A 141,252-nucleotide genomic window follows, 5' to 3' on the forward strand; every position below is an offset into this window, starting at 1 on the left:
CCTAGGACACTCCCGAGCCATGTGTCCCTCTTGCCCGCATCTGAAGCAGGCTGCTGTCCCAGCCCGACAAACTCCCCTGTGTAGCCTATCACACTTTGCACAAACTGCATTATCCGCGCCAGAGCTTGAGCCACTCCCTAGTCCCAGACTAGACTTGACCTTGTTCCAAAACTTGTTCTTCTTGGGCTTCCTAGTGGTGTTACTCCACTTTTTGCTACCTGAAGCTGCTGCGCTAAAAGAAGAAGAGCCTGGGGTCTTTGAACCAGAAGGCTGTGCCACTGACTGCTTAACTGTCCCCTGAACGATGGCACTGGCCTCCATTTTCCGGGCCATATCCACTATGGCATGGAAGCTCTCCCTATCTGCTGACTGGATCAAGGAGGAATATCTGGAGTGGAGTTTCATGATATATCTCCTTGACCTTTTCTGATCCGTGTCAAGGTTTTGCCCTGCAAATGGCAACAGCTCCAAGAATCTGTCTGTGAACTCCTCTACACCCATCTCATCAGTCTGCCTCAACTGCTCAAACTCTATCATCTTCAGCTCCCTTGAACTATCTGGGAAAGCCCATCCTGCAAACTCGTTTGCAAACTCCTCCCAAGACATGCTGTCTACTCTGGGGTTCACATAATTCTTGAACCACTCCCGTGCCTTCTTGCACTTAAGAGTGAACCCAGCCATCTGAATGGCTCTACTGTCATCAGCCCCAATCTCATCCGTGATCACCTTAACCCTCTCAAGATACACAAACGGGTCATCCCCTTTTTCATACTGAGGAGCACCCAACTTCATGTAGTCAGTCATCTTAACCTTGCTCCCACTGGCTGAGCTAGGTCTAGAAGGTTGGGTAACAGGGGCTGCTGGTTCTGTAGATGGTGGAGGTGGTGCAACATTTTCTGTAGTAGGGTTTGGATAGTAAGGTGGGGATGGATACATTGGGTACTGTGGGTATGGTGGATAGTAGGGCGGGTATGGCATCTGTGTGGGATAAGGGGTGAAGCTAGGGTAATCCGATGTACCTCCCATCGAATACCCGGGATTTTGTGAGAAGTGTGGGTAGTGGGGTGGCTGAACAAATCCCGAGGCCTGAGTGCCTCCTTGGGACTCTCCCATTCCCTCTTCTGACATACTAACTCCCAAACTGCCATCCCTCCTCTGCTCTACATCCATATCATCCCCCATGTCTTCTGACATTCCTCCCTGAACTGTTCCTCTCACTGATCTGCTCCTACCCAGATCCAAAGACCTTCTAGGGTCTCTTACTGTTCTGTCCCTGTTGGACCTGCTTGACATTGCCCTAGGCAATGTAGGAGGACGGGCGCTCATGCCCTCATCCTCAGGTGGCACTCCAGTCAATCGAGCAGATCGACGAGTTCCTCTCATCCTATTTCTGAAAAAACAGCACATATAACAAGCAAACATTAGCATCATATGGTTCATGTGGGCACACATGAACCCTCATCACATACATCACATATCATTAATGCACATGTATAAAATCATGGCATTTCACATCATCATGCAAGACAGGACTCCACATCCTATCCTAGTGGACATGATCTTCCTATTGTGCTTGACCTTCTATAACATCTATGAGCCCGACACTCTAGGTCCGACCATATGAACCTAGGGCTCTGATACCATTCTGAAACGATCCGAAAATCGGACCGCTACCGGCGCTAGGATCCAGATCGGCTTAAGGCCGCCGGGACCCGTAGCAAGCCTGACATGAAACCTGTAAACCCGTTTAATCCCATACATGATCAACAATCATACATAAAATTTTAAAACTTTCTTTCATACATTCTATCATACGCCAAACTCAACCTGTGCATGCACTGAACATATACATAATCATAACCTTTGGCCCCTCTGTGGGACCTCATCAATGCCCCCAATGGGTGGCATAACAAGTGTTGAGTTGGCTAAACATAGTCATCAATAAAGCTCTAGGATCATGTAATAAAAAGGGATTACAACATCCATAGGGTCAAGCACAACTTCTAATCCTCAATATCATTACATTACACATCTATACATCATTATACAGTTTGTCATGTCCACATTCTAACTATTACATACATATGACTTTACTCTTCTTGACTTCTCTGTCTAGCCCGTACCTGCAATCCTGGGGGATTAGGGAAAGGGGTGAGCTACTAGAGCCCAGTGAGTAGAATAATAGAAAACAGTATTTAAAATCTCATGCCATTATGTAATGCAACACATCACAACTAATCACATCTCGGATGGTATTGTCACCAATAGTCCTCTACATTTCCAAAGTGTCGGGACGTAGAATGGGTACAACCGGTCTTTCTCTTAACATAACATATCATACATACCAATGTGTCAGGGACGTAGAATGGGTACAACCTGGACTTTCTCTTACATAGTGCCAGGGACGTAGAATGGGTACAACCTGGACTTCCATACCATCTCATGCCGTAGCATCATCATACCATATGAGGACTAAAGGATCATTCAATGACCAATCCACATCAACATCATAAATGCAATGCAACATATTCGTGAATTCTAATGCAAACAACCTAATTCATCACATGGCATTCATGATGCATGAACATGCTCAACTTTATAATTCATTTGCTTTAAAAACATAAAGGTTTATTCTACTCACCTCTGGCCGAAGCTCTACTGACTCAGAAGCAGCTGAACTCACTGCTGGGGTCCTCGGTTCCTCGGGTCCGAACCTACACAGGTGGACTCAAATGAGGGACCAAACAACTAGAACATAACTCTAAAAACATCCCCCAAAAACCCCCTAAAACACCTCAAAACAATCATGCAAAAACATGCAAAGGAAGGCAGAACAGGGCAGGTTCGGCGGCACCTTCGGCGGCCGAAAGTCCCAGACAGAGACGAAAGTCTCTTTTCGGGGGCAACTTCGGCAGCCGAAAGGCCTGCCTCCCCAGCCATGTTCGGCGGCCGAAAGTTCCTTCGGCTGCCGAACCTGGTTTCTGCCAAAGGGCAGAAACTTGGCTCCTTTATGCACATTTGCCTCCCAAATCTTACAACATGCATATAACTCATCCAAATCATGCAAATATACATACATTGGCTCCTAGGGGCTTCAAACTAACTTAAACCCCAACTACAACACACAACAACAACTCAAATCCAACATACATGCTCAAAACATAACATTAACTCAAAAACCTAACTATGAGCTAAACATGCATTCTACCCCATAGATCTTGCATAAAACTTACTTTAAACATGAAATGAGCTTAAGATCGGCTCTTACCTCTTGAAGATCGAGAGAGAGACGTCCTAAACTCGGAGGTGGGAGATTTTGAGTTCTTGAACCTCAAAGCTCCAAAACTTGCTCAAAATTTGGAAATCTTCAAAACAAGATGAAAACTTGTGAAAAACTTGAAAGATTTGGAGGAAAGAACTCAAGGATGATGAGGAATGGCGGAAGGACTCACCTTGGCCGAAAATGGGGAAAAGCTCGCCCGTTTTCGGCTAAGGGACCCTTTTATAGTGGCTGGCCAGGTCACGTTCGGGGGCCGAAAGTGCCTCCGCATGCATGCCATGTTCGGCGGCCGAACTTGAGGTTCGGCGGCCGAACCTGGACTTTCCTCACTTATGCCTTCGGGGGCCTAAAGCACTCCCGAAGTGCATGCATGTTCGGCGGCCGAACTTTGAGTTTCGGCGGCCGAACTTGAGTTTCCTCCAAGGGTGTTTTTATTCAAAAACTCATTTCCTCTTTACTTAAAATCATCAAAAACATTAAAACATTTTATGAAAACATGGTTTTACCCTTCTAGAGGTCTCCGACATTCGAAATTCCACCAGACGGTAGGAATTCTGACACCGGAGTCTAGCCGGGTATTACAATCTTCTTCTTCTTGTCTAGGCCTCTTCTCCATGCGATACTCCTCTTTCCATTCTTCTTCTCTGTTCTTCTGGTTGTTCTGGCAGAGTAACTTTCTACCTCGTCATTTTCTATCAGCTCCCTTACTCTTCTTCTATGGACTCTAGCTTCCGGCTCTTCCTCTTCACCGGCCCTTCTGCCTCTTTCTCCGGTTTCTCTACTGTTTTGTTGGGGGGTTGGGTGATTGAAGGTAGGATGGGGCTCGTTGGTTTGGATTCCTTCTACCATAGGCAACACGTTCGATGGGGTGCTGAGGCCCCTCTGTTGCATCATTTGCCCCAACCAGTAGGCGGTATTTTGCAATTGGAGGGCCATGGTCTGAAGATTTTGGTTAGATAAGATGGCTCCGGGTACATTCCCTGCCGAGCTCGGTGAGGGATTAAAAGGGGTTAGTGGTTGATTATTGGGAGTTGTGGGGCTGGAGAAAGAGAACTGTTGCTCCTCTTGGACAGAGCTCAGGTCGTTGAGGATATTGGTAGTGTTGTTTTCATTATGGTTGGCCATTGTGGATCTCAGTGGGTTTTGTAAGAGTGGAACTCCGGTGACGGAAAGATCTACTTCGTTTCCCACAGACGGCGCCAATTGATGCTCTGAGATATAGAGAAAATAGGGTTTACAGCAGTTGAGTAAGCTTGATCTGAAAGGAGGATGTTCCTCTCCTTTTATTCTTTTTTTTTTGTCTGCTAGTGACGTCTAACTGCCTTGCAGCTACTGGTCCACCTGTCTCTGACATACGGATACGTACGTACGAAAGCATCAGACGACTGTTCCATGCTAAACGGCCATTTAATTCCCCCCTGGCACGCGTGTAAACAGAATTGCTAGGAGGCTGGGCCGGTTGTCCCCTCTCCTGCTGAGTCTCATGGCCGAGCTTGGGATGAAGAGACTGAGGTTTAAGGGAGACCTGATCTCGAGGCCGAATGGTCTGGGCCGGTCCGCTTGAGAGGCTTCGTGAACCTTTGGCTAGCGCTGTCCAATCCCGACCTCATATGGGGTGGTGAAACCCAGCGGTCATCATATATAATATAATAAATGAATTTTTTTTTTCCATCGAGTTTCATCACTATACTTTGGTCCTATTTCTCTAAAATATGCATTTCTTCCGGTTTTTTTCTGTTCCATTTCTTTCAACATCAGTTTCACAAGGTGATATGAATGAATAAATAAATAAACCTTAGATATAACGGGATTATGTATTATTCTTTAAGATATTTGAGGCTTTATTTTTATTTTTATTCTTGTGATTTTTTTTTTTTATATAAAAGTGGCATCATTATCTTATCATATGACATGCTTAATGGATTATTATGTCATCTGTAGAAAAAAAAAAAAATCATTCTAGCCATTTATAGTGCCCAAAATTAAAACATGTAAGATACACTAATTTCTATGTTAAAAATGCAGATAAAAAAGGTTTTAGATTTTTTTTTCTTTTATTCTATTAAAACTAAATATATATGTGGGAATTAATCTTTCTACAGATAAATAGATAAAGAGAACCACTAAAATAATATTAAAAAATAAAATTAATTATGTAATTTCCTAGTATTAAAATGTCTAAATGAAAAACAGTACACATAAATCCATGCTTAAAAATCTAAAGTTTCTGTTAGACAGAATCCAAAACAAAAGACATAGAACAAATGCTCTTAATAAAACATGAGCAACAGAGTCTAAACAAACTCATTTACAGCTAATGAAACCATAAAATAAGGCAATATTCTGAATGGAATTCCCCACTAATCCCAATATTATTATTTTTTTCAGCCCAACATTAAGCATATCAATATTCTTTCTAAATTCTTTAATCTTTCTTTAGCTGTTGGCTGTTGCACACGTGATCAGTTCCCACCTATATAAAGGATCACAAGTATTGCTTTCTAGACATCAAAAGGCAAGTCCTCAACTTCTCACTCTCTCCTTGAGCTTCAATGGAGGATCACAGAGAGATTTCAATTCACAGTGGCTTCCAAATGGATAACAAGGAGAGTGGTGCCCAAAAGAAAGGGAATGTAAAACAATCGGCTGCAGAGAATGAGAGAAGAGACATCAATGAACTGGCGGATGCTTTCATCAAGAACTTCCACAGTCGACTGAAAATTCAGTGCGGAGAGTTCAGCAAGCGTTAGCAGGAGATGATAGTACAAGTAGCTTCAACTATATCTGTGTCTAATTAATGGGAATGTTGTTGCAGAGTAGATTGTGTTAGTATTGGATAATTATGAGAAATCATAAAGTCTCTGCTTTCTTGAAGCAACTATTCTAGTAGCAAACTATACATTTTCCTATAATGAGTAGACACACTACAATAGAGTTCACAGTTACATCCTCAATTTAGTGTTTTATATGGATTTTCAATCAGAAATAAGATAATGTTTGTAGGAAAAGAACAAAAAAGGGCTCTTATCTGCTTAGTTTCCTGATCAATTGTTCTCCAGAAGGCTAACAATGTTTAGTTTATATCAGCATGCTCCTGACTAAAAGAATAAATGGATTAAACAGTTGATTTATAGCAACAGAGATGTAATCTAAGTATACATCGACTCATTTACATACACAAAGCATTTTAAACAAGAGATTACATACTACCAAGAAAAGATTCGACAAAAAAAAAACCTTGATATAATATTAATGACCTCATCTGGACCAAATAACCAAAATTTACAAGTATCTGATCTCTGTTCATAGATAACGAAATGACCTCATCTATTACCAAAATCAACAGGGACTCGCCCTTGCCTTGCAGCTGCAGGTGTAGCAGGTAAAGCATTACCACCATCCTGTTTCAATCTGTAATTGGACAAAGATTCCTCCATCCATCCATATTCTTCCTTGAATTTCAAATTCACCCACAAGCAAAATCATCATTTCATTTCTTCAAGCTTCAAAATATGTTGTGTGAACATCAAACCCAATCCCAGGGCAGATAAACGTGGATTCAACATCAACAAAAAAATATAAACAGCAGAACATCAATACAGTAAACTCACACTTGTGGTTTGGGAAGAGCAGACCCTAGTATCAGTGCAAATGTGATGACATATCATAACAAATTCACTAAAATGCAGGATCGTTAGAGCAAGCAAGGGCAAAATCGTTCTGGTTCTCATGCTTGAAGCACCTGGCAGTGGACAATGTGACTTTTCAAACCACCTCGACCAGAAATACTTGACCATATATTTGTTACAAGAGTCCTAAAATGACCTCTTCCAGCTATGTTCTCCCAAAGGTGAGGGTTACTCTCTACATGTTTGTCAGGACTGGAAACATCAACAAGACTAATGCTCATGTTGTTACGCACAATGCAAAGCTTCCCATTGAGGGGAACAAGAGCTGCAGCCTCCAAAGCATGAGAGTTCCCCAAATGGAGCTTACTATCTATAAATTTGTTCCATGAATCTGTGGCTCCATCATAAACTCTAAGCTTGCAGCCATCCTTGCAATCCAAAGCATAGAGCCGTCCATTTAAAGAGATGCTAGGATTACGCCAACCAGAAACCATCCCTTCACTAACAGGAGTCCAGCTATTAGTTTCAGGTTCATAGGCTTCACTCATGACCTCACGATGGGACCCAAGGCCTTTTAGAAACCACTTTCCATCATAAACTACACCGATAAATGGCACCATAGCTGTGCTCATATCTGAGATAAAGCTCCACCTGTTTTTGTTAGGGTCATAAACTTCAGCTGAGCGGAGGGTCCTTTGGATTCCTTCACACTCTCCACCAGCTACATATAGGCAATTATTTATAACACATGAGCCAAAGAAATGACGTTTCCGAAGCATGTCTGGTGCCCTATGCCATTTGTTTGTCCGAGCACTGTAGAAAATGACCCGTCTCATGGACCCCCTGAGTGGATCTTTCCCTCCAAATAAGTATAGGTGGCAACCACTTAGAACAGCACACCCAAAACCAAGGGCTTCAGAATATTCCCGGGGAACAGGTGGAAGTGGCTGCCAGAGCTGATAGACAGGATCAAAAGCATTCCATGATATCTTTCCATCACGATCCCGCTTGATGACATAAACCCACTCCTCGGCCATTCCTAGACTTTTCCTAAGAGAATAGAAGAAATTTCCAGCCAGTAGGCGGTACCATCTCTTACAAACTAGACGGAGTTTTCGATGTTCAGCTCGGGGAACTCGAATCAGACATGCAATAGCAAGATCATCAGGAAGGCCAGGCAGGAGCGGTAACTGCACTCGCGTCCTCTCCCTCCGCAAATTTTTACTCTTGTGTGCATTAGGATTTATGTCAGGCTGGAGGCAAAGTTTTGATCCAGGAACAAACTTCCGTGCCTCAGCAACTGTTTTTAGTCCAGAATCCACTTTGCAATAACATGATACAGAATCAACCTGGAATAATATTTATGTTAGAATACAAGAAAAGTTGCACAGATATCATTCAGACAAATATTTAGATAAGCTGCTTATATAAGTATTATTAAAAAATGTTGAGACTTCAATCAAACAGGATCTAGGAATATAGCCTCTTGATATTCAGAATAACAAATTGGATTTCATTTGACAAACAGATCAATGGGAAGTAGCTCCAAGTTCATAGGTAAATCCATTCTGTATCATTACCAGGTCTGATAACAACATGTACAAGAAACTATTGATACTGATATAATTAATACATAAAGCACAAAGGCTAGAATTTGCAAGAAAATATTGGTTCCAAGGGCTCATCATGAATATCATATCATTAGGTCAAGAAGGAAAAAAACATAACTTTCTTTTTCCTTTTTCTGTGGATGAAGAACTTAATACAGTAAAAAAAATTTTTTTAAAAAATTACAAGGATGACGATAAGGAATCTCTTCTGATTTTTTTTTTTGTACATGAGTATGTGCGCACGCATGAGAGAGAAAGAGAGAGAAGCCTTAGCACAGAGATATGCTGCACACTAGATATTTACCAAGGAATGTGCTTTAATACCAAAAGCACTAAATAACTACAAACACAGCACAAGAAGTAAACTACAAATATCCTTTCCTTTCTGACATCCCGTAAATTCAATTATGGGAAGGCAAACCAGCCACTATTCAAAAAATCAAAAGTCTGTTCCAAACAGTCAAATGGACAAGTATTGTATGAGCATGAGACTCATGACTATTATAGCAATGTTGTATAGATCTCTTTTTTCAGAACAATTTGTCAACATTAATCCTAGTAAGTAGTACCACTAACAAGCAACAGTCAACATGTGGAAGAACAAGATTAACTTAATCACCAGTTTTATTAAGATATTCAGGACATGAGGGTCATATATTTGTGCCTTTTAATTTTCCTTGTAGGTTGCAATTTATCAGGCTTGTGCTGGATTTTGCACAGACCCATTAGAAATACTACCAAGTTGTCACAGTAGTTCACAAATGGAATAGACAAAAGGTTAGTACAGAACAGCATCATAATAAGAAATACCCACAATAATAAAGATTTGCTTCCACTTTCCAGTTCACCAGCTTCTTAATGTTTGGTAATTTTCATTTCAGCAATATCAAGAGCTGAGATTATTATGCATATTTTGCATTTCTTTAAGTGCCTGCATTGCATTTTTCTATTCTGTAAAAGAATGCAAACTTGTCCATTCTTCCTTCTTCTCTGTACAAAAACCACTTATCCAAGTACTGGTAACAAATAGTGTAAAACAACAAATGAACCCAAATTCAAGCCATCTCCCATTTAAGACATCTCATACTCGATACTATTCAATTCACTCATTGCAATGGAATATAGTGTACCCTGAACTCACAAATAAATGGGGTCTACGGTCTAGTGTCTACCTAAACTTGTGGAGGGGAGTCCAACATATTTGTGAGATAGAATGCATTATTTTCTAGTGCACCCATGCATGTATAATTTACCCTTATAGTCAATTCCATTTTCCTCAGATAAGGATTAAGTTCAACATGATTCTTTTCTTACCTTCATGAATGCTATCCAACAAGTAAATGAAGCTAAACATATACCAACCTGTGAAGTATTCGAGTCTCCAAGAAGCAAAACAATATATAGGTACAGATCCATATTCCATAGTAAAAACATATATATAAGAATTTTTTTTTTTTTAAAAAAAACCTAGATTAATACTGAGGATGCCCTGTCATAGTTCCACAGTTTTATGCTTAGATCCCCCCACAAGTTGTACTTGCAATCTGATGCACCTTGCAAAATTATTATTTCCTAATGATAAAATTTCTACTGATTTTTTAAAAGAAAATAATATATCAAATTTAATTCAGAAGTAATTATGTCCACAAAACTATATATGCAAAGCACATGAACTTAGAAATTAGAGATAAAAGCTGAACAATTAAGAAAGTGAAGTCAGAAGTTACAAAACCAAAAGAGATAAGATTCATTCACATGCATATCCAATTCAACGTTCTCCTCCAAAAAACAAGTTGCCTAATAAGAATCAGTAAATGACATCTAGAGAAACTTGTAAAGGAGAAAACACAAGAAAAGCAGATTGATAAAAAGTAAACAGTAAACACATTCTCACATATGCAAGACGAAAATACTATGAATTCAGCTCAAATTGCATAATTAGCAAGTCATTTATCTAGTATCTTCAAGAAGACAACAAAACAAAATCCCAAAACCTAAAAACGCAACTAACTGAAAAAAAAAAACAACCAATTCTCAAAAGCGCATACCAATTCAGGCTCCCAAAATCTAACTCCAAAATGTACAAGAAACCAGCTATTCTATCTGGATGCCCTAAAAACAGTGCAAAAGTCAAAAAAAAAAAAAATAAATAAACAAATGCAAGCAATCAAAGGAACATCCATCCCCGAAATTCTAGCAGAATCTTCATTTTTCACACCGAATTCAACAATTGGATATGTAAAAATTTTTAAAAAAATCTAGGAAAACAAGAAGAAGGATGAAGAACAAGGCATTGAAGATCAAGTGAGCTTACAAGTGGAGCATGAACTCTAAACCCAGTAGGAGCATTTGATGATTGTCGTTGGTCTTCCATGGTTTAGAAGCAGAGATTCATAGAGGGAAAATTAGAGGTCAGAGAGAGACGCTTGTTGAGACCCAGATCGAGAAAGGCAATTGAGAGTTGAGAGAGAGAGAGAGAGAGAGGTTCAAGAGTCAAAACTCAAACAGGTTTGGCCGTTTCGTTGTTGATAATATCGTTTCTAACCTCTACAAATGCAAACAAAGAAACAACAAAAAAGAAACAAAGAGATGAAAATGAGTTCTTGCACCTTAAGAGCTACAAAACGTGAAATCTCCAATCTCTCTCTCTCTCTCTTACATAAACAGCTGGACCCATTGGGGGCTTCATTCAACAACTTCTTCAAGGTACAGTTTCTCTGAAGAAAAGTTTATTTATTTTTTAATTAAATGCAGCATTAATTTGTGTTGGATTTTTATTTATTTTTTTATTTTGTATGTGGGATTTTAATTGCAAACTTTTTTTTTTTTGCATTAAATTGAAACTCTTGATTTTAATTAAATGAAGATGAAAGCGATCAGTGGGTCTTGCTATTGTTTAATTCATTTTTTGGTCAACCCCCATCTTGGGGGCAAATAAGAAAGAGATGAAGACTGAAGCGTGTCTTTGATTGAAAATTGGAATTTATATATTTTTTTTAATAATTAGCTTGACACTTGATATTTTATCATTTTAAAAATAATTTTAATATTAATAAATTAAATTTAGAGGATTCTTATTTTCTCGAGTTTTCGACTAACCCATATAAAATATATAAATTTTAAAATTAAAACTCAATCAATATTATCTATACATTTTCAAAATTAAAAGTGTATTTTAGAAAATTCATATTTGTTAACAAGGATTATGACATCATATAAATTTCATGGTTAAATAAATCAAATGATGTTTTCAAATTATAAAATTTTTGTATATATATGTGCTATGGTATGATTAGCAGGGTTGACAAAGGCTTTGTTGCAATTATGCCCTTCCATTATCCAACTGAGTTGAGTTCCACCTAAATTTAATTTGAATGCATATTTATCTCACTAAAAATCACTTTTATTACTTTAATTTTGTATTTATTTATTCAATTTTTAAATTATAAAATAATTTATTCTTTATATTAAAGTGTAATTTTTGTGGTTTTTTTTAATGATAATCATAATTTTAATGAGTTGGAAGATGTTTGCATTACTGTTAAATGTTATTGTCATGGGAGAATTTATATATCTTATAATTCAGACTATTAATTTTGACAAAGTCATAATGTGCAGTAGCTTCAGGCTCACAAATCCATATAATTTTTATTAATTATTTCATTAATATTTAATTTTAAATCTATTTACTGATAAAATATTATTTTTTTTTTTTAACTTCCAATAAATAAATAACATAGCTTAATGGTGATGTAGGGATGAGCAGAAGTAGAGATAATGATGTGATAAAAATATGAGCAAGCGTAGTTGCTCTTTTGGAATGATCTCCACATGTCAAACAAATATAATATATAAAAGAAAAAATTATTATTTGATTCTTATATAAAATTTAACATCTCTCATTTCTTTCTGCCTTAAAAACATCCATGACTTCTTCAATAGGAGGCAGCAAGTTAAAGCAAATAAGTCCTATTTTGGGCAAGAAAGTATTTTTCTCATTTAATTTTTACTTGTTGGAGGTATTGGTTAGTTTCTAAGTTTTTGTCTTAATAGGTGGTGGTTCTAACTTAGCTTCCCTATGGTTTTAATGGCTTATTTGACTATACCAATTTCTTATCTTAATTAATTAAAGACGCCTTGTACTTTCTCTAACTTCCCATATTGACTTTTCTCTTTTTTCTTTTTGATGTCAAGTGTTTGGCCAATGTGTGAATCCATAACACTGTTCATTTAATTATTTTCCTACTATTTAGTTGTTTTTCTTTTGAGTAAAAAAAAAAATCACATTAACAATGCTTCCATTCCTACATGTTATTGTAGGTTGAAAGATCAACTCAATCATCCGGCCAATATAAAAACTAAGAATATTTCATCACATAACATTCATTTTCCAATATCACTTTGTATTTTACTTCAGTGGCCACCGAAATATTACAAAAGCCTCTTAAAAGTTTCTTTCAAAGGGGAAGAAGATAAATCAAAGTTGCAGGAGCTTATACAGTCTCTTTCTCCCTTACAAAGTGGTTGAAAAGAACATATGCTTAAGAGATCAACATGGATTCTTATGCCTATGCCTCTCCCCCTGCATTTTATACAACACATCATCACCCAACAAATTTGCATTAATGAAAGGGGAAAAAGAGAGATTAAAAAGAAGAAGAAGAGCACCAAGCAATTCCTACTTTATTAGAACTTTTTCACTGAAGCCTACCAACATTATACAATTCTATTCCAGCAGCCCAACCCCGAACTTACATCCCCTCTTCAATGATAACAACTTCTAAAAGTATAGTAAACAAAAGATGGCTAAAACACTTACTAACCAAAAAAGAGAAAAAAACTCACTCCACCAGTATAACTTAGGGGACAGTCCACAACCACTAGACACCAAGCACTGTAAGCAAGTTCCGTCATTAATCCCATGCACTGGTCATCCCTGAACCATATCCTCCATATCCACCAGAAGCCCCATGTCCACTGCTGGTGTTTGCTCCACCATAATAATCTGAACTGCCTCTGCTGAATGAAGAATCCCTTCGAAAATCACGGCCACCAAATCTGCCTCCTCCAGAACGACGGTTCCTTCCTCCACCATAAGAAGAACGAGCTGCATAACGAGAGAGCCAAGCAGGTACTTCTTGGTTTGATTCTTGCATTAAATCAGCTAGAGACCTTGCCAATGATGCATTACCCTCATTGAAGAAGGCAGTTGCAAGACCAGTTTTCCCTGCTCGTCCTGTTCGTCCAATCCGATGGACATAATCATCAATATCATTTGGGAAATCAAAGTTGACTACATGTGCCACATGAGGGATATCAAGTCCACGAGCTGCAACATCAGTTGCTACCAAGATTGGGGTGTTACCACTTCTAAATGATCGCAATGCCTGTTCTCTTTCCTGCAATGTTTAAGAACACACTATATCACTTTATTTACTCTTTTAAACCTAATTCCATATAAATAAGTTACAAGATGCTTCAAAGTTATGCAATGGTAGTTCTAGGGTTTACGACCGCAAGGGTGTAGATACTTTTTCCCTCCCTTTTTTTTTATATTCTGAAAACAAGAAAGCCTAGCTGCACGATTGATTTGTGCAACATTGGCCTATTTAGTCCTGCCCTTGGCCTATTAGCATTTAAGGTCAGGAATCAAACATGGGTGGTGCAGGCCTGCCTTCACCTCCAAGCCATGGTTTTTAGTTGACAGCAAAGTTGTAGTTTTGATTCAAGTATTAAAAGCAACAACTTCACACAAATATGTTGAAGTGTAAGACTTCAAACTCTCCCTTGTAGTACCGCATTAGATAAGATAACAAGGAGCTAGATGAGAAAACAAGGAGAACACAAGAGACACAACCTTACGCACACAGGACTATATCAAACAGTACATACTTAACAAGCGCCAAGAAGAGAAGCAGGGAGGGGAAATGGAAGGAGAAGATCAAGAAAGGAGAGAAAAGTGGAAGAGAGAATTAAGAGAGAGTAATTGTTTTATTATATTCTGAATTCAATTCCATCAGTTACAATACAGTTCCTATTTATACAACACATTCCTCTATACACTTCTATTATCCTTATTATCATAACAATTACATTGATTCAGATTGTAAGACATGCGTATAAGGTTACAGCACACCTAATAATAGCCTTTTTCAGCAATAATAATGGAAAATAAATATATTCATTGGATAAAATCTTTTTGATAAATTTTAGCCTATTAGAATTTAAAATGTAATTTAAATTAAAAATTTAGTAGAATGCAACTGAAATGGGAAAGGAAGAAACCTATTCTGATTAATTAAAGTTTATAGATCAAGACATAGGGTTTTGCACTAACTAATCACCATAAATCACTAGTAACTTCCTATTCAAATAGAATCATTATATAAACGAGAGAAAATTTGGATCAGCAATTTTCACAGTTCTAGTACATGAATATACCATGTTTTGGATGATGCTTTCAGGAATGCCACTCAGAATGGTGGCGACGAATTAGATATCAGTGATCTAATTTGAATTAGTATTCATCTTTGTTTTGATGACATTTTAAATGAACGATAAAATAATTCTTCTGTCATTTTGATTTTATACTCTGAACAATAATCTAGAGGTACACACATTGACCATCTCACTTCATAAAATACATCATCCATATGTTTTTGACAAACAATAACAAAGTGCAACACTGAAATTGTATCTTTTAAAAAAGATATCATCCAGTTACTGTTAGTGTCTGTCTCTATGTGAGGAATATGCTAGTTTACAATCTCAATTTCCAAAAAGCTACTTCATAACTTTGACAAGCAATAATAACATAGTGCACAAAAACAATTATCTTAACAATAACATAGTGCACCAAAACAATCATGTCTTCTCTTCCCCCACCCCCCACCCCCCAAATAAAAAAAAATCCAATTGCAACTAGCTTGGTGGCTATCTCCACAGATACAGCATTATCACTTTGTCGAGAATAACAAGGCCCCAAGAATACCATCCCAGACAATGAACTGAATGTTATAAAGGAACAAATTAACAACCTATTGAAAAGACTGCTTATCATTACATTTTTCTTAATGTACCATTTGCATGTCAAGCAATAGCACTGACTACCAAGTACCAACCTACAGATTTTACAAACCACAAACTAAAATGTCAGCTAAGGACATTAAAGGACCATGAAAGATTTTAGCAATTGAACTCCATAAAACATGAGACATGCTATTGGGACCGTATATATCCAGAATACAAAAAAATGTCCCAGAAATGAACAAATATACCTGTTGTGTTCTATCGCCATGTATACTAGTAGCAGGGAATCCATTAACGCATAACCAATGTTCAAGTGAATCAGCACCCTTCTTTGTCTCCACAAAAACTAATGTTAAAGCTTGCTGAAAAGTGAACCACAAAAGCAACAGTTAACACTAATCAGACTATATAAGCAAGAGTCACGGCAGGGAAGAAACAAAAGTAGATAAAGCAAAAAAGAAAAATCTGGTTACCCTGCCCTGAACACCATTTGCCCTTTGTGCATGAAGAAGGTCCATAAGGTGACTTCTTTTGTCAGACTCATGAACAAATTCAACTCTTTGGACAATTAAATCAGTACTTGAGCCCACTCGTCCAACAGCCAAAAAGATATAATTGTACAAGAAATCAGAAGCTAGTCTCTGCATCACAAGAAAAGAGAGAGAGAGAGAGAGTGAGTGTTGAATGGTATCAGACAGATGAGATTGAAGTATCATTCCCTCTGTAGATCTATGCACCCAGAACAAATTCTGCCTTCCCACAAGTTAACAAAAGGATAAAAAATGAAAAAAAAAAAACAAAACAAAAGCAATAGATAAGAGAAACACAACAGTTTTCTTGCTTGTAAGTTAACATAAATTTCCCAAACCATAGATATTTCAGCTATTAAACTATCAGAATTTAATGATGCCAAGAGATAAGTAATGGCAGCAAGAAACCTTTTTTGCCTTTTGGACAATACCATTGCCTGGAAAATAAAACTAATAGTTAAAAGATAACTTAACCGAAAGGAAAGCAGACCTGTATCTCCCTTGGAAAGGTAGCACTGAACAACATCGTTTGTCTTGCACCTGGTCGAGGCATATCATTTTGCTCCACAATTTTTCTTATTTGTGGCTCAAAACCCATATCCAACATTCTATCTGCTTCATCTAGGGCCAAATACTTGACCATCTGTAACGAAACTCTAGCTCTCTCCAACAAATCTACCAGTCTTCCTGGGGTTGCTACAATAATATCAACACCTCTCTCCAGTTCACGCAGCTGCCAGATAAATTTCATCCATAAAAAATGGATCAAAGTATCGAAAGTAATCTAAGTAGCTCTAGAATAGGATCTGTATGTGCTCAAGATTTGAAACATGAAATAAAAGAAATCATAAGAGAAAACAAGAACAGGCATATTAAAACTTGTAGAAGTTGCCAATTCATTTACATAACAAAATAAACATAAACATATGCCGACAACACAAAGAGATTGATAAAGTGATCTCCAACAAAAGGCTCAATGTTCGTTTGGGGTTGGATCTGGTAGAGAATAAAAGAGAAAGTGGCAAAGCTTGATGGTGAGAAGCTAAATTGATGGAAACCGAGTTGCTACAAATTTTAAGCAGCCAAGAATCAGATCTCCTGATTACATGCTTGATTGGTGAACTGGCAGGCAAAATACTAGGGAACCATGTTAGTGTAAAGATTCGTGACAAAATAGCATGAGAGTAAGTTAGAGGATTAATTAAAGCAAAAAACCACAAAAAATAGGAGGCCTGTTCAAGGGCTGTGAACAGTTATTACAGCACTAGAACCTTTACATAAGAAACATGAAAATAAGCACATATCATAAAGGAAAAAGAAAGAATGAAATAATACCAAAACAGACACACATGATTTCAAAAGACAAACCAAATCCAATATTTTATTGCTAATGTTCCACTTGATCTAGGGAAATGTCAGAAAAATAGCACTATAACCTTTACATAAGAAACATGAAAATAAGCACATATCATAAAGGAAAAAGAAAGAATGAAATAATACCAAAACAGACACACATGATTTCAAAAGACAAACCAAATCCAATATTTTATTGCTAATGTTCCACTTGATCTAGGGAAATGTCAGAAAAATAGCACTATAACCTTTACATAAGAAACATGAAAATAAGCACATATCATAAAGGAAAAAGAAAGAATGAAATAATACCAAAACAGACACACATGATTTCAAAAGACAAACCAAATCCAATATTTTATTGCTAATGTTCCACTTGATCTAGGGAAATGTCAGAAAAATATTTTTTAGAACTTTTTGGCGAAAAATGAATTAATTATTTTTGTTTGGTTGAAGTATAGAAAATCAGATGGATTACTTATTGCCATTTAGAATAAAATGAAAAGTATTAGTATCTTCCAAAAAATAACTATGCTAACCAATTTTCCCAAACAATATGAACACCAGAATGAAGAAAACATCTTCAAGTAAAACAAACAGGATTAAATGTGAAAAAATCACAGGAGTTTACAATGGCCTAAGAGTTTTCCCTCATCCAGCAAGGACTACAGCTTCGAAATAATTCTGAACATTAGCAAAAGACTAACTTGGAAAAAGCCATGCATATTAAATTCTGAAATCCCTTAGAAACTCTGATCTAAGATAAAATTATCAATGGAACTCCGTTTTGCAGGATAATCTGAAAATCTCAACTACCATAATTACATATTTGGCCATGATAAAGGAATAAAACCTAAAGTAGAAACTGATGTTACCCCCAACTTTCCAGAACTTGACCTACAAAACCAGGTGATGATGCCTGCATTGAACTTTTCTAGGGGACTGCACAGAAAACGATCTACAGTAATCTCCATTAATTGGCAGAAGTCAGCCCTAAGATCAAAAGGGTGCATTATAATGCTGTGGGAATGAAAAAATGTAGCTTCAATTTTTGCTATATTACATTTGATCTGTGGTAATTGGATATGATGTGCCTGAGTGTGAAGGGAAATAAAATTTTACTAATTTGAAGTGTGAACATAAGTGGATACATCAGAGACAGGTAGTGAAGAGAAAGAAATCAAAATTGCAATGTTAAGTTGATTATGACATGAAATTGCCATGGACACAATGTTTTCTTGCCAAACAAGAGACAAGAATGAATAGTATCCCCCCTTTGAATATTACCAAGGGACTCAGACCAAGAATTTTAAGAATGTTTACATGCTATGCAACCCCTTGCAATAAAAAATAAAGTCAGCTTCTTGATAAAAAATATGTTATGCCTGTTAGCTTGAAATGTGAATTGAAAGTTGTAAAACAAACCCAAGTTCAAGTCTGCACTCAAGTACTGCTCGCCAAAATGGTTTTGCATAACAGCCATTATGTTACCACATTACTATTATATGTAAGCAAAAGAAAAGAAAAAAGAAAATAAAAGAGAGAAAGAAAAGATTGTGAATTAGCAGTGACAGCTGTTACACAGGTTTCCCTTTCTTTTTTCAGAGCAGGCAGCTATATTGGGTCTTTTGTTCCTGATTTATATATATTTCCTATTCGGTTTCATTTTCTTTCAACTTTTCAATCCATCAAAAAGTGTTTGACCCACAGATAAATTTTCTAACCCCAAGGCATGCATTATCGAATATATCACTAATCTTATGATTTCAAATGGCCAAAATCCATGAAGAACATGATCGTGCTCAAATGAGTTTACACATTGCATAACATTCAACAGCTAAATTTCCCCTCTAATGCAATAAAGACATTAGACCTGCTTGGTTTAGTTGTTTGAGACAGTTGAGCTGAACATGACAACTGGTAACTGATAGCAATTTGATAACTTTTGATTGTTTGGTATGATTTTGATGATTATTGCTGTTCTTATGTGAAATTACCATTACGAGGACGTATGGATTTGTTGGACATAACTGATAATTGGTAGCCGATAGTTGTTGCTGCTAGCTGACAAGAGTTGATTTTGGTAAAAATTTGTGTAACTACAACTGTTTGGTATGTGAATTGTTGATAAGGGTATATTCATATAATTTATTTACTATTAAAATAAATATATAATTATTAACTTATTATATTGGATTTTTAGTATGAAAAAAGCAACAACAATTCACAAAAAGCTCTAATTTTACAACTTTTCCAAATGCAGCAATTTAGGAGGTCTATCGGCTGAAAAGTGAGTTTATCAACGGTTGCCCCAAACCTCTAATCCAAACATCCCGTATGCGTATTTTTCTTAAAAGCACATTTTAACAAATCATGTCATTTTCCTATTTAGACTCTATTTCCTTATAGCTTATATTTGGAAAATATTTCCAATAGAAAATAAAAAATATTTTTCAAGAAGACAATTACTTCGCATTGTTGGCTTGTAGTGTTAAAAAGATAAAGAATAGTAATAAATTTATGTTAAAAAATAAAGTATATTGATAAATTTATATATAGTAGTGTGTTAATAAGATTCTCAAAATCTAAAAAATGACTTCCCTTTTGAAAAGAAGAATCCAATTCCTTAAAAATGACTTAAATTTCCTCTCGACCAGAAAAATACTTTTCATTGACCAATTTTTCTGAGTCCTAAATATTAGAAAATATGGAAAATATTTTTCCAAAAAAATATTCTTTGTGAAACAAATAGAGGTTTAATATATTATACAAAGAAAATAATTGCCAAAAATAATAATTAACGAATTATAACTAACTTCCTATAAATATAAATACATAGTTACTTGACCATTATTTCTGATATTTTAATAGGTATTTATTATTTTTATCATTATAAACTTTCAATCATGTAACAAATTAATTAGGAAAAAAATATTATTTTGTTATTAACAAGTTTTGACAGGGCCATCCTCCATCCAAACAAAAAATGAAGTCAAAACAACTATCATTTGATTGGAAAAACTTCCCTTTGGAGGTTTTATTATCATCTACTATTGGATGCTCCAACAACTATGAGCTGCTGATATTTTGATTTAGCAAATGGGTTGACCAAGCTGTTGGAGTCCAAAAGCATTAGCTTGCCTCCACCAGCCAAAGCCCTCATTGTACAAAATTCCATTACCTGATTTTCACTCAACGATAAAAGCCAATTTTGATAGGATATTTCTCATTAAGGAGTAGCTATTAACTACCATGGCCCTCTTTACAGATGTGTTTTGTTCCCCAGAGCGCAATTAACCCAGCACCACCCACACCCTTCCCAGGATACACTTGATCCATACCCATTCCCATTTCCCTACACAGATAAGCAGCTTTTCCCCAAAGAAACGAACTATTTTGCAGACAGCAGTTTCAAAAAGCTGCATTAATGCAGAATGCTGCATAAGGGCTGTATGTTGAACAGATTAACAAAAGAAGCACCAGTAAAACTTGCAAACATCAGTATCAAAACCTATATTTTAAAACTTGCACCAGTAAAATCACTATGGTAAAATCAAGCGTGGAAGCAGAAAATTACATTCATATAACAGTAACCATAATTTCAAAGAAAAAATTCATCAAGATACCAAAGGAAGAAAAGATAACTAAAGAGAAATCAATGAAAAAGCTTATCATTAAAAAGCTAAACACAGCATCATACCTCACCAAATTTGCAGTAGTAAAAGAACAAATATCAAGAATTTGAATCCTAATGGATCAAAATAAAGGGAAAAAACTTCTTGCTCTCCCAACAGAAAAAAGTCAAGAGTTCAGTTTCATACATCCAACATAAATATCCAATAGACACAATCAAACATCATCAATCAAGAAAAAGAAAACATAACCAACGATAGGAGATATCACCACCACTACCCCGGTACCACCAACGCCTAACAGAGAAAAGGAACAATGATGGAAAAATGGGAAAAGAAAATAATACAAACCTGTTGATTAATTGGTGCTCCTCCATAAGCAACAACTACCTTAACACCTGTTTGATAGGAGAATTTCCTTGCTTCCTCATGTATCTACAAGCATCACCATGACATATAAGATTCACCTACAGTAGGTAGCACAAAAATGAGCACATAACATAAAAAACCATTTGTACAAAACCCACCTGCATCGAGAGCTCCCTTGTTGGAGAAAGAATAAGAGCTAAAGGGTACACTGCACGTGCACCACGCGGTGGCCTCTGTGCACTCTGCCCTTGCATTTTCATAATTCCACTAATAATTGGGAAACAGAAAGCTGCAGTCTTGCCAGAACCAGTCTGAGCACATGCCATCAGATCCCGGCCTCCAAGAGAGATTGGGATGGCATGTCGTTGAACAGGTGTTGGTTTCACATACTTGCACCTGCGGATGTTCTGATTCAATGCTTCACCCAAGTCAATCTCTGCAAAGGTGTTTACAGGTGGAGGGACATTTTCCCCACTTGTCTCGACTGGAATATCCTCATATGCATCAAAGTTAATACCAGTGTTCTCTTGCTCAGTAAATGCCTCCTCTGTGTCGTCATCATCAGCGAATGGGTTCACCTCCGGCTCCCTCCCACGAACCCAACCACCACTTCTGTTTCCCCAACCACCACTTCTACCACCTCTATAGTCATTTCTGGGAGCCCCCCAACGGGATCCACCATATCCCGGACGATCATTACTTGTTGCAGGCCCACTGTAAGCTGGAGCTGGTGGGTCCGAAGAGGGCATACGATTACGGAGGTGTGGAGGGACATAGGTGGATCGAGGAGGAGCTGCAGAAGTTGTGCCTACACTTCCATTGTTAGCAGAAGAACCTGCCACTGTGTTCTCAGCTGCAGAATTTGCAGCCAAATCGGCCCATGAAGTTCGAGTACTCATCACAATACACAACACACAAACTCCAATAGCAAATCCCTTTTCTCCAAAGAAAAAGATAAATATATTTACTTCTGAATCCTCAACAATCTTAAAGCAATTCCCTTTTTGAGACCAAACTTAAATTTATAGCCGAAATTGAAACCCTGCACACAGAATAAACCCATCAAAATTCTCGATCTGCAACTGAACAAGCCGCATTTAAGAAACTAATAAAAGCAAATAACAAGAAGAAGAAGAAAAGCAAGGCTCATATTTTGTCAGCTAAAAGCAAATACCACAGGAGCTCAGACTGAGCACACTAAAACTAAACTGTAAGGGTAGAAACAGAGAAAGAGCTAAAGCATCCACAACTATTGACAAAGTTTTCCCAGTAAAGCGTATCTTTTCACCCACCACCAAACAAAGCAAAATCAAACCTGATCTACTTCTATCAACAAACCCAAATAACACATCAAACTAAAAAATGAAATGCAGCAACTCCAAATCCAAAAACACATACTCTAGCCTTTTTTTAACCACAAACCAAGTAAATCTGTCCGCGCAAATACAGAAAGAAAGAGAGAACCTGTCGAAGAAATAGATAGGAAAAACCCTATAAATCAAGGAGACGTAGCAAAGATGCTATCGTGTAAGATCCAGGAAAAAAATAAGCAGTAGAAACAGGAGAAAGAAGAAAACCCTAACATTTATACAGAAATCTCATTTTTACCCTTGCTTAAAATTAAGTTTCCAACGCAATCAAATCTTTTAATTGAACCAATAAAAAAAAATCTTTTAATTGAAAAAAGTAAATTTATTTATTTTTAAAAAATTAAAATAGATATTTTCCAATTGTTACCAGTAAAATATTTATTTCCTTATCTTTAAATATCACAAATTATTTATTAATTCAATCAGAATAAAAATAAATAAATCTCAAAATATGAAAACAAACAAATTGCGATGGAACTCGTTTGAGAGTTTGGATGGGGAAATAGGGAAAAAAAAATTGATTTTCCAAATTTTTTTTATTTGAACATCAATTAAAAAGGAGTATATAAGAGAAAGGAAAATAAAAGAGGAAAAATCATATTTCTCTACACTTGTTTTTTTGTTGACAATGTTTTTCTTAATCGGTAGAAAATAGAAAAAAATTGAAAAAATAAATTTTAATTATATTAAAATACTTAAATGTCGTTTGTTATTTTAAAACCTTTATTTCTTGACTTGTGAGAGTATAGTAGTTGTGTTCTATATTAGAGAAGTTGTATTTCTCCAACACAACAAACACTTAAGGAAAAGAAAATAAAAAAATAAAATTTTTTTTCTCTCTTTTATTTTTCCTCTTTATGTCTAAATAAAATTAAATAAATAAAATAACTTTTTATTTTCTTTAATAAATAACTCTTTTACTTGAATTTCTTATTTTTTCGAAATAAAATATTTGGAGAAAAATAAGGACAATTTTGCTCTTTCCTTTATTTATCTCCTCTAGCTAAACAAGAGAAAGTATATTTTCATGGTTATTTTACATTGATTATTTTACTCTCTCTTTTCCACCTTTCCAAACATACTCTAATTATCCAAACAAAGGGTAAAAGACCTCAATTTGTTTATTGTTGCTCTATTAGCAAGCAGGCTTGGATGATACTTGAGAATCCTAATATTGTAATTGGATATGTGGAAAATAAGAGGGGAGGAAAATAATGAGGTATTTTCACTTTCCTTTGTTTGGAAAGAGAACAAAAAATTAATGAGAAAAAAAAATCACCTTTATTTTTATTTTCTATCCAATTTAAAGAAAAAATATGTAACTTTTATTTTAAATTTATAATTATGTCCCTGTATAAACAATAAAAAAAAGGAGATTTATAATTTAGTTTCTGAATATTATAATTATTCACAAGTCAGTCCTTACATTTTCAGAAACCTATTAAAATGTTTTTATTTTTTTTCCATCAACAAAATAGTTCTTCCGTCTATTTTTGCCGTTAAAAATATAGCAAAAAATCAAATTATCCCCCTTCTTTTTCTCATCCTTCTTCTTCTTCTTCTTCTTCTTCTTCTTCTTCTTCTTGTTGCTTCGATTTTTCTTTTTATTATTTTTCTTCTTCCTGTAGTGAAGCTGATATTCTTTTATGGTTTTCTTCCTTTTTATGTTTTCCTTTCATTGTTTTGAGCTCTAACTGGATTGGTATTTTCTTTTCAGCTTCTGTTGTATCAATGGGCACCAGCAAGCTTCCTAAGAATTTCACCTTATCCCAGGATAGTATGAAGGCGACTCTAGCTGCTTTCAAGGCCAGCAAATTCGTAGCTGATGTGACCTAAGAGATTTTTTAGGCTGTAGACCTGCATCTACAACTCATCTCTTTACCCCTGCTCTTGCGCCTTCCCTGGCTTTGGTGTCTGTGACAGGGGGCTCTTGCTCCATAGCATATAGGATGTTGATTCCCGCTAAAGCGTCGGCTCCTGCCAAGACTCCTCCTGCTCCCAAGGAAACTCTTAAGGAGCCCATCACGCTCAGGAAGTCGGCTGAGAGTAGCTAAAAAAAAAGCATTGGGACTGCTCTTTTGGATGTTCCACCTATCCAAGCTGTGGGAGCTGTCGTGATTGGAGGCGGGGCTGCCAAGCGTACTCGAACTTCAAAACCTACGATCGAGGGCAGGGCTATTAAGTGCAATCGGAGCTCGAAATTTGTTGGAACAGCCCCTTCTCCCCCTGTTGATAAAGGGAAAAAGGCAGTGGAGCACCTGTCATCTGCCTCAGACAATGAATTATTTAACACCGCCGAGGTGACTGTTGAGTCCACGCCGGTCTCTGTGGTCAGGATGTTATGCTAGAAGATATTTGAGGGGTCTCAAATGCTTCTAATCCCCGCTTTTTGGCCTTCGTTAGCCATCTGGCATGCTCCACCAAGCAACAAGCGGTCTTCAACTCACGCTCCATGGAGGACCTTAGGGATAGTTTGAGGGAGACGTGCCTCATGGTAAGTTATATGCCCTCTTGAGAACATTTTTAATATGTTAGCTTTGTTAACCTCACTTTGCCTTTCTGTGGCAGGTTTTTGGTGTGTTCATGGAAATCGACACCTGAAACCGATCCTTCCAAAGTTTAGTGGAACAGCGTATCGCTAAGGAATGCTGGGATGAGAATATAGTTGCTACTGGTGAGGCCCACGAGCACATTATAGAGTTCCAAAGGCAAATCAAGTACCTCACCAAGCAGTTGGGGGAGATGAGGGAGGGGGTCGTTTCGTCTTCTCAACCGATTTTATGGTGCCAATGGTCTTATTCTGAGACCGGTCACCTACCTCATTAAGGACTTCATTTTCTCAACTGATTTTATGGTGCCTGCAATCTTATTTCCGAGATCAGTCATCCACTTTATTAAAGTCTTTATCATTTACTCAGAGGTGTTTTTGGAGTAGAAGAAATAATTTTATTTAGATTTTCGATACAACAATTACACTGTACATATTTATGGAAAATACTTTTTTAAGTGATGGATGCTCCAAGCATGAGGTTCTGGGTTTCCCTGCAAGTCTTTAATTATGTATACTCCTGGTTTAATGACTTTAGAGATTTTGAATGGGTTGTCCCAGGTTGGTACTATTTTTCCAACAGCAGATCTCTTTCCCATGGCTTCTAATCTTCTTAGGGATAGGTCCTCAACTTTCAAGTTCCTCTCACGAGCTTTCTAGTTGTAATACCGAGCTACCTTCTGCTGATAAGCGACTGTTTGTACATGTGCTTCATCTTTGATATCCTCTAGGGCATCTAGGTTACTTCTTAATTTCTCACAATTAGTGCTTTCATCATTGAATTGGATCCAGTGAGTAGGAATATGTAGCTCTACGAGGACTACAACTTTTGTCCCAAATACCAGCGCGAACAGTGTTTCCCCTGTTGATGTTCGAGATGTGATCCGGAATGCCCATAAGATGCTATGCAGTTCAGCTGTCCAATTTTTTTTAGCACCATCTAATCGTTTTTTCAGCCTTTGGAGGATAGCTCGGTTTGACCATTCGTTTGCGGATGAGCTACTGATAAAAACTTGTGCCATATAACCCATATTTCTTGTGAAATCTTGAAAAGAGTTACAGTTGAACTACTTTTCATTATCTGATATGAGCGTCCTGGGTATCCCGAACCGGCAGATAATGTTGTTCGACACAAAATCTATCACTTTCCAGACTGTGATGGTGGGTACGACCTCTGCTTCGGGCCATTTAGAGAAGGGCCAACTATAGCCACAATTACAAATCTCTTCTGCTCGACCGTCTTAGGGAATGACCCTAGAATGTCTATCCGCCATTGTGAGAATGGCCTCGAGCTTGATATATTTAATTGTGGTGTAGTCAGGCTGTTGATGGCCTTGGCGAACCTTTGACAAATGTCACATCTATTCACCAATTCTCTGGCTTTTTTCTTCGCTGTAGGCCAGTAATATCCTTGCTGAAAAATCTTATTTGCCAATGTGGTTGCTCCCTCATGAACTCCACAAACCCTTGGTGCATCTCCTAAATTAACCTGGATGCCTTTTTCGGTCCTACACATCTTAACCATAGGCTGCACTTCCCCTTCCGATATAGGGTTCCTCTTACCGTTTGATAATTGACAACCTTAGCTGCAATTTTTCAAGCTTTTGCTTTGGCTTCAGGCAATTTCCTGGCCTCGAGGTATTATAGGTATAGGTTCATTCAACTTCGTTCTTTATCAACTTGCATGATGGAGGCTGACTTCTCGAAGGTAGAGATGTCGATTTGTTGTACATACACTTCATCCGGGAGATGCTCTAGCTCTTACACAAACAATTTGTTGAGCAAGTCTGTCTCTTTGTTTTCTTCTCGAGGTATTCTTTGGTACTTGACAATGATACCTTGCTCCCCGAGCTCGGTTTTCAGAACTTGTAATTTAGCTAAGTACCTTTGCATGAAGGGGTCTTTTGCTTGGTATACTCCCGTTATTTGGTTCACTACTAGCTGCGAGTCGCTGTTTATTATGAGGTCGGTTGCCTTCACTCCTAAGGCTATTTGCATTCCATTCAGAAAAGCTTCATATTCTACCATATTATTAGAGGCCGAAAAATCCGAAGTACAGGGCATAACATACTTTAAACTCAAAGGTGTATTTTGGTAAGTTTAGTATGGTTTGCCTCTCTCTTGCTTCCTTTATTCCTTTTCTCTTTTTTTCTTTAGTGACATGTAACCGCCATTCTGTGTTTGTACCCTCCTGTCACAGTCACGTTGGTCGTACATACAGACATACTGTATAATTTCCCATTGTCAAGTGGCCATTTAATTATATCCGGCGCAATGTGGACATTATCTTGGGTGTCACGGAATTTATTGTCTCACGAGACCAGAGGGATAAACATGGTCAGACTTTCCATGCGTAAACTCGAGTTCGGTCCGACTCATCAAAGTGAAACTTAGACTTGCATGTGAAGTAGATTTATGTATTAGATCTCAGTAGTGTTAAGGCCCGGTCTTTCCAACACGGGCTCAATCAGGATTAGAGTGTCCAGGCCCAGCTATCATCATGTTTCATAATTTTTATCCACTTTACTTTTTAACACATATTAAAAAATATAATTTTTTTATTAACTTTTCAATTATACTCATTTTAAATTCATTAAATTTTATTAAATATTAAAAAATATTTTAAAATATTTTATAAAAATAAAATAAAATAAAATTTTATTGATCAATTTATATATTATTATAACCTAGGTGAATAATAATTTTAAAATAATTAAAAAAAAAGATTGAAATTATAGACTGAGAGAGTAATATTTTTTTAACGTTACGATTAAAATTATTTTTTTGAAAACTGTAAAATATATTTCACATCAAATATTTTTAAAGTATAATTTATTTTTCCCACAAGGAGGCTTAGATTGTAAAACTTTTGACTCAAGACGTCCTTGTTGGGTTCTTTAGATTACATATATATATACACACACGTTTATATATAATGAAAATGATTTCCAAACCCGTAGAGGTTAGTGGTATTTGTTTTAAATCGAAAAAATCAATTAAATTGAATTAATTTAAAATTTTAATTTAATTTTTTATTTATTTGAGTTTGATTTTTAATTTTAAAAATTTTAATTATTTCAATTTGATTCGATTTTAATTAAAAAAAAATTAAAAAAATTGAATCGAACCGATTAGTGATAATAATATGTTATTTTCAATAATATAGAGAAATTAAATTATATTAAAATTAAAATATTTTAATTAAATTTTAAAATATTAAAAATAAAGTGTAAAAAATAAAAAATTTATCAAAAATTAAAATCGATCAAACCGAATCAAATTGAATCAGACCGATTCAGTTCAATTTGATTTTTAATCAAAATCGATTTGATTCAACTTTTATAAATATTAAAATTTTAATTTTCAATTTATTTAATTTGATTCGATTTTAAACTGAACCCCTCATTTTTCTAATGTCTAATCGGCACATTTCAAATGAGCTTTACAAGTGTATTTTTCATAATGATACAAGTTTTCGTATACCTCTGTAGGATTTTTTTTAATATAATATTTTTTGAAAAATAGCTTATTTTTCATATTTCGTGGGGAGGATGAAAAATAAATTAAAATTATTTTTACTTTCCGGATTGTATTAAAAATATTAATCTTTATTTGATTTAAAATAATCTGCAAAATAATTAAACCATAAAACAGTAAATTGCTGCAGTCACCGTAGCATAATAAATTATTAGGGTGTTAGTTGTTTATGCTGTGAATTACAACAATTAGTGCTAACAAGTCAATTCATCCTATATTTTTAGAACTTATTAAACTATTTAGTATGAGTAGTTCATCATACTATTTTATTTTTGAATATACTATGATGTTTGCATTTAAAAAAACTTATCGAAAAATGGGATATAAGTCTATAATTATAAATCGAACTCAAATTTAATAAAACAACTAATTTAATTCAATATTTGAATTCGATCAAATTTAAAAAAATCTATCGAATCACCGATAGCTACAATCGACCACAATAAAAATAAATGAAGAAATTGATGGGAGAGACGAATAAACATATTCAATCACTGTATTGATTTTAACAATAAATTGCACAAAAGATTAATCCAAAATTATACAAAAAAATAAAAACAAACAATCAAAATCAAAATAAATTCATATTAAACATCGATCAACCTTTCTACACCAATCACTATTAAAAAATAAAGTCATTAAATATTGACATCAACAAATTGAATATTTTCTCCCAAACAATTATTACGAAATGTTTACTCGTAGGTGGAAAACCATCAACAAAAAAAAAAATCCACTCAATACGTATCTAACCCTAAAAAAAAACTCAAACCAAAACAAGCCTCACAAAATTATACGTAGCAAAACAAGAAAGAGGCGTCGAGGCAAAGGTCCCTCCTTACCTTTCGCTTTCTTATTTGTTCTCTCTTCTCTCTCGACTTCCTAGACAAGGTTTGGGGGTAAAAAAGTAATCTCTTCGTACTAATTCATTATCGCTGTCATTATAGTTGATCTTTTTAATATGTTAACTTATTATTAATATTTTAAATAATTATTTTATCTAATCTAAATACTCTTTTCATTTCATTATTTTTATTTTTTTATTATAAAATTATTATTTATTATTATTTTTTAGACTATAATAATATATTAATTATTATAATTTTATTTAATTTTTATTTTTAATTATCTTTTAATATTTAATAAAATTTAATTTATTTAAAATGATATAATTTTAAAATTAATAAAAAATTTATATTTTTAAATATATATAAAAAATAAAATAAATCAAAATTATATGACAGAACAAATAATATATAAATTATTTGTATTTAATGTAAAGTTTATTTGAATATAAGTTTAGAACGCAAACAATTTACATTAAAAAGAAAAAAGAAAAAGAAAAAGAAAAAGGTGCGGTGGTTATCGAACAAAACAAGACGGGGAGAGCGCTCTCCCTCTATTTCTTCACCACCGCTGATGCCTTTTCTCTCTCTTTCTCCCCCCTCACTCTCTCTCTCTAATTATTCCATTTTTTTTTTCTCTCTCTATAGGAATTCGAAGAGAGTGAATTCTAGGGTTTAATTTATTTTTCTTCGGGAGAAATAATCTAGGTTTAGGTCAGACAATATAACGAAAAATCGAAGGGATCTCGATCTCTAATTAAATAAAGAAGCAACAAGAAGATGAGCCTGGATTCGGTCCCTTCGAACACACATGGAAACCTTGATGAGCAGATTAATCAGCTCATGCAGTGCAAGCCCTTATCTGAGCACGAGGTATTCCAAATCTTCGATTTCCATTTTTGTTTTCCCATTTTCTCTTGGATTTTTGGCTTAATTTTGTAAAATTTGTGGTCTTTTTTCTTGGAAATGAGCTGGATCCGTAATGGTTTTTAGAGAGTACGTCGGTTAGGTCGGGGAATTTGTTAATTTCTGGTTTTTTTTGTCTTCCATTTTGAATATTCTGATTTTTAGGTGTTGGGGGTTAATTTTGAGGGATCTGGAGGGTGATTTTGAGGGGATTAAGGAATTTGGAGCTGATTTGGCTATGAAAGAATTAGATCCGTTGATGGGTTCTGATTTTGAACTGCTTCAAACTATATCTGAAGGCGTGGTTAATTGAAGCGAGACTCGAGAATTTTTGCTTACCAGTTGGACTCCTTAAGACGCTGTAACCAAACTTATAAATACGTTGATCGTTTTAACTTGAAAATAATACCCGTTAGTTCGATTTTGGGGAATCTAGTCTTGGACGAGTTGCTAGAGGCTGATTTAATGTCGGTGATTTGGATAACTTGTTTTTGTTTTCGAGATGTATGCTAAAGTGCCGAAATCTAGGACTCTAGTGGAGCTATCATGCGTCTGGTTCAAGAAGTTTCTCTCCTCCTCCTCCTCCTCCTCTTTTTTTTTTCTTTTTTCTTAAAGCAATCTCTTCTTTTCAATCCAATGGCGGTATATTATTCGTCTCTGTTTTTTAAAGGTTGCTTGTCATTCCATGAAGATGTCTCCGTAAGCTGGGATTACTTTTCTTCATAAAAACATTTGAAGAAAACTGAAAGATCTCCAAGATTTCTCTATTCATAAAAACATTTTCTGGTGCAATTTCACTATATATCTATTTCAACAGCTTTTATTAATTCCAAGGGGGTTATTAACTATCCATGATTTGTGCTGAATCGGATACTATGCTTTCTGAACATTTTGGTTAGAAGATCGGTAGGAATGAATGCTTTGTTAACACCATACATACTCAATTTCATCTGTTAATGGCATGGGTGGAACATTGTTGAGTAGAATGATTTGGGATCCAGTGGATGTCATGAGATTGAAGTCAATCCTGCTAAAAAAGGCAGTGGATTTTGGCCAACTTGCGTTGGTTGCAGGTTGGATCATACATCACTGGATGCAGGTTGCAGCTTTGGTTTTGCATATGAGGAGTCTGCATCCAAAACCAAAAAACAACTCCACCTAAGTGAAATATTTTAATTTTTGTCGAAATGACGAAAATAATTGTATAAACTCACATAGAAAGATGCCTGGAATGAGGGGGTTTAAGGTTTGATTGAACTTAGTGGGACCACAAAAGCAGGAAAAATCTCCATTGGTTGTTCATTGATTAGAATAAAACATGTACTGCTGTATCTGTTTTCTAGATTCTGGATACATGAGTAGTTTCTGCAATAAGCTATTCACCATATTGGATGAGAGCTTTTACTTACCAGCCTGTCTTTTGTGATATTGCAAGTTGATATCCTCACATTTGCATCCTTCAGTTTCCTTCTAGTTTGTCATTTATAAATGATCATTTTTTCTCCCTGTGGAGTAGAATGTCTTTCGTTATATGCTTCAAATTCTCTCAGGGGTAATCTTTTGTTGATTACACTTTTATGATTTAGGTAAGAACGTTATGTGAAAAGGCTAAGGAGATTTTGATGGAAGAAAGCAATGTTCAGGTAGTCTTTTGTCTTTTTAATCACTTCCATGTGTTTTAATTGTGGTTATGCATCATACCTTCTCGCTTCATACTTTATTGCATAATCAATGATTGATTTGAACGTAAATTGACTTGTATGTTGCTAATCTTTTTGGCATTCTGCTCCACAGCCTGTTAAAAGTCCTGTTACAATATGTGGTGATATCCATGGTCAATTCCATGATCTTGCGGAGCTTTTTCGAATTGGAGGAAAGGTAATTCTTAGCTCTATCATTACCTGCTGTAATGTTTGCTGAGGAATTAATTATTAGAGCTAGTGTTGTTGTTGTTCCTTTTCTTTTTTACTTTTCTTGAATTAGCTGTTGGTGTTGCAAGGTTCACTGCTCTCTGGGTTTTTCTTCATAATCAAAGAACCTCCATACATTTGGCTCACAGTGCTTCATTTGTTGTTCATCTTTATTCAACTGTTTATATTATTGTATTATTTTATTTTTACATTGTATGTTGCAACCACATTTATGTTTCCAGTTATTGGTGTTCCCACACATTGTAAAGGGACTGTTTTTAACTGCCTTTTTATGGTCTGTCTATGTTGGCAATAAGCAGATATTCCTTGATCTATTGTTGACCTTTTCATTTTTTGCATTATAAGAGAACTAATATATCATCTTTTGCATATTGGTGTCCAGTTTCCTCTGTGGGTTCTAGATCTTATGTTTTTACCTTCTTTTCCTGTTTCTAGTGGATCATCAAATAATTTTGATGCAAGTTCCATTTTGATTTTGGTTTGTGGTAGTGTCCAGATACAAATTATTTGTTCATGGGAGACTATGTTGATCGTGGCTATTACTCAGTTGAAACTGTGACTGTAAGTAGAGTTCTCAGTCCTTTACTTGTGTTTTTAATGCAACTTTTTTTCCTCTATTTTTGCTTGTGTTATTACTTTGGTTAGCAGAATGCATGTGGGAATTGCAAATGAAATTTTATTTCTAAATTATGAGGTAAATTATGTAATTTTTGAGTATGAAATTGTAGATAATGGCATGAAATAAGAGAGTATGTTTGCATGTGACTTCATTTGTTCTGTTCTTGCTTATACTAATCTACTTTTCTCGTAAAAATAAATTACTTTTCTTGGTTAAATTCACCTTGTTATCATTCTCATAACAAATTCAGTCATATTCCAACTTGCTATGCTTGTGTACATGGAGTTTGAATTATGACTCCTAGGTAGCATTACCTCTAGGTGTTCCAATCAGGCTTATTGCAGTCTATGATCACGTTTAGCAGAGTTTTTACTTGAACCCTTTCATTTAAAAAGATTATTTATCAATGACCACCAACTTTTACTATGCTTTAGTCCTTCCATTACAATGTTGCAGATTTAGTCCCTGTATTTAACTTTGAGAAACATTTTAGTCCTGAGTTTTCAATTGTCAAAATTCTTCAGTAGTTAAATCTTGATTAATTTAAATGTTGTTGCATCAAGAAGCCGAGGGATAGAAATGTGCAAGAATAAATTAAGTGGAATTACTAAATTTTATATTTTTCAATGTTGATTTTCTAATTCACTTTGAAGAACTGAGGATGAGTGTAGTTTTTGTTCAATATCAAGGGGGATTTTGTAGTTGGCCTATAATTTGGTGCATGAGCCATGGCATGTGGATGGGAGTGCTGCATGATGCATACCATTGAAGGGCCTTTTCGATTTTATGTGGTGTTGATTTTGTGGGTAATTGCATTATGTGAAAAAAATGGAAGGGATTTTGTTGTATATAGCGTGTTATATGCTATGGCATCATAATCCTTAAATTGGTGTTTCAATTTATGGGTTGGGGTTTGGACTTTTGATTGTTGTGGAAGAGAAATTATTAAGGCATGCCAGATCCCACAATTTTTTTTTCTCAAATTTATTTTGTTGAGTTCTCTTCCTGTTGAAGCTTTTCTCTTACTGCAACTGAATCAGCTGATTAATTTATTTATTCAGCTTTTGGTAGCTCTGAAGGTGCGCTATCCTCAGCGAATTACTATTCTACGGGGAAATCATGAAAGTCGTCAGGTGAGCTTGAGATTGCGGTCTTAGATGTATTACAGTCTATAAACTGTTTCATACAGCAGTTTAAATTATTCTGATATCTGAGTTTCCATGCCTTTTAAACTGCATGTATCCAGCAGAATCTTTCCTTTGATGATGAATTTCTGTTTCCTCTTTCAGATTACTCAAGTTTATGGGTTTTACGATGAATGCCTACGGAAGTGAGTTCCTCTGAATTCATGTTGTTATGGAGTGTTCAATAACCTGTAGTTTGAGTATTTCCTCATAATGCTGTGTTGTTTGTAGCTTGATGTTTCATGTGGAAGGCTTCGCATGAATGTGGTTCCTTCATGACAATTGTGTCTTGTGTGTTTCTCATGTGGCTTGAACATGGGCGTAGGTAGGATAAAGTGATTCAGAATGTAACAGGCTGCATATTAAAAGCAACATATATAATGAAAAAGACAAGGGGGCAAAAATGGGGTATTTACAGAAAGTGCGATCAGTATGGGGTAGGCATCTCATTCATACGTATGCTACATGCAATATCTTATCATATGCTGTTGAACCATTCGGTTTTGTTTGTTTTTATTTCCTTCTATATGTCAGCATGATTTTTTTTCCATGAATTCGTCTTCTTCTATGGTTTCTCCATTGCATTTTCCTGTTCTTCTGCTGTCCCGTGACCTAATTTTCTGTTAGGTCTCCAAGCAGTTGAATACATAGTTGAATAACATATTATTATTTGAGATACTTGAAATCCTTAGTATGCAACTAGATAATCTAGTTTATATATGCATATATGGGAAAGGTTTTCTTCAGCTTAATTGGCTCATGGGTCCTTTTCTTTATAGGATAGCATGTTGAATAAATACAGCAACTTTACTAACAAGTAAATTGTTCAAAGTGCTGAATATGGATGATAAATGAGTGAGTGTTTAACAGAGTCAATAATCTGTTATTGTTATGGGAAAAAACTTGTGGAATTTTAATGATGTGTTTTCTCATTTCCGGAGAACTTTTGAAGTTCTGTTCATATTTTTATATTGTTCAGATAAGTTAGCAGCTTTTTTATTTGTAAGTTTGCACAAATAATAATCTCTGTTGTATTTTTTGCAGATATGGCAATGCCAATGTTTGGAAGACATTTACAGATTTGTTTGACTATTTTCCACTGACGGCATTGGTGAGTACTGGGTATTATTGGAGTCTGGAGGTGAAACAAATAAATATTAGTTAACAAAATATTTAACCTGTTTAGTACAATATTTGTGTTTAATGTTCAGAATTTGCAATTGCCATATGTTCTCTTTGAAGGTTGAGTCAGAGATATTTTGTCTCCATGGTGGATTATCCCCTTCCATTGAAACCCTTGATAATATACGTAATTTTGATCGTGTTCAAGAAGTTCCCCATGAGGGTCCCATGTGTGATCTTTTGTGGTCTGATCCTGATGACCGCTGTGGCTGGGGTATCTCACCAAGGGGTGCTGGATATACTTTTGGACAAGTAATAGAACTTTCCCTCTTTTCATTGCCATTCGTTGTTTCTCCAGGAGCATGAATCTTTTCAAAATATGCTAATTTTTATTTTTGTTAGGACATATCTGAGCAATTTAATCATACAAACAACTTAAAGCTGATTGCCAGAGCTCACCAGCTGGTCATGGAAGGGTATAACTGGGGCCATGTAAGGTTCTGTTTGATAATTCAATTAGTTTGTTCGAGTTTTGGAAGGTTGGTTAATGATATCAATCATGTTGACAGGAGCAAAAGGTGGTTACTATATTTAGTGCGCCTAACTATTGTTATCGATGTGGTAACATGGCATCAATATTGGAAGTTGATGATTGCAAGGGTCACACATTCATTCAGGCTGGTCTCTCTGACTATTGAGCATGTATGGTTCCACGATTTTAGTTCTTAACTAATGGTTTGAAAATTGTCAAATCTATATGCAGTTTGAACCTGCTCCAAGGAGAGGAGAGCCGGATGTCACCCGAAGAACACCTGATTACTTCCTATGATTTAAGTTGGAAGGTAGTCATGAATCCCCCTGGCTAATGCCTCCTAGCTGGTATACATATTGAGGGCTTTTTTCAAATTTAAGATTATAAACGCAATGGTGGCCGTTTGGTGGTGAAAATCATGTATAATGGCAGGTGAGGCTCCTTGATTTGATTGTTAGTATTGATGATGCTTTGGCTCTACAAGAGGAAGCAGTGGACCTGGGGGGCAATTGCTGCGTATGTAACATTTCCAGCAAGCCATGTGGCATCTTTCATCCCATTTCCTTGATTTTGTTTTTTGTTTTTTTTTTTTCTCCTTTTTTGTAGAAGGGATCTTTTTGGTATCTGTAGAGGGACAAATGAGTGGACTCATAATGGGTGTTTCTATTTTATTTTTTCACTTTTAATTCCGTTAGTCCTAATCAAGTGTTCTCGAATATCAGCTTCCGTCATTTTCTACATAATTTTTCTTGCACATTTTGCCCAACTATCTTCCATTTTCTTTTTTTTTTTCCTTTTTTTTCTGAAAAAAAAAATTAACTGTAACTTTACTCCCTCTTTTAAATATTGGCCAATGTTTTTGAAAAGAGACTTGCGATTTAGTATTGCCATTAATAAGTTACTCCCTCTATCGTGAAGAACTCGTTAAAGTCCCGACTTTCGCTTATGGTGATTCCGTGGCTCCTGTCATTTCATACTAATCAATTCTGCCACGAAAAGACTTAACTGCCCTTTATCCTCTAAGCGGGTCATAAGCCATCGTCTCTCAAGTCACCCATTTTCTCCAAGGCCTCCCTAGTCAACAAATCAATTAAACCCACTGGCTCCGGTCGTGCTTGCGTTGGATGAGGCCCTTTTACTAATGAACCTGCTTATCCCATTACTGCCACCTAAGCTTTACAGTTTTGTCATTTTAACATAAATTCCACATTATCCTGTAGAAGTTCTTGGAGATTATTTCTTTTCTTTGTCACGCTGATGAACAACTCCATTGGCAGCAACCTTTTTGACTTGAATCTGAAATTAGAAATTGTGCTTTGAAGTTGTATCCCCCCCCCCCCCCCCCCTTTTTTTTCTTCTCTCGGTAGTTAAGCATTTTTTTTTATTCATGTTCAGATATTTCTGGATCTATTTTTGTTTGTGAATATCTGTTGAAGTTGAATGAATTTGTGTTTCTTGAAGCATTTGTTTCACATCGTTTTTTCTTTATTATGTGCTGTAGTATTGGTGTTATATTTTTATTAAAAAAATATTGATTAAATTTTATGACCAGTTCACAGTTTGATTGGTCTAATTCAGTAGACAACAGACACTGATAGGGGTGTAAATGAACCAAACCGTTCGTGAGCTATTCGAGGTTCGATTCGATAAAAGCTCGACCGAGCTCGACTCGATTTCTAAACGAGCCAAGCTCGAGCTTAATTTTTAGGCTCGTTTGGTAAACGAGCCAAACTTGAACTCCATAGTATTCGGCTCGTTAAGACTCGTGAACTCGGCTCGTTTCTGAGTTCATGAGCAGGCTCGCGAATAGGCTCGTGAACAATCTCGTTAAGCAAACTAAAATCACTATCATAAGAGAAATAAACTCAAACCCTGCATATACTTTAATGAGCCAAATCTAAATTTTTTAAAATTCAGCTCTATATAGTTTAGTTACACTCTTAAACTTGCATATATTTGGATCATTAAGATTTAAAAACTCATCTTTATAAGTTTACATGCTAATTTGTAAATATACTGATTTAACTAAAATTATTTTAGTTTTAAACTTATTAGTTTTAAACTAAAACTTATTGTACATGTAAATAAATTAAATTACTCGTGAACTATTCGAGACTCAGCTCGATAAAAGCTCGACTCGTCTAAGCTCGTTTGCTAAACGAGCCAAGCTTGAGCTTCTTAATACTCGGCTCGAGTTCGATATGAGTAAAGCTCGAATTCGGCTCGAGCTTGAAAAAATTTTAACGAACCAAGCTTGAGCTCTTCAAAGCTCGGCTCGGCTCGGTTCGTTTACACCCCTAGACACTGATGAGCAGCTCAGTTTTAAAAAGCCACGACTGCTGCCTAAATAGGGCAGTAGGATTTCGATAAAAAAAAAAAAAAGAAAAGGGCCATAGGAGAGGGAATCACACTTCTTTCCAGTTTCGAGGATTGTATACCCTACTTTTTATTTATGTTTTTAAAACGAAAATAACTGCCCCCCCCAAAAAAAAAAAAAAAAATCAGAAAATGTGATTCGAACAACAATCCTTGTTACACAGTTTGTACCAGATTATGCATAATTGTATAAAGAGTTCGCGTTCTGGATTATACAAGAAACCGTGAAGTTTTTGGGTTGGCAAAGTTTTCAAATGTAGATAAAAAGTCTTGGCGTATTCAGTGGAAATGTTTCTGCACCTCTCATATGCTTCAGCAAGATACGAAGGATGGAACTCTGGCTTTCTGCAGGCATGTTGCCGGGCTAAGCTGGTAGAAGCCTAAGATTGTCTCTCAAAGATTTCGCAGACATGAAGATCAGAATTAGAAATGCCCCGTTTTAATAACACAGGAGAAATAGTAGTAGTAGTAATAATGCTTGATGATTTATTTGGAGCTGTAATCACTTGAGCTCTTCCTGAGTACCATTGTTTGATTCTGTGCAGCAAGGCTTAGCAGCTGCAAGTGAAAATGTTGAGCACATTTGCAATCTTTCGAGGAAGTTTCTTGACAAGCCCAGTAGGAACCTGTAGGGTTCCCTCTAAAGCATTAGATATGAAGATTTAGGGCTTTGACCCATAGGTATACTTGGAGATCCAATGTCAACCTCCCCTTCTTGAAATGCCTTGATGAGTATCATTTGATTTGGTGTTTTGTCATTTTTGAACTATCTAGTTTACTTCATCAAAACCACTTTTTAGGGTTTTTTCCAGAGGTGAGAGTGTCAAAGAAATTTTTAAATTTTAATTTGGTGTCAGTTTTAGTTTGACTGAAAGAAAATAAGAGGGTTTCGGCAATATTTTAAAAGAAAATATTTTATATTGGAGAATTTTATTGGTACTATAAATTTATTTTTTATATTAAAATTAAACAATGAAAAATAATATATTTTGTTGAATTTTTTTATGGAAAATATTTTTAAAGTAAAACTTATTTTCAGCAAATAAACAAAATGTATAAAAGAAATATATGTATATTTTGTTTTTAATTTTTTTACTTTTCATGTTTTTATTTATTTATCGAAAGAGAGAGAGGTGAGAAAAAAAAAAGTAAAATAGGTATTGATACCAAAACATACAAAATATATTTTAAAAAACATGAAATATAGTTGGATATATTTTCTTGATTTTTTTTATTTTTTAAAAAAATTCAATAACAGGGAAAAGTGGATTTTTCCCTTTTATTACATACATCACATGCATACCATGAGGAGCATGTTTTAATTCTGAGAACTGCATACTGCATGTATTCACCTTTACAGTTTAATGAAAGATACAAACCATTGCATTACTATTTACATATTCATAAACAAAATAAACATATTAATTATATTTTTTCTTTTCCTCTGATGCTTTCTCTTTTATATTTTGTAATGAAATTAAGTTCCAATTATTTATTATTAGCTAGTTTTGAAAACTTTTTTTTTCCCTTTAAATATGAACATAACATACCAAAACTTCATAAATACCACTTCAGTTGGTTAGACTAAATTGACTTCCTATAAAAAGCTAATATCATGTATAAGATTTTTTATATTTATAAAAATTTAATTTAATTCAATCATTTTTTTGTATTAAAATGAAATAATTCCGATTTTTCTAAAAAAAAAAAAAATCATTTTATGAGAAATAACAGTTTTTATAATTGAATTGATATTTTTTTTTCAAATAGGGGTAAATATTTAAATCATGCCCTAAACATTGTCTCAAAATCAATTAGGTCAATTGGGACCATTTACCTCTTGAAAATTCATTATTTAGGACTAAAATTTTTAAATTAAATTATGTGCACTATAAGATTAATGTCCATTAGTCTATCAAAACTCTGCCTCTTCTAACGCAAAAGAAAAAAAAAATTTTCTTTTATTTAGTGCCTATAATATTAAGTGTCCTTTGGATAAAAATTAAATAATTTGATTAATTATCTTTATAAAAATCTCAGACAATAACGCTTTAATTAATTATCTTTGACTCGTGTGATGTAATGTTAAATATAATACATTTCACTTCACATGAAAATAAAGTTATAATTATTATTTTAAATATCTATATCACAATTTATATATATAATATATAATATATAAATATACAGATTTAGTTCGATAACAAATTCGATTTAAATAAATTGAAAAAATTTCAAATTCTATGCATTTAATTATCAATCTTTATTTAAAATAATATATATATATATATATATAATATAAATATTTAATTTAATTATTATGAAATCGGATCTTATTATTGTATAATTATTTTTTTTAGTTTAATTATATTTTTTAACTTAAAAATTTTGATATATAAATTTTTCTATAAACCGTGAGAGTTGCTGCGTATTTTGTAATTTGGCAAGCTCTGATTCTCCTTATCACTGCCCATAATCTTGCGTTTCTCTTCTCGAAAGATTCTCTTACTTTCTCAGCTAAATAATTGCAAATCTCTTACTGGCTCAACCTCCATCTTCTTCTCACCATCAGTCTAATACAAACCCATTAAACAATTGTTTTCCAATCGTCACAGTAGAAATCCAAATCATAACATCTGCTCCGCAAGATAATCTCACCCCAAACCCAGAACCCACCATGCAAACTCCACCAAATATGCCTGAAGAACTCCCTATCACCACGGCTCCCACCACCACCGCGACTACCAAATTATCAGGGAAACTCACTCTTGTCCCTCTCATATTCTTGATCTATTTTGAAGTCGCTGGTGGTCCTTATGGTGAAGAACCTGCTGTCAAGGCTGCAGGACCTCTCTATGCTCTTCTTGGTTTTTTGATATTTCCTTTCATATGGAGTATTCCTGAGGCTTTGATTACAGCTGAGCTTTCCACCGCCTATCCTGGAAATGGAGGTTTCGTTATATGGGCTGATCGTGCTTTTGGCCCCTTCTTTGGATCCTTAATGGGGGCTTGGAAATTCCTGAGTGGTGTCATTAATATTGCTGCCTTTCCAGTTCTTTGTATTGATTATATGGAAAGGGTACTGCCGGTATTGGATTCAGGTTGGCCTCGAAAAATCGCCATATTGATTTTTACACTAATTCTATCTTTTCTCAACTATACTGGATTAGCCGTAGTTGGCTATGTTGCTGTTGTGCTTGGTGTAGTTTCTCTTTCTCCTTTCGTAATTATGTCGCTCATTGCAATCCCCAAGATTCATCCCCCTAGATGGGTCAGTTTAGGCCAAAAAGGTGTGAAAAAAGATTGGACTTTGTTCTTCAATACCCTTTTCTGGAACTTGAATTTTTGGGATAGTGTCAGCACTTTAGCTGGAGAAGTAGACAAACCTCAGAAAACATTCCCTATGGCTCTATTTATAGCTGTGATCTTTACTTGCGTGTCTTACTTGATTCCTCTCTTCGCGGTGACCGGAGCTGTTTCTGTGAATCAAAGTGAATGGGAGTCAGGGTTCCATGCCACTGCAGCAGAGATTATTGCAGGGAAATGGCTCAAGTATTGGATTGAAGTTGGTGCTGTGTTATCTGCTATAGGCTTGTTTGAGGCTCAATTGAGCAGCTGCGCTTACCAGCTTCTTGGTATGGTTGATTTAGGATTTCTTCCTACTTTTTTTGGCAAAAGGTCCAAACTGTTTAATACTCCTTGGGTGGGGATATTGCTCTCAACTTCGATCACAATTGGGGTATCATACATGGATTTTACTGATATAATTTCATCAGCTAATTTCCTGTATAGTTTAGGAATGTTGCTGGAATTTGCATCTTTTATTTGGTTGAGAAAGAAGTTGCCAGAATTGAAAAGACCTTACAGGATTCCATTAAGGCTACCAGGATTGGTGATACTGTGCTTGATACCATCTGGGTTTCTGGTCCTGATAATGGTTGTTGCTACTAAGACTGTTTTTTTGGTGAGTGGCTTGATGACTGTGGGAGCCATTGGATGGTATTTTCTCACGAAGTTTTGCAAGTCAAGAAAGCTGTTCAAATACAGCAATGGTGAAGCTGTTGAAGGGTGACAAAAGCTCAATTAGACGGTTGAATTATTCGCAGAAATGGACAAATAGGGAAAGAAAACAAGTTCCTTGTCTCAAGCTTTTCATCAGCAATATTGAAGCTTCAACGAGCACTGTAGCACCTGTCAAGATCCATAAATATTTTGTTGTCATCTCTCTATTTCTCCTTCGTCAGCTTTTTTTTTTTGTTTTTTCCTTTTACAAAACAGCTTCTTCGAGTTTACTCAGTATACAAGTCCTACATCCTAAGAATTTGTGTAATAATGAATAATTTTAGTTGTAATAAGCTGATTATTTGTGTAATAAATTTTACAAAAAGGTACTCAACCACTAAATTATTAGTCAAAGGAGATGAAAGGCATCAACTATGTTACATAAAAGTCTTTCTTTCTGGCCCTCCTTGATGACAACTTCTCTGGGTGCATACAACGGCATATAATATTTTATATTTTTTTAGAATATGAAATTCTTAATGAAGTATATTTTTATTTTTTTATAGTAAAAATCACTTTTAGATGCTAAAGCAAGCAAAGAATATTTACAAACTCATTAGTTAATTTGAGCATGGAGTATAGTTTACTGCACAAGATGTGATATTGTCAACATATAAAATAAGGGAAAAAAATAATAAAAAAAATTATGGGCATGATAATTGAATAGTGTGCTTAAAAACTAAGCAACCACAAGTCATTTCCGAATTAAAAAGGTACAATTATTAAAATTCCTTTGGGTTTTTTAAATTAATCGAGAATCACTACTCCTATGTCAGAAGAAAATCCCCAACACAATCTGCCTGCCTATAAGAATGGGATTCTTCTTCTTTTTTTTTTTGATTGGTCATATCTTTTTATTTTGGTCATATTAAGAGCATACACATCCTTTCAAAAAAAAAAAAAAAAAAAAAACCCTCATAAAACAAGCTGATGCTTTTGATGGTGATCCTCGCCTGCACATGCTTTGACTATGTGTCATGGTTAGGTGTATGAAGGAAGAACGGAACAATAATTCCATAAAAAGTCTAAATTTATAATTTTAGGAAAAAAATAGTTATCGCTCAATTGAGAATCGATGCATTTATATAATTGCACTTTAAATTGATTTTAAATAAATTCATTACATATATTATATTAATTGCAATACATAATTTTTTGAGTTTTTATTTTGTTCATATATATATATATATATATTAATAAAATTTAACTATTAAATTATATATGTGTATTGGTGATGATGATGAGCAGAGGACTACTGTTGGGTTCGAGGTATATGGACTGGAATGCGGATGATTTGGGTGATCGGGTTTTGTTGGTGGGTAGAAATTCCTCTAGATCAGCTTCAGCAAAAGAAATGGGAATTGAGATGGCCAATTGCATCTTACTAATGAATACAAGTGTGAATTTGTTAATGAATGGGAGGAACCATGCGATCCATCTATTGAGATTAAGGGTTCTGGAATTGAAGTTTGGGGCATTTTTAGATTAGAAGAGGATGGTTGGGGAAATTTTACTTATAGCCCAGGTCAGAACCTAATTGGATTTTTGCACCTATGCAATGGTATTGTCAGCAGAATGCCCCAACTTTATCAGGAAACCAGTAACCAACACCATTCTTGTTCTTATTTGTGTTTCCCTCAAAGATGGATTTTAATGTGCTTTTGATATCAAAATCTGTTTTTGATATCAAAATCTGTTTTTGATATGAGGGGGTAGGGATCTGAGTTTGAACAAACTGTTGAGTTACAAATGAGTTTAGTTTGCTGTTTCTGCCAGTTAGCTCTACGAGTCTTTCTTGGGGTGGGGAGTAGTCTTTAAGTCTTTCTTTATTATAAATTCTAAAATTCCATTAATTAATTTACTTTGTATTAACGAATTAAAATAAATAAAGATTAGCTTTTAATTATCATAATAGTGAATTATTATAGATATTTTTTGTGAATTATTATAAATATTTTTTATCATCATATATTTTTTTTTTATTTTAAATAGGGGGTTGGGGGAGTCGAACCTTAGACCTCTCAGGTCTATCAGGAAGCACTTTCCACCAGGCAAAGCCTCGGAGTGCATTTTTTATCATCATATTGTTATCCCTTTCTTTTTTTATGTATAATAATATGTACTATAACTTATAACTAGATTATAGATTTAAATTTATTTATTTTTTTTAAAAAAATTATTCTTAGAATAATAAAATATTAGGCACATTAAAAACTTTTATTGTAAGTTCAGTTAAAATTTTTATACACTTATAATTTTAACAAAAAGAGTATATTTTTGGTTCTTAAAATATTTACAAGATAAAAAATTTTGTTCTAAGCTTATCAATTATTTTATAGTTACCAATTTCTCTTTTAAAGTAATTGAGAATTTCAAATTTAAATAAACTCTATAATTAATTTAAGATAAAAAATTAATTAGATTAATTCTAATGATCAATAAAAATTTAGTTTTTTTTTATTGTAATAATTGTATATTATTAAAGCTATTTTTGCTAATTCAATAATTACCTCTCCCACTACTCTTTTTCTCAAAATTAAAATTACACTAATTTTATATAATAGTAGAAGAAAAGGTTATCTGTAAATAACACGTTATTTAACAAAGAGAGAGCTCTGTTCTTTGTCAAGGACTACTTCCCAATGTGCAACTAAAATTTTTTTGATAATTAGTATGATGCTTCGGATTTTCTAGCACTTTCTTTTCAAGGTTTTGATTGAAGGATAGTCTTAACCCGCCTCTTGATTTCTGGTGATTAAATTTTTCATATTCATAAGGAAATTTCGGATTTCAGGTTTCATTTTGGGATGCTAAGCTCTATTGTTTGGAATAAAAGTAGTTTGCTCCAACTAAAGTATCTTGTGTATATGATGCATCCAATAGGAGATTAGCCACGTGGCATAGTTAAAATCTTGCTATTCAGCTCCAAGAGCATATAATGACATCTCTTTGGCCACCATCAAATGTTTAGTGGAAAAAGCTTACATAACAAGACATTTACAAAGTGCTTCAGTATGGTACATTTGAAGAGAATGCCTCATCAAATTCACTTGGCAAATCGCATTGTCCACTCTGCAGCTAGTTCATCGTGTTTTGCTTTGTCTGCCAAATACAAGCGGGCAATGCCAGAGACAAGAGGATTATCTGCAAGACATCCGGATATTTAGCAAAACAAACTACTCAGTGATATGGAACACTGATGCGAGCTTGGGTTTTTAGATGCCATATAAAACGATGTTCAATGGGATTTATGAAGAAAGGAAGGATGAAAGAAAATTGGCCTATATAAATGGGTTCCTTCAGTGGCATTCATCACAGCAAAATATAAATTATTTGATTAACGTTCTCAATGGTCAGACAGGCACTTTGCAAGATTATGTCCTTGCCAACAAAAACATGCACCTCAATGACGTGAAACAAATATGAATGATAATAAAATATTTCAGTATTTCAGAAGATAGAAAAATTACAAGGGTCAGGATGACTGAACATTGATCTGATTGCAAGTAGCACTTTGTTAATTGTAAGAGCAGGACTCCAACCATCCTTCAAGATGTCCAAACTAAGGTTGCCAGCAGAATCAACGTTACAGTGATATATTCGAGTTTTGAAAACTACCTGCACATCATTCTTATAATCAACAGAACAGAAATGGAAATCAACAAAGAATATTACTACTTTTCCTTCAAAGCTAGTGTAAATACAAGTAATTGTGTAAACTTTACAAGTGCTTGATAACGTTGCTGAATCAACTAATGACTTGCAATTCGTGTTCTGAATGTTAGAATAGACCTTTAAGTTTGCTATTGTTGACTTATTTGCTGATCCTAACTGATTCTATGGATATGATTTGATTTGATTTGATTAGGATCCTTAATTATCTCTGTAATTATTATTTAATTATTTACTTCCTGTTTAGATATAATTTTTTGTGTATAAATAGTCATATAAACCAATTGTAAAGATTAAGAGTGAAATATAAGAATTCTCTAAATTTTCCCAAAATTCTTCATGGTATCAGAGCTTCCCCATCCGATGTTGGGCCTCCCATGAATGTGTCACGCATCAGTAAAATTCTGGGTGTGAGGAGGGTGTGTTGAATCTCACATCGATTGTGGAAAGGGGTAATATGCCCCTTATATGGGCCATAGGCACTCTTCCCCCTTGAGCTAGCTTTAGGGGTGAGTTAGGCCTGACTCAAATTTAACATGGTATCAGAGCATTTTCCTGATTTTAGGGTTCAAATTTAATTTTTTCCTCTTTAGGGTTTCAAAACCCTATCTACCTTTTTTGATACTAACCCAACAAGGAGCCTTTTCTCCTCTCACCGTCGGTACCAAAACTGTCGCCGGCCGATCGCCCAGCTCCGACGTCGAAAAAGCCCACACGTGAGGCTCACGTGGCTCCCTTTCCCGGCGCGTGACCAATCGCCTGACGCTGCTTCACGGCTCCGATCACTTCGGCGACGATTCCGACCATCTTTCCGGCCTTCCCGTGCCGCTACCCGGTCTTTTGGTGAATCGGTTGGGCTCTCTTGTGTGTACAACCTTGGGTACCTCATATTCTTTCACGGTTCACAAATCTTTACCATGGTAAAAGGGTCTCAATTCCTAACTCTGATTCCTCGTCCTCCAGTGCCACGTCTAACTTTATAAAGTCAGGTAATGCTTCCTCTCTTAATAATGTTCCATGGATTATCAATTCTGGTGCGAATAGACACATGACAGGCTCTTCTAAAGGCTTTCTCAATTGTTTTCCTTCTCTAACCAAAGATAGTGTCAGAATTGCTGATGGCTCTTACTCTCATATCCGGAACAGATTCTGTCAGTGCTATTACCAATGCCCTTAATTGTAAAATTAAATTCTTTCCTGATCATTGTGTTATTCAGAATCTTCGCACAGGAAAGAGGATTGGCAATGGTAGGCTGCATGATGGCTTATATATGTTGGAGGGTGATCCAGGTTCTTCGATATCTCAAGCCTGTTTTGGAGAAAATAAGGATGTCAATCAGGAAATAATACAGTGGCACAAAAGTTAAGGCATCCATCATTTTTTGCCTTAGAAAAACTTTATCCTAATTTGTTTGCTAGAACTCAGTTTGATTCTCTATTTTGTGATGCTTGTGAGTATGCTAAACACACTAGAACATCCTATCCTTTGAGTCATAATAAAAGTCAAATTCCTTTTGCGACTATTCATTCTGATGTTTGGGGGCCTACTCAAATTGTCTCCTTGTCTGGTAATTGATGGTTTGTCACCTTTATTGATTGTTGCACTCGAATGACTTGGGTCTATTTGATTAAAGCTAAAAGTGATGTCTTTTCTTGTTTTCAATCCTTTCATAAGATGGTTTGTACTCAATTTGATACTAAGGTGAAAATTTTGAGAACTGACAATGAAAGAGAATACATGGATAGTAGCTTTTCTGCTTATTTGGAGAGTAATGGGATAGTACACCAGACTAGTTGTCCTTATACTAGTGCTCAAAATAGCGTTACTGAGAGGAAAAATAGGCATCTATTGGAGGTAGCTCGATCTCTTATGTTCACCATGAATCTACCCAAAGCATATTGGGGAGATGCAATTATTGCATCTACTTATCTTATCAATAGAATGCCTCTGAAAACCCTTGACTTTATGAGTCCTTTGGCGGTTCTACAAGGGAAGAATTCATACGTTATTCCACCAAAAGTATTTGGATGTGTTTGCTTTGTACATACTAGGACGACAGGAAAATTGGATCCCAAGGCCCTTAAATGTGTGTTTGTTAGGTATTCTCCAACACAGAAAGGATATAAGTGTTATCATCCTTCCTCTAGGAAATACTTAGTTAGTATGGATGTTACCTTCCGAAAAACTGAACCCTACTTCAGTACCACCCACTCACCTCTTCAAGGGGAGAATAATGAGCAAGGAGAGGTGATCCCGAATTCTGTGATTCTGAATGATATGGCTCAACTAGAAAGTTTGAGTTCTAGTAGACAGGGGCAGATGTCCAATCAGGGAGAGAGAACTGGTCGTTTGGACAAGCCAGATTTGAGAAGGTATTCGAGGAGAGACAAGGCAAAAGAAGCCATTATGCAGTCTACTCAGAGTCAAGAATCTTCTCCTGGTGAGTTACCCAGTCATGAATCTTCTTCTAGTGAGTTACCCAGTCATGAATCTTCTTCTGGTGAGTTACCCACAACTCTTGAATGTTTCAATGACTTAGATAAACCTATTGCACAAAGAAAAGGGGTCAGATCTTGTACTAAACACCCTATTTCTAACTTTGTTTCTTATGAATCCTTATCTCCTTCCTATAGAGCCTTTGCCTTGTCTATTTCCTCTGTGTCTATTCCATAGGATTGGAAGAAAGCTCTTACAGATCCTAAATGGAAGAAAGCAATGATTGAAGAGATGAAAGCATTGGCTAAAAATGAGACTTGGGAGCTTGTCACTCTTCCACCTGGGAAGAAATCCAAAGCTGATGACACAATTGAACGGTTTAAGGCCAGATTGGTTGCTAAAGGATTCACCCAAGCCTATGGAGTGGATTACCAAGAGACATTTGCCCCAGTTGCAAAAATGAACTCAATCAGAGTTTTGTTATCCTGTGCAGCCAACTTGGACTGGGACTTGCAACAGTTTGATATGAAGAATGCTTTCATCCATGGAGATTTAGAGGATGAAGTGTTCATGAAAATTCCTCTTGGGTTCGCTGATGAGAAGACACAAGAAAAGGTGTGTAAGTTAAAAAAAGGCTTTGTATGAGCTAAAACAATCTCCTAGAGCTTGGTTTGACAGGTTTAGCAGAGCCATGATGTCCTTTGGTTACCAACAAAGTAATGTTGATCACACTCTGTTTATCAAACATCACAAGGGTAAGATCACCCTTCTTATTGTTTATGTTGATGATATAGTGGTGACAGGCAATGACAAAGAAGAAATGACTCAACTAAAGAGGTTGTTAGCTCAGGAATTTGAAATCAAAGATCTAGGAAAACTGCAATATTTCCTAAGTATCGAGGTGGCTAGATTAGAAAAAGGAATTTTCATCTCCCAAAAAAAGTATATTTTGGATCTGTTGGAAGAAACTGGTATGATGGGGTGTAAACCAGCAGAATCTCCTATTGAAAGTAATCACAAGTTGAAAGCAGGAACTGGTGAGTCCGTGAATATTGGAAGATATCAGAGATTGGTAGGAAGGTTGATTTATCTCTCACACACTCGACCGAATATAGCCTATGCTGTTAGCTTAGTCAGCCAATTCATGCATGACCCTCGCGAGACTCATATGCAAGCTGTACTTCACATCTTAATATACCTAAAGTCTGCGCTAGGAAAAAGGTTTCTTTACTCCAAACAAGGTCACCTCCGAGTTGAAGCTTTTACAGATGCAGATTGGGCAGTATCTCTCGATGAAAAGAGATCCACCTCTGGCTACTGCACAGTTGTGGGAGGGAACCTTGTCACCTGGAGGAGCAAAAAACAAAGTGTTGTTGCTCGGTCAAGCGCTGAAGCAGAATACAGAGCAATGGCCCAAGGTGTGTGTGAACTCTTATGGTTACAGAAGTTATTGGAGGAATTGAGGTTGCTCGAGAAAGACAAGATAACTTTATATTGTGACAATAAACCTGCTATAAGTATAGCACAAAATCCAATCCAACATGACCGGGCGAAACATATTGAAATTGATAGGCACTTCATTAAAAAAAAATTAACAGACAGTATCTTGAGCCTAGTTCATGTGACTTCTACTGGGCAACTTGCGGATGTGTTTATTAAAGGGATCAACAACAAGATCTACCATAATTTGATTTGCAAGTCGGGCATGTGTGACATCTTTGCACCAACTTGAGGGGAGTGTTGACTTATTTGCTGATCCTAACTGATTTTAGGGATATGATTTGATTTGATTTGATTATGATCCTTAATTATCTCTGTAATTATTATTTAATTATTTACTTCCTGTTTAAATATAATTCTTTATGTATAAATAGTCATATAAACCAATTGTAAAGATTACGAGTGAATATAAGAATTCTCTAAATTTTTCCAAAATTCTTCAGCTATATATAGAGAGGTTAATATATCTAGCCTCTGGCACTGGAGGCATTCATAAATGATTATCATTCAAAATTCAAATCTGTTCCCAATCTTCTCTATTCTATTCTCTTATTTTTTTCATAACCTCTCTCAGTTTCTCAGTCACAGAGTTGGGCTGTGAAGAACCCTACTTGGTACGCTAGGGACTGATGACCCACATGCTATGAGAATAGATTCTATTATGCATCAAGTACAACTGGAGCTCCTCTAGTTCCACAATTTATTATCTACCACGGTTGATCAATTGTGTCTCTAATGCCAATGGAAGTAATTGTCTTTATCATATAAGTAATTATGGTGGACAAGAGCATCCAATGATGATTTCACATGACATCAGATGGAGCTGCTAAAAAAACGAAATGAGCCACTTAGGTTTCAGTTCAGGCAGGTGCTCAGTTCTTAAATTTTATGCCCCCTATAACACTGATGTATTTGGAAACATTTAGCTCATGCTATTGACGCGCAACTTTGCACGAAAGCTGAAGTGGAGAAGATTGGATTCCCTGATTGCCAAATCCTGTGGAACCAATAGAGTTCCATAATTATACAAAATATGTTGCAAGTCCAAACCTACCATTAACAACTTCCAGGCTCCAAGTACACATGTAATCTCATGTTGATAAGGAAAAGTGTGGATAATAAAAATGGTATTTCTCAGAACTCTCCTGAATAAGAACATACCTTTGGAGGCTTAAATGGATAACCACTTGGAAAAGTTATGTCAAGAAAAAATATACCACCTTGGTATGGTGTTCCTACAAACACAAATATTAAAAAATTGCCAAGTTAGATTTCTGCAATCAGCTATCGCTTATGGATAGTTCTGAAGTATCATTTCTGAGGCAATTGTTCTACTAGCCAAAAAATAAGTATATATATATATAGACAAAAAGGGAAAAAACACAAACCTTGGGGGGGGGGGGGGAAATGAAGAGAAAGAAAGAGGCAGTAAACAATATTAGGCCTGAGAAATCTTTAAAACACATGCACATGCATGTTCGTGTGTGTGTGCATAATTGCATCCATAAGATGTTGCCAATAAGCACATTAGCAAAACCTCAATTGCAAGAAAGATGCACCCAAATATCCTCTTTTACCCTCAAATAGAATTGGAGAGATTATAATTTTAAAAAAGAAAAAAAAAGTCCACTTTGCCTACTCCACTTCCCCATTCCACATTTTTTGCTTTTGGCTTTTACCAATATCTCTCTCTCCTGTGATCAGGTTCTTCAACAAGATATCAAAATAGAGGAAAGAAATTAAAATAAAATTGCTTCAACTTGAAACTCTCACAACCAAGCAACACTAGGTCAGTTTCTATTATGAATTTTTTCATACAGATAATTTGTTATAGCTATTTGGCTATTCAAAATATCAATTAAATTAGAAAATTTTTTAGGCAATGTACTTAAAGATCAATATAAGATATGTTGATCTTAAGATTAACAGAATAAGCAAAGACAAATCACAATCATCAAGAAATAGTTAAATGAACAAAGCAATAAATAGAACCTCGATAAGCAAGCACATAAAAATACGCAGAATTACAAAACTAATATATATATGGAAAAAAGAAGAATAAGCCAAAACAAGAAATTGAACATAAATCAACGGTAATAAAAGCGTTAAACTTGTTAGAAAGATGGTAACGGTAGCGAATGGCATGTGGGAACCTGGGGGCCCGATAATGGTGGAGACCCAGTGGTAAAGATTGTCACCCTTGGGGCCAGCTGAGCAATCAGGAGGTGGGTCATTGTTAAGTTCCTCCATTTCCCTTTGAATTCTCTTTCCTGAAGTTGAGACTGATGTTGGTGATACCCATGAACTTGTTGCTGCTGTTGATCCTCCTCCTCCTCCTCCTCCTTCTCCTGGTATTGAAATGCCTGTGCTATTGTTCATCTTAAATCAGCAGCAGCACACCTACCTCCACCAATATGCACAGTTGACTGGCATGCACCAGAGGACCGAAAAAAATATGTAAACTAGCAAGGGTTAAGCTGAAATATTTAAATCAATACCCATGTGCATACTACTATATTGAAGTGGATTAGAAAAAAAAAACTATTGTTCAAAAAGACAAGAATGGATAAAAAACCCTCCATTGCCATGCAGTTTTTTTTTACTTCTTCTTCTTCCTGTCCTCTCTCTCTTCCTCTGTTTCTATGTTTTCCTTTCTCACCAGACCATCGTACTCGCCAACTGCCATCAAAGATAGGAACAACGTGGGCCATTTATATTGGGTGCAAACTAGCGGATATAATGGTATGGGAGAGCACATAGATGATCGTGCCGCTGGTGCAACAGCGGGAAACAAGAAGGGGCGTGAGAATTGCATATGTGATGAGTCGATTGGTTCATAGAAGTAGAAAAAGTTAAGGCTCCAGGAAGTGCAGAGGTGAAGTTTCTGTTCGTGGTTGTCTTAGACAATTTCACAAGCATCTAGCGTGCACAACGCTTTCAACTCTCACAGAAAGTCCTAACGGTAGTACTCATCAAAAGGCCTTCAGTAGGAAATTTCTAACGGAATTTCCGTGTAATAATATCATAAACAAAACAACTAAGACAAGCTGCAATTTTGCAAACAAATGCAACTAAATAGAGTCAGCAGCCACTTAAAAAGAAGTGGGTTTTGGGTCTCGGTTACCTTGATTGATTCTTTCGAGGCAATTGATCATGAAGGAGAAAGAGAAGCAATGAAGCCTCGGTTTGGAGTTTGGAGCCAGATTAAAGAGCAGGGTCATGTACTATGCTTTTATGTATGAGAAATGGTTGTGAATTTCATTAATTTAATTTAATACCATATTAATTATTAATCCTTACATTATCACTATAAACTTCTTATTAATTTACATGGATGTTTGAATTTCATTTGTTTGAGTCCTTGAATTCCATATTTTTCATTTGTTATTTAAACCTTTTGCATACGAATTAAATAGAGCAATTAATATGCTAAATTTTAATAAAAATATAAACAGAAAAATACTATATTAATCTTTTAATTAAAATTTTTATATAAATACAATGAAAATAATTAATATTTTAAAAATACCCCACTTATATAAAGATAAATTTAAAAAATATTTAATTAAATATTAAAATCATAAACCACACTTAAACTCTCCATGAGAATTGACAAGGTAAACTCTCCAAGCAAATAGAATTTGAGTTCAAAATTACACATCAGTGCACCACAAGAGCACCTCACCACACAAAAAAACTGGGGTGAGACTTTAAGAAAAAAAAAAAAAAAAGATAGAGCAGAGAATACTTGAATTAGAGAAAACACTGATCAGACAGAATAACAATTACTTGGAACACTTTCCTATTCTTTAATGGAGATAGTTAATTTACATTTTAACCATCTATAATGCGGCTACTAATCTTCTGCAGTTGCTGAAACGCCTAAACATGCTGCAAAAATGAATGGCTGATGGAATTCAGAGCAAGATTAGAGCGAGGAGTGCTGCAGATAATAGCGACTGCAACTTGCAAGTTTCGGAGCTCAAACTTGAACTCCCTCCTTGAGGACTTATGGGTCCAAGTGACACCGGTGGAAAAATTCCTCCGCTTGTGCTCAAATTGGAACTATTTCAACATATTCACAAGTTCAGATTTTCAGAACAACCAAAATAAGTAAATGATCATACACTTATTTTCTAGAAGGAAATGGATTAAGCATAAGCAGAATTAGATTCTTACCTTCCTGTAAAAATGCAGGATCCATAACCTGCAAACAGCACCATTAGTGAAGATGGCTTATGAAAACAAAATTTATATTCTAGAAAACAACTTTCGTCATAAAAATGCTTGATTGGAAAAGAGTAATGTCCTTTAAAACTTTTCCCCTTCTTGTCCAAGAACTACAGGCAATGGAAGAGAGGCCAGGCAAAAACATTATTTAATCCTTCCAGAAACTTGAACCAAAATAGAATAGAACTGACATGTAAACCAGAAATTCTTAGCACACATCAAGCAAGCAGCCTATGGAATAATGGAAGAATATATTTAAGCGTCCATCAAAGAGTCTGATCAGAACCAAATCAAGAAAAATCCATGCAAATAGTACAAGTTCAATAAGTGACGAGAAAAGAGTAGAGGGGCATACTAGGATCCACTGTAGTTGTCATGGCAGTACCATCAAAGTCGCACGTTCCTCCAGCGCCACGCATTTTTTGAAAATAATCATTATAAGCATATGATGCATGGCTCTGGTAAGTATTAGGAAGATAACAAGGGTGCCCTTGTTGGATAGCAATGCAGTTAGCCCCACCTTGCCCACAAGCCCAGTTCAGCCCTTCTTGCAACTTTGCAGAATCTGCATTTGGCTTAGCAGCACAGTAAGTGACAGAAGAATTTTTGGTAATTCGATTGGAAGTACTCAAACTGAGAGTGTAAACTGCAGAGCCATTGGGGAAAAACAAGCCCCAGTTTTTCTCTGATACAGGCCCTGGCCTCTTATCTTCATTGAACAACTCATAGATGTATGTATTAATGGGTATGGTTGGCTGACTAGGTGGGCCGGAATTATTTAAAACTCTAAGGATCAAATTATTATTGAAGGTCTCAGCATTTTCAACAGTGGCATCAGGTTCATTGGCTCCGCCAACCCAAGGCCAGCCACTCTCAGTAACAATTACAGGAATCCCAGAAATATTGAAAGCATCTATGGCATAATAGGTTGCATCCACCATCGCATCAAACATGCTATTGTAGTGAGAAAGAGTGTTGGGGTCAACAATCTGCTTGACAGAAGGAAGTGGTCGGAAAAGAGCATAATCAATTGGGAAAATTCCATTTCCAGTAGTGTATCCATAATAAGGGTAGGCATTTAACATGTAATATGAGTTGGTGTTCTTCAAAAACTGAAGGACCTGGTAAATCGTAGAATTCCAGGTAGAGTTAAAAGTGGCAGTTGATGGTGGGAAAGGCTTAGGAATAACGTCCATGGACTGGGGAGTTGAAACTTTGACCTGAAAATTTAAATTTGAAGCCACCAGAGCTTTATGAAGGTAATTCATGGCAGGAACCAGAACAGCAGCAGCATTAGGGATAGAGGTGAGGACCTCACTGCCAACCGCAATTGCTGTAATGTTGGTAGATGGCATGTAAGAAGCCACATTTTTGTTAATCCATGCTGCAGCTGCTGCTGGAGATTCCCCAATGCCTAGGACTTCCTCATTTGTAATACCAACCATAACTTCAATACCACTGTTTGCAAGGTCTTTCAACAAGTGAGCATCAGCATCATAGAGGCGCACATGAGTAATTTGATTGGCTTTAAGCATTGCAACCACATCTGAAGCTGATGGCATGTTGGAAACATCAGTTCCGATGTTTATTCCTAGAAATGCACCTACAAATTCAATAATGTGATTTAGTAACTAGAGATATGATATTGCATGACCTCTGCCCAAGTGGTTGAAACATTAGAAAAATCGTAATGAGTCTAATTCCCATTAAAAGCAAACAATACTACGATTTATTATGGATAAACATTATCCTTCAATTTGATAGATTCTTATTAAAGTGGTTACAATAAATAAGATCAGTATCTTAACTTGTTATCTCTAATTTGATTTTTTTAGTTGCTATCTTTAATTTAATATTTAAATTTTAAATTTTAATAAAAAATAAAAAATATTTTGAATTCAAATGTTGATGCAATAGAATGTAGTATAGGCACTTAAGATTATTGAATAAAACATTTAGAAAATATTATTCTAGTTTATGAGATTCAAAAATTCTCTCAAACAAGTTAAAAGTTTGGCAAGAGAGATTTTTACAGTGAAAGGACTTGGGTGGTTTAGCAAATATGAAAAAGAAGTTGAACTTTTTCGTACAACAAATCGACACTCGATTCAACAACTTGACTCATCAAGTTTTGAAGCTCATTCGCATTGTAAACCAAAACCAAAATGAAGTGAATAGCCGTCAATAAAATTTTATCGAACTAAATAATGATTGTTCTAAAGGGCAAGTAATACCTAAATATACGAAACTTTATTTTCCCTCATTTGATGGCTCCAACGACCCACTTGGATGGCTTAATATTTGTAAATAATTTTTTAAAATCAACAAACGGTGAAAGCAAATAAAGTCAGTCTAACTATCTTCCATCTTACTGGGTTTCACAGACTTGAACAAGAAAAATCTGGAATAACATGGCAAGTGTCCAAAAAGAAATGCAACTTGCGATTTAGTCCTTCTTTATGTAGCAATCCCTTGAGGGAGTAGGTGAATTTGAAGCAGTAAAAAATTATTAAGTGCCAATTTCAATCCTTATTGATAAGAGCGACAACTATTTGAACCAACCAACAAGTTGATTTTTTTACTGCAGAATTGTATGAGACTATTCGATTTTTTTGCTCGAACGTTCGAGAAAGAAACAACAAATTGGGTCTAATGATGACAGTTTACAGGTCATTTCAAGGGTCTGCACTATCTACTGGCAATTTAACTCAAGAGTCTAAGGGAAATAATAATGCAGTATCTTCAAATGTCAGAAGCACCTCAACTACATTTGTTAAAAGACTTAACAGGACAGAAATGTCTGAACGTCAAGCTAAAGGCCTTTGCTTCGACTACAACTGTGATGAGACAACAAGGAGATAATATCATATCCTTCTATTTGATAGATTTTGATCAAAATGGTTGCAACAAATAAATATCAGTATTTTGGGTTGTTATCTCTAATTTGATTTTTAGTCGCTATTTTAATTTAATTTTTAAATTTTAAATTTTAATAAAAGATAGAAAATATTTTGAGTTCAAATATTAATGCAATCCAATATAGCCTTGACTGTAAAAAGGCACTTGAGATCATTGAATAAAACATTCAAAAAATATTATTCATCAGTTTATGAGATCTAAGAATTCTCTCAAACAGAATTCTCAATTAATTTTACAATAAATTCCTAAAAAAAAAAGGAGAAACATTAATAAGGAAAAATCAATCCAGCGAGAAGGATTTTTTAGTTAATCGACTTGTGACGAGATCTTATTTAAAGGCACATAACACAATCCTTGTTTGACAGGTAGCTTATGGACAACTCATGGAAAGGAAATCATAGATGTGGCTACTTTTAATTTAACTTACTCCATCATACCCCCCTTGCTCTGTCCACTCACTCAAATCACACTAGTAATCCATTTACACAATTGGTCATCGAAACCAATTTCAAAACTATACCGATATTTCCAGATACATGTCACAAACAAAGACTTTGCTAGTCGAACAATTCTGCTCACTACAAATCATTCATTTAAACAGAACGCAAACAGATAGAAATGAACTGGCTGTACTGTATTATGTACTTTTCAATGATCACCCTTTTATAATCCTCACAAAACAAGAAAAATGAGACCTCTAGGTGAGGATATTGATTTATTAAATCTTAACTAAACCATAACTTATATAGATAGTGGCAGGTACCAAAAAAAGGTTTTCTGAGTTACCTACTGCATTGCTGAAAGTGCCAACTATGAGTAAAAGAAGACTTCCAAACCATTTTTTGAGCACCATTTGATCCAAAAGCTTTTGCTTTTTAAGCCTTAGCGGAAACAGAACTGCCAAAAGTTCAGCAAATATACGTTATAATGTCAAATGGATAAGATACAAATGACAAAGGAGGCTTATTGAAGATGACATTATAAAAGAGAGTTGTAGAAATTCCATTCATGCACTAAACCCATAAATTAAAATCACAACCTCCATAAATTGTAGAATGGCAACTACATAATATTGAATTCAGGTTGACACAAACAAAATCACCACCAGACTGTCAAGCACAATGCACAGTGAGCTAGAACTCACTTAAACAGGGAAATAGATTAAGCATAACTCATCTTAACCAAAAGGGAAGGAAAAGGAAAACAGACAAAAAGAAAAATGAAAGCTAATTAAAGGGAAGAACTTATGCTGATTTTTAAGAACTCGTGTCCATATTTTGTCCCCAATGCCAATGCTATTAAGTCCAACCAAAAGACCAAAGCATATGTCACCAAATGGGAAAACATCCTTTAACACATTTTGCATACTTTTGGACATGTGTTAAATATCTGTAAAGAAGAAGACGACTGTTAAGACAAACTTTCATTCTTTAAAAGAAATTTGTAAATAAAATCAGAAGGATTGAATTGAAGGCATAAATTTTCATTATTTGAGTTATTGCATTTGAATTGAAGGCATAAAATGAAGATGCTAATCCAGTAGACCATTTACTCAAATTTTATACCAAGTACTGGCTCAAAATAATTGTGTATATTGTATCAGTTATTTAGTAACGGCATACAGGCCAACATTAGACCAGTACGACCAATACTTAATTTAACAAACTTATGGGAATGCCTTATATGGATCATCTTTCTCCATTCAGGCTTTATGAGGGTCAAATTTTCTAGTAGTTCTAGTCCCTAGTTTTTCTCCTTCTAAACTTCTACTGCTTGAAAGTTGAAATCACTCGCTAGTCCCTACTCCCTACTTGAAATCACTCTTATGTAAAGTATTCTCACTTGATATACCAGGAGCTGCAAACAAAATCAAACAATTAACAAATGGATCACCTTTATAAGCGACAACCTATGTGATCTATTCATGCACGCTTTCAGATAATCCCTCTACTGAACAATAGCTTGTATTCAAAAGAGGTTAACTTTCAGTTCATACTAATCTAAAAGGGAAGTTTTCTTGTGGACGACCAGAGGAATGACAACATCAGGTGTAAATCACATGCAATATGATTCTTAATGCCCCTTGAAATATACAGCAGGCTCCATGGACATAGGCATTTTGCCAAGCCACAAATTTATGTGTTCCTTCTCTTTTTCTCAGTCTTTCATATATTTTTAATGTTCCTGTTTTCCATGGCTTAATTTTAGATCGCCAGCTATCCTTCCATTCAATTAAAGCTTCAAATCATATCCTCATAATCCCTCTTTGAGAACTAAAAGAACATGAAAGTAAAAAGTAATTGAACCATCTGTTACTGAGATGATTGTTCCAAAGTCCTTCACCAGACTCTGAACAAAAACAAATAATCTGCACAGCAAGCCTTATTTGTGTGACCAGGTCAATTAACCTAATCAAAATGGTCATTGAAATTAGAATAGCTAAGAGAGAAAAAAACAAAATGAAGACCCATGGAGCTCTAATCTTAATGCAATTTTGTCCTTCAAAACTTTCCTAGCAATGGACCCTAACTTAAGAAAACATCACGTAGTCACATCCACTGCAATTTCTGAATTTGCTTTGCTAACCTGGGAAAACGCAGAGGACAAGAACAAATTATGGTGAGTGGTGACCACAAGATAACAGCAAATAATTTTAAGGACAGTTTTCACTATGATAAGCGAATAACGAATGCAAGCAGATAAAATTTAAGGGAGACCTTGTCATATTAATGGCTCCATGACGTTATAATGATAACAGCTCCTTAACCAATCTAAGTTCCTGACTATTTGAAGTACTACAACTATTCATACCTCAATTTCATCAATAAAAGTAGTTTCAACAATCAAACAGCAAGCAGATGAAAGTACATGGCAGCGAAGTGACAGCCTGCTGGGATATACAAATAACTTTTAACATGTGAAAGCTCTTCTCGTAGCAACCTCCAACTAACCAAACACATTATAGAGTCTACCATTACTATTACTATTAGTGTGAACATATCATGAACCATGACAATGACCTTAAAGATTTAAATAGATCTTTCTCCCAGTAACAAAACTTTGAGATAAATCAGCATCTATCTCAACCTAACTTGAAGAATCTAAAGATCCACATCCATCAAACAAACTCAAAACCTAAAGAAACCTGATAAAATAATCCATATTACTGAAGGGAAAAAAAAACCCAGACTACAAAATCATCAAAAAGTACCCAGATGCTAAAACCCCACAAAAAAACAAACATAGGAAAGTACCCAAATGAGAGACGAAGAATCCAAAGCCCAAAGTGCCTGATCCAACTTTTCCCTGTTCAAAGAGACTAAGAAACCAAACTGTAAGCAGCCTACAAAGAGTTAAGCAGGCCCTAAAACCCGCAGGAAAAAACTATCTAAAACAACACAGCAAAATGAGCAGTGAGCATTCAATACGAAGAATCCAAAGCACAAGCTAGACAGATTCCTGAAGCCCCACAAAAGTATAATGCATTTCTTTGTATGAGGAAAAACCAAACAACGCTGCACCAGTAACACATTTGGTAGAGCTAATACGAGCAGCAGTACCACATTATCATTAAATATAACAACTGTACATTGAAACCATACCCCACCAAATAAAGAGCTATAACTATATAAATTACATAATCATTAGAAGGTTATGAAGAAAAAATTTAAGAGGGAAAGAAAAAACCTTTAATGGCAGCTTTTCTACGTGGATAAAACCAACAGGAATAAAACCTCTGCAAATATTTGCTGTCTTTTTGTTTGTCCTTTTTGCAACTTTTGAATACCTTACGGAACAGGTCGAGATCATCACCGTCAATTTAGAATCAAGTGCGCGAGAGATAGAGATGGAGAGTGAGAGAATTTTTTTTTCTTCTGCATATTTCCCTCCAAATGTCTATTTTTTCTGAACTTGAAAAGAGAACCCAAAAGTCAATAGAAACGGTTTGGTTTGAAAACAGGTTTAAGGACACAGAGAGCAATGATGTGTAGTGTTTTTCTTTTTCATCACTTTTAATCTCTATAAACTGTAATTTATAAATTTAAACTCCCGGATGTACTTTAACAGTAACATGTGTAAATACTTAATGCTATATAATATCAATAATTTGATAACTTTAATCCAATTCATTTTAGATTAATAAAATATCAATTAAATTAATTCAATAAATAATAATTATATAAAATATATTCACATATTTAAAAAACTATATCAAGTAAAGTGCAGCCCTCGATGTTCACTTAGAAAGCGGTGCAAAACATCAAAAGCGTCATCCAGCTTTTTGCATGACCCTGTTTGCCCTCTGCAAACCAAATTAAATTACCAAAAAAAACATAGATACCATATTTACACAGCATCTTAAATTCCCTTCTGTAAAATTTGCAGAAGCATCGGAACGGGCTGAAAATAATCCCTAGATTCAGCGTCAATTAAAGTGGATATGAAACACTTTCAGCAAAGAAATCGTCATAAAACCGCCCAACAAAATTACATAGCAACCAAGAGTTTAATATTAACTGATTCTGCTAGACAAAAATATATGACAATAACTATCGCTAAGCCAACAAATTCTTCCCACGCATTCACTGCAATAACAAAAGACGAGCATCCTATAGAAGTTAATAACAACAAACAACAAAACCTAGATCACCCGCATCAATGCAAAGAACATGATCCGGAACACAAGTAACATTACAGTTGTCCCTTCCCATTAGCTTACTGACTAGGAGACCTAACCCCATTTGATTCCCTAGGGTATTCATCGTGATTTGGGCTGCGACTTCTGCTTCTATTAGCACTCCGACTTCTGCTTCTTGGGCTCTGGCTTTGACCCCTGTTTGGAGTTCTACTGCGGCTCCTTGAACGAGAATATGACCTCTCTCGACTATACCTCTTCTCTTGTGGTGACACAGATCTGCCTCAGAGCAAATAACCACACAAGTATATTACCAGATAGGGAGAGTGAATGAGACAAAGCATAATGAAATTCAGCAGCAAAAATGTCCAGTATCAAAGCTATTAATGACATGCAAAAGCTGATTTCAAAATGAAGAGGGACAGCTGAAGGATCACATATAAATGTGCCACTTTATTGGGAACAATATGATAATGTGATGTAGAGATATAGACCTAAGAAATCAAGAATATTTACAAGCAACATATAAAAGCTTGAAACCTAAAAACAACAAATCTGGTGTTTTGCAAGCTATATGGAGAAGCTTCACGCGATTGCTTTCTGAAAGCAAATTCTATAACAGATAAAGCAATTTATATGGCAGATATATAAGTAAAAAATAGTCCCAGGATTTGAGATGATTTGATCCAATTAGAAAATTTTTTCAGGCTTCAGCTCAAGCAAAAACCAGAGGCAAAAGCAACAGGGAAAAGACACAAAACAGAAACAAAAAGCTTCATACGTCACTTCAACAAGGAAAAAATTATTCCAGTAGAAACACTGAACTTAGGACAGAAAACTGATCCAGAGTAATGCATCCATCTAAAAGAATAACTCGGGGTAAAATTGAATAGCCGCTAAATGCAATTGCCTTTTCAGGAAAACTCAAAGCAGTTCTCGCTTCTAATAAATTTATAAGAGACTAGGAGTTTTGGTAGCTTTAAATGAGAATACTGAAAAATAAAAAATGGTAACTGAAAAGTTACATTCACATACCTTGAGTAATGGCGTCTTCCAGGAGGGGAATAATATTCATGACTGATAGACCGAGATCTTGCATTGCGTGGTGGTGGGGAATGAGAATAGCGAGGAGAGCGAGAATAACGTGGTGGAGATCTCCTTCGATCACGAAATCGACCCCTACAACAAACTGAAAGCATTAGAAAAATCATACATGCAGTTATTGAAATCTTATGATAAAAAACTTTAAATAAATGTTATGCTTCATTGAATGTGGCAAATCAACACAATATAGATCTACCAGAATCTCTAAAACTATTATTCCAAAAAAAATTAGAACACGTTAACTGCAAGACAGGCAAACACATTTCAGAAAACAATTAAGAAACTAACAGCGTCTTCTTTCCAAAACTAAGCCACACTCAATCTAGACACTCCATAGATTTGATATTCAGGACCTTATTTTCTTATTGGCATAATTTTTCTAAACAACTATTCTTCTTGTCGACTGTCTAAAAAGTATTCAGAGGCACTTGTGTATTTTCAGCACTGTATAATTGTATATTACATATAGCAAGCAAAACAAATAAAAGGTGATTTCTACCTCCCTCGCTCCCTAGCCCTCATATCAGCTGGCTTCTTCCTATTCTCCTCTGCAAACACAACTGTCAATTCCCGACCAAGGAGAACCCTACCATCCATATGATGTTTTGCCTCAGCAGCATCATGAGGATCTGAATATTGAACAAAACCAAAACCACGAGGTTCCCTACAACAAACACAGTAAAAGAAACAAGAAAAATGTTAAATGGCTCAACTGCAACTAGGGAGGCACGGATAATGCACGCCATAAACCTTTTGCCAATGAAATTTACCAACAGAATCCCAAGGTCATGATAAGCATGAGAAAGCAAGCACTTGGCTGCTGACCTTGCAAGTGTCAGTTTAAAGATGACTTGAAATTCTTCAAGACTTGGAACATCTTCACAATGTATTCAAACCCACTTCCTTCCAATCGTCACTACCAATAACATCATCTCCAAAAGAACTCTATTTACTTGAATGATGTCTTCATAACTTTAATTTCACTGTTAAATCTCAAGAACTTCAATTAACACGCCCAGCTTTTAATTACATGAGTATAAATTATGAAGAGAATCTCCCAAGATAATAACATAAATTGGAAGGGACAAGTGAGTTTGGTGGGCCTGCTTGGTAGAAATTTCAAAACACATGCCCAAAATTACATTTTATTTTTCAAAAAAATTAAAAGAAAATTGACAATTAAAGTAGTAAGAAACTGATGAGTCAAACTTGCTACTTTCTCAATCAGACGAGAAAATAAAAGGAACAATATGAAGAAAATAGCTTTCATATCACTTGTGCCATTTTATAAAAAATTTTAAAAATATAACTGTATTGACTTCATGAAACAACCACTATATAATCACAATTCACAAGTAAAATGAAATCTCCCATTTAAGGAAAGAAAAGAATAAATTAATGTCACATTTTTTAGACATTCGTAGACATCTATATTTAGCAGAGACATGCTCACCCAGTATAATAATCCCTTGGTAAGTAAATGTCCTTGAGAGCACCAAATTGTTCAAAAGGCCTGCGGAGGTCTTCAGGCCTGCAAATTGCAGCAAAATTCTGATTGAAAGCATTGTGACATGCCAACATGTTTTATCCTTAGAAAACACAGTATAACTTAATAACATTTCAGGCTCCTCAATGTTTTACCAGAATATATCATTCAAAATAAAGTGCCATTTTTATTCCATTAAGCAAAATTTCAGAATTACCTCAAATGGAGAAAAAGTAATTTAGTCCCAAGACGTACCTAAATTTTTTCCATGGTAATTTTAATATATTACTTGTTAAAGGGAAAAGAACAAAAGGACACTTTTCTGGGAACCTTTTTGCAAATTGCACAATGTAAATTTCATGAGATCAACAATATAACAAGAGTACATTCTGAGAAGTATAGTAAACCAAACAAAACCAACTGATTTTATTCTCATATGCATGGAAGAAAACTATTTTGCAGGCTTCTACCTTGTGTGTATGTGTGAACAACTGTGTGCGTCTCCAAGGCGAAGGGTAGATGATTCATATAAACAAGCTTAAAAGTAAAAGAAAGGTGGATTGATACTGACCAATGTTTCAGATCATGATTTTAATGGCCAGGGATTTTTTCAGCAATACCTCATATGGGGAAAATATATTTTTAGACACACCTGAATTTCTTCCAAAGCTATACATATATATTGGGAGAGGGATTTTAGCAATCAATCATGGTAAGTTTACCACAGCGTAGAACTTGCACAGTTTAACCTATCTCATTACTACAAAATTTTACTATCAATATGAACAATATGCATACAAGAGAAATCATATCTACACATCATTGATTCTCCATAGACTAATACAGTTGTACATTTACAGGAGTTGAATGTCTTAATCTTGCATGCATGATTTTATAAGAATTCATTTGAACTCTTTTCTTGCAAATAAATCATGCAAAAAGAGGGTTAAAGGCTAGATGCAATCACAGGTGGAGACGGAAAGAAAATAAGACTGCATCACTACATCTACACACTATTCTTGCTGTGCAATTCTTGCAGCTTGCTCTAGTGAAACCAGGTATAGCAACGAATTTAAGGGTAAAAACCACTTTGTGCATCCTAAACAAAAAAAAAATCGAAATACATTACAAAATAGCAAGATCCACATAATTGCTGCGCATCAATGAACAAATACACATAACAATCTTTATTTTAGCCATACTCGATTAATCTGATCTTCTCAACATCCTCGCACAAGGGACGTTCTCGCATTAGAACGAGTACAGTGTCAGCGTGGACGTAAATGAAAACAAGTACAGAAAAGGAAATAGAAACCTGCAATCATGGCGGAGATTACGCACTAGGAGGCTAGTAGGAAGATCCCTACCACCGCGACCACCACCACCATAACGTCCTCTAGGGCTAGGGCTGCGGCCCCTTCTACCATAGCCCCTTGGTGGCGATGGGCTATAGCTCCTTCCTCTCATTTGGACGAAATTTTTACCTGTGAGTGAAACTGAATCAGGAAAATAACGTTATAAATATATATGAAGAGTCGTAGAGAGCAGAAGAAACCTCGACAGAGAGAGAACCGGCGAATTAGGGTTTTCAGAAGTAGAAGCAGGCGGCTCTACGCAGTGAGTGTCCGTTGAATAAATTGGGTAAAGGAATGTATGAACCTGTCTGAGCACGACGCGCGACCAATGCGAGTAAAAATAAAAACTCGGAAAAAATTTAGGTAATAACGGTGTGAATTAGTATTCAACTAGGAAATTAGCGCAAAATTTTAATTTTTTATTCTACAATTTTTTTATTTTTTATTAATTGTCTCAATATTAATATTTATTTTTTATATTATAATAATATATAAATTAATTATTTTTATTTTATTTTATTTTTAAAAAATCTCTCAAAATATATTTTTATATTTAATATTTTTAAAATAATTATAATTAATAATTTAATAAAAATATATATAAAAAAAATTAAAGTGAATAAAAATTATAAGAATATTTATTTTTATAAATAATAATGAAATTATATAGTTTTAAATTATATATATAAAATTAATAATATTTAAAAAAATTTAATTAAGCACTCATATTTTATTTCATTGCGTATTATCTCTTAATGGAAAATTTATATTATTATGTTGCTATTAGTAGAATAATAAGGACAATAATAAAATAAAGATAACATAAATTGAAATTCCTTAAATAATATCATCGTTTCCATTTTATTTAAAATATTTAAAAAAATCCTTTTTCTTTAGCAAAATCTTTTTATATTTTTTTTTCACTAATTATTTCACATTACTAAAAACAATAGTAAAAATTAATAATTTTATAACAATCCCAAAATTAAACATTAAAAAAATAATAATTTTCTGGGAAGTCTAATAAAAGATTTTAAACGGTGGGATGTTTAATCCTGACAGGTTTTATTTTAATTTAATTTATTATATATATCAAGTTTAAAATAAATTTTCAGGTTTGTTTTGACAGGGGAAAAAAGAAGAAAAACAGTTCTTGGGCTGTTATTGGCCAGAAAAAACTTGTTGGATCGTTAGGGAGGCCAAAGCCTTGCAGTGGATGGTTTGGACTCGGAGGGACTATACCCTTCCAATTCTTTTTATTTTATTATATATAAGTAGGTTAATTACAAGAAACACCTACATAGTATGGTGCATGCAACATGTAGCTGCATCAGTTTGTCTAGGAATTAAATTATTGAACCTTTTTCTTCTAAATCAGTGTTGAGTTTTCCCCAACTCCGATTGAGTTATAATTAAATAATTAGACAACATTATCATTAATATTTATAATTAGCATAAATTAAATCAATAAAGTACAGCAAACATGTTTGTGTTTTGTTCAATTGATTGTTTTTAGGTGTATGTTTTGGCATCCCACTGATACTAGAGAGACAAGCACCAGGCATTCAAGTTGATGTTGCACAAATGTTTCACATAAACAATTTTTCAAACTGTTGGTGTGCTTGTTAATTAGTATAAAAACAAACTTTTTTTATTTTGGCTTACAGATCGAATATTTAACATCATGTAATGATTTTTAAAAAAAAGAGGATATATTTTGCTTAAACCCCAGATAATACGTACAAGAAAAACTATAGTCAATTTCACATTAAAATACTTGAAAATTTTATTTTACCATTTGAATAAGAGGAAATATAAAATGGATTTTGGGATTGTTGTGTTAGCAATTCACAAGACAATGAGGAAATGTTTTGTCAATCTAAAGAATTATTGTTTTACTCTGTTTGATATTTTCAAAATTGACTGTATCTTGCTTGACACGTTCTTCTCCAAATCTCTTGACTATGAATTGCCATCTTCGAAAAGGAAAAAAAAGGAATTGCCATGCACGGACATGGACGTTTATAATTAAATATTATTAAATCTTTGAATTGCTATGTTACAAAATAGTTGAATTGCTTAAAAGCTTAGTGAAGAATTCTCAATTTGTGACCACCGCCAGAATCATTCTTGCCTTGGGAACCAAAATGGAGATCTCATTCTGTTTCTTCTAAGATTTCCTGTCTTCTAATAACTTTTTATGCTAGGATATACAGTATTTACATACACAATATTAAAAAAAAAATAAAAATCTTGAGATATGGGTTGTGCAGAAGTATTCATAAAGTTTTTTTTTTAATTTTTACACGGATGAGATTTAAAATTTGAGGTTAATTCATATACAGACTGAGCCTTGGTTGCCAAATTGTTAATAACACATGTCGACGGCTCATAAAGTCAGAACTGGATTTAAAAATAAAAAAGTGGCCGAAAGTCGAATCCAGCAAACGTCAACATGAAATGGAAAGTAGGAGTTTTGGTAAGTAAAATAATAGTAGAAAAATAAGTAGCTGACTGTTTCTTTTTTTTTTTTTTTTAAATTTTTGGCTGGTCGATGGTCCTTTACGTCGCACTCATACTGGAAGAAGTGTAGTCGGTGCCGCATAACCGCGTTTTTGGGTGTGGTTTGGTGCGCTGAGTCTTCACAGTTAAATTCTCACAGCTGGCATTCTTTAATACGCTCTCGTGCTTCACGTCTGTGCTTTCACGGTCATTCTATCCGTTTCCGCCTGTCCTGCTTCCTCTAGTTTCCTTTTTCTAAATAATAGTAGTAGTTAATAATAACAAAAAAACTTAACTAATGCCATGTACAAATGGATTGGTAGTTACAATGAGATCCATGTAAAACTGGTAATTTTACAAAACATGATATGTAAGTATACATTTGTAAAAGTAATTGATAAACACTATCGCAGACATTCATACCGTAATAAAAAATTTACAGAAGAATTAAATCTAAAATCTATCAAAGTTTACTACATAAACTGATCAATTAACATGCAATCCAGTCCATTATCGAGCAGGTAGAGCAGATCGAGGTCTGAACTCATAAAAAAGAGATTCAACTCATCTGACGTGATAGAGAGTGAGAATAAATTTCAGTTATATCACGATTCTATCAGTACGAGCGCCAAAAATAAATTAAATGGTCACTTGACGATGATGAGAAAGTAAATATGCTCATACATACGATTATGTATGATAACGACAAATAATACTGTAATATAGTAGTGGTTACGTGCATTATTAAAAAATAAAAAAAAATGAATAAAAAAAAAGTGAATTATTTAAATTAAACTTACTAAGATAGACTAAAACCCTATTTTTTTTAATCTCATATCACTAAAATAAAAAAAAATTACATTTTCATATAATTAAGATTTGGTTTATGTAATTAGAGGTCTAATCATGTTCATGCAACCCAACAATCAAAAACCGAATGTCCAGGTTAAAATCGTGAAAATTAATTATTTGGAAATCATTATAATTAATAACTCCAAACTATGAGGAGACCCAAGATTAATTATTTAGAATTAGGAAAACGTGATTCAGTTTAGCCTAAAATATCAGGTATCTCCCTAGTTATGGTTTATAGAAACAGCTTCTGCCTAGTAATAGAGGTGCCTAATAATGCAAGGATCAAACCAAAGCAGAACAACGTGATTCAATAAAAGATTAACACCTGGAATATTTGAACTTGTACGCTAATCGATACTCCATGCATGCAGTTCTACATCAGTGTCTAAATTTCTGAATTCTTAGAAAAATAGGGTTTGACTTGTTATGATTCAAACAAAAACAACTGTAGTAGGGACGAGGAATTGTTCTTCTTAATTTTTATCACAATATAATTTAACACGCACACGTTGCCCAATAACAAAACACAATTCTTCAATATGTGTTGCCATTTAGATTGCGTTCATACTTCTAACGTTTATAGCTATTTTCTGTACTCAAGTAAAGATAATTGATTTTTTTTTATTCAAACACCAAACAAAGCAACAATCGTCAAATGTACTGTTATGAAGGTAATCTATTTGAAATTATTACTCCATTTTTTTTTTCTAGCGAGTGCATGTCTGTGAGCTGAGCACAAATGTCAATTTACCAAATCCAGAATTCCTTATTTCGACATCAGGAATATGATGTTTCTTAGCTAATTTGCTGTACTCTACTTTCCGACAAATTAATAATAATTAAATATAGTTTATTGTTTTATGTTACTCTTCATTGGTTGATATTGTTCCAGCATGATTTGCTTTTATTTATTTATTTAATCTATTATTATTATTTTAAATAATTCAATGAAAATAATTTCCATATATATATATATGAATGATGGTTGTGAATTAATTGTATTAATAATTGGAGGAAATTATCATAGACCACTAAAAATGGATATTTATTTAGTGGGGCAGAAAGCAAGTATACCATAAATTGTCTCATACCACAATTCAATGAAAAATCCTCTTAAATTATAATCAACACATCACTTGTGCATATATAATAATATTATTTTTGACAGATAATATATACAATATTTAATTAAATGCCACCACGAAATTTGCATAAAAGCTTTAATTTTTTATTAAAAAAATGTGGAAAAAATTAATTAAGATAGAGACAAGTACACTTTATTAAAATTTTTTTGTTGTTATTAACCTATCAAAAGCCAAAAAATCCTCCAAGGATATTGAAGTCAACTTGTGGGTCTCTGCGAAGAACCCATGGAAATTTCACTGACTTTTGAGCTTTCATGTTCCGTAGAAGTATTAATAAATAAAAATTTCAACGACTCAGTCATATAATACACATTCAAAACGACACCACGTTTGCAAATACGTCACCAGCCAAAACCAAACTTAACGAAGATCCATCTGTTTTATATTTGAGAATAAAAAAGTTTACAGTAAATTAAATATTTTAAACGTTAAAAATTCATAAAATAAAAAATAATTGTAAATTAGCTAGCTGGTTTAATTTGAAAAATAGTATGACTAGTATTAAAGAGAAGCTTGGAAGTTAAGCTAATCTAGGTATACTCTAATTGACACAAGCAATGGCTATGGTGAACAAGTCAAATTCAATGTCGTGTTTGTGATTGCAGTGACTTGAGAAGCACTGGTCAATCAGGATCGTTCTAAGAAAATCAGACACTCTTTCTCATCACTTTACTTGGAAAACACTTCTTTTATGTCATATTTTCCCATTTTAATCTTATATTACATGATAATTTATTTAAAAGAAATGTTAGTCACAGTCATCTGAAAATTTTTTTTATTTAATATTTTTTATAAATATCATAATCGATATTTTTAAAAAAAATATATTTCATATATTTTTTAAATATAAATTATTTTATGCCATAATCATAAAAAGGTTACGAGATAAAAGAATTTTTTTCAACTTTGGATGGCGAAAGCACAAAAGCTTTTTGTTATTAGGAGTACAAGAAGAAAACAAAGCTAAAAAATAATGGAAAAAGAAAATTCAAATTACAGTTTAGCAGATGAAGCCTCCCACCGGACACCACCAGTCTACTCCACGTGGTTGGAAATTGGAAACACATTTGTTTTTTTTTTTCCTCTCTATCTCTCTCGCTAAAGCCTCTCACTTTCAGTGTCATCTTCTTTCTATATATAGCTCATTCAAGACTGGGTAAGCAACGGTAGTTTTTGTGTTGAAAGCCTCAAACTCGCTAAACAGAACATAAACTCAAGGGGACAAAAAGGTGAAAATCACTCTGCAACTTCAAACCCGGATTTTCATTTCCCATAGTACATTCTATCTCCTTTATTGGGTGGAATCTTAAAAAGTCAAGGTAATATTTTGATTCCATTTATTGCTTTTCTTTCTCTTGTTTGGATGTTTCTTAAATGCTTGTTCTATATTGATCCTGTTTCTCTCGTTGGGTCTTTATTACATTTGAAATATTTTTGCTATTGTGGGTTTTGTAGATCTTCTCTTTGTAATGGGTTTGTTTGCAGTTGATAACTGAATGGTCTGCAATTAGTTCATGTAGAATTTGAAAATTTTAAGTTGCACGGTAATGGGTTTTCTTTGCTGGACTGGGTTCTAGTTGAATGCTATCCCTGCAGAAAATTGGTTAGATTCAGGATTATTTTGCTTTACTCATTAATCCATGGTTTTGGAGATTTCTGGACCTTTTTTCTCTGCATTATCAAATTGTATCCTCGCACTTAGATGTTGTACTCGTAACTTGCAATCTGAAACTGATATGAGGAAAGTTTATACATTTTCTTTCGTTCTGTACTTGTAACGACAATAGCTTGAGTAGTTCTTTCATAGAAGTATTTATTATGTTAATTCATCAATGGGCGTCAGATTCAACATTTCTTCTTCTTTTTTCCCGCAGGTATCCGGATCATATAGGTCACTACAAACCATTTCTTGAATGGGAATTTCTTATTCCTGCTTGTTTGCTGAATACAGTGATTTGGAGAAAGCCTTGGAATTTGTTACTACGAAATCTGTTTTCTTAGGAGATGATGAAGAGAAAATATCTCCGCTATCAGTTAATTTTGGTAAAGAAGATTTGGAGCCCAAGATATTGAGATCTTTGGGTTCTGGGAAAATCATAGTGGAAAGATCTGTTAGCTTTAATGGGGGACAATTGGAAAATAGGATGTCTGGTAAAGATCCTTCATTGGACAAAGAAAAGGTCGCTGCAGTTACATTAGTTAGTACAAATAGCAAAGCTGAGGATGATAAATCCCAAAACTCGTATAGTGACGTAGAAACAGTCCAAAAAGCACCAATTCTTTATCCCACCAATTCCAAACACCAAGCAGCTGTAAAATTGCAGAAGGTGTATAAAAGCTTCAGAACCAGGAGAAAGCTTGCAGATTGTGCAGTTCTTGTTGAGCAGAGCTGGTATGTATCTAATGAAATGCAAATACTTTAACTTTTTTTTTTTTTTCAGTGAAACTTTAGTGTTGTTTTATCATGTCTAAATGCAATTATTTGTTTTTATAGGTGGAAACTTTTGGATTTTGCTGAGCTCAAGCACAGTTCAATATCATTCTTTGATATTGAGAAACATGAAACTGCCATTTCGCGTTGGTCAAGAGCAAGAACAAGAGCTGCCAAGGTCGGGAAAGGTTTATCAAAAAATGACAAAGCTCAAAAGCTTGCTTTACAACACTGGCTTGAAGCGGTAAATGGGATTAAAGAATTTTTATGCAAATAAAGTTTTATAGTTTGTTATTCTCTATTCACTCTTGCTAACCCGAATCTATGTTGTCTTCTGTGGGGAAAAAATTAACAGATTGATCCACGACATCGATATGGACATAACCTACACTTCTATTATGTAAAATGGCTTCATTCTAAGAGTAGAGAACCTTTCTTTTACTGGTAATTTCCTTAATCTAAAGTTTCTTCCTTCAGCAATTGAAATTTTGGCTGCACATCATGGATTTAAAGTTGAACATACAGACGTTGTCTCTGAAATGCAGGTTAGATATAGGAGAAGGCAAGGAAGTAAATATTATTGACAAATGTCCTCGATCAAAACTTCAACAACAGTGCATCAAGTATCTTGGGCCGGTGAGCTTTCATATACTTTTATGTGTTGACTCTTTATTTTTATTTAACTTGAATGTCTATCTGAGGGACATATTTACCACTGCAGATGGAAAGGAAGGCCTATGAAGTTGTTGTGGAGGATGGGAAGTTCATTTACAAGCAGACAGGGGATCTCCTTCAGACCACCACAGATGCCAAGTGGATTTTTGTCCTTAGTACATCTAAGAGCTTGTATGTTGGTAAGAAAAAGAAAGGTAGATTCCAGCATTCTAGCTTCTTGGCTGGAGGAGTCGCAACTGCTGCTGGTAGATTAATAATCGAAAGTGGAATTCTTAAGGTATAGCTACAACTTGATAGTTCATTGCGATTATACAGTATAGTAGCCATTTCCTAGTGATTTTAGAAGTCCTCAGATTTTAATGGTGTGTTAACATTGATGTTTTTTTCTGTTGTTTGAACAGGCAGTTTGGCCTCACAGTGGACATTATCGTCCTACTGAAGAAAATTTTCAGGACTTCCTTTCATTCCTCCAAGAAAACAATGTGGATCTCACTGATGTAAAGGTAAGAAATAAAAAGCACTCTGATATCAGACATTAAAACTAGAAGATCATATGATGATGATATTTCTATTTTTTGATATTTCAGACAAATCCAGTGGATGAGGAAGCAGGCTTGCTTGATAAGCTAAGAAGCTTTAGACATATTAGAAACCACTCATCTGAAGAGGAACTGATCGAAACTGTGAATAACTTTGAGATTGAAGACACCAATGCTGAAAAGTTGACACCAGAGAGAACTGATTTGATGGAAGATGAGGCTTCTGTGGTATTGGAAGAACAGAAGCCAGGACGGCTACTCAACTTCAGTAGGAAGTTAACCAGTCTTGAAATTCCAAAGAGGGATGAATTGTTTGACAGTTTAGAGACTGAAAAGCCAACTGCTGGACCAAGTGCCAACAATGTGTCTATAGACCCTCTGGTAAAAGATGGTAATGAATCTGCAGATGAAAGAGTATTTACAGAAAAGGGTGACAAGGTTCCAAAGAAAAAGTTTGATGAAGATGAGGAAAATGATGTGGAAGAGATTCCAAGAGAAGCAATCGTCCAGAGGATTAATTCAAAGAAGGGAACAAAGTCATTTCAGTTGGGCAGACAGTTATCCTGCAAATGGACAACAGGAGCAGGGCCGCGAATAGGCTGTGTTAGGGACTATCCCTCAGGGCTCCAGTTCCGAGCTTTGGAGCAAGTAAACTTGTCTCCAAGGAGAATTTTCCAGTCAAACAGTATCAGTGCTTTCAGCCAAAAGGTCTGCACGCCAACTGGATTTTGTGGAGAAGCAGCAGCAACCATTGATCTAGGAATGCTTGAGAAGGGAAATCTGATGCATAGAAGCCTTCCCCTCTCTAGAACACAGTCCTTATGCGGGTAGGACATCAGTGCCTGCAGCCATTAATGAGAATTAGTTTCTAATTGATTTATTCTTTTTTTGGTGAATATAGAAGATAATACAGGATTCATTCTCATTCTTTCCTTTTTTTTTCTTTTTTCCCTACCTTGTTAAAGTAATTTTATACATTTTTCTTCTTCTCATTGTACATCGTGAGATGAAACTTGTAAAATCTTTTGGGGTCTGGAAACCCCTTAATACAAAAGAAGATGTTCTTTCATGTTTTCTTGGGGAATTGGATATTGCAGCAACATCATTTTTATAGTATTCCAGAAATTCTAGTTCCATTTGAATAGTCAAAAGTCTAAGTTAATACCCAACTAGTGAATTGTTTGAAGTTGAAGGCAACAAAAATATTTAGATCATGACCACTGTGTATTTCAACACATTAAAAAAAAAAAAAAAACTTTCTTCAAAAATCTTTTCTTTTTGAGCACCATATTGCATTGATAATGAAGAAAGATACATGGGCCTTACAACCCAAAAACCATTTATCATGTTGTTTAATTCTTCAATTTTAAAAAAATAAAACGTTTTAAAAAATATATTAATTTATCCTTTCATTAATTTTATAATTTTAATACAATATTTAATAAATTAACATTTTATCTAATTTTTAATTTAAAAATTTTTCATAATGTATGGAGATAAAATCATGAATAATTTTACAAAAATTTATTTAAATTCTTTTCTTTTAAAATCATTCATACCAAGAATTAAAAAATCAGCATATAACGATGTTAACTTAAGATGATTATGAGCAATTGCTTAATCTTAATCAATTATACAAAATTTAATCATTAACTAATTATAGTTAATCTAGATGCAGCTTTGCCGACATACAATAGAAATTGGTTTTAACTTTATTTAGATAAACTTTAGGTTGTATTTTGATTCATAGACTTAAATTTAAAATTTAGAATTTGAATTCAAATTCCAATAAAAAAATTAATTTAAAATTTAAAATTTAAAATTTAAAATAGATCCTAGATGTTTAATAAAATATTTCTACAATGTTTAATTTTCCAAACAAGAATATTTGATTCAAGCTTAAATTCATAAATTAAAATCTACGAATCCAAACACAACGTTACAATTTTTAAATACACATTCACCAACATATGTATTTTTTTTTTTAAATAAAGAAAAACGTTATTTAAAATTGTAGTAAAAAAAAAATTCCTTTATACATTAGTTTTTCATAAAAATTAGTTAACTAACTAAAGAAAGTGATTTTGATAATTACGACAACAGAAATGAAAATGACAGATAGGTAGATTAATTTGGAGGACAAATACAAGTTGCCATTTCTATATTTGGTAGGTGAACCAGTTGCTTTTCTTCATATTTTTTTTCTTTTGCCTGATGGCATGGTAATTACAAGAACTATACCTTTTTGGGTTTTTTTTTTTTTTCCATTTTGATTACGATTGTATTAAGATGATTTTCTTTTATAGGTATTTAAAAAAATAATTTAAATATTAGTTATTAAATTTTTATATATATGTTGCTAATCTATTTAATAAGCCATATTATAATTTTTTTTAAATATAAATCGAAAATTAAAAAAATAAAATTTAAAATCGTTTAAATTTAATTAAATAATTTATTACTGTGCCTAAATCTGTGAGCACAAGTGATAGTGATGCTATAATTTTTATAGTTGGGAATGTAATAAGTCAATTTATTTGACTTTTAGAGCCACCCGTGATAACCAATTGACCGTTCCCATTTGTCTTCTTCAGGTGACCCATCATTTCCCTATAATTGTACTAACTTATTGATGGATAAAAAAATTATTTATTCATCTCTATTTATTTAGTTATTTTATAAAATCAAACTTGTTTGAATTTCAGTTAAATAAAATTAAGTAGTATAAATATTTTAAAGTATATAAATTAAATAATATATATAATTAAATTATATAAATAACACATTATAAATATTTAAGAAAATTTTATTTGACAAAAGGTTGAAAATTTTAATTTTATAAAATATAAAAGTATTTTAATTAAATAGTGATGATTTTTTAAGGTCAACTCGTAGATTGTTTAATGGGCATTCACATCTATATATAAACATACTTTTTATTGATTAAATCATTACTAAAAAATATATAATACTTTTTATATATATATATTTTAAATATTAAAAGAATTAATTATCAATTTATATTTTACATGTCCTGTTTGAAAATTTATCATTTTTTATTAATAGTGTGATACTAAATACTATTTTAATATACAAATTAAACTACAAAATTAAATAACATTTTTTTATACTTTCCCATAAAATTGAATTTCCTAATGTGCATATGCATTGTGTTGTGGTGTTTCCATTATCAATCCTCATATTAAGAATTACGGAACCTTCAGTCTCTCTTCCCAGAATATTACATGCCCATGCACTCCGCCAATTTTCTGATCACTTGCTGCGAATTTTCTGGTTTTTTTTTCTTTTCAAACTACTAATTTTAGTTATCTTTTTGTTGTTTTTTGAACTTTCTTTCTTTTTTTTTTTTTTTTAAAAAAAAACATCAACTATAAACCTCACTCATAAATAACAATAGCTTGTTTTCTCTATGGCATTAAAATTGTAGCATTACTGATTCACATCTTGTGTTGGTCAGCTTCGGCAGCAACATTCTAGCTCCACACAGATCAACAGGCTCTTCTTACACTGAAATAATAAAATTAAGAACAATTATAAAGCTAACTATATATTAAGAATTTACGTATTAAAAAGTCTCTTTCCTCTATTATTATTATTGGAATGCAATAAAAAAAATGAAAATAATAGGAGCATTTGATTTAGACATTGATAGACAAGGATTTGGCCCATTGAATACAAGAAGTTGCAGGACAAGTTGCTGGTTTTTGCAGGGAAGGTGAACCAGCTAGCAAGTTGCCTTAAATAATGAAATTAGTCAGTAAGAACAAAAGACATCAGTACATGATGAGGACAACATGCCCACACTTGGTGATTCTATATGATAAAATTTGAAAAGTCATTATGAATTATAAATAACAAAAAATAATACACTTGTTGGACAAATTGCTTTTATTCTAACGATTTTCTATTTCAAGAAGTTCTAGGTCAAAAAGCCAAATTCAAAATGAATTCTTCAATCTAAAGAAAACTAAGCTACCTACAATCTCATGAGAGCTAATAATTACTCTTCATTAATGTTTAAAGGAAATCTTAACTTTGACTAGGATTATCATATTGATAAATTTTTTATTGTTATTCATTTTTCACTTATTTTGATGATTGAAAAGATATGAATAATTGAATCATACACTTGCACACCATCCTTGCGGCGGCCCATCAACTTTGACAACTACATCTCTATAAATTTTGCCTTCATTCTAATCAAAACGATCTTGGAATTACACAAAAATTAATGGCGAGAAGTTGTTTTCTCTTTAGCATTGCAGCTTTATCACTTCACATTTTCTTCTCTTGCTCAGCTTCTGCAGCAACACTCGATATCAGCTCCGATCGAGATGCTCTTCTTGCACTCAAACAGCATATCACTCTCGACCCTCTCAATTATTTGGCTACCAACTGGTCAACCAATACTTCTGTATGCAGCTGGATTGGCGTCTCCTGTGGCCTCACTGCCAACTCCAGGGTCACAGCTCTGAATCTCTCTCTCATGGGTCTTACAGGTTCTATCCCTCCACAAATAGGGAACCTTTCTTTCCTTTCCGAGATAACTCTCGCCAACAATAGTTTCCATGGCCCTCTGCCGACGGAGCTGGTTCATCTTCCTCGACTGAGATACATCAACTTCGCATCAAACAACTTCAACCAAGAGATCCCATCATGGCTCGGCTCATTGCCAATACTTGAAGAATTATATCTGGATGACAACAGATTCTTAGGCACCATTCCACCTTCCTTGTTCAACATTTCGACGCTGAAAAATTTGCAGATAATGAACAATAATCTACAAGGAAATATTTCTGAGGAAATTGGCAATTTAGTCAACCTGGAGACGCTCAACTTGAATGGAAACAAGAAGATTTCAGGTTCATTGCCATGGACCATTTTCAACATTTCTTCTTTGAAAACTATCGATCTGGCGAACAATGTGATATCTGGTAGTCTCCCAGATGATATGTGCAAAAATCTTCCAAATCTTCAGAGACTGATTGTTCATCACAATAAGCTGGTTGGCCAGATTCCTTCAAGTATAGGGCAATGTAGCGAGCTGCTTCGTCTGTATCTGAATAGTAACTATTTCACAGGAAATATCCCAAGAAGTCTTGGAAATTTGACACGGGTTCAGGAGCTTTATTTGGGCTTCAATAATTTGACAGGTACCATTTATATGTCAATGCTTTTATAAACTTCATGATTCTACGTAGCACCATTTGATTATAGAATTTCAAGAAATTCTGAACAATTTTGGCTTTGCAGGAGAAATACCAGAGGAACTTGGTTCTCTTCTCTTGGTTGAGCAGCTTGTGTTGCGTGACAATTACCTCTCAGGTTCCGTTTTTGTTTTTGGTTGAAGTTGATCAATTCTATAAAATTATTTTTTAATTTAAAGTTAGAAATAAACAGCAATATTTCATATAAACCCACCCATTGAAAAGCTAGAAATATGATTTATTTTTTGTTTTCAATTTGCAGGATTAATTCCGAAAAGTCTATTTAATTGTACTTCGTTGCTCCTCTTATCTCTCGGTGCAAATGATTACTTATCAGGTATGATATATAACTCGCTGCAATTGGTGTTCATTTCATCCATGGTCATTGAATTTTAAGATTCTAGGAAAATAACTTCAGCTTTCTTAGGATCTCAATTTTGATGAAGTCTCGATTTTGCAGGTCCAATACCAAGTGAGATTGGTAAACTCACCAAACTTTATTCCTTCGTAGTCCGCTATAATAACTTTTCAGGCACCATCCCATCTTCTTTATTCAATATAACAAGTGTACGATTCCTGCTGTTAAATGTAAATCGCTTCTCAGGCGAACTTCCGTCGAACTTTGGCGACGCTGCTAATCTGGAGGAAATTTATGTTACTAGGAATCGGCTTAGTGGACCACTTCCTGCATCCTTTTCTAATGCTTCCAAGCTCAACATAGCTGAAATGAGCTCAAACTCCTTGTCTGGACCTATTCCTACCACTCTTGGTAACTTGAGGAATCTGCGACGCCTCAATCTAGCCTTAAATAGTTTCACTGGTGAATCTTCAACTCCTGAATTGAGGTTTCTCTCTTCTTTGGCAAACTGCAAAGGATTAACGAGACTAGTTTTATTAGGCAATCCACTTAATGGCACTCTTCCTACTTCTATTGGTAATTTCTCTGCTTTACGATATTTCAATGTGGAAAGTTGTAAAATCAAAGGTAGCATACCAAGAGAAATTGGTCATATGAGCAACCTCACAACCTTGCTTCTGCTAAACAATGAATTGGTGGGATCTCTTCCAGCTACAATTGGTAGATTGCAGAAGCTCCAAGTTTTATATGCTCAAAGGAATAAGTTGAATGGTTCATTGCCAAATGATATTTGCCAACTGAGTAGCTTGGGGGAATTGCTTCTGAGTCGAAACAACCTTTCTGGTACTCTACCAGCTTGCCTTGGTGATATTAGTACTCTAAGATCTCTGCAGTTAGATTCCAACAATTTTATTTCAACAATACCCTCTACCTTGTGGAACCTAAAAGATATCTTGATTTTGACATTGTCATCAAATTCACTTAGTGGCCACCTGTCACTAAGTATTGGAAATTTGAAGGTTGTTACACAAGTAGACTTATCAAGTAATCACTTATCCGGTACCATCCCAGATTCCCTTGGAGGCCTCCAGAGCCTGGCGAAACTCTCCTTAAGACACAACAATTTTGAAGGTGCTATTCCCAAATCATTTGGAAACTTGATAAGCCTGGAATCATTGGATTTGTCCAATAACAGCTTGTCAGGGACAATCCCCAAGTCCCTAGAGGGAGTCAAGTATCTCAAATATCTAAACCTGTCTTTCAACAAATTGGAAGGAGAAGTTCCCACAGCAGGAACTTTCGTAAACTTTTCAGCTCTGTCATTTTTGGGAAATGATGCACTCTGTGGTTCTCCCTTGTTGCAATTGACACCATGCAAAATAAGTTCTCAGGGAAAATCCAAAACTGCCTCCAAGAAAGTGCTTCTATATATTCTTCCTGCTATCATATTGACAATAATTGTCATACTTGTCTCACTAAGATTTAGGAAGGCAAAAACTAACTTGGAAACTGCGGCTGATCCAGATCCTGTGATTGTGGCAACATGGAAAAGAATATCCTTCCACGAACTTAAAAAAGCTACAAATGGATTTTGTGATAGCAACATACTTGGTACAGGGGGTTCTGGAACTGTATACAAAGGAATACTTGCAGATGGGATAGATGTTGCTATAAAGGTTTTCAATTTGCAACGAGAAGGAGCATTCAAGAGTTTTGATGCAGAATGTGAGGTAATGAGCAATATCCGCCATCGAAATCTTGTCAAAATTATAAGTTGTTGCTCTAACCATGACTTCAAAGCATTGGTATTGGATTACATGCCAAATGGGAGCTTGGAGAATCTGTTGTACTCCCATAACTATTTTTTGGATATCCATCAAAGGCTAGACATAATGATAGATGTTGCATCAGCATTGGAATATCTTCATCATGGCTTCTCTAGACCTATTATTCATTGTGATTTGAAGCCTAGCAATGTCCTGCTAGATGCAAATATGGTTGCTCATGTAGCTGATTTTGGCATCGCCAAGCTCTTGGGTGAAGGAGATTTTATGACACAGACAAGAACATTGGCCACTATTGGGTATATGGCACCTGGTAATTTCTAGAAACTTTTGTTCTTTTTGTGTAATCCTATACTGTGTGCTTTCAACTTAATGATATATTTCAATCTGATATGCAGAGTATGGATCGGAAGGTATTGTTTCAACAAAAGGAGATGTTTATAGCTTTGGAATACTGTTGATGGAAACATTTACGAGAAAGAAGCCCACAGATGACATGTTTGGTGGAGGAATGAGCTTGAAACAAAATATACAAGTAGCATTACCTGATGCAGTAGCTGAAGTAGCAGATGCTAATTTGCTGACAGAGGAAGAAAAATTTCCAGATAAGAAAGACTGTATATCATCCATTTTGGGATTGGCCGTGGAATGCTGTGTTGGAGTTCCTGATGAGAGAATTGGCATAACCCAAGTGCTGTCTACACTCATTAGCATCAGAACTCAATTTCCAGCGGGTTTACCAAGGACTTGATGTGCTTGCACTAGTTTTCTGAGATCATATGTAGTGATTTTTTCCTTTTTCCCCTTTTTTTGTTCTTTGAGAAATTTAAATTGTTCTTCAAAATTAGGGTCGCCCTGCTCAATATTAATTCCAAAAAGCTTTGCATACTTGCAAAAATAATCCCATTTAAGAGATTCTGTTAAAATAGAATATAATCCAAACAAGGGTTTAAGGCTTTTGAAGCCCAAATTCCCACCCCTGCTAGCCCATTACAATGACACCCAGGGGCCTGAATTGAAAGCCCACGATAATTGTTCATTGGAAAAGGAAAATTAAAAATAAAAAAGAAACCCAAAAGAAGCAAAGCAAATCAGCAAACCAAACATATGGTGACAAAGAAAGGCTACAGAAATCTCCAAAAGTCCACAAAAAGCTGTAGGTCCATGATGACTATCCAAGATTCAAATTCATTCACTTGTAATCCACCTGAGTAGCTACCTGCTGCGACCTTGGGAGACTGCGTTCTAAGTTTGTGCCGCTAAAATGTGTGTGGCTTCGACTAGAGAGCCGTATTTTGAGATACCAATCAAGCATTTTCAAGGTAAGCCACACCGATTCCCGTTTAGCTCTGTTCTGGCTGTTGTTGTGTCTCTGTGTTTTGTTTCTTGTGGCTTTTGTGATGAGCTTGCTTTGGTATCTGTGCCTCTTGGTTTTGAGATTTCTGGGTTTGATAGAACTAGGACTTGGGTGTCTCAAAATGGGGTCTTTGCATTTGGATTCTTGGAGTGTTGTCAGAAAGATGATGATGGATTTCTTGTGGGTGTCAGGTATAATTTAGGCGATAAAACTGTAAATATGCCTGTATGGGCTATTGGTGGTGGACTTAGAGTGTCTATGAACTCTACAATCAGGCTTTCCATGGATGGGGGACTGATTTTGTTTGAAAATCCCAGTGGTTTAATTGTTTGGAGTAGTAGTACTTCTAATTTAGGTGTTAAAAAGGCTACTCTTTTAGATAATGGGAACTTAGTTCTTGTGGGTAATGGAGATAGAGTGCTGTGGGAAAGTTTTCATAGCCCAACAAGCACTCTCCTTCCTGGCCAGACTCTGCATTTTCCACAAACACTGAGAGCTCCTTCAATGAATTCAATTTCTAGCTACTATACCTTTGTGATTCAGCGCTCTGGAGAGCTTGCCCTTGTGTGGGAGAACAATGTGACATATTGGAGGACTCATTTAAGCTTCTCTAGCAATATTATGGAAGCAAGATTTGATGCTGATGGATTTTTGGGGCTTAAAGATGCTACTAATAGAACTATTTGGTCGACATCAAGCAATGATTTCAAAGACCCTTCTGTGACATTGAGGCACCTTAGGATGGATTATGATGGTAACTTGAGGATATATTCATGGGACCACGTGCTTCATGAATGGAAAATTACATGGCAAGCAGTTGGGAACCAATGTGATGTGTTTGGTTCTTGTGGTTTGTATGGCTTTTGCAGATTTAAATCAACGGGACCTGTCTGCGATTGTCTTTACCAGGATTCATCAAACTGGGGAGCTTCCTCTGTTACAATGGATTCTGGTGGTTTAAAATGCAAGAAGATGGTGGATTTGAGCAACTGCAAGATGAATACAAGCATGGTGGACATGAAGCAGTCAGTTTTATATGGGCTTTATCCACCTCAAGATGTTGCTATGATGCTAAATGAGAAAGATTGCAAAGGATACTGCTCTAATGACCCTACCTGCATTGCAGCAACTTCAAAAAATGATGGTTCAGGTATATGTACCCTCAAACGAACTAGCTTTATTAGTGGATATAGGAACCCTTCTATTCCTGCTACTTCATTCTTAAAAGTGTGTTTGGTCCCTCAGGCTGTTTTGACTCAACAATCTGATCCTTACTTTAACCCCAAGTCAATCTTTTCACTGTCTAAAGGATTCATTGACCATGAAGGTGACAACAAGAAGTTTGTTGGAGCTATTGCTTTCATAGTTTTGGTAACAGTCTCAAGTTTTCTAACGCTTGAGATGTTTGTGTTTTGGTTTATGTACCGTAGACAGAAAATTAAGGCTCAGGCAAGAATTCCCTTTAGCAAGGATGATCAGATGAATGCTCATTACAGTGTACTTATCAGGTTATCTTTTAAGGAGATAAAAGAGCTAACTGGCAATTTTGCAGATCAACTCGGCCCCACTATTTATAAGGGTGTACTTCCCAACAAAAGGCCATTTATTGCTAAGAAGGTGAATGATGCAAGTGTAAATGAGAAGGATTTCCGAATGACAGTCTCTATGTTAGGGGGAATGCACCATCGGAATCTTGTGTCATTAAACGGCTTCTGTTTTGAGGCAAGTCACAGGTTTTTATTATATGAATATGTTCCCAATGGCTCTCTGGATAATTGGCTGTTCAACATGCAGCAAGTTCAGAATGATGGGAATTGGCAGCAAAGGTTTGACATTGCTCTTGGAGTTGCACGAGCCCTTGCTTATTTGCACTCAGAGTGTCAGGTATGTGTAGCTCATGGGAACTTGAAGCTCGAAAATGTATTGCTTGATGAGAAGTTGGTCCCTAAGCTCACTGATTTTGGACTTAGAAGCTTACTCCAAAAGGAGGCAGCTTCCTCCTCAGAGTCGACATCAGAGATAGATATCTACATGTTTGGGGAGATGCTGTTGCAAATTGTGACATGTAAAAGAGATATTTCGAGTGACAGCCTGCAACGTTTAGCTGACAGTATGAATGAAAAACTGAACTTGGAGGATTGCATGGATTCTGAAGGAATGGCAAGAGTAACAAGGATAGCTTTGTGGTGTATGCAAAATCAACCATTTCGACGACCTTCTATTGTTGAAGTGGTTAAGGTATTAGAAGGTGCTCTTTCTGTAGATACACCTCCATTCCCTTTTGCTGTTAGACAATATCAGATGGATGAAGCTGTTTTAACTGAGGTTCAAGGAGAGTCCCAGACTAAAGATAACTTTGATTAGAAAGGTGTGCACATTTAATAATTTTATTGTCTGCATCCCAAGGTCTAAGTAAAAACTTTCAGATGCATAGGGGAGTTCAAAATTTTTGTATTGAACACCGGACATGCATGAATTTTCTATAGTATGTATTCAGTCTTTGATGTTAAGAAGATGTTATTGCTGAAGAAGAAATATTAGTTTGCAAATTATGATTTTTTTATTTTCCTACACGGCCTGCTTTACACAATCATTCTAGTTTTCCATTGGAATTTTTCTTTTTTCTTTTTTGTCAGTTGGAAATTATCAAGTCTTTATTCCCTTAAAAGCTTCTAACCCTAAACTTTTATGGCGTCCCTGTAGCCGATATTCTACTCTGGAGATTTCCTTGGTCCTCATGAAATCTCTACATATTTGATATGAGCATTTTTCACTTGCACATTTTCGTATTAATAAAAATATATTTTTTTTCTCTATTCCACCCTCTTTTAATATAAATTTCTTTTTTATTATTTCTCTTTTAATTATTAAATTTATACTTTAAATTTTTTAAATAGTATTTGAAAGTGTTTAGCAGAAGTTAGTTTTTTTTTTGGCATTCATTTCTTTTTATAAGTTAAATGTTAAAAATTAATATCAAATATACGAAATGGTACTAATTCATACATTTTTCTAATTATTTTTATAAATATTATTAATTTTAATTAAATATCATTAAATATTATTATTGATTTAATATTATTAACTATTTATCATCCATGATAATGAAAACAATTTTAATTAAATATCACTAATTTGATTATTATTGAATAAAACGTGATTTTAATTATCATGTTGAGAAATAAATAGATAATATAAGCTCATTGAAAAAATATCTAAATCAGTAAAGTCATATTTAATATATTTTTTAAACTTTAAAGATTTTATTCGATTAATTTTAATAGTTCAAACGCCTATTTCGACCAAAAATAAAAATTAGTGACTTAAATTTAATGGACATTTTGTCTTTATTTTCATCAAAGATAGCAAAAGTTTCCATAACCCTTTATTTAAATTTTTAATAGTGCAAGCGAATTTTAAAAAAATTAAAGAAAAAATAATAAAAAAATAAGTATTTTTTTTATATTGTTTGATAATATTAATTGTTTGAAAGGGAAATTAAATATTAAAAAAATAAAAAAATTATTATTTAATCTAAAAAATTTAAATTTTTTATATATTTTTAAAAATTAATAAATTTTGTAATTCTGAAAAAATAAAAATAATATATAAATTCTATGTCAAATCACCGATGGCATTGGCAACACTACTAAAAAATTTTATTCAAAAAAAAAAAACGTCTCCAATGCAATGATCAATGCAAAATTTTTTAAAAAAACTTCCTCTCCCCCATTTCACCAATCCAACGCCAAATAAAGGATAAAAGAGAGGAAAAAGAAGGCTAAAAGCTTTATCCTTGTCTCTCTATCACTGTCTCTTGCGTTGAACAATTTAGAGCCTCTAGTTCAGTGAGTGGCCACTTCAGTAACACGTTTGCATTAACTCCATTTTTCCTCTCTTCCTTTTCTCCCCATCTCTCTAGCTTCAGCGCTAGAAGAACCAGCCATGGAGACTATTAGAACCTCCTCTATTCCGTCATTTCACATCCCAACTTCACTAGACACAACCCAATTTACCAAACCCAGGTTCTTGAATTTTCAGTTTAATAAGTTATCAACTTCATCTTTCTCAAGAATTCAGGGAAACGTATCAAACTTCAAGCTTTTCACCACTATATCATCTCCATCCTCTGTTTCAACAGAATCCTTTGAACCACCTGAGCCAGAGTTTGAAGCTGCTACCAATGGAGATAAATTTGACTGGTATTCTCAGTGGTATCCACTTATGCCAGTTTGTGATCTGGACAAAAGGGTGCCACATGCAAAGAAGGTCATGGGTCTTGATGTCGTGGTTTGGTGGGATAGGAATGAGAATGCCTGGAAGGTATTTGATGATACTTGTCCTCATAGATTGGCCCCTTTATCTGAGGGAAGGATTGATCAGTGGGGGAGGTTGCAGTGTGTTTACCATGGTTGGTGCTTCAATGGTTCTGGAGACTGCAAGCTCATCCCTCAAGCACCTGTAGATGGCCCTCCTGTAAGAAATCCTTAACTACAGTTTTCATCCATTTTCCTCGTGGCCTAAAACTATTTTTGCAGTGATTTTTTTCCCAAATAATAGTATTACTGACATTTCGGATTTTTGGGTTTCAGTTGTGCTTTTCTTGGTTATTTGTTACTAATGTTAGACTATCCTAGAGGACATATACGTAGAAAAGTTTTTGTGCATACATGGTGATTGGTGACATTCAAGATAATACTTTTTCTAGGTGATCGACTACAGCATTGGTCTATTAAACTAAACCATTCTAGGTTGCCTTTTGTTGTGCATGTATTAATTGATTGAACTTTTGAGCTTGATCAGTTTTTCCTACTTAATGCAAGTGAGTAGACTACTGGCCAAGCATCAGCCTAAAGAGATCAATCCTTGTTTCCTTCTGTACTACATTGAACTGGAAAAAAAAAGGAACACAGGTACAATTAGGTTAATTTGCTGAAGCTTTGAAAATTCTAAAAGAAGGCCTACAAGATGAAACTATGATAATACTGCTGAAAACCATAATTTTAACAAATATGGTGATCCATTTAGTAAACAGGAGATTGTCATTGTCAATTTGTGATGGTGCAGACAATGTTAATTTTTAATTAAATCGTGTCCTAAAATGTTAACATGGATAAAGCAACCAAATATAATGTTTAGGGTATTGTTCCTTTTTAGTTTCTTCCCCTTGCAGCATTGGTTTTTGTAGAAATATAATATTTATTGTTATATTTCACAATAGAGATTACAACCTATTTAGATGAGAGACTGGTATCTAAACAGAAAGTAAAATCAAATTTATGATTATATAATCCTGAGATTAAGCAACTGATCCATTTATCAATATTTACTTCCTATATTAACATATTTACTTCCTATAGTTTATAACACTCCCCTCAAGTTAGAATATAAGTGTTAATCATGCCCAAGTTGTTACATATATAATTAATTTCAGTAATAAGAACAACCAACCCTAAACAATCAAAATAAACAAAGGATCAGAAGTACAGAATACCCGTAAACAGTACCCGATGAACAGTGCGCGATGTCTTCGAATGTTACGCTTTATGGGTAACCCAAATGTACAGAGTCCTAAATCTTAAAATGTTACACTTTATGGGTAACCCTTATAAATAAAGTCCTGAGTCTCCAAATGTTATCCTATGCTAACCACGATAAACAGAGTCTTAAATCTCCAAACGTTACCCCGTATGAGTAATCCAAAATGAAAAGATCCCTAAATCTTCAAATGTTACCTTTTATGGGTAACCCAAATGAATAGACCCATAGGTCTCCAAACGTTACCCTTTATGGGTAACCCAAATGAACAGAATCTTAAATCTCCAAATGTTACCTTTATGGATAACCCAGTTTCTCCAAGCCCTGCTAAATTTGTGACATCCTCGTCGCAATTGAATCGGATATAATTTGTTATTATATTTTACAATAGAGATTACAATATATTTATAGATGAGAGACGGGTATCTAAACAGGAAGGAAAATAAAATTTATAATTATACAATCTTAAGATTAAGTAACCGATTCATCTATCAATATTTATTTCCTATATTAATATATTTACTTCCTATAACGATAACAGTTTTTTAATATTTTATTATACATTCTCATTAAAATCATTTAAGTTCCATGTCAAATGGGATATTTACTTGTCCTTCCATCATATAATGCAGGTTCACACATTCAAGAAAGCATGTGTAGCAGTTTATCCGAGTACAGTGCATCATGATATTGTGTGGTTTTGGCCTAACCCTGATCCTCAATACAAAGATATTATTACGAAGAAAAAACCTCCATCTATCCCAGAATTGGATGATCCATCATTTACAAAATTAATGGGAAATAGAGATATTCCTTATGGGTAAGTGAAGATGTCATCTAAACTTACAAACATCTCAATTTCTGCTGAAACAAGTATTGTAGTAATCTATGTTTCTTTCTGTCATAGTAGTCAGCCTATCTGCTATACATAACGCTGAAAATATTTGGCTTCAACATAGTATTTGTTAGAGTTGATCTGATTTCTCATTTCAAGATAGGAATATTTCTCATCTGGATTATAGGCCTGAAGTAGTTCCTTCGTTCTCTCTTTAAGGCATTTATCACTACATCTAAGTAAGGTAAAGAACTGATTTTTGCAGCAGTTCTGTAAACTATATTTGCATTTGCAGGTATGATGTCTTGGTTGAAAATCTTATGGATCCTGCTCATGTCCCCTATGCACATTATGGAATAATGAGAACAAGAAAACCCCAAGGTGGATAAAAACTTTTGGATAAGCCTTAACTTAAGTCATTCCATTCCGCTATCTTTATGGATGGAGTATTTATGACTCAACTAAAACTCCTTCGCAGTGAAGGTGGACAGAGAAGGAGGGATACCCGTTGATTTGAGTGTCAAGAAACTAGACAAAGATGGTTACATTGGAAATATGGCTTGGGGCAGTAGCAAATTTATAGCACCATGCATATTTTATGCTTATACTGAACCTGTGGAAGATCAAGGTAATGGAACTGCATCTTCACCTCAATCCAAAAAGGTAAGCATTATGTTGACGCACATCATATACTAAAAACAGGGGATGATAGTGTTCAATTTCTTTAGACAGTGACAGAAACGTAAAAAGTTTTTAAACTCCAATAACCCGCTAAATCCATAGAATCAGTAATTTTATGTATGAAAATACATGTGAGAAGAAATGATCACTAACTAATTCCACAGAGAATTTTATCTTTCTCTTTTAAATACTTGTAGCTGAGAAGAATCTGTAGTATTATAGATAATGCGTCTCTGTTATTATATGATTATGTAACTAGATTCTTTCGTTTGTCCTGTAAAAATTATGTAATTAGCTGTCCTTGCTTATATTTGCTTTCATGTCCTTATCTTTGTGAGCAGCAACTGTCAACGCATCGGAGGATGGCTTTAATTTTTATTTGCATCCCAGTTAGTCCTGGCAATAGCAGATTGATATGGGTCTTTCCAAGAAACTTTGGAGTTTGGATTGATAAAATCGTCCCACGATGGATGTTCCATGTGGGACAAAACCTGATTCTGGATTCAGATTTGTATCTTCTTCATGTGGAGGTGATTCCAATATTCTTCTATTAGGAGAAGATAATTTTCTTTTTCATCTTGTGAGATCATTGACTATTAGAAGTTTTCCCAAAAGCATATTTTATATGAAAAATTTGTAAATCCAGTTTAGCAAGAAGTCACAATAGAATGTATTGTTTATGACCTGTACTTTCCATCTTTTGGTAAATCCTGGCCGAACATAAATCTGTATGGCTTGCCATTCTACTATCTAGTGTGCATCCTCTATTCAATTGTTTATCAGTCTGTTGAAACTTCTTAACATATCCCTACTGCAAAGTTTTTCTTTGTCTGCTTGTTGTTCATATTGAAGTATTTAATTTTACTGTGGGAACTCTTAAACTAAGAAAATCCAGTGTTAGAATACCAAAATCCTTAGTCTGTAGCACATCAAGTGACTCTTGAATTCTATTTGCAGGAGCGTAAGATCATGGATGTTGGCCCTGCGAATTGGCAAAAGGCTTGTTTTGTGCCGACAAAGTCAGATGCCCTTGTGGTTGGTTTCAGAAGATGGTTGAACAAGTATGCTGGTGGTCAAGTTGATTGGAGAGGAAAGTATAGTGGGGCTCTTCCACCAACTCCTCCTAGAGAACAGCTGATGGACAGGTGATGACTGATACAACTAGAGTCGAGCTTTACATATAGTTGCATGAACTTATTCTTATGTGTATTTGTAAATAAATATTCAGGTATTGGTCACATGTCGTAAACTGTCGCAGCTGCAATTCTGCACATAAAGGTCTGAGTGCTCTTGAGGTCATTCTGCCAGTAATTTCTCTAGTTTCAATCGGTATTGTTGCTGCAGCCAAACAAGGTGTCATCTCAGCAGCTGCAAGAACTACACTGGTTACACTGGCAGTAGTATGCTTCGCAGCTTCAAGATGGTTGAGTCACTTCATTTACAAAACCTTCCATTACCATGACTATAATCATGCCCTTCGCTGAAAAATTTACTTTTCACTGGGCATTGAAAGTACAGTATTGGGCAAATGCAAATATGGCATATCTATGTATATACAGCAGAGATTTGAAAACAATTTCAATGGAAAAAAATTATTATGAAATGAAGCGAAGACAATCTGCAGCTCTTTCAGGCCAAATGATAAGTGCAGCAATGGGGCTGCTGCATTTTAGTTTTGTACACAGGCAAAGTTCAAGAATCAATTTTGTTCAGACATTACTGAAAGATCATCCTGTGTCATTGAGACAATTTGGTCTTAAATAACATAGTGAATACATTTTTAAAAAAGTTATTAATTTTAATTAAATATCATTAGATATTATTATTAATAATAATTTAATAGTATTAATTATCATGCTCATGATTGTGAAAATAATTTTAATTAAATAACACTTATTTTATTATTATTTGATGAGGCATAATTTTAATTATTTTATTGAGAGATGAATAACAATATAAACTTATAAATATTATTAAAAAATAGCAGAGTAACGAAATAAAATATGAAAAAAAATTAAATTAAAAAGTAAACAATTATTTGATATATTTTTAAAACTTGAAGGTTTTATTTAATATTTTTTAGAATTTAAAGGCTCTGTATATAGTTTTATTTGCTAATTTTAATATTGAGCCTCAAAAAATATCTAAGCGTTTATATGATTATTGGTTTATGGTTTAAGAGTTAAAATGGATTTTTTTTTTCTTCTTAATTTTTTCTTTTACTTTTTTATATTTAAATACAGAAACTCTTTTCCTTTTATAATTTTTATTCATTTAATTATTTCAAAATTATTATTTATTTTTTATATTATAGTAATATATAAAATAATTATTAAACCGTTATTTAATTTTATTTTATTTTTAAAATAAATTTTCATTGAATGTTTAAACTATTTTTTAATATTTAATAAAATTTAATATATTTAATATAAAAATAATTAAAAAATTATTTTTTTAATATGTGTAAAAAATTAAAATGGATAAAAATTATAATGAAAGACATAAAAGTTTATGCAATTTGATTTATTATATATATATAATTTACATCTCCTAAAAATAGAAAGAAAGAAATACCAGCCATAGTTTTGGTAAACCAAGGGCACCCTCTGTTAAATCACCCATAGTTTTCATTTAAAAAATGTATATATAATGTATAAAACGGTTTTGAATCATAAAAGAAAATTATAAATGGTAATTTTATTATTTTTTTAAAAAAATTTAAATTGAAAATTTAAAAAAATAAAAAATATATATAGTTTAAAATAATTATTTATAGCCGTTGAAGACACATTTTCAAATAAATATATTTAATATCAACGTGGTAAAATGGTGAAGTTAGAAAGACATGCACGTTGCTCTTAAAAAAAAATAAAAAAAAGAAAGACATGAACGTTTTTTATATTACGCTACGGGAGGGCATTTAAGTACTTTTCTTTCATTTTCCTTTTTCAGTTATTTACAGCAAGTTGGAAAATATTATTTTCCCTTTTTTGCTTTTATTTCTCCTTTTAACATCCTTAAAAGCCAACTTGTAATCTCAATCAATTAGAATTAAAATATTATATTAATATATAAAAATTATTATGATAAAAAATTTTAATATTAAATCTCCATTTATTTTATATATTTTTTAATATTTAAAATATTTAATTAACTAAAAATATTTTTCTCATTAAAAAATAATTTTATTTTATTTTTCTAAAAAAATTTTCACATTTTAAAAATTTTATTAAAATATTTATATATAAATTTATTAATATATTTTATTTTTAAATAAAAATTAAATTATTTTACTGAAAAATATTTTTTCATAAGAAATATTTTCTAATTATAAGTTAAAAATATTTTTCATTTATTTTATATTAAATGAGTATATATATGCTATTTCCACTCATTCATTTTGATTAATTACACGTGTACTGAGGCAGTTACAAGTCAATTTCTCATTTCTTTCTTTCCCGCCAACTCTCTTCTTCCTGTATATAAAGCTGGTCGTAAACTCTTCCTGATTCAATGAGAAAAGCTATTCATTTGTTCTAGAATTCTGTTATCTTTCATTTTCTCTCTTCTAATTCGTGTTCAAATAAGATACAATTAATTTTTCTATTTCTTCTCTCCCCCATTTCCCCAATCCATGGAAAATGAAAGCTCAAAGTTTTCTCTTTTCTCTATGTCCCCGTCTCAGCTGTCCGACTGTCTCTTGCGTTGAACAATTTAGAGCCTCTAGTTCAGTGAATGGCCACTTCAGTAACAGCTCCTTTCTTACTCTTTTCCTTTGCTTCCCATCTCTCTAGCTTCAGCTCTAAAAGAACCAGCCATGAAAACTATTAGAACCTCCTCTATTCCCTCATTTGCTCACATCCCAACTTCATTAGACACAACCCAATTTACCCAACCCGAAATCTTGAATTTCCAGTTTAATAAGTTACCAACTTCATCTTTCTCAAGAATTCAGAGAAATGTATCAAACTTCAAGCTTTTCACCACTATATCATCTCCATCCTCTGTTTCAACAGAATCCTTTGAACCGCCTGAGCCAGAGTTTGAAGCTGCTACCAGTGGAGAGAAGTTTGACTGGTATTCTCAGTGGTATCCAGTTATGCCAGTTTGTGATCTGGACAAAAGGGTGCCACATGCAAAGAAGGTCATGGGTCTTGATGTCGTGGTTTGGTGGGATAGGAATGAGAGTGCCTGGAAGGTATTTGATGATAAGTGTCCTCATAGATTGGCCCCATTATCCGAGGGAAGGATTGATCAGTGGGGGAGGTTGCAGTGTGTTTACCATGGTTGGTGCTTCAATGGCTCTGGAGACTGCAAGCTCATCCCTCAAGCACCTCCAGATGGTCCTCCTGTAAGAAATCCTTAACAATAGTTTTTTTTTTCTCGTGGCCTAAACCTATTTTTGCAGTGATTTCCTTTTTCCAATAATAGCATTGCAAATAGTCATTGTCAATTTGTGATGGTGCATACAATGTTATTTTCAATTAAATTGTGTCCCTTAAATGTTAACATAGATGAAGTAACCATGTAGAGTGTTTGGTTAGGGTATTGCTCTTTTTCTTTCTTCTTGCCGAAATGGGATTTTAATTGTCCTTCCATCTAATAATGCAGGTTCACACATTCAAGAAAGCATGTATAGCAGTTTATCCGAGTACAGTGCATCATGATATTGTGTGGTTTTGGCCTAACACTGATCCTCAATACAAAGATATTATTACGAAGAAAAAACCTCCCTCTATCCCAGCGTGGGAAGATCCATCATTTACAAAGATAATGGGAAACAGAGATATTCCTTATGGGTAAGTGAAGATATCATCTAGGCTTAGGAACATCTCAATTTCTGCTCAACAAATAATGTAGTAATCTATGTTTCTTCCTGTCATAGTAGATGCACTTCAGCCTATTTGCCACAGGTAACACTGAAAAATTTAGCTTCGACATAATATTTGTCAGAGTTGATCTGATTTCTTTGAAGTCTTTATAACTACATCTAGGTAAACTGATTTTTGCAGCAGTTCTGTAAACTCTATTTGCATTTTCAGGTATGATGTCTTGATTGAAAATCTTATGGATCCTGCTCATGTCGCCTATGCACATTATGGAATAATTTCAACAAGAAAACCCCAAGGTGGATAAAAACTTTTGGATAAGCCTTACCTTAAGTCATTCTATTCCAACCTTTTATGCGTGGTGTGTTTATGACTCAAACTAAAATTCGTTCACAGTGATGGTTGATAGAGAAGGAGGAAGACCCATTGATATGAGTGTCAAGAAACTAGACAAAGATGGTTACATTGGAAAGATGGATTGGGGCAGTAGTAAATTTATAGCACCATGCATATTTTATTATCATGCTGATCCTGTGGCAGATCAAGTTTATGGAACTGTATCTTCATCTCAATCTAAAAGGGTAATTGCATTATGTTGATGTACATCATATATTCCTTTTCACTAGACAATGAGAAAAACATAAAAGTTTTTAATGTCCAATAACTTTCTAAATCCATAAACATCAGTAATTGTTTGTGTGAAAATACATGCAACAAGAAATGACCGCTAACTGATTCTACATAGAATTTACCTTTCTCTTTTATATATTTGTAGCTGAGGAGAATCTATAATATAATTATGCAAATAGATTGTTTCGTTTGTCTTGTAAAAGATAACTGGACTTGCTTATATTTGCTTTCATGTCCTTATCATTGTGCATACAGAATTTCTTTGATCAGCAACTGTCAACGCATCAGAGGACGGCTTTAATTTTTATTTGCATCCCAGTTAGTCCAGGCAATAGCAGATTGATATGGGCCTTTCCAAGAAACTTTGGAGTTTGGATTGATAAAATCATTCCCCGATGGATGTCTCATGTTGGACAAAACCTGATTCTGGATTCAGATTTGTATCTTGTTCATGTGCAGGTGATTCCAATATTCTTCTGTTAGGAGAGTATACATTTTCTTTTGCATCTTGTGAGTTAATGGGCTATTAGAAGTTTTTCTGGAAGCATATCTTATATGAAAAACTTGTAGATTAAAGTGGAAAGTCACAATAGAAAGTATTGTTTATCACCCGTACTCTTCCATCTTTTGGTAAATCCTGGATGAACATAAATTTGTATGTTCTTGCAACAAGACAACACGACATTCCACTATCTAGTGTGCATTCTCTATTCAATTATTCATCAGTCCATTGGAACTCTTTTAACATATTTCTACTGCGAAGTTCCTTCCTTCCTTTCTTTTTTGTTCTTCCTCCACTTTCAGTTCTCATTAAAGTATTTAAGTTTTACTCTGGGAACTCTTGTAAACTAAGAAATTTCAGTTTTGTCGTAGCAAATTCTTTAGTCTGCACCATATCAAGTGACTCTTGAATTCTATTTGCAGGAGCGTAAGATCATGGATGTTGGCCCTGCCAATTGGCAAAAGACCTGTTTTGTGCTAACCAAGTCAGATGCCCTTGTGGTTGGTTTCAGAAGATGGTTGAACAAGTATGCTGGTGGTCAAGTTGATTGGAGAGGGAAGTACAGTGGGGCTCTTCCACCAACTCCTCCTAGAGAACAGCTGATGGACAGGTGATAACTGATATAACTAGAGTCAAGCTTTACATATAGTTGCATGAACTTGTTCTTATGTGTATTTGGTAATAAATATTCAGGTACTGGTCCCATGTGGTAAACTGTCGCAGCTGCAATTCTGCACATAAAGGTCTGAGTGCTTTTGAGGTCATTCTGCAGGTAATTTCCCTAGTTTCAATCGGTATTGTTGCTGCAGCCAAACAAGGTGCCATCCCAGCAGCTGCTAGAACTACAGTGGTTGCACTGGCAGTAGTATGCTTTGCAGCTTCAAGATGGTTGAGTCACTTTACTTACAAAACCTTCCATTACCATGACTATAATCACGCCCTTCGCTGAAAAATTTACTTGTCACTGGGCATTGAAAGTACCAGTGTTGTGAAAATGCAAATATGACATATCTATATATATATACAATAGAGGTTTGAAAACAGTTAAAAATTATGCAAAAGTGCAAATAAACTCTTTCGGGCCAAATGATAATGGTGGCCGCTGAATTTTAGTTTTGTACACAGGCAAAGTTCATAATGGAATATAAAGAATAAATTTCTAATTTGTTGTTCAAATATCATCTTCCAACAAATAAAGAAAATGTTAAAATTAAAGTCATAAAAAATAACAAAACATATCATCAAAGCCTGATTAATTTATAACTGGAAGGAATAAATCATTTTATCAAGTTCCAAAATTCTATACCACTATCACGAGCCCAAGCAAGTCACTAAGTTTGCTCTTTTAAGGCCGCTCATTGGCTAGAAATACTAAGGATCAAACCTTTTTCTGGCAGTAACAACGCATTTGAACATTGGGCTCCCTGTTTGCATGCTTGGTTGCTGGTTTAGTTGGGTGTTCCAGGTTTTTAAGTTTTGGCTTGATCTGGTGGGGATTCGTCATGCTTTGGGCTCCCTGTTTGCATGTATTTTGTTGCCATTTTGGGGATGGGTCGGTTTGCTCCTGCTTTCACTGGCAAAATTGTACGGTGTGATAGTGTCATTCGGTGCGAATCATGCTTGACATTGTATTGGGTTGGGGTGGGTTTTTCAAGTTGGGTTAGGCTCTCTAAGGATTGGGCCTGTATTTATTGACTTGGGCCTCTAGATTCTTTGTTTGACTAGACCAAAATCTTATATTAATGGGATCGATTACGGACTTCTTCTTTGAACTGGATGAAAATCAATCTGTTCAAAGTGATAATTCAATATAATTTTAATTTAATTTTAAATTTTAAAAATAAATTATCTAATAACAAGCTAATTACCAAGTAATTAAGTTCAAATTCCTTCTTTTTATTTTTTTTACTTGTAAATAATATTATTTTTTATTTTAAATAAATGCACTTTTGTACAGTGTACTTGATTATTTAATTATTAATTTGATAATATTATATTTATGTTTATTTTTTATTTCTTTAAATTTATTTAAATTTTTTTACTTTCATATTGAATCCATCTTTAAACCATTAAAAATAGAATGATTTCGATCTGATCTAAAAATTAGATCAGATTGCCAATTCCGAACCGGAAACTTGTTCTTGGCTAGACCTAATTTTTGAAAAGTGATAAGCTTATCAAATACATGTCCAAACATAGAGTATTGGCCGATATTTTGTTTTGCATGCATTTTTTCACGGTCTTGTGTTGGAGAGTATTACCAAGTGGAGATATAGTCAGTCACATGGCATATAAGAACAAAAAACACAGACATAAAATTCAAATGAAAATCAATAAAGAAATTATTAAATTGTTAAATTAATAAAAAAAAATACTAGTTTGGAAAGGGCTTGGTAAACATGATTTGATTTCCTTTCACTCTCATTGATTTTTATCCTTTCTCTGTTAACTAAATTGTTACCTTTATAATCTTTTGTAAAGTCTTTATAATCTCTGTAATATAATTTGTGAAAATAAGTTTAAGGTATTGATTCGAGTTTTGTTAAATTTTGATGAAATCAGGTAAACCAAAGGGATCCTAATTTACCCAAACCACCCAAAGGTTTTGTTAAAAAACATGTTTAACTTTCACAGTAAAACAAACCACGTCTCCAATATAATAATCAATAATAAGAAGAAAAATATTTAAAACAACTTTTAACCGTTTAAAATGAATCAAGCAAGCATTCTAGGAATGTAAATCATTTTAGTTTATTATTTTTTAATAATTTCTCTTTTGAATTTTTTGATCCTTATATACCACGTAACTAATACTCTCCAACGCATGACAAAGAAAACATTGGCCAATGTTCTATATTGTCATTCATTTCTCTTCTTGAGTTATTTACAGCGGCTTGGAAAATATAATTTTCCTGAAAACAGAGGCTGAATAACTTTTAGAAAATATTTATATGCACCATGTGTATAAATCAACTTATAAATAAAATTAATTAAATCAGGATTAAATTTCCCTCCGTGATCCCTATGTAACTCGATGTTTTCGCCTTTTCCTCTTCCTAAACCTAACTTCTTCTTTTCTCTTTCCCATTGAAAACGATATGCGTCAATTGACTATCGAAGCGGCTCATCCCGTCAAAGGTCAGGATAGCCGAAAGTAATGATTGTGTGTTAGAACTGCTAAGGACTTGGCAATTCTCGGACAGTTAATGCATTGAAGGATTTGGTTACTAGTTACAAACTGACATTTTATTTTTGATAGAAACAAAAGTTCTTAGTTCTTGTATGGAATTTTTTCGTAGTTTTTTATATTTTAATGGTTGCTTCTCAGTCAATAGACAAGGATTGGGAGGAGACATTTCGCTAATGTGGAAGAGTCATGTGTCTGTTTCTGTAGTTGGCTTTTTTTTTAAATTTTATTGATTCGGTTGTTTCGCAAGGTAATGTCTAATGGAGGTTTACTGGTTCTTATGGGTTTCCGGAATCGCAATGACGACGTCAGTCTTGGAATCTTATTCGAGCTTTATCTCGTAGAAGCTCTCTTCCGTAGCTTTGTTCATGAGACTTTAATGATTTATGCTCTAGAGATGAGAAAGAAGGAGGAGCAACTTTGCCAAATTATCTTATGCAGGGGTTTAGACAGGCACTTGATAGAGTCCTGTTGGCTCGAGAGATGATAGTAATCTTATTCAAATACCCACTGTTGGCTCTTTCTTCACGTGGGAGAAGGGCAGGGAGTCAAATGATCTGGTTAGAGAGAAGCTTGATAGAGCCCTTGCTACTGAGGACTAGGCTCGTAAATTCACTAATGTTTTCTGCTCGGTTGTTCATGTTCCTAGATCGGATCACAAACTGTTGGTGATTAATACAGCTCCTAAGGATAATAGGGGAGATAGAAGGAGATTTCAATTTGATAATGCATGATTATGTGATGAGGGTCTGGCTGAGGTTGTTAAAGGAGCTTGGGTTAATTTTAGGGCTGAGCAGTATTCGGTTTAAACCGAAATAACCGACCGAACCGATTAATTTTAAAATTTTGGTTCGGTTTTATTTTTTTTTCGGTTTGGTTCGGTTTGAAATTTTTAAAAAATCGATGATTTCGGTTCGGTTCGGTTTTAGACGTAAAAATTTCGATTAGACCGAACCGAACCGAAATCAACTATACTACGTCGTTTTAATAGTTCCCTATTCCTTATTTCCCTTCCCTTCCCTTTCCTTCCCTTCCCTGCCCTAAATCTAAAACAAATTTCTATCTCTTCGTGCGTGCCGCCAGTGCTCCTCTCATCTCATCTCTCATCTCCATCTGCTCCATCTCTCTCTGTGCTCTGCTCCATCTGCTCCATCTCTCATCTCCATCTGCTCCATCTGCTCCATCTCTCTCTCTGTGCTCTGCTCCATCTCTCATCTCGTTGCGAGATTCTCGTGCCTGTGCCTCCACTCTCCTCTCGATTGGACTGATTCACCATCGGCGTCGGCCGTTGCTCTCTATCAGCTCTCCACGCGTCGTCGGGCAGTCGACAATCTCTCATCTCTATGCTCTGCATGGCTCTCATCTCGCCGCGAGATTCTCGCACCTGTGCCTCCACTCTCCTCTCAACTGAACTGATTCATCATCGGCGTCGGTCGTTGTACTCTATCGACTCTCCACGCGTCGTCGGACAGTCGGCAAGTGCTTATTCCACAGCCCTCAGTCGGCAAGTGTTATTTTGGCAAGTGTTATTTGCTGTTGATTGTTGAATTTGTGTGTTGAATGTTTGATTGTTGAATTTGTGTGTTGAATTTGTGTGCTGTGATTGTTCTTTTTACTCTTTTTAGATTGAATTTTAGAACACTAAAAATCAATCTAAAAATCAATCTAAAAAGAGTAAAAAGAATAATGAAAAGTTTGAAAATCGGTTTAACGGATCAAACCGACCGAACCGAACCGAACCGAATCAAATCGGTTTGATTCGGTTATCTCTCTTATTCGGTTCGGTTCGGTTTATGTAAAATACTGCAATTTAGTTTTCGGTTATTTCGGTTCGGTTCGGTTTTGAACCGAACCGACCGAATGCTCACCCCTAGTTAATTCTATACCACGCAACCTTTTGATGAAACGTGATGATTTAGTTTCTGCTCTTTCGTTGTGGGGTAGGAGTAGAAATAGAGAGTTTTGGCAAAAGAAGAAGACTATACAGAGATTATTGGATAATGGGTCCAATACTGTTTCTCATGCCTCTTTAAAGGAAGATTGGAATCGTCTCATTGAGCAGGAAGAAGTTAGACTTAAACAGTAGGCAAAGTGCTTTTGACTTAAAAATGGGGACCGAAATACAAATTTTTTTCATGCACAAATTAATGGTAGACGAAGAATGAACTGCAATACTAAATTAAAGGAGTCGTCGGGTACCTGGATTGAGGATGAGCAGGAAATTAAAAAATATTTTCTGCATTATTTCCAATATATTTTTGATGGCGGTTCTATTGATTGTGAACAGGTTTTTGAGTTAGTGCCGCCCTTGATTAGTGGTACCGATAATGCTGATCTTTGTGCTCCCTTTTCAAACCTTTTTTAGATGCATCCAGACAAGGCACCTGGACCAGATGGGTTAAATCCTGCATTTTACTAGAGATTTTGGCACTTGATTTGCAATGATATTTCCGATGGTTATCGCCTATGGCTTCAACAAGGTACTTTTTCTTCTTCTCTTACTGAAACATTGATTGTTTTGATCCCTGAAGTGGATAGCCCTGAAACTGTTAAAGACTTTCGTCCAATTGTGTTATGTAATGTGTTATATAAGATTGTGGCTAAAGTCTTGGCGAACAGATTTAAAAGGGTCCTTCCTATGATTATCTCTGAGAATTAGTCTGCCTTTATCCCTCATCGATTGATTACCGATAATGTTATGGTTGCGTTTGAAATGATACACAATATGAAAATTAATAAGGGCATAAATGATGATAATTGTACACTTAAAATTGATATTTCTAAGGCTTATAATATGGTAGAGTGGGAGTTTCTAAAAAACATACTGGAACGATTTGGTTTTTCTACTCAATAGATTAGGTGGTTGACTATGTGCTTTTCGAAAATTTCTTACAGTATCAATTTTAATGGTGATTGGATTGGTCCTATTGTGCCTGGTAGAGGTCTTCGACAGGGGATTCTATTTCTTCGTATCTCTATTTGGTGTGTGCGAAATACTTATTGTTACTACTTAAAGATGCAGAGGCTTGTTGTAGGGCTGTAGGGCAGGTGCTCGATGCCCAAAGATCTCACATTTATTTTTTGCAGATAATTCTCTGCTATTTTTTAATGCTAGACTGGAGGAAGCATATAGAATTAAATCTATTCTCAATACCTATGCGGCTGCTTCTGGTCAAGTGGTAAACTTCAACAAATCTGACATTTTCTTCAGTCCTAATGTGGTCTCCTCTGTAAGGTCTAATATCAGTAATATCCTGGATGTTCATTCACCATTGAGTCATAGTGCCTATATGGGGTTACCTTCTCTTATTGGGAGGAACAAAAAAGCAATTTTTGATTTTCTGAAAGAAAGAATGTGGAAGGGGATTAATTCATGGAGCAGCAGATTCCTATCTAGAGCAGGCATGGAGGTTCTCATAAAATCTGTATTGTAGACTATACCTGCATATTGCATAAATATTTTTTTGATTCTCATTACTATTTTGAATAAATTGCATATAATGATCAATGGCTTTTGGTGGGGGGTAAAAAAGAAGGGCAGAGGGGTATTAATTGGCTAGCGTAGGAGAAGATGTGTAGTAGAAAGGAGAGGGGTATAGGGTTTTAAGACTTTAGAAGTTTTAATTTGTCTTTACTTGGCAAACAACTGTGGAGGTTCTTAACAAATTCTAATACTCTTTGTTATAGAATGTTTAAAGCAAAGTACTTTCCAAATGGTGATTTATTTTCCGCCAATGTAAGTAATGGTGCTAATTTTATTTAGAAAAGTGTGATGGCATCAAAAGAGTTGATTCAAAGGGGTACAAGGTGGAGGGTGGGTAATGGAGAGAAGATTTTAGTGGTTTCAGCTCCCTGAATTCCTAAGGAGAATATCTTTTTTGCGGATGATGGCCCCGATTTTATTGAACCACATTTGCGTGTTTGTGATCTTTTTGAAGGTAATGGGAGGGTTTGGAATATTGCTCTTTTAATGGAGCTTTTTTCTTCAAGAGATATCAGGGCTATTATTAGTATTCCTATTAGTATTACCAATAAGGAAGATTCCTTTTTGTGGCACTTTGATAAAAGAGGTGTGTATACGGTGAAGTCCGCATACTTTGTGTGTAGGAACTTGCTAGGAAGATCATCTTTTAATGTGGAGGGTGAGGTGTGGACTAGTTTGTGGAATGTTTCGGTTCCTCCAAAAGTGAAGGATTTCTGTTGGAGAGCTTGTAGAAATATATTGCTTACAAAGGATAACTTATGGCAAAAGGGTGTGGATGTAGATGCTAGATATCCTTGGTGCAATGAAAATGAAAGCGTTAATTTTATTTTGTTGCATTGTCTTGTGTCCAAGGAAGTTTGGAGGTTAGAGGGAGTGAGAGATTTGCAGCCTAATGATAATTTTTTTAATTTTTTACTCCAGATTTTGAAGTCCCAAGACAAAGTTCGAAAAATCTTTGTAATGGTCTGTGCATAGAGATTATGGTCAGCGAGAAACTCATTATTATGAAACCAAGTGCAAAATTCAGCAGCTCACCTTATGGAAGACGTCATGCATCATATCTTGGATTGGGAAGCTGCTTAACGTGCTGGTGCTTTGCATGAAAATACCACTGCTACTTTATATCAAGGCAGGAACTTGTTTTATTCTTCCAACCCTGCTCGTGATCCTGAAGTCATTCCTCTCCAAATTCGTGTGTCATCTTCAAGCTTGGACAATTTTGGTTGATTTTGTCAAGTTGATGGAACTTTGTTTCAAGTTCAAGATTTTATTGATTACGGTTTTGTTGTGGAAAACTCTAAGAGTATATTTCAACGATGTGTTACTGGTTTTTCGAAAGGTAATGGTACACTGGTAATTGTTGGAACTTTAGCTATCCATCACTGTTTGCTTTTTGCAATGAAATTTTTGCCTTTTAATTGCTGCATTCTTATGGACTATTTGCAGGTAGTTCAAACTCTTCAGTCCACACATTTAAATATTTCTGAACTAGATTTGATTTTGAATAATTGTAAATCATTGTTAGATTGTAAAACTGATATTTCTATTAGATGGATTCGTCGTAATATCATTCTGACTGCTCATATTTTGGTTAGAGAATTTATTAGTTATTATCGTTTCTCTGTTTGTAATAATATCTCTCTTTATTTGATAAAATTTTATTAATATAATAAGTAGTTTTATTTTTTTTAAAAATAAAATTAATTAAAAATTATAACATTAATATATCAACTTACTATATTTTGAATTTTTTCTTTAATTTTATATTGAATGAGAGCATAAATATGGCTGGGTAAAAGTTTCCCTTAATTTATTGTGATTAATTACAGGGGGGATGAGTTGGTTATCCGTCAACTTCTCATTTCTTTCTTTCCCGTCAACTCTCATTTCTTTCTTTCCCGTCAATTTCTCATTTCTTTCTTTCCCGTCAACTCTCTGTTATCTTTCATTTTCTCTCCTCTAATTCCAGTTCAAATAAGATAAAATTAATTTTCCTTTTTCTTCTGTCCCCCATTTCAACAATCAAATAGCATATAAAGGGTGAAAGAGAGGAAAAAGAAAGCAAAAAGTTTTATCGTTTTCTCTCTGTCACTGTCCCAGCTGTCCGACTGTCTCTTGCGTTGAACAATTTAAAGCCTCTAGTTCAGTGAGTGCCACTTCAGTAACAAGTCCTTTCTTTCTCGCTTGCTTTTCTTCCCGTCTCTCTAGCTTCAACTCTAAAAGGACCAGCCATGCAAACTATTGGAACCTCCTCTTTTCCATCATTTGATCACATCCCAACTTCATTAGACACAACCCAATTTACCCAACCCAAAATCTTGAATTTCCAATTTAATAAGTTACCAACTTCATCTTTCTCAAGAATTCAGGGAAACGTATCAAATTTCAAGCTTTTCACCACTACATCATCTCCATCCTCTGTTTCAACAGAATCCTTTGAACCGCCTGAGCCAGCGTTTGAAGCTGCTACCAATGGAGAGAAGTTTGACTGGTATTCTCAGTGGTATCCAGTAGTGCCAGTTTGTGATCTGGACAAAAGGGTGCCACATGCAAAGAAGGTGATGGGTCTTGATGTCGTGGTTTGGTGGGATAGGAATGAGAGTGCCTGGAAGGTATTTGATGATACGTGTCCTCATAGATTGGCCCCGTTATCCGAGGGAAGGATTGATCAGTGGGGGAGATTGCAGTGTGTTTACCATGGTTGGTGCTTTAATGGTTTTGGAGACTGCAAGCTCATCCCTCAAGCACCTCCAGATGGTCCTCCTGTAAGAAATCCTTAACTATAGTTTTTGTCCATTTTTCTCGTGGCCTTTAACTACTTTTGCAGTGATTTTTTTCCCCATAATAGCATCTGCATAGAGTCGTTGTCAATTTGTGATGGTGCATACAATGTTATTTTTCAATTAAATTTTGCCCCTTAAATGATAACATAGATGAAGTAACCATGTAGAATGATTGTTTAGGCCATTGTTCTTTCTATTTCTTCTTGCAGCATTGGTTTATCATTATTTTATTATAGTTCCATGCCAAATGGGATTTTAATTCAAATGATGCAGGTACACAAATTCAAGAAAGCATGTGTAGCAGTTTATCCGAGTACAGTGCATCATGATATTGTGTGGTTTTGGCCTAACACTGATCCTCAATACAAAGATATTATTACGAAGAAAAAACCTCCCTCTATCCCAGCGTTGGAAGATCCACCGTTTACGAAGTTAATGGGAAGTAGAGATTTTCCTTATGGGTAAGTGAAGATATCATCTGGGCTTACGAACATCTCAATTTCTGCTCAAACAAATAATGTAGTAATCTATGTTTCTTCCTGTCATAGTAGATGTACTTCAGCCTATTTGCCACACGTAATACTGAAAAATTTAGCTTCGACATAATATTTGTTAGAGTTGATCTGATTTGTCATTTCAAGATGGGAATATTTCTCATCTGGATTATAGGCCTGAATTTGTTCCTTCTTTCTCCCTGTAAAAGAATTTATAACTACATCTAGGTAAAGTGATTGTTGCAGCAGTTCTATAAACTATATTTGCATTGTCAGGTATGATGTCTTGATTGAAAATCTTATGGATCCTGCTCATGTCGCCTATGCACATTATGGAATAATTTCAACAAGAAAACCCCAAGGTGGATAAAAACTTTTGGATAAGCCTTACCTTAAGTCATTCTATTCCAACCTTTTATGCGTGGTGTGTTTATGACTCAAACTAAAATTTCTTCACAGTGATGGTTGATAGAGAAGGAGGAAGACCCATTGATATGAGTGTCAAGAAACTAGACAAAGATGGTTATATTGGAAAGATGGATTGGGGATGTAGTAAATTTATAGCACCATGTATATTTTATGCTTATGCTGATCCTGTGGCAGATCAAGTTTATGGAACTGTATCTTCATCTCAATCCAGAAAGGTAAGCATTGTTTTGATGTGCATCATATATTAGAAACAGGGGATGATAGTGTTCCATTTCATTAGACAATGACAAAAACATGAAATTATTTAAAGTCCAATAACCTGCTAAATCAATAGACATCAGTTATTTTATGTATGAAAATACATGCAACAAGAGATGACCAGTAACTAATTACACAGAGATTGTTACATTTGTCTTGTAAAAGATAACTGGGTTGCTTATATTTGCTTTCATGTCCTTATCTTTGTGCATACAGAATTTCTTTGATCAGCAACTGTCAACGCATCAGAGGACGGCTTTAATTTTTATTTGCATCCCAGTTTGTCCAGGCAATAGCAGATTGATATGGTCCTTTCCAAGAAACTTTGGAGTTTGGACTGATAAAATCATTCCACGATGGATGTGCCATGTTATACAAAACCTGATTCTGGATTCAGATCTGTATCTTGTTCATGTTCAGGTGATTCCAATATTCTTCAGTTAGGAGAGTATACTTATGTTTTGCATCTTGTGACTTAATTGACTATTAGAAGTTTTCCTTGAAGCATTCTTATACAAAAAACTTCTAGATCAAAGTAAAAAGTCACAATAGAAAGCATTGTTTATCACCTGTACTTCTCCATCTTTTGGTAAATCCTGGATGAACATAAATTTGTATGTTCTTGCAACAATACAGTAAGACATTCCACTATCTAGTGTACATTCTTTATTGAATTATTCATCAGTCCACTAGAACTCTTTCACATATTTCTACTGCAAAGTTTCTTTCTTTCTTCCCGCCCTTTCTGTTCACATTAAAGTATTTAAGTTTTACTCTGGCAACTATAAACTAAGAAATTTCAGTTTCGTCATAGCAAATTCTTTAGTCTGTAGACTCTGTACCATATCAAGTGACTCTTGAATTCTATTTGCAGGAGCGTAAGATCATGGATGTTGGCCCTGCGAATTGGCAAAAGGCTTGTTTTGTGCCGACCAAGTCAGATGCCCTTGTGGTTGGTTTCAGAAGGTGGTTGAACAAGTATGCTGGTGGTCAAGTTGATTGGAGAGGGAAGTATAGTGGGGCTCTTCCACCAACTCCTCGTAGAGAACAGCTGATGGACAGGTGATGACTGATACAACTAGAGTCAAGCTTTTTGTATAGTTGCATGAGCTTGTTCTTATGTGTATTTGGTAATAAATATTCAGGTACTGGTCCCATGTTGTAAACTGTCGCAGCTGCAGTTCTGCACATAAATGTCTGAGTGCTATTGAGGTCATTCTGCCGGTAATTTCCCTAGTTTCAATCGGTATTGTTGCTGCAGCCAAACAAGGTGCCATCTCAGCAGCTGCTAGATCTACAGTGGTTGCACTGGCAGTAGTATGCTTTGCAGCTTCAAGATGGTTGAGTCACTTCATTTACAAAACCTTCCATTACCATGACTATAATCATGCCCTTCACTGAAAAATTTACTTGTCACTGGGCATTGAAAGTACAGTACTAGGCGTGTATATATATATATATATATGCGTACAGTTCAGGTTTGGGAACGATTCCGATGGAATAAATTATTATGAAATGCAGCCAAGACAATTTGCAGTTGTTTCAGGCCAAATTATGCAGCAATAAAGCCTGCTGCAGTTTAAATTAAGGGTCAACAGTATTTAATTGAAATGAAAAAAATTGATACTTGTTTTTTTTAAAAGTAAAACTACTTATTGTATTAATAAAATTCAATCAAATTTCAACAAATAAAGAGGAATATTATCCCAAATAGAGAAATCATTATATCTGATATATTTTCTGGGCAAAGTATGAGCGGATAGGATAATATTATGACGAACCCATCTAATATAAATATCAGTTCTAGAGTCTAATAAAAATTTACAATTATTCAAAATCAAACTTTGCATTAAAATTTCTCAAACAAAATCACGGAAGAGAGATTCAAGATTGTCATTGCAATTCCGGAAACCCATAATAACTGGTAAACCTCCAACCCATAATAACTAGTAAACATCTGATGACCGCTGGATTTCTCCACCTCGGTCTGGGGCTAGGCCCACGATACCAGCCCATTATCCGGAGGCCCTCAAGCCTCATACATGTACCAGGTCCGATCCGCTCAAACTTGAGACTGGGTTCCAATTAGTCTCTTCAGTAAGGCCGGTTCAGCATTGTCAGCCCAACGAACAGATCTTCTCTAGGCTCAGTTTTAATTCTACCTTTCGGCCCAGCTCAGGATCAGGAGGGAGGCCTACCCATCCGCCACAGGGGACCACCCGCATGAGCGTCTGGGGAGAATCAGGGGCCGTTGCGCATAGGGTAGAGATCTGATTCCCTCGTACGTCCGTATCAACATAGCAGGGACAGGTGGCCCAATGACACACGTTCTGTTACACGTCACTAGCAGACAAAAGGAGACATATAAAGGGAGAGATACTCTCCTCTGAGAAAAAGGCTTTTTACAGTTTTACAGAACCCATTGTAAAACTCCATTTTTTTGGATCTCAGATCATCAAGTGGCGCCATCTGTGGGAACGAAGGAGATCTTTTCATCACCGGAGTTCCACTCTTAACAAAACCCACTGAGATCCACGATGGCTAATCACAATGAAAGCAACCTTAACACCCCAAATGACCTGAGCTCCGCCCAAGAGGGGCAGCAGTTCTCCTTTTCTAGCCCCACAACACCAAACAACCAGACACCCATTCCTTTTAACTCCTCGCCGAGCTTGGCAGGGAATGCTTCCGCCGCCACCTTGTCCAACCAGGACCTCCAAACCATGGCCCTCCAACTACAAAACACCGCCCACTAGTTGGGGCAGATAATGCAACAACGGGACCTTAGCACTCCAGCAAATGTATTGCCAATGGTAGAAGAGCCCCAGACTAATGAACCTCAACCTACCCACAACCATCCCCAAACAGTTAGCCGTGAAACCGGAGAAAGGGAGAGAAAAGCTGGGGGAGAGGAAGAACCGAAAGCTAGGGTTCATGGAAGGAAGGTGAGAGAGATGATTGAGAACGATGGGGTCGATAGTTATTCTACCAAAACAAACAAGTGGACAAGAAGCGAAGTGGAAGAAGAGGAGTACCGCCAGGAGAAGAAATTCAGAAAAGAGGAGGAGAGCGTAGACCAAAAGCTACAAAAGATGAGAGAGCAGCTCTTGGCGGAGCTGGGAACGAAGGATCAGAACCAAACTATCTTGCTTACCTCTTCACCCTTCTCGAAGTGGGTACAACAGGAGACCGTACCCAAGAAATTTATGATGCCGCCTATGGCCGCGTACGACGGAGCTGGAAACCCCCGGGAGCACGTCTTGAACTATAAGACTTTCATGGAACTACAAACTCTTTCAGATGCCTTGATGTGCAAGGTCTTCCCTACGACGCTCTCGGGGCCAGCACGGGCGTGGTTCAATAGCCTCGAGGCCGGAAGTATCAGCAGCTTTGGAATCTGGCCACTCGCTTCATCAGTCGGTTTATTGCCGGGGTGCCCGCAGATAGAAAGACGAGCTTCCTGGAGACAATCAGGCAGAAGAGAGACGAATCGCTCAGGGAGTACGTCGCTCGTTTCAATACAGAGGCCCTGCAAATTCCCAAGCTCGATGAGGGAAGGGCGGTGGAGGCCATGCAGAAGGGGATGACCTCTGCTGAGTTCTTTGGCTCATTGAGCAGAAAGCCTCCGACCACACTGGCTGAGCTGATGAAGCGGGCTGAAAAATATATAAGGCAGGATGATGCCTTGGTGACAAGCAGGTTCGCCAGGGGAGCGAACGATAAGGACAAAGCACCGGAGAAAGGGAGGCTAGAGAAACACGAAAAGACGCAGGGCAAGAGGCCCGAGCCGTATAGACAAGCCTGGGAGCGAAGGGATCAAAGACCTCTCCCTCCTCAAGCCTCAGAGCAGAGGCCACTCCCTCTGGTGGTTCCAGAGAAGCTGACCTCACTCAATGCCTCTAGAGCCGAAGTGCTCATGGCCATCCAAGACAAGGAGTTCCTCCAATGGCCCAGGCCTATGAAAACAGAAGCAAACCAGTGAAATCCTGACAAATATTGTCAATACCATCGCACGCACGGCCACGACACCAATAACTGCTTCCAGTTGATTGCTGAGATCGAGAGGCTGGTAAAGAGGGGACACCTCAAGAACTTTATAAAGAAACCGGAAGGACAAAGGCCTCAGCCGAACCCAGCAGCGCAGACACTCAGGAGAATGGAAGTAGGGCCAGTGAACGATGGGTCCAGTGGAACCATCAATATGATTGTTGGAGGAACAGAAGGCTGAATAAGCCGATGAAACAAAAAAGGTACTTTCCTTAGAACGTTTGTGAAAAGAAAATTCTTGTATTCTAAAAGCATGAATTAAATAACACCATCCTATAACAATGCAAGGATTATCTTTATTATTGTGAGTACTAACCCTCTCAAAAAAAGAAAAGAACAGATATCAGAAGACCTCCTTGAAATATAAAGATCTCAATCAGGTAGGTGGCCGGGCTCCCAAAAGGCCCCCGGCACCACAAAACCGACCGAGATGACGAAGCGACAGTAAGGCCAATGAGCCTGAATCTTGTGGAGCAAAAAATGGCTAGGATCCTGTAAGATCTCCTGGAGCAAAAACAGCCGGCGAGGATCTCAAAAAGACCTCCCGGAGCAAAAATGGCCAGGATCCCGTAAGATCTCCTGGAGCAAAAATGGCTGGCGAGGATCTCAAAAAGACCTCCCGGAGCAAAAACGGCCAGGATCCCGTAAGATCTCCTGGAGCAAAAATGGCCAGGATCCCGTAAGATCTCCTGGAGCAAAAACGGCCGGCGAGGATCTCAAAAAGACCTCCCGGAGCAAAAACGGTCAAGATCCCTGTAATACCCGGCTAGACTCCGGTATCGAAATTCCTACCGTCCGGTGGAATCTCGGATGTCGGAGACCTCTAGAAGGGTAAAATCATGTTTTCATAAAATGTTTTAATGTGTTTTATGTTTTAAGCATGAAAGAAAATGAGTTTTTGCATGAAAACAACCTTGGAGGAAAACCAAGGTTCGGCCGCCGAACCTCAAGTTCGGCCGCCGAACATGCAGGCATTTCGGGTGTGCCTTAGGCCCCCGAAGGCATAAGTGAGGAAAGTCCAGGTTCGGCTGCCGAACTTCAAGTTCGGCCGCCGAACATGGCATGCATGCGGAGGCACGTTCGGCCCCCGAACGTGGCCTGGCCAGCCACTATAAAAGGGTCCCTTAGCCGAAATGGGCGAGCTTTTCTCACCATTCTCGGCCAAGGTGAGCTCTCCGCCGTCCCTCACCAATCTTTGAGTTCTTCCTTCAAATCTTTCACGATTTTCACAAGTTTTCATCTTGTTTTGAAAATTTTCAAGTTTTGAGCAAGTTTTGAGCTTGGAGACCCAAGGAAGTTGAAAATCTCCCATCTCCAAGATTAGGTCGTCTCTCTCTCGATCTTCAAGAGGTAAGAGCCGATCTTAAGCTCATTGCATGTTTTAAGTAAGTTTTATGAAGATCTATGGGATAGAATGCATGTTTAGCTTATGGTTAGGTTTATGAGTTTATGTTGTGTTTTTGAACAATGTGGCTTGCAAATGCATGTTTGATGTGTTGTAGATGGGGTTTAAGATAGTTTGAAACCCCTAGGATCTTGTATGCTTGAGTTTGTGTGTTGTAGAATAGGATTATGCATGTTTATAAGGTTTGGGAGGCTTTGGAGGCAAGAGGAGCCAAGTTTCTGCCCTTTTTCAGAAACCAGGTTCGGCAGCCGAAGGACTTTCGGCCGCCGAACATGGCTGAGGAGGCAGCCTTTCGGCTGCCGAAGCCTGCCCCCGAAAGGAGACTTTCGTCTCTGTCTGGCAGTTTCGGCCGCCGAAGGTACCACCGAACATGCATGAGTTTCGCCTCTGTCTGGGAGTTTCGGCCGCCGAAGGTGCCGCCGAACCTGCCTGACTTTCGGCTTTGGAGGGACTTTCGGCCGCCGAACCTGCCGCCGAAAGTGCCCTGTCCAGCCTTCCTTTGCATGTTCTTGCATGATTGTTTTGAGGCTTTTTAGGGGGTTTTTGGGGGATGTTTTTAGAGTTATGTTCTAGTTGTTTGGTCCCTCATTTGAGTCCACCTGTGTAGGTTCGGACCCGAGGAACCGAGGACCCCAGCAGTGAGTCCAGCTGCTTCTGAGTCAGTAGAGCTTCAGCCAGAGGTGAGTAGAATAAACCTTTACAATTTAAAGCAAATAAATTATAAAGTTTTTAGCATGTTCATGCATCATGAATGCCATGTGATGAATTAGGTTGTTTGCATTAGACTTCACGAATATGTTGCATTGCATTTATGATGTTGATGTGGATTGGTTATTGGATGATCCTTTAGTCCTCATATGATATGATGATGTTATGGCATGATATGGTATGGAAATCCAGGTTGTACCCATTCTACGTCCCTGGCACATTGGAATGCTATGTTATGTTATGTTATGTTAAGAGAAAGACCGGTTGACCCATTCTACGTCCCGGCACTTTGGAATGTAGAGGACTATTGGTGACAATACCATCCGAGATGTGATTTGTTGTGATGTGTTGCATTACATGATGGCATGAGATTTTAAATGTTGTTTTTCATTACTCTGCTCACTGGGCTCTAGTAGCTCACCCCTTTTCCCTAATCCCCCAGGGTTGCAGGTACAGGCTAGACAGAGAAGTCAAGGAGAGTAAAGTCATGTATTTGTAATAGATAGAAAGTGGACATGATAAATTGTAAGATGATGTAAAGTTGAATAGTCATGTTATGTATAATGATATTGAGGATTAGAAGTTGTGCTTGACCCTATGGATGTTGTTATCCCTTTTAATACATGATCTTAGATGTTTTATGATGTTTAAGTAAACCAACTCAACACATGTTATGTCACCCTTTGGGGACATTGATGAGATCCCATAGAGGGGTCAATGTTTATGATTATGAATGTATAGTGCATGCACAGGTTGAGTTTGGTGTATGAGAAATGAATGAAAGAAAAGTTTTAATTTTTATGTATGATTGTTGATCATGTATGGGATTAAACAGTTTTTTTTCAGGTTATGTCAGGCTTGCTACGGGTCCCGGCGGCCTTAAGCCGATCTGGATCCTAGCACCGATAGCGGTCCGATTTTCGGGTCGTTACAGAATGGTATCAAAGCCCTAGGTTCATATGGTCGGACCTAGAGTGTCGGGCTCATAGAGGTTATAGAAGGTCAAGCACAATAGGAAGATCATGTCCACTAGGATAGGATGTGGAGTCCTGTCTTGCATGATGATGTGAAATGCCATGATTTTATGCATGTGCATTAATGATATGTGATGTATGTGATGAGGGTTCATGTGTGCCCACATGAACCATATTGTAATACCCGGCTAAATCCGACATCGGAATTCCTACCGTCCGGTGGAATTCAGGGATGTCAGAGGTTCTAGAAGGGTAAGAGTGAAGGTTTTCTAAAAATGCTTTTAAGTGTTTAAGTTTTAAAGAGAAAAGGCTGTGGAGACAAAGGCCAGGTTCGGCCCCCGAATGTAAGTTCGGCCGCCGAAAGTGCTCAATGTTCGGCCCCCAAAGGTTATGTTCGGCCCCCGAACGTTGCATGGGTTTGCATGCAGTTTCGGCAGCCGAAGCTGAGGAGGTCGGTTCGTGGTGCACACTCCGCAGTCCGTGGTTTGGCCAGGTGTTTACCTCCAGATCATGATCTGAGGGTAAGCCACGTCTCCCTTTGACTCATCTGCAAGCTTTAATCAGCTCATGCAGAAGGTTTGGTCATTTGCAGAGGGTTTGAACGTTTTGGAGAAAAAAGAGAGAAAAGTGAGGTTTTGGGCATAGTTGAAGAGGAGTTGCTGAGTTGGTTGTTCCTCTTCTATTTTCAAGAGGTAAGGGAAGTCTTTACGTTTGGTTTAATGAGTTTCAACAGCTTTTCACATGGTTAAGGGTAGAGTTGCATGGTTAGGTTTGAAAGCTTGTTTTGATGCTTTACTGGTGTAAGCTTGATTAGATGTTATAGTTGATGTTTTGTTGGGGTTAATAGGTAGTTTTGGACCCCTTTGTGCATATACCAGAGTATATGCAAGTTGAGGAGTTGTGTATGCATGTTGGAGTGGTGTTGGTGCTTGGCAGGAGATGGTTGTGCACGAAGCTGAGTTCTGGATGAACTCAGGTTCGGCCGCCGAAGGGAGGATTCGGCCGCCGAACCCCTTGTGAAGGTAGTTTCGGCTGCCTAAGGTTGCCTCCGAAAGAATGGACTTTCGGATCTGTCCTGCACATTCGGCCGCCGAAGATGCCGCCGAAGGTGTCCTGCCTAGCTTTTCCTTTGCATGTTTTCAGTGATTGTTCTATGAGTTTTTAGAGGGGTTTTGGAAAGATGTTTAAGAATTAATAAGAGAATGTTTGACACCTCAATCGAGTCCTTTTATGTAGGATCGGACCCGACAGTTCAGGGAGGTCGTCAGGTTTAGCAGTTGCAGAGTCAGTCAGGTTTCTGCTTGAGGAGCAGAGGTGAGTAGAACTAAACTTAATCTTTTGTAAAGAAACATAATGCTTTAGCATAGTTCATGCATCATGAAGGCTATGATATGTATTAGGGTGATTGCATTAGAAGCACGAATATGAAGCATTGCATATTATGTGATCAGAGATTAGGTGGACCCAGGCGACTCCAATAGCCTAAGCTTCGGCTCCTGTCATTGTGTCAGGTCAGTTGGGCAAGTACATGTTGGTATGCCCTGTGTAGCTCCTTTGGGGGGCCCAGTATTGACAGAGGGTATTTTTGGGGTCATGTCTACCTTTGTGGAGATTAGACCAAGGCGACTTCACTAGCCCGTCGAGGGAGTTCTGGGGTCATGTCTATTCCACGATATATTGAGATGTTTGTTTTGATGATGCATTTTCATATATAGTGCGTATGAATGAACTGTTTTCAGTGTTTCTACTCACTGGGCTTTAGAAGCTCATCCCTTTCCCTTAATCCCAGTTTTGCAGGTTCAGAGTAGCTGGGAAGGGCAGAAGCAACAGAGTTATGCTAAAGGATTGCATGTGTAATAGTATAGTGTGGACATGATGTATCTAAAGATATATATGTAAAAGTGATGTAATAGTTAGTCAGTTAATGTATAAATGAGTTAGAATGTGCTTTTGCCTATTGTCTAGTGTATGTGAATCCCTAGTGTATGCATGTATCCTGTTTTACAGTTTCTTGATGAGAAATGAGTCAGACCAGGCTTAATATATGTTGTGTTTCGAAAACCCAGTGACTGATAACTGTGAGGGAAGACAGGGATTAATTCCTTTGACCCAAGACCAGTGCGTAGGAAAGACCAGGTTTGATTCCTGTGACTCTATGGTAGCCAAGTTAACTTATGATATGCTGACCCTTACAGAGTGGGTTTTATGCTGCTGAGCGCATAGTGCATGGAGGTTACTTGGTAGAGTGGCACTGGTGTATTCTAGATAGCCTGAAGGCTAGTTCAGATTTGGATATCTGAGCATTTTGGTTCATATGATTGGACCTACAGAGAGTGTTTTAAAGGTTAAGTCTGGTAGTTTTAACGTAAAGTTTTATCAGTTAATAGTCCAGTCGGATCATGTATGGGATTTTAACAGGTACACAGAGTTCAGGAGAGGCTTACTACGGGTCTAGGCGGCCTTAAGCCGATCTGGATCCTAGTGCCGAGCGGTTCGGACCGTTACAAGAGGGGTATCGGTTTTCCGGGTCGTTACAGATGGTATCAGAGCATAGGGCCTCGAGAGTACGATGTGCTGAGTCAGTATACTCAGGGATCAGAGATATCTCACATCGGAAAGAGGTTAAGATGTCAGAGTGAGATTAGAGTATAGGGCCTCCTAAGTACGGTGTGTTGAGCAAGGGTTCCCACATTGGAAAGAGGTTGGTCTAGAAGTTGTGGTCAGGCAAAGCACAATAAGTTAAATCATGTCCACTCAGTTAGGAAGTTGTTTGCATGCTGATATGAAATGCCATAAGTATATGCATGTATCTATTGTAGGTTCATGTGTTTTCATATGAACTCTATGTGTGCTACTGTTTGTTTCTTGTGGTGTTCTTCAGGATAGCTACGATGAGTGGTGTTAGTCCACAGATTGATTCAGATCCGTCTGAAGAATTTTTTTGATGAAAATAGAGGAGGCATGGATCTAGGAAACAAAAGAGAGATAGAAGTAGATGTTCAAAGAAGGGATGTTGGTATCCAGGTGACTATAGATGCTGAATCGTTAGAGGATGTTCAGACCAAGGACTCTAGGATAGGAGAGAATGAACCCTCCACTTGGAGTACAGCTACCTGGAAAGGAGCAATGTGGGGGACAATTAAAAAGAAAAAGGTTAGGGGCTTAAAAGGGTCAACAAAGCGAGAGGTAGGAAATAGCGGTGCTGGTCCAAGTTCTGGTATAGGCAAGCCACAGTGTTTGAGGTGTGGTAGATTGCATAAGGGAGTTTGTCTGGCAGGAACCACAGTTTGTTATAGGTGTGGACAGGAGGGGCATGTGATTCGTGAGTGTCGTATGATGCCTTGGATGGTTCGGTCCCAGCGGTCTTTTTCAGGTAGAAAAGTTTAGAACCAGTGCTGCCAGGTATGCTCTTTTGGAGAATTGTGATATCTGTCTTGTTTTGTGGATCCTAGTAGGATTGAACGTACAGCATGTAATAGAGTTACATGGTCAGAATCAAAAGTTAAAGAGATAGAATTTCAGAAAAGAGGGAAAAAGAGAGAATTGTTATGAGATCATAATGTTTCAAGTGTCTCTAAACCCAGGTATAGTGAGAATGGTTTTTTTACGAAAGAGTAAAAAGCGTAAAGTAAACAAGAGAAAGCAGAAAACAGAACAAGAGACAGAAAACTAAGAGCAAGTAATAGGTTAGAGTAAGATAAGAGGACAGTCAAAAAGAAAAGGTTAGAGTTGTCTGGGAATGGATGGTAGTTGAGGCAGAGAAAAAGGGTTAGCTTTTTCCGTAGATTCCCGAGGGAAGTTCCATTTGCTTTAGCTTGGATCTTTACCCTGACATAGTATAGCCTAGAGGTGCTCAGATGTGTAAGTTAGTTGTTTTGGAACCCAGTGTTTCGCTTTCCTTGTTGTTGTGAGCCGTTGATAGGATTGGGTTTGATGACTTCTGGGCTTAGAGTGTTTTCCTTGGGTCAGTGGGCCTGAGAGTGTGATCCATCTGATGCAGAGTCAGTGAGTTCAGTTCAGAGTTAGTGGTGAGTAGATGCGATCCAGCTGACCTTATGGTTCTAGATTTGACTGTGTGATGTCATTCTAGGGCGGATTGATGCATTACTCCTGGTACTACCTGTGTCCGCAGAGACAAGCTAGGAGAGTGTATAGTTGAAGATGGATCAGAGTAGTCCGTTTAGGGGGACAGAGTATAGCTGCCTAGAAGGTGATGTCAGCCCATCAGGCTCATAGTTCACAGGAAAGGTTATCAGAGGGTTGTTCTAGCTCTTGTGAGCAAGGTTGTCAGGACAGGGAATCAGCCTCAGTACCCTTTTCTAGTGCGTTCTAGATGTTTCCCAGATAGGCTGTCAGGGTTACCATCTGTCAGGGAGGTAGAGTTGGAATGAGAATGGTATCTGGACACAGAACCATTGTTTCCTTTCTTTCCTCTACAGGATGGCACCTGCAGAGAGAGAGCTAAGAGTTATCAGCATAGTGCAACAGAGGCTTGGTAGTTAAGGTTTTATCTGACTTAGTACTTCACCCTGGTTTATGCCCTGTTGGTGTGGGAAACGACAGATGAATCCTTAAGGTTTTAATCTGATAGAACAGTAAACCAGTGAGTTTAAGCTGGTAAGCAAGTACCAAGTTATCCTTAGTTAGGATGGATGATCTTTTAGCTGTTCTGATAAGAGTTGATTATGGTTTTAGTATAATCAGAGTTTTGAGTATCCCTTTTGCGAGTTAGGAAAAGATAAAAAGAAAAGAGGAATAAGGATCAGAGTTAGATCTTGTTTGTTCTTGTTTGTTTGTTGTAACATTCGAGGACGAATGTTTTATAAGGGGGGAAGAATGTAATACCCGGCTAAATCCGACATCGGAATTCCTACCGTCCGGTGGAATTCAGGGATGTCAGAGGTTCTAGAAGGGTAAGAGTGAAGGTTTTCTAAAAATGCTTTTAAGTGTTTAAGTTTTAAAGAGAAAAGGCTGTGGAGACAAAGGCCAGGTTCGGCCCCCGAATGTAAGTTCGGCCGCCGAAAGTGCTCAATGTTCGGCCCCCGAACGTTGCATGGGTTTGCATGCAGTTTCGGCAGCCGAAGCTGTAACGACCCGGAAATCCGACCCGTTACCGGCGCTAGGATCCAGATCGGCTTAAGGCCGCCGGGACCCGTAGCAAGCCAAACATACCTCCTGTAACCTGTAATATCCCATACATGATCAACAACATACATAAAACTGTAAACTTTTTCTTTCTTTTTCCAAGCTTAACCTGAACATGTGCACATCTAATAACATAACCACCACTGGAGTCCTCATCAAATACTCCAATGGGGTATCTCATCATTCGATAAGCTTGGATTATCAAATACATCATAAAAACATTTCTATAGATCATGTGTCAAGGGGATAACCATAACATAGGGTCAAGCACATACTAGTCCTCAATCATCCTCATCATTACATAACTATACATTACTCTTTCATTACATTAACATAGTCATAACTACTCATTACATCATATTCATGTCCACTACTATCTATTACATCATACATGACTTTACTTCACTCTAGCCGACTTCCCGATCTATCCTGTACCTGCAACTCTGGGGATAAAGGGAGTGGGGTGAGCTACTAGAGCCCAGTGAGCAGAATAATAAAACATCAATTTAAATCATGCTTTCATGTATGCGCCATAACACAAACATTTCACATCAAGGATGAACTTGTCACCATTTAGCCCCTATCTTTCTTACTTATACATGCCGGGGGCGTAGAGCCGTAGCAGGCACACCCGGACTACCATAATCAATCATAGTGCCAGGGGCGTAGAGCCGTAGCAGGCACACCTGGACTCACATAGGCTATCATAACGTAAAAGGGCTAATGGATCATTCAACATTCATCCACATCAACAACAAGGTATGCAATGCAACATATTCGTGAATTCTAATGCAATCAACCTAATATATCTCATGGCATTCATGATGCGTGAATCATGCTAAAACATTTCATTAATTTGCTTTAAAACTTAAAGTTCATTCCACTCACCTCTGGCTAGCTCTGAAGAGACTCTGAAGCAGCTGGCTCACTGCTGGGGGTCTCGGTTCCTCAGGTCCGAACCTACACAGGTGGACTCAAATGAGGGACCAAACATACATGAACATGACTCTAAAATACTCCCCAAAAACCCCCTAAAACATCCTGAAAACATCACATGAAAACATGCAAGAAATGGCTGAACAGGGCACTTTCGGCGGCAGGTTCGGCGGCCGAAAGTCCCTGTGCAGCCGAAAGTCATGCAGGTTCGGCGGCACTTTCGGCGGCCGAACCTCCCAGACAGAGACGAACCTTGAGTTTCGGGGGCAGGCTTCGGCAGCCGAAACTGCCTCCACAAGGGGGTTCGGCGGCCGAAAGTCACTTCGGCGGCCGAACCTGAGTTTCTGCCGAAGGGCAGAAACTTGGTTCCCTTGTGTCCACAGCCTCCAAAACGCCTCAAAACATGCATAAACTTGTTTCTAAACATGCATACACATCATACAACACACCTAGGGGTCTCAAACTATAATATACCCCAACTACAACACTTCAAACACACAAACATCAACATACATTGTTCATCAAAGCATCACAACCCATAAGCTCATAACCCTAACAACAAGCCTAAACATGCATTCTACCCCATCAACTTGCATAAAACTTTCATAAAGCATAAGAGAAGCATAGATCGAAGCTTACCTCTTGAAGAAACGAGAGGAAAGGCGATCCTAGCTTGGAGATGGAGAGATTGAGCTCTTTGAACCTCCAAGTACCCAAAACTTGCTCTTAGCTCACAGATCTTCAAAAAGGAAGTTAAAACTCGTGAAAACCATGAAAGATCTAGGGAAAACATTCAAGATTGAGGGAGGAGCGGCGGAGACTCACCTTGGCCGACAATGGGAGAGAAAAAGCTCACCCGTGCGGACCAAAGGGACCCTTTTATATGTGGCTGGCCAGGCCACGTTCGGGGGCCGAATGTGCCTCCGTATCCATGCAATGTTCGGCGGCCGAACATAAGGTTCGGCGGCCGAACCTGCACTTCCCTCACTCATGCTTTCGGGGGCCTAACGTGCCTCCTAATCACATGCATGTTCGGCGGCCGAAAGTCAAGTTCGGCGGCCGAACCTGGGTTTTCCTTCAAGCTACATTCATGCAAAAACTCATTTAATTTCTTACTTAAAAACATGAAATACATGAAAACATTTCATAAAATCATAGTTTTACCCTTCTAGAGGTTTCCGACATCCGTGGTCCCACCGGACGGTAGGGATTCCGATACCGGAGTCTAGCCGGGTATTACATTCTCCCCCCCTTAAGAACATTCGTCCCCGAATGTTCCTCAACTAACATACAAAGCATGGCATCAATCATAACATAGAACATAGCATACAATATATCATACATGCAACACATAGCATAACTGACACTCACCTCAAAACAGATGGGGGTATTGCTGGAGCATAGACTCCCGTGTCTCCCAGGTGCATTCTTCAATATTGTGGTGGTTCCAAAGGACTTTCACCATCGGGATTTCCTTGTTCCTCAGCTTTCTGATCTGAGTGTCGAGGATCCGCACTGGCTGTTCTACATAGGTGAGATCCTCTTGGATCTCTACATCAGGCTCACTAAGAACCTTTCCAGGATCCGACACGTACTTCCGTAACAGAGAAACATGGAAAACCGGATGGATTCTCTCCATCGAAGTAGGCAAGTCTAGCTTGTACGACACATTACCGATCCTCTGAAGCACCTCGAAAGGACCGATGTACCGTGGAGCTAACTTACCCTTCTTCCCGAACCGAACCACTCCTTTCATAGGAGACACCTTGAGCAAAACCAAATCCCCCTCCTGAAACTCTAGCTGTCTTCTACGGATATCTGCATAACTCTTCTGCCGACTGGCAGCAGTCTTGATCCTCTCTCTGATTATGGGTACCACCCTGCTGGTAAGCTCTACTAACTCCGGACCCGCAAGAGTCCTCTCTCCTACTTCCTCCCAGCAGATAGGTGATCTGCACTTCCTCCCGTACAAGGCTTCATATGGAGCCATCCCTATGCTAGCATGATAGCTGTTATTGTAGGCAAACTCCACCAAAGGTAGATGCTGCCTCCAAGAACCGCCAAAATCTAGCACACACATTCTGAGCATATCTTCTATTGTCTGGATGGTCCTCTCTGACTGTCCGTCTGTCTGTGGGTGGAAGGCAGTACTGAAGTCTAATCTGGTACCCATAGCGTTCTGCAGACTCCGCCAAAACCTGGAGGTGAACTGGGGCCCTCTATCTGACACTATAGATACCGGGACCCCATGCAGTCTGACAATCTCATCTACATACACTTGCGCCAACTTATCCACAGAGTAGCCACTCCTGACAGGGATGAAGTGAGCAGATTTGGTGAGTCTGTCCACAATCACCCATATGGAGTCTAATCTGTTGGACGTCGCCGGTAACCCCACTACGAAGTCCATAGCTATGTTCTCCCATTTCCATTCTGGAATCGGCAGTGGGTTCAACATTCCAGCCGGCTTCTGATGCTCTAGTTTCACCCTCTGACACACATCGCAGGCTGACACGAACAGTGCCACGTCCTTCTTCATAGCTGGCCACCAATACACTCTCTTCAGATCCTGATACATCTTGGTGGCTCCAGGGTGAACACTATACCTGGTATTATGGGCTTCCCCCATAATATCTCCCTTCAGACCAATGTCATCTGGCACACATAATCTGTTCCCGTAGCGGAGGATCCCCTTATCATCAAATCTGAACTCATTACTCTGGCCTGACTGAACCGTTCTGGCTATCCTGACCAACTCTGGGTCCTCATGCTGTTTCTGAGCTACCTGCTCCAGAAACACGGGTGTCACTCTCATCTGAGCCACTAAGGCACCTGTGCCAGACAACTCCAACTGTAATCCCTCACTCATAAGTCTGTGGAACTCCTTCACCACCGGCCTCCTCTCTGCTGAAATGTGGGATAGACTGCCGAGTGATTTCCGGCTTAAGGCGTCTGCCACAACATTCGCCTTACCCGGATGGTACTGAATCTTGCAATCATAGTCACTCAACAGTTCTACCCATCTCCTCTGCCTCATGTTCAGTTCTCTCTGACTCAGGATGTACTGCAGGCTCTTATGATCTGTGAAGATCTCACATTTTACCCCATAGAGGTAGTGCCTCCACATCTTGAGTGCAAAGATTACTGCTGCCATCTCTAGGTCATGTGTGGGGTAATTCAGCTCATGCTTCTTCAGTTGCCTAGAAGCATAAGCGATCACCCTCTCATTTTGCATTAGCACACAACCCAGTCCCACACGGGACGCATCACAATATACTGAGAAGTCATCATCACTTTTTGGCAGAGCTAACACCGGTGCTGAAGTCAACCTCCTCTTAAGCTCCTCAAAGCTTTCCTCGCACTGATCGGTCCATATGAACTTCTGATTCTTCTTTGTCAATTTGGTCATAGGAGCAGCAATCTTTGAGAAGTCCTGAACGAACCTCCTGTAGTAACCTGCTAAACCCAGAAAACTCTTGATCTCGGTCACTGTGGTGGGTCTAGGCCAGTTAGCTACAGCCTCTACCTTCTTGGGGTCTACTTCAATACCCTGTTCTGACACAATGTGCCCCAAGAATGATATGCTCCTAAGCCAAAACTCACACTTGGAGAACTTGGCATACAAGCCATGCTCTCTCAAGGTCTGCAAAACTGTCCTCAGGTGATGGGCATGCTCCTCTGCATTTCTGGAATACACTAAGATATCATCTATGAAGACAATAACGAAGTGATCCAGATACTGACTGAATACTCTGTTCATGAGGTCCATGAATGCTGCAGGGGCGTTGGTCAACCCAAACGGCATCACAAGGAACTCGTAGTGCCCATACCTGGTCCTGAAAGCTGTCTTCGGTACATCTTCATTCCTTATCCTCAACTGATGGTACCCTGATCTCAGATCTATTTTGGAGAAACAACCTGCTCCTGATAGCTGGTCGAATAGATCGTCGATCCTCGGCAAAGGGTACTTGTTCTTGGTAGTGACCTTGTTCAACTGTCTGTAGTCGATACAAAGTCTGAGGGATCCATCCTTCTTCCTCACAAACAAAACCGGAGCACCCCAAGGTGAAGTACTCGGTCGGATGAAACCCTTATCTACCAGCTCTTGCAACTGTTCCTTCAGTTCTTTCAATTCAGCGGGTGCCATCCTGTAGGGAGGGATAGAGATCGGTCTGGTACCAGGCATTAACTCAATCTCGAACTCTATCTCCCTAGCAGGTGGTAACCCTGGCAGCTCGTCTGGGAAAACATCTAAGAACTCACTCACCACAGGCACTGAGGCGGGCTCTCTGACATGACTATCTAACTCTCTCACATGAGCTAGAAACCCCTGACATCCCCTCCTAAGCAACCTACGAGCCTGAAGAGCTGAGATCAGACCTCTAGGTGTACCCCTCTTGTCTCCTCTGAAGACGACCTCTGACCCATCCTGATCTCTGAATCTGACTACCTTGTCTCTACAGTCCAAGGTAGCACCATGGGTCGATAACCAATCCATCCCTAGAATGACGTCAAAATCTGTCAAATCTAGAACCACAAGGTCGGCGGAAAGGCATCTTCCCTCTATGAAAACTGGACTACATTGGCAGACTGCCTCTGCCACTGACGGGTCACACTTGGGTCCACTGACCCATAGGGGACACTCTAACCCAGAGACCATCAATCCTACCCTCTCCACGACTCTCGGAGCAACAAAAGAATGAGATGCACCCGGGTCCATTAAGGCATACACATCAGAACAACCAATGATGAGATTACCTGCCACCACGGTGTTGGATGTGTTGGCCTCCTGCTGAGTCATAGTGAAGATCCGTGCCGGAGCTGATGGACCTTCACCTCTGTATCCTGCTGATGAAGAGGCTGACCCTCTCCCTCTGCCTCTGCCACTGGCCTGTGTTGCGGCTGGAGCTACTGGCTGCACCACACTGCCGGAGGCTGTCTGCTGAGACGGTGCTGCAAAGGCTGCTCTAGGACAGTCCCGAGCCAAATGACCCGCCTGTCCACATCTGAAACATGTGTTTGTCCCTGCCAGACATACTCCTTTGTGTGGTCTCCCACATCTCATACATGCTGTAACCTCTGCGCCAGAGCTTGAGCCACTGCCTAAACCCAGACCTGACTTGATCTTGTTCCAGAACTTATTCTTCTTAGATTTTCTGTGGCCTCTGTCCCACTTCTTACTGCTTGCAACTGCTGCACTCAGAGAAGAAGAGTCTAACCTTTCCCCACCTGGGGTCTTGGAACCAGAAGACTGTGCCACTGACTGTTTTACCTTCCCCTGAACGATGGCACAAGCCTCCATTCTCCTAGCCATATCCACTATGGCATGGAAACTCTCCCTCTCTGCTGACTGTATCAAAGAGGAATACCTGGAGTGCAGCCTCATAATATATCTACTTGACTTCTTTTGATCAGTATCCAAATTCTGCCCAGCATATGGCAACAACTCCAGGAACCTGTCTGTGTACTCCTCCACACTCATCTGATCAGTCTGCCTCAACTGCTCGAATTCTATTATCTTCTGCTCTCTGGAGCTCTCAGGGAAAGCCCATCCTGCAAACTCATTTGCGAACTCCTCCCAGGACATACTGTCCGCTCTCGGGTTCACATAGTTCTTAAACCAACCACGTGCCTTCTTGCACTCCAGTGTGAACCCAGCCATCTGAATGGCTCTACTGTCATCAGCCCCTATCTCATCTGTAATAGTCTTGACCCTGCTCAGATACTCAAATGGGTCATCACCTGTTCTGTACTGAGGAGCACCCAACTTCATGTAATCGGTCATCTTGACCTTGCTCCCTCCAGATGAGGTAGGTTTGGGTACTTGTGTTTCCGGGACAGTAGGTACTGGTGGTGGTGGAGGTGCAACATCCCCCGGGGTAGGGTTTGCTGTACCGGTATAGGGAGGTGGAGGTGGGTACATGGGGTACTGAGAGTATGGTGGGTAGTAAGGTGGGTATGGCATATGTGGAGGATAAGGGCTAAAACTTGGGTTATCCGATGTACCTCCCATCGAATACCCTGGATGGTGTGAATAGGGTGGGTAGTGATGTGGCTGGACATAACTCGAGGCCTGAGCGCCTCCTTCTGATTCTCCCATGCCCTCTTCCGGCATGCTCACACCAAGGTTGCCATCCCTCCTCTGATCTACCTCCATATCCTCAGACATTCCTCCCTGCACTGTTCCCCTTACTGATCTGCTTCTACCCAGATCCAAAGACCTTCTTGGGTCTCTAGCCACTCTGTCTCTATTGGACCTACTGGACATTGCCCTAGGCAAAGCTGAAGGACGGGCATCAGCGCCCTCGTCCTGAGGTGGCACTCCAGTCAATCGTGCAGATCGACGAGTTCCTCTCATTCTATTTTCTGAAAAACAGCACATAGCATAAACAATCATCAGCATCATATGGTTCATGTGGAAACACATGAACCCTCATCATATACATAGCATCACATCATAGCATTTATGCACATGCACATCATCATGGCATATCATATCATCATATAGACAGGACTCTACATCCTATCCTAGTGGACATGATCTTTCCTATTGTGCTTGACCTTCTATAACATCTATGAGCCCGACACTCTAGGTCCGACCATATGAACCTAGGGCTCTGATACCACTCTGTAACGACCCGGAAATCCGACCCGTTACCGGCGCTAGGATCCAGATCGGCTTAAGGCCGCCGGGACCCGTAGCAAGCCAAACATACCTCCTGTAACCTGTAATATCCCATACATGATCAACAACATACATAAAACTGTAAACTTTTTCTTTCTTTTTCCAAGCTTAACCTGAACATGTGCACATCTAATAACATAACCACCACTGGAGTCCTCATCAAATACTCCAATGGGGTATCTCATCATTCGATAAGCTTGGATTATCAAATACATCATAAAAACATTTCTATAGATCATGTGTCAAGGGGATAACCATAACATAGGGTCAAGCACATACTAGTCCTCAATCATCCTCATCATTACATAACTATACATTACTCTTTCATTACATTAACATAGTCATAACTACTCATTACATCATATTCATGTCCACTACTATCTATTACATCATACATGACTTTACTTCACTCTAGCCGACTTCCCGATCTATCCTGTACCTGCAACTCTGGGGATAAAGGGAGTGGGGTGAGCTACTAGAGCCCAGTGAGCAGAATAATAAAACATCAATTTAAATCATGCTTTCATGTATGCGCCATAACACAAACATTTCACATCAAGGATGAACTTGTCACCATTTAGCCCCTATCTTTCTTACTTATACATGCCGGGGGCGTAGAGCCGTAGCAGGCACACCCGGACTACCATAATCAATCATAGTGCCAGGGGCGTAGAGCCGTAGCAGGCACACCTGGACTCACATAGGCTATCATAACGTAAAAGGGCTAATGGATCATTCAACATTCATCCACATCAACAACAAGGTATGCAATGCAACATATTCGTGAATTCTAATGCAATCAACCTAATATATCTCATGGCATTCATGATGCGTGAATCATGCTAAAACATTTCATTAATTTGCTTTAAAACTTAAAGTTCATTCCACTCACCTCTGGCTAGCTCTGAAGAGACTCTGAAGCAGCTGGCTCACTGCTGGGGGTCTCGGTTCCTCAGGTCCGAACCTACACAGGTGGACTCAAATGAGGGACCAAACATACATGAACATGACTCTAAAATACTCCCCAAAAACCCCCTAAAACATCCTGAAAACATCACATGAAAACATGCAAGAAATGGCTGAACAGGGCACTTTCGGCGGCAGGTTCGGCGGCCGAAAGTCCCTGTGCAGCCGAAAGTCATGCAGGTTCGGCGGCACTTTCGGCGGCCGAACCTCCCAGACAGAGACGAACCTTGAGTTTCGGGGGCAGGCTTCGGCAGCCGAAACTGCCTCCACAAGGGGGTTCGGCGGCCGAAAGTCACTTCGGCGGCCGAACCTGAGTTTCTGCCGAAGGGCAGAAACTTGGTTCCCTTGTGTCCACAGCCTCCAAAACGCCTCAAAACATGCATAAACTTGTTTCTAAACATGCATACACATCATACAACACACCTAGGGGTCTCAAACTATAATATACCCCAACTACAACACTTCAAACACACAAACATCAACATACATTGTTCATCAAAGCATCACAACCCATAAGCTCATAACCCTAACAACAAGCCTAAACATGCATTCTACCCCATCAACTTGCATAAAACTTTCATAAAGCATAAGAGAAGCATAGATCGAAGCTTACCTCTTGAAGAAACGAGAGGAAAGGCGATCCTAGCTTGGAGATGGAGAGATTGAGCTCTTTGAACCTCCAAGTACCCAAAACTTGCTCTTAGCTCACAGATCTTCAAAAAGGAAGTTAAAACTCGTGAAAACCATGAAAGATCTAGGGAAAACATTCAAGATTGAGGGAGGAGCGGCGGAGACTCACCTTGGCCGACAATGGGAGAGAAAAAGCTCACCCGTGCGGACCAAAGGGACCCTTTTATATGTGGCTGGCCAGGCCACGTTCGGGGGCCGAATGTGCCTCCGTATCCATGCAATGTTCGGCGGCCGAACATAAGGTTCGGCGGCCGAACCTGCACTTCCCTCACTCATGCTTTCGGGGGCCTAACGTGCCTCCTAATCACATGCATGTTCGGCGGCCGAAAGTCAAGTTCGGCGGCCGAACCTGGGTTTTCCTTCAAGCTACATTCATGCAAAAACTCATTTAATTTCTTACTTAAAAACATGAAATACATGAAAACATTTCATAAAATCATAGTTTTACCCTTCTAGAGGTTTCCGACATCCGTGGTCCCACCGGACGGTAGGGATTCCGATACCGGAGTCTAGCCGGGTATTACAGAAGCTGAGGAGGTCGGTTCGTGGTGCACACTCCGCAGTCCGTGGTTTGGCCAGGTGTTTACCTCCAGATCATGATCTGAGGGTAAGCCACGTCTCCCTTTGACTCATCTGCAAGCTTTAATCAGCTCATGCAGAAGGTTTGGTCATTTGCAGAGGGTTTGAACGTTTTGGAGAAAAAAGAGAGAAAAGTGAGGTTTTGGGCATAGTTGAAGAGGAGTTGCTGAGTTGGTTGTTCCTCTTCTGTTTTCAAGAGGTAAGGGAAGTCTTTACGTTTGGTTTAATGAGTTTCAACAGCTTTTCACATGGTTAAGGGTAGAGTTGCATGGTTAGGTTTGAAAGCTTGTTTTGATGCTTTACTGGTGTAAGCTTGATTAGATGTTATAGTTGATGTTTTGTTGGGGTTAATAGGTAGTTTTGGACCCCTTTGTGCATATACCAGAGTATATGCAAGTTGAGGAGTTGTGTATGCATGTTGGAGTGGTGTTGGTGCTTGGCAGGAGATGGTTGTGCACGAAGCTGAGTTCTGGATGAACTCAGGTTCGGCCGCCGAAGGGAGGATTCGGCCGCCGAACCCCTTGTGAAGGTAGTTTCGGCTGCCTAAGGTTGCCTCCGAAAGAATGGACTTTCGGATCTGTCCTGCACATTCGGCCGCCGAAGATGCCGCCGAAGGTGTCCTGCCTAGCTTTTCCTTTGCATGTTTCAGTGATTGTTCTATGAGTTTTTAGAGGGGTTTTGGAAAGATGTTTAAGAATTAATAAGAGAATGTTTGACACCTCAATCGAGTCCTTTTATGTAGGATCTGTAATACCCGGCTAGACTCTGGTATCGGAATTCCTACCGTCCGGTGGAATCTCGGATGTCGGAAACCTCTAGAAGGGTAAAACCATGTTTTATGAAATGTTTTTAATGTATTTTATGTTTTTAAGCAAAAAGGAAATTGAGTTTTTAATGAAAAAGACCAAAGGAGGCTTTGCCAGGTTCGGCCGCCGAAAGTGAGGTTCGGCCGCCGAACATGGTGGGGTTTTGGGAGCGCTTTAGGCCTCCGAAAGCCTTGTTTGAAAGACTCAAGGTTCGGCCGCCGAACCTCATGTTCGGCCGCCGAACATGCATGAGATGTGGGGGCACGTTAGGCCGCCGAAAGGTGACAGAACCTGCCCTATAAAGGACCCCGTGACCGAAACAGGCGAGGTTTTCTCTCCCATTTCGGCCGACGGTAAGCTTTAGCCCTCCTATGGTCATTTTAAGTGTTTTCCCTCAAATCCTTTAGATCTTAACAAGTTACATCTTGTTTTTTGAAGAGTTTTAAAGTTTAAGCAAGTTTTGGAGCTTTGAGGTTCAAGAACTCGAATCTCCCCATCTTCGAGCTAGGATCGTTTCTCTCTCGATCTTCAAGAGGTAAGAGCCGATCTCTAGTTCTATATGTGTTTTAAGTAAGTTTTATGCAAGTTTTTGGGGTAGAAATGCATGAGTAGGCTTGATGAGTTTTTATGAAAAATCCATGGTTTAATGTGTGTTTATGTGCAATGTGGCTTGCTTGTGTGTTGTAGTTGGGGTTTAAGCTTGTTGGAGGCCCCTAGGAGCTTGTATGCTTGAGTATGCTTGTTGTAGAATAGATTTATGCATGATTGGTTGTGTAGGGGGTTGTTTTGGGCATGAAGAACCAAGTTTCTGCCCTTTGGCAGAAACCAGGTTCGGCAGCCGAAGGTACTTTCGGCCGCCGAACCAGCTTGGGAGGCAGCTTTAGGCTGCCGAAGCCTGCCCCCGAAAGTTTGAGTTTCGGCTCTGTCCGAGACTTTCGGCCGCCGAAGGTGCCGCCGAACATGCATGAGTTTCGTCTCTGTCTGGGAGTTTCGGCCGCCGAAGGTGCCGCCGAACCTGCCTGACTTTCGGCTCTGGAGGGACTTCCGGCCGCCGAAGGTGCCGCCGAAAGTGCCCTTCCCAGCCTTTTCTTGCATGTTTTCTAGGGATGTTTTGAGGTGTTTTTAGGAAGTTTTTGGGGGTATGTTTAGAGTTATGTTCTTGTTGTTTGGTGCCTCATTTGAGTCCACCTGTGTAGGTTCGGACCCGAGGACCCGAGACCCCCGGTTGTGAGATAGTCTTTCAGAGTCCGTCGTTAAAGCTTCGGTCACCAGGTGAGTGGGATCTTTCCCTAAGTCTTTAAGTAATGAATAAATGAACAAATGAATGAATCTGATAGCATACTCATGCATCATTAATGCCATGCGATGTTTCAGGATGTTTGCATTAGAAATTCACGAATATGTTGCATTGCATAATTTGATGTTGATGTGGATGGTTATTGGGTGATCCATAGTCCTCTAATGTTATGTTATGATGATATGTTATGGAAGACCAGTGAGGCCCATTCTACGCCCCTGGCATTATGTAAGAGAAAGACCAGCGAGGCCCATTCTACGCCCCTGGCACTTTGGAATGTTATGTTATGTATGTTATGTAAGAGAAAGACCAGCGAGGCCCATTCTACGCCCCTGGCACTTGGAGATGTGAGGACTAATGGTGACAATACCATCCTTTATGTGATTAAATGTGATGTGTTGCATTTCATGAAAGCATGTAAAGTAAAAGTTATGTTACTTAATGTTATTAATAAAATGAATAATAATATACCTAAAAAGTGTGGAATTAAATCAAATGATAATAATAATAAAATGAAGAATAAAATACCTAAAAAGGGAGGAATTAATATCATGTTTTTACTTTTTACTCACTGGGCTTTTTAGCTCACCCCTCTCCCCTAACCCCAGTTTTGCAGGTACCGTGTAGATAGAGGAGTCAGAGGAGTAAGAGAAGTTTATGTAATAGCATAGCTGTGGACATGGTTTATTCATAATGTAAAAGTATGTTATGTTATGTAATGTAAGTTTTATAGAGTGCTTGACTAGAGTCTGTTGTAATCCCTTAAATACATGAGATAAATGTTTTATGATGTTTATGTAACCCAAGCCTGATATATGTTATGTACCCCATTGGAGTTTTTGTTGAGAACTCCAATGAGGGGTTTATGTTATGTTTATGCATGCACAGGCTAGACTGGGTAAAGAAATGTTTGAATGAAAGAAAAATTTTAATTTTTTATGTATGTTTTGGTTCATGTATGGGATTGAACAGGTTCACAGGATGTATGTTTGGCTTGCTACGGGTTCCGGCGGCCTTAAGCCGACCTGAATCCTAGCGCCGGTAGCGATCCGGTTTCCGGGTCGTTACAGAATGGTATCAAAGCCCTAGGTTCATATGGTCGGACCTAGAGTGTCGGGCTCATAGATGTGATAGAATGGTCAAGCACAATAGGAAATCATGTCCACTAGGATAGGATGTAGAGTCCTGTCTTGCATGAAAGTATGTATGCCATGAGATATGATGTGTATATGATGTGGGTTCATGTGTGTCCACATGAACCATTTGATGCTGATGTTTTATTATCTGTGCTGTTTTTCAGTAAACAGAATGCGAGGAACTCGTCGATCAGCTAGATTGACTAGAGTACCACCGGAGGATGAGGGCACGAGCGCCCGTCCTCCAGCATTGCCAAGGGCGATGTCAAGCAGGTCCAACAGAGACAGAACAGTGAGGGACCCTAGAAGGTCTCTGGATCTGGGTAGAAGCAGATCAGTAAGGGGTACAGTTCAGGAAAGGATGTCAGTTGATGAAGAAGTAGAGATGGATGTGGAGCAGAGGAGGGATGGTAACCTTGGTGTAAACATGCCAGAAGAGGGCATGGGTGAGTCACAGGGAGGCACTCAGGCCTCGGGGTTTGTTCTTCCACCCCAGTACCCACCTTTTTCACCATACCCCGGGTATTCGATGGGAAGTACATCGGATTACCCCAGTTTTAATCCTTACCCTTCTCACATGCCATATCCACCTTTCTACCCACAGTATCCACAGTACCCTATGTACCCACCTCCATCCTTCCATCCAGGCACGGCAAACCCTATCCCAGGGGATGTCGCACCTCCACCACCAGCAGAACCCACAGTTCCAGAAACCCAAAGACCTCAACCTACCTCGTCTGGAGGGAGCAAGGCCAAGATGACCGACTATATGAAGTTGGGTGCTCCCCAGTTTGATACCGGTGATGATCCGTTTGTGTACCTGGAGAAGGTCAAAACAATTACAGATGAGATAGGTGCTGATGATAGTAGAGCCATTCAGATGGCTGGTTTCACCCTGAAATGCAAAAAGGCCCGTGAGTGGTTCAAGGGCTATGTGAAACCAAGGGTGGACAGTCTTTCATGGGAGGAGTTTGCGAATGAGTTCGCAGGATGGGCTTTCCCTGACAGTTCAAGGGAGCTGAAGATGATTGAGTTTGAACAGTTGAAGCAGACAGATGAGATGGGTGTCGATGAGTACACCGATAGATTTTTAGAGTTGTTACCGTTTGCTGGGCAACATCTGGACACAGATTCGAAGAAGTCGAGGAGGTATATCATGAGGCTCCATTCCAGGTATTCCTCCTTGGTTCAGTCAGCTGATAGAGAAAGTTTCCATGCCATTGTAGACATGGCCAGGAGAATGGAGGCTAGTGCAATCATCGAGGGGACTGTTAAGCAGTCAGTGACACAGCCTTCAGGTTCTAAGACCCCAGGTGGGGGAAGGATAGACCCTTCATCCTTGAGTTCAGCTAGTAAGAAGTGGAGCAGTACCACTAAGAAACCAAAGAAGAGTAAGTTCTGGAGCAAGATCAAATCAGGTCTGGGACTAGGAAGTGGCTCAAGCTCTGGTGCTGATAATGCAGTGTGTGCACGGTGTGGTAAGCTACACAGAGGGGTATGCCGTTTTGGGACAACAGCCTGCTACAGGTGTGGGCAGGAGGGACACATGTCCATGGAGTGTCCTAGAGCAGTTCCTATGGCGCGGCCCCAGCAGACTACTTCAGGTAGTGTGGCACAGCCAGCAGCTTCAGCCGCGACACAGGCCAGTGGCAGAGGCCGAGGGAGAGGGTCAGCCTCTTCTTCATCAGCTTACAGAGGGGAAGGTCCGTCAGCTCCAGCACGGATCTTCACTATGACTCAGCAGGAGGCAAACGCATCCAACACCGTGGTGTCAGGTAATATCATCATTGGTTGTTCAGATGCTTATGCCTTAATGGACCCGGGTGCATCCCATTCTTTTGTTTCTCCGAGAGCGGTCGAGAGGTTGGGTTTGATGGTCTCTGGGTTAGAGTGTCCCCTATGGGTCAGTGGACCCAAGTGTGACCCGTCAGTGGCAGAGTCAGTCTGCCAGTACAGTCCAGTTTTCATTGAGGGAAGATGTCTATCCGCCGACCTTGTGGTTCTAGACTTGACAGATTTTGACGTCATTCTAGGGATGGATTGGCTATCTACCCATGGTGCTACCTTGGATTGCAGAGACAAGGTAGTTAAGTTCAGATGTCAGGATGGGTCAGAGGTTGTCTTTAGAGGAGACAGGGGGAGTACACCTAGAGGTTTGATATCAGCCCTACAGGCCCGTAGGCTGCTCAGGAGGGGTTGTCAGGGTTATCTAGCTCATGTGAGAGAGCTAGACAGAGATGTCAGAGAGCCCGCCTCAGTGCCTGTGGTTAGAGAGTTCGTAGATGTCTTCCCAGACGAACTGCCAGGTTTACCGCCTCCGAGGGAGATAGAGTTCGAGATAGAATTGATGCCAGGAACCAGACCGATCTCTATCCCTCCCTACAGGATGGCGCCAGCAGAGCTGAAGGAGCTTAAAGAACAGTTGCAAGAGCTGGTAGATAAGGGTTTCATCCGACCGAGTACCTCACCCTGGGGTGCTCCAGTGTTGTTCGTGAAAAAGAAGGATGGATCCCTTAGACTTTGTATCGACTACAGACAGTTGAACAAGGTCACTACCAAGAACAAGTACCCGTTGCCTAGGATCGATGATCTATTCGACCAGCTAGCAGGAGCAGGTTGTTTCTCCAAAATAGATCTGAGATCTGGGTATCATCAGCTGAGGATAAGAGATGAAGACGTGCCAAAGACAGCTTTCAGAACCAGATATGGGCACTATGAGTTCCTAGTGATGCCGTTCGGGTTAACAAACGCCCCTGCAGCATTCATGGATCTCATGAACAGAGTATTTAGCCAATACCTGGATCACTTCGTTATTGTCTTCATAGATGATATCTTAGTGTATTCCAGGAATGCAGAAGAGCATGCCCATCATCTGCGGTTGGTCTTGCAGACTTTGAGGGAACATGGCTTGTATGCCAAGTTCTCTAAATGTGAGTTCTGGCTGAGGAGCATTTCGTTCTTGGGGCATGTAGTGTCAGAGAATGGTATTGAGGTGGACCCCAAGAAGACAGAAACTGTGGCTAACTGGTCTAGACCCACTTCAGTGACAGAGATTAGAAGTTTCTTGGGTTTGGCTGGTTACTACAGGAGGTTCGTTCAGGACTTCTCAAAGATAGCAGCTCCTCTGACCAGGTTAACCAGGAAGAATCAGAAATTTCTGTGGACCGACCAGTGCGAAGAGAGTTTTGAAGAGCTTAAGAAGAGGTTGACTTCAGCACCAGTTTTAGCTCTGCCATCTAGTGATGAGGACTTTACAGTCTTTTGTGATGCATCCCGTGTGGGACTGGGTTGTGTACTGATGCAGAACGAGAAGGTAATTGCTTATGCTTCTAGGCAGCTGAAGAAGCATGAGTTGAATTACCCCACACATGACCTTGAGATGGCAGCAGTAATCTTTGCACTCAAGATGTGGAGGCACTACCTCTATGGGGTAAAATGTGAGATCTTCACAGATCATAAGAGCCTGCAGCACATCCTGAGTCAAAGAGATCTGAATTTGAGACAGAGAAGATGGGTAGAACTGCTCAGTGACTACGATTGCAAAATCCAGTATCATCCGGGTAAGGCTAATGTAGTAGCTGATGCCTTAAGCCGAAAATCACTCGGCAGTCTATCCCACATCACAGCAGAACGAAGACCAGTAGTAAAGGAGTTCTACAAGCTCATCGAAGAAGGGCTACAGTTAGAGTTGTCGGGTACAGGTGCCTTGTTGGCTCAGATGAAAGTGACACCCGTGTTCCTTGAGCAAGTTGCTCAGAAACAGCATGAGGACCCCGAGTTAGTGAAGATTGCCAAGACTGTTCAGTCAGGCAATGATAGTGAGTTCAGATTCGACAGTAAGGGGATCCTCCGCTATGGGAGTCGATTATGTGTACCAGACGACATAGGGCTAAAAGGAGACATTATGAGAGAGGCTCATAATGCAAGATACAGCATTCACCCCGGAGCCACCAAGATGTATCAAGATTTGAAGAAAGTTTATTGGTGGCCAGCAATGAAGAAAGAAGTGGCACAGTTCGTGTCAGCCTGCGAAGTGTGTCAGAGGGTGAAGCTGGAACATCAGAAGCCAGCTGGAATGCTTAACCCGCTACCTATTCCAGAATGGAAATGGGAAAATATAGCTATGGACTTCGTAGTAGGGTTACCGGCGGCGTCCAACAGAGTGGACTCCATATGGGTGATTGTGGACAGACTCACCAAATCTGCTCACTTCATTCCTGTCAGGAGTGGCTATTCTGTGGACAAGTTGGCGCAGGTGTATGTGGACGAGATCGTCAGGCTGCATGGGGTTCCCGTTTCGATAGTGTCAGATAGAGGGCCCCAGTTCACCTCCAGGTTTTGGCGGAGTCTGCAGAATGCCATGGGTACTAGGTTGGATTTCAGTACTGCCTTCCACCCCCAGACTGATGGACAGTCAGAAAGAACCATCCAGACTATCGAGGATATGCTCAGAATGTGTGTGCTGGACTTTGGCGGTTCTTGGAGGCAGCATCTACCTTTGGTGGAGTTTGCCTACAATAACAGCCATCATGCTAGCATCGGGATGGCTCCGTATGAAGCTTTATACGGGAGGAAGTGCAGATCACCTGTTTGCTGGGAGGAAGTTGGAGAGAAGGCCTTGGCAGGGCCTGAGCTAGTAGAGATTACCAGCAGGGTGGTACCCATAATCAGGGAAAGAATCAAGACTGCTGCAAGCAGACAGAAGAGTTATGCAGACATCCGCAGAAGGCAGTTAGAGTTTCAGGAGGGGGATCTGGTATTGCTTAAGGTGTCTCCAATGAAGGGAGTGGTCCGCTTCGGGAAGAAAGGTAAACTAGCCCCACGATACATCGGACCCTTTGAAATCTTGCAAAAGATTGGGAATGTGTCGTACAAGCTAGATTTACCTGCTTCAATGGCAAGAATCCATCCGGTTTTCCATGTTTCGATGTTGAGGAAGTTTGTGTCAAATCCGAGCAAGGTTCTTAGTGAGCCTGATGTGGAGGTCCAAGAGGATCTCACCTATGTTGAACAGCCAGTACGGATCATAGACACGCAGATCAGAAAATTAAGAAACAAGGAAATCCCAATGGTGAAAGTCCTGTGGAACCACCACAACTTGGAAGAGTGCACTTGGGAGACACGGGAGTCTATGCTCCAGCAGTACCCTCAGCTCTTTTAAGGTTAGATCCCTATGTGTTGTTGTGCCTTGTATGTATGTTATATGTTTGCCATGTTATGTGTTGTTTGGTGAACATTCGGGGACGAATGTTCTTAAGGGGGGAAGAATGTAATACCCGGCTAGACTCTGGTATCGGAATTCCTACCGTCCGGTGGAATCTCGGATGTCGGAAACCTCTAGAAGGGTAAAACCATGTTTTATGAAATGTTTTTAATGTATTTTATGTTTTTAAGCAAAAAGGAAATTGAGTTTTTAATGAAAAAGACCAAAGGAGGCTTTGCCAGGTTCGGCCGCCGAAAGTGAGGTTCGGCCGCCGAACATGGTGGGGTTTTGGGAGCGCTTTAGGCCTCCGAAAGCCTTGTTTGAAAGACTCAAGGTTCGGCCGCCGAACCTCATGTTCGGCCGCCGAACATGCATGAGATGTGGGGGCACGTTAGGCCGCCGAAAGGTGACAGAACCTGCCCTATAAAGGACCCCGTGACCGAAACAGGCGAGGTTTTCTCTCCCATTTCGGCCGACGGTAAGCTTTAGCCCTCCTATGGTCATTTTAAGTGTTTTCCCTCAAATCCTTTAGATCTTAACAAGTTACATCTTGTTTTTTGAAGAGTTTTAAAGTTTAAGCAAGTTTTGGAGCTTTGAGGTTCAAGAACTCGAATCTCCCCATCTTCGAGCTAGGATCGTTTCTCTCTCGATCTTCAAGAGGTAAGAGCCGATCTCTAGTTCTATATGTGTTTTAAGTAAGTTTTATGCAAGTTTTTGGGGTAGAAATGCATGAGTAGGCTTGATGAGTTTTTATGAAAAATCCATGGTTTAATGTGTGTTTATGTGCAATGTGGCTTGCTTGTGTGTTGTAGTTGGGGTTTAAGCTTGTTGGAGGCCCCTAGGAGCTTGTATGCTTGAGTATGCTTGTTGTAGAATAGATTTATGCATGATTGGTTGTGTAGGGGGTTGTTTTGGGCATGAAGAACCAAGTTTCTGCCCTTTGGCAGAAACCAGGTTCGGCAGCCGAAGGTACTTTCGGCCGCCGAACCAGCTTGGGAGGCAGCTTTAGGCTGCCGAAGCCTGCCCCCGAAAGTTTGAGTTTCGGCTCTGTCCGAGACTTTCGGCCGCCGAAGGTGCCGCCGAACATGCATGAGTTTCGTCTCTGTCTGGGAGTTTCGGCCGCCGAAGGTGCCGCCGAACCTGCCTGACTTTCGGCTCTGGAGGGACTTCCGGCCGCCGAAGGTGCCGCCGAAAGTGCCCTTCCCAGCCTTTTCTTGCATGTTTTCTAGGGATGTTTTGAGGTGTTTTTAGGAAGTTTTTGGGGGTATGTTTAGAGTTATGTTCTTGTTGTTTGGTGCCTCATTTGAGTCCACCTGTGTAGGTTCGGACCCGAGGACCCGAGACCCCCGGTTGTGAGATAGTCTTTCAGAGTCCGTCGTTAAAGCTTCGGTCACCAGGTGAGTGGGATCTTTCCCTAAGTCTTTAAGTAATGAATAAATGAACAAATGAATGAATCTGATAGCATACTCATGCATCATTAATGCCATGCGATGTTTCAGGATGTTTGCATTAGAAATTCACGAATATGTTGCATTGCATAATTTGATGTTGATGTGGATGGTTATTGGGTGATCCATAGTCCTCTAATGTTATGTTATGATGATATGTTATGGAAGACCAGTGAGGCCCATTCTACGCCCCTGGCATTATGTAAGAGAAAGACCAGCGAGGCCCATTCTACGCCCCTGGCACTTTGGAATGTTATGTTATGTATGTTATGTAAGAGAAAGACCAGCGAGGCCCATTCTACGCCCCTGGCACTTGGAGATGTGAGGACTAATGGTGACAATACCATCCTTTATGTGATTAAATGTGATGTGTTGCATTTCATGAAAGCATGTAAAGTAAAAGTTATGTTACTTAATGTTATTAATAAAATGAATAATAATATACCTAAAAAGTGTGGAATTAAATCAAATGATAATAATAATAAAATGAAGAATAAAATACCTAAAAAGGGAGGAATTAATATCATGTTTTTACTTTTTACTCACTGGGCTTTTTAGCTCACCCCTCTCCCCTAACCCCAGTTTTGCAGGTACCGTGTAGATAGAGGAGTCAGAGGAGTAAGAGAAGTTTATGTAATAGCATAGCTGTGGACATGGTTTATTCATAATGTAAAAGTATGTTATGTTATGTAATGTAAGTTTTATAGAGTGCTTGACTAGAGTCTGTTGTAATCCCTTAAATACATGAGATAAATGTTTTATGATGTTTATGTAACCCAAGCCTGATATATGTTATGTACCCCATTGGAGTTTTTGTTGAGAACTCCAATGAGGGGTTTATGTTATGTTTATGCATGCACAGGCTAGACTGGGTAAAGAAATGTTTGAATGAAAGAAAAATTTTAATTTTTATGTATGTTTTGGTTCATGTATGGGATTGAACAGGTTCACAGGATGTATGTTTGGCTTGCTACGGGTTCCGGCGGCCTTAAGCCGACCTGAATCCTAGCGCCGGTAGCGATCCGGTTTCCGGGTCGTTACAGGATCGGACCCGACAGTTCAGGGAGGTCGTCAGGTTTAGCAGTTGCAGAGTCAGTCAGGTTTCTGCTTGAGGAGCAGAGGTGAGTAGAACTAAACTTAATCTTTTGTAAAGAAACATAATGCTTTAGCATAGTTCATGCATCATGAAGGCTATGATATGTATTAGGGTGATTGCATTAGAAGCACGAATATGAAGCATTGCATATTATGTGATCAGAGATTAGGTGGACCCAGGCGACTCCAATAGCCTAAGCTTCGGCTCCTGTCATTGTGTCAGGTCAGTTGGGCAAGTACATGTTGGTATGCCCTGTGTAGCTCCTTTGGGGGGCCCAGTATTGACAGAGGGTATTTTTGGGGTCATGTCTACCTTTGTGGAGATTAGACCAAGGCGACTTCACTAGCCCGTCGAGGGAGTTCTGGGGTCATGTCTATTCCACGATATATTGAGATGTTTGTTTTGATGATGCATTTTCATATATAGTGCGTATGAATGAACTGTTTTCAGTGTTTCTACTCACTGGGCTTTAGAAGCTCATCCCTTTCCCTTAATCCCAGTTTTGCAGGTTCAGAGTAGCTGGGAAGGGCAGAAGCAACAGAGTTATGCTAAAGGATTGCATGTGTAATAGTATAGTGTGGACATGATGTATCTAAAGATATATATGTAAAAGTGATGTAATAGTTAGTCAGTTAATGTATAAATGAGTTAGAATGTGCTTTTGCCTATTGTCTAGTGTATGTGAATCCCTAGTGTATGCATGTATCCTGTTTTACAGTTTCTTGATGAGAAATGAGTCAGACCAGGCTTAATATATGTTGTGTTTCGAAAACCCAGTGACTGATAACTGTGAGGGAAGACAGGGATTAATTCCTTTGACCCAAGACCAGTGCGTAGGAAAGACCAGGTTTGATTCCTGTGACTCTATGGTAGCCAAGTTAACTTATGATATGCTGACCCTTACAGAGTGGGTTTTATGCTGCTGAGCGCATAGTGCATGGAGGTTACTTGGTAGAGTGGCACTGGTGTATTCTAGATAGCCTGAAGGCTAGTTCAGATTTGGATATCTGAGCATTTTGGTTCATATGATTGGACCTACAGAGAGTGTTTTAAAGGTTAAGTCTGGTAGTTTTAACGTAAAGTTTTATCAGTTAATAGTCCAGTCGGATCATGTATGGGATTTTAACAGGTACACAGAGTTCAGGAGAGGCTTACTACGGGTCTAGGCGGCCTTAAGCCGATCTGGATCCTAGTGCCGAGCGGTTCGGACCGTTACAAGAGGGGTATCGGTTTTCCGGGTCGTTACACATATGATGCTAATGTTTATGTGATGTGTACTGTTTTTCAGAAAACAGGATAAGAGGAACTCGTCGATCTGCACGATTGACTGGAGTACCACCTGAGGATGAGGGCACGAGCGCCCGTCCTCCAGCATTGCCTAGGGCAATGTCCAGTAGGTCCAGCAGAGAAAGAGCAGCAAGAGACCCTAGAAGGTCTCTGGATCTGGGTAGGAGCAGATTAGTGAGGGGAACAGTTCAGGGAGGATTGTCAGAAGACATGGGGGATGATATGGATGTGGACCAGCGGAGGGATGGCAGTCTGGGAGTTAGCATGTCAGAAGAGGGAATGGGAGAGTCCCAAAGAGGCACACAGGCCTCGGGATTTGTTTAGCCACCCCACTACCCACACTTCTCACAAAATCCCGGGTATTCGATGGGAGGTACATCGGATTACCCTAGCTTCACCCATTATCCCACACAGATGCCGTACCCACCCTACTACCCACTATATCCACAATACCCAATGTATCCACCCCCACCTTACTATCCAAATCCAGTAAACCCTACCTCAGAAAATGTTGCAC

General features: G+C 37.4%; 12 protein-coding genes across 25 annotated transcripts; 6 read left to right on the forward strand and 6 right to left on the reverse strand.

Annotated features, from left to right (window-relative positions):
- Positions 1-6,391: 6,391 nt before the first annotated feature.
- Positions 6,392-11,225, reverse strand: LOC110602360 (F-box/kelch-repeat protein At1g55270). The gene is made up of 2 exons (XM_021739860.2): positions 10,834-11,225; positions 6,392-8,258 (listed from the first exon to the last, which is right to left on the reverse strand). The coding sequence occupies exons 1-2, from the start codon at positions 10,891-10,893 to the stop codon at positions 7,008-7,010; spliced, it is 1,311 nt and encodes a 436-aa protein (XP_021595552.1). The 5' UTR covers positions 10,894-11,225; the 3' UTR covers positions 6,392-7,007.
- Positions 11,226-13,165: 1,940 nt separating this feature from the next.
- LOC110600946 (DEAD-box ATP-dependent RNA helicase 37) lies at positions 13,166-23,034 on the reverse strand. Of its 2 annotated transcripts, none has more exons than XM_021737903.2 (7): positions 22,897-23,034; positions 21,591-22,474; positions 21,415-21,498; positions 16,569-16,811; positions 16,022-16,189; positions 15,797-15,910; positions 13,166-13,918 (listed from the first exon to the last, which is right to left on the reverse strand). In XM_021737903.2, the coding sequence occupies exons 2-7, from the start codon at positions 22,329-22,331 to the stop codon at positions 13,433-13,435; spliced, it is 1,836 nt and encodes a 611-aa protein (XP_021593595.1). In that variant the 5' UTR covers positions 22,332-22,474; positions 22,897-23,034; the 3' UTR covers positions 13,166-13,432. The 2 variants fall into 2 exon arrangements, with proteins under 2 accessions (XP_021593595.1, XP_021593594.1); XM_021737902.2 differs by having other exon boundaries at positions 22,831-22,990.
- A 3,457-nt stretch (positions 23,035-26,491) lies between these two features.
- On the reverse strand, positions 26,492-26,866 carry LOC110601986. The gene has a single exon (XM_021739417.1). It carries the CDS (start codon positions 26,864-26,866, stop codon positions 26,492-26,494), a length of 375 nt encoding a protein of 124 aa, XP_021595109.1.
- A 3,377-nt stretch (positions 26,867-30,243) lies between these two features.
- LOC110601864 (serine/threonine-protein phosphatase PP2A-2 catalytic subunit) lies at positions 30,244-36,792 on the forward strand. 4 transcript variants are annotated; one of them, XM_021739234.2, is made up of 12 exons: positions 30,251-30,605; positions 32,225-32,281; positions 32,433-32,516; positions 33,059-33,130; positions 34,250-34,321; positions 34,478-34,518; positions 35,417-35,483; positions 35,615-35,806; positions 35,897-35,986; positions 36,064-36,171; positions 36,258-36,336; positions 36,459-36,792. In XM_021739234.2, exons 1-11 carry the CDS (start codon positions 30,513-30,515, stop codon positions 36,321-36,323), a joined length of 942 nt encoding a protein of 313 aa, XP_021594926.1. In that variant the 5' UTR covers positions 30,251-30,512; the 3' UTR covers positions 36,324-36,336; positions 36,459-36,792. The 4 variants fall into 4 exon arrangements, 3 of the variants coding, with proteins under 3 accessions (XP_043807131.1, XP_021594926.1, XP_021594925.1); XR_002485895.2 differs by having other exon boundaries at positions 30,253-30,605; positions 36,258-36,373; XM_021739233.2 differs by having other exon boundaries at positions 30,255-30,605; positions 36,258-36,792.
- A 4,015-nt stretch (positions 36,793-40,807) lies between these two features.
- Positions 40,808-42,665, forward strand: LOC110601156 (probable polyamine transporter At3g13620). The gene has a single exon (XM_021738192.2). The coding sequence runs from the start codon at positions 41,080-41,082 to the stop codon at positions 42,472-42,474; it is 1,395 nt and encodes a 464-aa protein (XP_021593884.1). The 5' UTR covers positions 40,808-41,079; the 3' UTR covers positions 42,475-42,665.
- A 2,681-nt stretch (positions 42,666-45,346) lies between these two features.
- LOC110600932 (constitutive photomorphogenesis protein 10) lies at positions 45,347-53,442 on the reverse strand. The gene is made up of 5 exons (XM_021737868.2): positions 53,198-53,442; positions 52,227-52,499; positions 51,235-51,308; positions 45,935-46,082; positions 45,347-45,608 (listed from the first exon to the last, which is right to left on the reverse strand). The coding sequence occupies exons 2-5, from the start codon at positions 52,450-52,452 to the stop codon at positions 45,511-45,513; spliced, it is 546 nt and encodes a 181-aa protein (XP_021593560.1). The 5' UTR covers positions 52,453-52,499; positions 53,198-53,442; the 3' UTR covers positions 45,347-45,510.
- A 236-nt stretch (positions 53,443-53,678) lies between these two features.
- On the reverse strand, positions 53,679-61,311 carry LOC110600738 (glucan endo-1,3-beta-glucosidase 4). 7 transcript variants are annotated; one of them, XM_021737596.2, is made up of 6 exons: positions 60,910-61,310; positions 60,477-60,541; positions 58,009-58,119; positions 54,659-55,906; positions 54,253-54,280; positions 53,679-54,138 (listed from the first exon to the last, which is right to left on the reverse strand). In XM_021737596.2, exons 3-6 carry the CDS (start codon positions 58,073-58,075, stop codon positions 53,991-53,993), a joined length of 1,491 nt encoding a protein of 496 aa, XP_021593288.1. In that variant the 5' UTR covers positions 58,076-58,119; positions 60,477-60,541; positions 60,910-61,310; the 3' UTR covers positions 53,679-53,990. The 7 variants fall into 7 exon arrangements, with proteins under 7 accessions (XP_021593288.1, XP_021593290.1, XP_043807498.1 ...); XM_021737598.2 differs by lacking the exon at positions 60,477-60,541 and having other exon boundaries at positions 60,910-61,311; XM_043951563.1 differs by having other exon boundaries at positions 58,009-60,541; positions 60,910-61,311.
- Positions 61,312-61,672: 361 nt separating this feature from the next.
- Positions 61,673-66,139, reverse strand: LOC110602223 (serine/arginine-rich SC35-like splicing factor SCL33). The gene is made up of 6 exons (XM_021739685.2): positions 66,004-66,139; positions 65,764-65,932; positions 64,416-64,493; positions 63,462-63,626; positions 62,894-63,037; positions 61,673-62,137 (listed from the first exon to the last, which is right to left on the reverse strand). Exons 2-6 carry the CDS (start codon positions 65,913-65,915, stop codon positions 61,939-61,941), a joined length of 738 nt encoding a protein of 245 aa, XP_021595377.1. The 5' UTR covers positions 65,916-65,932; positions 66,004-66,139; the 3' UTR covers positions 61,673-61,938.
- A 5,119-nt stretch (positions 66,140-71,258) lies between these two features.
- LOC110601085 (IQ domain-containing protein IQM2) lies at positions 71,259-75,019 on the forward strand. Its single transcript, XM_021738095.2, has 8 exons — positions 71,259-71,624; positions 72,180-72,697; positions 72,800-72,980; positions 73,092-73,180; positions 73,282-73,372; positions 73,458-73,688; positions 73,813-73,914; positions 73,999-75,019. The coding sequence occupies exons 2-8, from the start codon at positions 72,219-72,221 to the stop codon at positions 74,779-74,781; spliced, it is 1,956 nt and encodes a 651-aa protein (XP_021593787.1). The 5' UTR covers positions 71,259-71,624; positions 72,180-72,218; the 3' UTR covers positions 74,782-75,019.
- A 3,056-nt stretch (positions 75,020-78,075) lies between these two features.
- Positions 78,076-85,041, forward strand: LOC110601988 (LRR receptor-like serine/threonine-protein kinase FLS2). Its single transcript, XM_021739418.2, has 6 exons — positions 78,076-79,124; positions 79,225-79,296; positions 79,441-79,515; positions 79,639-81,633; positions 81,719-82,065; positions 82,570-85,041. The coding sequence occupies exons 1-6, from the start codon at positions 78,203-78,205 to the stop codon at positions 85,039-85,041; spliced, it is 5,883 nt and encodes a 1,960-aa protein (XP_021595110.1). The 5' UTR covers positions 78,076-78,202.
- Positions 85,042-86,448: 1,407 nt separating this feature from the next.
- LOC110602705 (protochlorophyllide-dependent translocon component 52, chloroplastic) lies at positions 86,449-91,334 on the forward strand. Of its 2 annotated transcripts, XM_021740294.2 has the most exons (7): positions 86,452-87,153; positions 88,848-89,035; positions 89,346-89,431; positions 89,529-89,713; positions 90,073-90,261; positions 90,689-90,876; positions 90,960-91,334. In XM_021740294.2, the coding sequence occupies exons 1-7, from the start codon at positions 86,623-86,625 to the stop codon at positions 91,213-91,215; spliced, it is 1,623 nt and encodes a 540-aa protein (XP_021595986.1). In that variant the 5' UTR covers positions 86,452-86,622; the 3' UTR covers positions 91,216-91,334. The 2 variants fall into 2 exon arrangements, with proteins under 2 accessions (XP_021595988.1, XP_021595986.1); XM_021740296.2 differs by lacking the exon at positions 90,073-90,261 and having other exon boundaries at positions 86,449-87,153.
- Positions 91,335-93,180: 1,846 nt separating this feature from the next.
- LOC110601143 (protochlorophyllide-dependent translocon component 52, chloroplastic-like) lies at positions 93,181-107,866 on the forward strand. 3 transcript variants are annotated; one of them, XM_021738175.2, is made up of 7 exons: positions 93,181-94,082; positions 94,343-94,530; positions 94,774-94,859; positions 94,957-95,141; positions 95,446-95,649; positions 96,115-96,302; positions 96,386-96,735. In XM_021738175.2, exons 1-7 carry the CDS (start codon positions 93,549-93,551, stop codon positions 96,639-96,641), a joined length of 1,641 nt encoding a protein of 546 aa, XP_021593867.1. In that variant the 5' UTR covers positions 93,181-93,548; the 3' UTR covers positions 96,642-96,735. The 3 variants fall into 3 exon arrangements, with proteins under 3 accessions (XP_021593867.1, XP_043806806.1, XP_021593865.1); XM_043950871.1 differs by lacking the exons at positions 94,343-94,530; positions 94,774-94,859; positions 94,957-95,141; ... (1 more) ...; positions 96,115-96,302; positions 96,386-96,735 and adding exons at positions 105,420-105,607; positions 105,917-106,002; positions 106,100-106,284; ... (1 more) ...; positions 107,202-107,389; positions 107,473-107,866 and having other exon boundaries at positions 93,238-94,082; XM_021738173.2 differs by lacking the exons at positions 93,181-94,082; positions 94,343-94,530; positions 94,774-94,859; ... (2 more) ...; positions 96,115-96,302; positions 96,386-96,735 and adding exons at positions 104,342-105,128; positions 105,420-105,607; positions 105,917-106,002; ... (2 more) ...; positions 107,202-107,389; positions 107,473-107,866.
- The last annotated feature ends 33,386 nt before the right edge of the window (positions 107,867-141,252 follow it).

The sequence above is a fragment of the Manihot esculenta genome, chromosome 15, assembly GCF_001659605.2.
Source record: "Manihot esculenta cultivar AM560-2 chromosome 15, M.esculenta_v8, whole genome shotgun sequence".
Lineage (NCBI taxonomy): Eukaryota > Viridiplantae > Streptophyta > Magnoliopsida > Malpighiales > Euphorbiaceae > Manihot > Manihot esculenta.

What these genes read in the sequence shown, in the direction of transcription:
- LOC110602360 (XM_021739860.2), bottom strand. Translation starts at nt 10,893, where the DNA reads ATGGAAGACCAACGACAATCATCAAATGCTCCTACTGGGTTTAGAGTT. An exon ending in TTAGAGTTCATGCTCCACTT is followed by an intron (nt 8,259 to 10,833) that starts GTAAGCTCACTT and finishes ATATTATTCCAG; the next exon opens with GTTGATTCTGTATCATGTTA.
- LOC110600946 (XM_021737903.2), bottom strand. Translation starts at nt 22,331, where the DNA reads ATGAGTACTCGAACTTCATGGGCCGATTTGGCTGCAAATTCTGCAGCT. An exon ending in CAAATGGTGTTCAGGGCAGG is followed by an intron (nt 15,911 to 16,021) that starts GTAACCAGATTT and finishes TTCACTTTTCAG; the next exon opens with CAAGCTTTAACATTAGTTTT. An exon ending in ATGGCGATAGAACACAACAG is followed by an intron (nt 13,919 to 15,796) that starts GTATATTTGTTC and finishes TAAACATTGCAG; the next exon opens with GAAAGAGAACAGGCATTGCG.
- LOC110601986 (XM_021739417.1), bottom strand. Translation starts at nt 26,866, where the DNA reads ATGTGTAGGACCGAAAAAGGCATCCAGGTTAATTTAGGAGATGCACCA.
- LOC110601864 (XM_021739234.2), top strand. Translation starts at nt 30,513, where the DNA reads ATGAGCCTGGATTCGGTCCCTTCGAACACACATGGAAACCTTGATGAG. An exon ending in ATTTTCCACTGACGGCATTG is followed by an intron (nt 35,484 to 35,614) that starts GTGAGTACTGGG and finishes TTCTCTTTGAAG; the next exon opens with GTTGAGTCAGAGATATTTTG. An exon ending in CTGGATATACTTTTGGACAA is followed by an intron (nt 35,807 to 35,896) that starts GTAATAGAACTT and finishes TATTTTTGTTAG; the next exon opens with GACATATCTGAGCAATTTAA.
- LOC110601156 (XM_021738192.2), top strand. Translation starts at nt 41,080, where the DNA reads ATGCAAACTCCACCAAATATGCCTGAAGAACTCCCTATCACCACGGCT.
- LOC110600932 (XM_021737868.2), bottom strand. Translation starts at nt 52,452, where the DNA reads ATGAACAATAGCACAGGCATTTCAATACCAGGAGAAGGAGGAGGAGGA. An exon ending in ATCCATTTAAGCCTCCAAAG is followed by an intron (nt 46,083 to 51,234) that starts GTATGTTCTTAT and finishes AATGATGTGCAG; the next exon opens with GTAGTTTTCAAAACTCGAAT. An exon ending in GTTCAGTCATCCTGACCCTT is followed by an intron (nt 45,609 to 45,934) that starts GTAATTTTTCTA and finishes GATGTCTTGCAG; the next exon opens with ATAATCCTCTTGTCTCTGGC.
- LOC110600738 (XM_021737598.2), bottom strand. Translation starts at nt 58,075, where the DNA reads ATGGTGCTCAAAAAATGGTTTGGAAGTCTTCTTTTACTCATAGTTGGC. An exon ending in CACTTTCAGCAATGCAGTAG is followed by an intron (nt 55,907 to 58,008) that starts GTAACTCAGAAA and finishes TTGAATTTGTAG; the next exon opens with GTGCATTTCTAGGAATAAAC. An exon ending in GACAACTACAGTGGATCCTA is followed by an intron (nt 54,281 to 54,658) that starts GTATGCCCCTCT and finishes TGCTGTTTGCAG; the next exon opens with GTTATGGATCCTGCATTTTT.
- LOC110602223 (XM_021739685.2), bottom strand. Translation starts at nt 65,915, where the DNA reads ATGAGAGGAAGGAGCTATAGCCCATCGCCACCAAGGGGCTATGGTAGA. An exon ending in CCAAGGGATTATTATACTGG is followed by an intron (nt 63,627 to 64,415) that starts GTGAGCATGTCT and finishes TGTTTGTTGTAG; the next exon opens with GGAACCTCGTGGTTTTGGTT. An exon ending in GGAAGACGCCATTACTCAAG is followed by an intron (nt 62,138 to 62,893) that starts GTATGTGAATGT and finishes GCTCTGAGGCAG; the next exon opens with ATCTGTGTCACCACAAGAGA.
- LOC110601085 (XM_021738095.2), top strand. Translation starts at nt 72,219, where the DNA reads ATGGGAATTTCTTATTCCTGCTTGTTTGCTGAATACAGTGATTTGGAG. An exon ending in GTTCTTGTTGAGCAGAGCTG is followed by an intron (nt 72,698 to 72,799) that starts GTATGTATCTAA and finishes TTGTTTTTATAG; the next exon opens with GTGGAAACTTTTGGATTTTG. An exon ending in TCGAAAGTGGAATTCTTAAG is followed by an intron (nt 73,689 to 73,812) that starts GTATAGCTACAA and finishes TTGTTTGAACAG; the next exon opens with GCAGTTTGGCCTCACAGTGG.
- LOC110601988 (XM_021739418.2), top strand. Translation starts at nt 78,203, where the DNA reads ATGGCGAGAAGTTGTTTTCTCTTTAGCATTGCAGCTTTATCACTTCAC. An exon ending in TGCAAATGATTACTTATCAG is followed by an intron (nt 79,516 to 79,638) that starts GTATGATATATA and finishes TCGATTTTGCAG; the next exon opens with GTCCAATACCAAGTGAGATT. An exon ending in TATTGGGTATATGGCACCTG is followed by an intron (nt 81,634 to 81,718) that starts GTAATTTCTAGA and finishes TCTGATATGCAG; the next exon opens with AGTATGGATCGGAAGGTATT.
- LOC110602705 (XM_021740294.2), top strand. Translation starts at nt 86,623, where the DNA reads ATGGAGACTATTAGAACCTCCTCTATTCCGTCATTTCACATCCCAACT. An exon ending in GAGAACAAGAAAACCCCAAG is followed by an intron (nt 89,432 to 89,528) that starts GTGGATAAAAAC and finishes ACTCCTTCGCAG; the next exon opens with TGAAGGTGGACAGAGAAGGA. An exon ending in AGAGAACAGCTGATGGACAG is followed by an intron (nt 90,877 to 90,959) that starts GTGATGACTGAT and finishes ATAAATATTCAG; the next exon opens with GTATTGGTCACATGTCGTAA.
- LOC110601143 (XM_021738175.2), top strand. Translation starts at nt 93,549, where the DNA reads ATGAAAACTATTAGAACCTCCTCTATTCCCTCATTTGCTCACATCCCA. An exon ending in CTTCATCTCAATCTAAAAGG is followed by an intron (nt 95,142 to 95,445) that starts GTAATTGCATTA and finishes TTGTGCATACAG; the next exon opens with AATTTCTTTGATCAGCAACT. An exon ending in AGAGAACAGCTGATGGACAG is followed by an intron (nt 96,303 to 96,385) that starts GTGATAACTGAT and finishes ATAAATATTCAG; the next exon opens with GTACTGGTCCCATGTGGTAA.